Raw genomic sequence first — 144,179 nt, forward strand, 5'->3', positions numbered from 1 at the left:
TATCTGTGCCTCAGTTCCCCATGGAAGAATCTTTCCTTTCCCCCTCCCTCTGTTTAGATTGAAAGCTCTCCAGGGCAGGGGTTGTCTCTTGTTATGTTTGCACAGTGCCTGGCACTATGGGGCCTTGATCTTAGCTGAGGTCTCTAGATATCCTTTAGATATTATGAGAAACTTTCTAACTATCAGCATACTTAAGCTCTGGAACAGGCTGCCAAAGGAGGTTGTGGAATCCGCATCAGTGGAGGTTTTTAAGAACAAGTTGGACAAATACCTGTCAACAATGGTTTAGGTAGACTTGGTCCTGCCTCAGAGCAGGGGGCTGGACTTGATGACCTCTCATGGTCCCTTCCTGCCCTACATTTCTACAGTTCTATGAAACTATAAGAGAAATAACTTGCAAAAATCTCTTTTAACCATGAAAAGTCTGGCTTCTGTGTAGCTAGGCAGTGCAGCAGTATTTCAGTACATTATAAGCAAAAAAACTGACAACAGCGGTTTGCAAAGTAATCAAGGGTTCCTTTAATTAACAATGATAGACTTCAGAAGCATTCAAGCCAAAACTTTGCAAGAAATAAATTATAATAATTAGATGTCTACAGAATGGTACCTCGCCAGATCCATCCTGTGGTTGATTACTGATTAAGTGTATAAACACTAATCGTGACCTATAGATACACTTTTCAATTAATTGTCTTTATAAATGATTTTTAAAATGACCAAGTAATTGATTTGCAAGAAGTGCTGCAGTTACTGAGAGTAATTATTGAGAAGTGGCATTAGTCCAAAGCATGTCATCTCTGCCTGAATAAAGGGTTGTTATCCAGAGGAAATGTATATAGGTACAGCACCCCTCTCTGCTCAGGACAGTGTTAAACGTCAAGTGTGCACTGTTATTTCTCCACATTTTGCCTTAGGGTTACAAAGCTTCCAACGTGCTGCTGATTCCACAAGGGCTCGCCCAGTCTGACAGAGAGGGTTTAGTCCACAGGAAGGTAGGTCTCTATTGATTTAGTGAGATCCTGGGGCACACTAGCTTACACAATGCCCTCGCTCCGCTTGCTCCGCCACACCACCAGCGCCGTCATGAGCAGGGTGATGAGGATGGGGACCACAAGGAACGGGTATAGAATGTTGTTCGGTGGGTCGCGTAGAGACCTCCCAGAGAGGGAGCAATTTTTGAAATAGTGCTTGTGAATGGCTATGAAGAACTCGTCCACCAGCTGGTTCGGCCAATAGCAAGCCAGTTTCTCGGCTATCAGGACGGTGCAGTTGATGAGCTCGCCGTAGGAGCTGGAAAAGAAGAAGGCATGAGTTAGAAAGCTAGATGAGTTCAGAGCTGTCATTCACCAAACAGAGTGAGCTAAAACCCCTCCGGGCTTGCTCTTTAGAGATGCTCAGCACCCAAAACTCTGCCTGGCAGCAGTGGGAGCTGCTTTGAAAACTGGGCCTCTCAGCTCTAATTTCACTGGACACTATCAGCCAAGCCTGAGGGCTGGATCCTGTGAGGTGAAAGGACCCTCAGCTTCCCCTGGTCTTAAGAGCACGTAACAAGCCCAAGTTTTGAGACTGCCGAGCTTGTGGGATCGGATGCAGTCACAGCCTGAGGTGATGAGACCGCAAGTGCTTCATGCTTGACTCAGCAATAATGCAAAAATGTCAAGGAGAGAACGGTGAGGGGTATTCACTGTGCTAACTCGCTCCTCAAAGAAACACTCCAAAGGGCTTTAGAACCTGGATTTGTGAGGAAAATAAACCAAATTAATGCTTAGAAAAAGATCAGCAAACATCACAGTTGATGACATCCATAGCTCAGGGGAAAGCACCAACTGGGGTGACTGAAATGCCTTCACCGTACATTTACGGCATACTTGAGAACAATAGCAATCACCAGCTCTGATCCACCACTGGCTAATGAGCCCCCAAAACCACAATTCTTCATGTTGGAAGCAGACAGGATTTCACATTCGCAAGAGATCCAGACAATGAATGCAAAACTTGTGTTGCTTTTCAAGTTGTGCTGTTGTCAGGTTGGGAATGTGACGGGTTTGGGCCCTTTGGGGTGTCGCCTGATGTGCTGAGACATCACTGAGCCTGTCTATTCTGCCAGCCGGGTCCCCTTTACCTGGCCTTGCTGGGTTAGGCTCACAAGCCTCTTCCAGCCAGGCACACAGGCAGGGCCACGCCCAGCTGCACAGAGACAGGGATCCGCTCTGGAAAGATTCAGCCTTAGGGGCTTGCCCCAACACCCTGGTGCCCACTCCCTTTAAGGGGGACAAACCCAAAGATTTTATGAAATTCGCCCCCTCCCTCAATGTGGAGGGAGATATGCACCACTTCTTGCCCCCCCTCCCCATTAGACATTACATAAACTGGGTTATATTATAAACAAGAAATAAGTTTAACAACTACAAAAGGTGAATTTTAAGTGAATATAAGAGATAACCGACAGAACAAAGCAGATTACTGACCAAATAAAGCAAAATACACAAGCTAAGCTCAATGTACTTAAGAAACAGGTTACAAAATGTAAATTCTCACCCTAAGTGTTATTTTAGGCAGGTTGCAAAGTTTCTGTGGTTCAGAGTTCCAGTTACATTCCTTTTCAGACTGGACCCCTGTCTCAGTCTGGACTTTCCCCCCCCCCCTTCCCTTCAGGCGGCTTTAGCTGTCTTTCTTCTTGGGCAGACAGGCCAGGGAGAGGAGGAATCCCGTTTGCCTTCCTCCCCACCTTTAAATAGGATTTACATAAGGCGGGAATCCTTTGTTTCCCAAACTTGACCCCCCTTCCCTTCCAGGGGAAAGTTACAAGACATCCCAGGTAATGTTTCGTATCAGGTGACAAGACCACCTGGCTCTGTAGCATCACAGTGTCCATGAGTCAGTGGCAGTATGGAGCGTCCATCCACAGGAAGGCCAAGCGTTTCACTGTCCATTGTCCTCACTGATGGTTCATCAGCCCTGTCTGGCTTTCCCATTGTTGTATCTGAAGTGTTAGCAGTGGGCGTCACCCAAAGTAGCATAGTTAAAATACAGATACAGAGTCAATATTCCTAACTTCAGATACAGAAATGATACAGACAAACAAATTGATTATAACCTTTCCAATGATATCTTACAAGACCCATCTAGCATAAAGTACATCTCAGTTATGTCATTCATATCATAAGCATATTTTCATAAAGAATATGGAGTGAAATGTCACAGAGAATTCTATAGCATTTATAATATGATTTTTGGTGGATGTGTAGGGCAGTGGCCAACTAGTTTATTTGACTGTAATCCTTGCTACTAGTTCTCTTTTATTAAGGGGTGCAAAAAGGCCCTTTATGCTAGACCCCCCACTTATTTATATTGCATATTACAGTGTACTTTATTTAGTAATCCTTTGATACACTTGTAAATTAAATGTATCCCTACTATACTAAATAGCTACTGAGATTTCAAGGCAGCTTTTAAAAATAGTCTATTTAGCTCTAATTCTCCAGACAAGTTTTTTATTCCCTCAACTGCAGACCAATATAAATTCATGGCCAATGTTTCCAGTTTCTGCAAAGCCAAGAAAGAATACTATGTTCAACCTAGGTTGAAATATATTATTTTGACAAATTAAGCACTCTGCAAAAATTAGTGGTAACCAGTAGGGGGAGGGATAGCTCAGTGGTTTGAGCATTAGCCTGCTAAACCCAGGGTTGTGAGTTCAGCCCTCAAGGGGGCCACTTAGGGATCTGGGGCAAAATCAGTACTTGGTCCTGCTCGTGAAGGCAGCAGGCTGGACTTGATGACCTTTCAAGGTCCCTTCCAGTTCTACGAGATAGGATATCTCCATTAATTAATTAGGTAATACCTTTCCTAAACTTAATCAGCATAAAAAAGTATCTCAAGGTTTTCTCTGAGCATCAGTACAGTAGAACCTTGATTTTAATTAACACCCATCTTAGAAATGACCAGGTATACAAACCATTTTTCCTGGTTATTTTGGGGGAGAGGCTTTGTGTGTGGGGGGGTTGCGGGGGGGGGGGGTAGTGGAATCGCATAACATAAGTGATGTTGATGAAGAAAAAGTCCATGATAGTAGTGAAATATCCGAGACTTCTTGTCCTGGGAGATTTCAACACACACATCTACAAGGCTGTGGATGCGAAAGTCAGAAAATTCATCTCCTCACTTGTCTCCTCATCTCTGGTCCAACCCACATGGCGACTGACTTGATTTTTGGCCTAGATGTCAAGACAGAGGACATCACAACCCAGCCACTGTCTTGGACAGATCATCACCCCGTTAAGGCAGTGGTCAGAGACTTTCCAGGGCCCAGGCCACAAGATGGACCAAAGATCCTGATTCGATTACGACGACTCATGCACTCCAACAAATTACAAAGCTTGCTAAAGGACAACCTTACCCACAGGACGAGGAGTCAAGGACCTGGTAAATAGTTACCATTCTACACTGGTCTTGCCCTTTGACATACTGGCACCCAAGTGGCTCCTTCCTCCCCACCACCCACACAGATCTCCCTGGTTTTCTGACACCCTGCGGCAGATGAAGAGAGGGGCAGAAACTCAAGCACCAATGGTAGGAAAACAAAGGCTGATTCAGACAGGATGAAACATAATTTATTTCTCAAAGCCTATGCTGAGCCTGTATTACAGGCAGGGCCGGCTCCAGGCACCAGGCAACCAAGCACATGCTTGGGGCGGCGCCTGGTAAGGGGCGGCCAATCTTGGGGTGGCGGGTGGCGGCGCGGCGTGGCATTCCGCGGGGGGGGGCGCTCCGGCGGCGCGGCGCTCGGGGGGGGCGTTTCCGGCGGTGCTCGGCGGGGGGGGGGCGGGCTCCGGCGGCGCGGCGCTCGGCGGGGGGGCGGCGCGGGACGCGGCGCTCAGCGGGGGGGGCGGCGCGGGGCTCGGGGGGGGGGTCCGGCGGCGCGGCGCTCGGCGGGGGGGGGCGCTTTTTTTTGCTGCTTGGGGCAGCAAAAAAGTTAGAGCCGGCCCTGATTACAGGCCAAACAAACCTTCCAACCAGTCTCCACTGAGGCTGCCAAATCCCTCCCCAAAGAGTTATCCAAGTTGGTAAACAGCATCATTAATCCTGAGTCGCTGGAAACTGCATCAGAGCCCAGTACCAAGCACTGCGAGGAACTGTCATCCTACTTCACTGAAAAGATTGCACGCATTGGATCAAACACCATGGATCACCAATACCCACCAATCAACAGCCCACCGGCACACCCAGAGTTCAGTACATTCATTCACCAAGCAGTTTAGGACATCTTAAAGGAGTCTCAACCCAAGACTTGTGAATCCGACCCATGCCCATCCTGGCTTGTGAAATGAGCCATGAGGAACTGGTGCCACTCCTGATTGAAATAGCCAATGCCTGATTGACAGAAGGTATCTTCCCTTTCTCCTTCAAACACACAATCGTCTGACCAACGCTGAAGAAGCCCAACTTGGATATTTCAGTTTTAGCTAACTATGGCCCCATGTCAAACATTCATTCCTGCGGATACAAACAGGAGCAGATGAACTCCTAGTGGCAGATGCTAGGTTCACACAAAGGTCTTTAGTAAGAAACCCAAAGGTTAGATCATCCCTTGTCATCTTTGCCTGAGCAAGGCGGTGTGAGGAAGTGAGGCTTCTCCACCCCCGTATTTTGGGTCTGGTGTGAAGCACAGCCCCTGGAAGCCAGCGGGTGGGGCGGGGCTTCATCTCCACTTGGGGAGCACGGCAATTGGCTAGGTGCAAAGGGGAGCAAACCGCACATTTGCAAGGGGTTGCAACAAGTTACTCCCTCCTCCTCATCCCCTTAATCCTTCCTCCCCCACCTCGTCTCTCCCCTCCCCAAAAAACCCAGAGGGAGCCCAGGCGTGTGTGCAGCTGCTCGTGGCTGTGCAGAAAAGGCACAATCTAGCCCCTAGGAAAGAAAAAGAAATCCAGAAAACCTAAGGGCCTAATTCTGCCCCCCACCCCGTATTGTGAAGCAGAGTCCCATTGCAGAGAGGCAGCTGGTTTGGGCCCCACCATCTGAGCAGCAGAATTTCTAAAGAGAATGTATTTCAGAGTGTCCCCCAGGGGAAAGATGTAAAACAAAAGCAGCTAAATACTAAACATTGTACTGTGCAGCGCTTCAGGGAGGCTGCTGCAGGGCTCGGATTTTATGACTTTGACTTGTCAAATTGGGTTCTTCATTCTCCTGTTTCTTCTCCCTGACTCACGCGACAGGCCCCTACGTGAAGATCACTGTGTGCGCTGGTGCAGGATGCAGCGCAAAATGCAGTTGTGTGGCAGATTTTCCTTTGTGGCATGGCCAGATTGCATATGTCACCAATGCAAATGGGCCTTAAACCCAAAGTATCCAGTATCAGGATGGTGGGGTCACCTCAAGGCAAGGGTGACCTGTACCAGAGATTCCCAAACTTCTCTTATTGCGTACCCACTTCCCGATCTACCAGCTGCCCACATGCCCTTACCCTTCTCATCACTGATACTTTGTGTGTTCTTCTTAACACTACCTGTCTCTAACCATCTGCCCATATTTCAGGGTTATGCACAGATATAGTTATAGTGCGATGTAGGTAACCGAACCCCCCCACCCCTCCAAGTTCTGAGCTCAGACTGGACAGTTGCTGGGCAACTGAACTTGTGCTGTACGGTGATTGGTGGTGAGGGCTCTGTATGTCAGCGTCTCTGTGTTCTCATTGGTACATCTTGAAGTAAATTAACTACCGTATTTTCTATAACAAATTCCCAGAGAGTTTTAAAGCTTCATCTGAGTAGCCTGTTATGAAAATGCAATAAATAAAATAAAATCCACTATTACACGATTTCTCCTGCGTACCCCCCAGAGATGTCTTGGGTACCCCCGGGGTACATGTGCCACAGTTGGGGAATCCCTGTCCTACGCCATTCCCTATCTGTTGTGGCATATCAGGGTAAAGGGCAGGTGGCCAATATCTGTGGCTGTAATTTTGGCTGCTTAGGGTCATTAGCAGCCCTTGGGTTGCTCTAATTCAGGGCAAAGGAACTACCCCCCCGCACAGTGTGCAGTTCAGCTAGAGTCAGGGATATGGCCCAGTAAGAATGTAGGCCCATCACCAGGGTTTTTTCCTCCATGTAAATGGGCCAGTATGGGAAGAGGTTTTGGTTGCTAATTCCACCCCCTCTGCACAGGTGCTGGGTGTCACAGACATTGCAGCCCCATGCAGTATCTTTGGGGAACGTACTGTATTAAGTTGATGTATCACTGGGAGCCAGGGCTTGTGCGTATGATTGTGTTCTAGTGCACGGGGAGGGTTACCACGGCTCCCTCAGGAACTAAAACTGTGGGGGCTGATTAAGATGACTCACTCACATTGTAAACACAGCAAGAGATACCACCCTCTGGGGAGGCTCATGTATATTGGTTCAAACTGGGTTTCCAGAGACTAGGAAAACCAAGAACGGGTTTTGGCTTAAAAGGGCTGTGTTTGAACTCACCCAGGGCCTTTATTTTGGTCCAGCAAATAGGCAAGACCTTCTATCCAAAGGGGGGGTCCCAATCCTTGCAGAATAGTTGGAAGGACCTTGGCCTGCCTGATAGGGCCCCATAACACTAACGGGTGACCTCTGGTAAGTTTTCAGCATGGATATACAGTATATTGTTTTTATGTTTTCTCTGTAATGCTTTCATCTTAAGAATAAGTGTGCTTGCTTAGAAAGGGCTGTGTGCTAGCTTGTAACTGCTGGCATTACGCTGTTGATTGCCTGCAGAGAGAAAGCAAAGCACAGACACTGGTGTTTAGGCAGACTGGCTTGCTGGGGATATCCCAGTGTAAGGCAGGGGACTGTGAAGCCTTAAAACCCCAGTCAGAGAGAGAGAGAGAAGTGGGTCTCTGCCCAAGAGAGGTGACGGCTGGGAGCCGGTAACCCTAAGTGAGTGCCTTGAGGGACCACAGAGGGGATATACAAGTGCGGTTACCCTGAAACTGCGACACCAAGGACTGCCACATTTTTCATACCACACCCAGAAGGAAGAAATTCTGGGAGTAATGTTGAGCTGTGGCCAATTGGTGCTGCCCAGTAAGATGGTGACAGGTGGGGTGAATAATTAGAAGTGGGTGAAATTGTTCACACAAAATAAAAACTGATCTGAACCATTGCCCAAGCAGCACACCAAATCAAACCCATCTTTTTCTCTGAGTGTCAAGAGAGAACTTTTGTTTTCACTTCCCCTGCACTTTGTGGTCAGGACTGGAGGCAAAAGTACCCCTAGAGGACAAAGTCCCATGGTATCTCCGACCACAAAAGTGAAAGGAAGTACTGGAAATCTTCTAGAGTCACCTGTTCTCACAGCATCTCAATTCTACATCCCAGAGAGGTTCAGGTGAACATCCAAATCCTGCTTATTTTCACCTCACCCCTAGACCTTTTGAGATCTGTTCAGCACTGGGAATGGTGCCATCTCTCAGACAGTCGCATTTGGTGGCAATACTTCCAACAAAAATGTCATTCAATGTGGGAGCCCCCAGCCCACCCAAAGGCATCTCCAGAACACCCGGAGGCGGTCAGTGATCTCAAATTTGGAAACTATATACTGGCCTACGTCTGAGGGGACTTCAACCAGTTCTGACCGCAGCACTGCTAGTAAAGAACAGAATTTTCAAATCCCAGTCAGACCATGATTGTAACAGTGATACTGCACCCACTCATGTTCTGTTCTTTAAACCATGGAGGCCTATGGGTCTCTTCAGAGGCTGTATTTCCATGTGCCTATTGCTGTGAGATAATTATCAATGTGGCTTTTGTACTGAAATTACACTGTAGGTGTCCAGTTCTCTGATCACTGAGGGAGCATGCAGAGAACTGCCACACTGGAGAATGGATGAATAAAAGGCTATCTGAGTCAGAGGGCTACAATCAATTTGGAAAACTGTGGTGTAGTTCCTGTTGCTTGGAAACCACTTCCTTTTCTTTGTTGGCCCATGTCTTTAACAGATGACATATCTGGAGTCTAGCTGAGAGGCAGTTCAAAAAAAAAAAAAAAAAAAAAAGAAGAAGAAAAGCTGGGGGGGGAGGGGAGGGGAGAGAAAACCCTCCGCAAAGTGAAAAATGCAGAGGTTGCTTAGAAACTCAGACTGATTTGACTTCCACCTAACCTCTCATGTTTAATCGTTTGGGATCTCTTTGTACGTAGACTACTTTAGTTTGCCATTTCCAAAGGCTAAATGCAAGGCATCCACTTTGGTGTATTTACCCACACACACTAATAGACACCTTTCAGTTGACTTTGCTGTAGTTGAACTCATCAGTGGGAACATGTGCCTGTCAAGGCCTGGTTGGGGAAGGATCTCTATATATGGGCACGTTCATCAATCAAGCATTGTCTATTAGTTATTTACAGGGCCCTGTGTCTACTGCACTCAGACAAATGGCCTCATAATATATCTGTCAGGATGCTAAACACATCTCTGTGCCTCCGTGTCACTCCCTGTAAATGGCCATTTTCCTGCTATCTTCTGCTCCTCAGCTTGTCCATTCACCATTATTTCTTCCTTCTCTCTCTATGGCTGTGTTTGTTTCCCCACCTGGGGAAGCTCAGAGGGTTTACTGAGCCTGCTCCCAAGCTGCTTTCACCCATGAGGCCAGATTCACTTGATCTGTTCACAAACCTTCTGGCCCATCTGGGCTGAGTTTTGAGTTTGTAACGGACTCTAAACTTTTGCATGGCTTTGTGATGCTGACGTGCTTCTATACAAGAGAGAGAAATCCATGAAATATTGTTACAGATCAGTGGGGAATGATACTGTAGCCCTCTCATTGCTCATTGCGTGCTCTATGTCCCCCTCTGGGCCTGATCCACAGAGAATACAACTCTGCTCTAGTTCCCATTTAGTCCTTATAGCTTAAGCTGTAGCGGTTCGTGCTCTTAGTTCCATAGAACCTGGATTCAATTCCCAATGGCAACCAAGATTAGATGCATGTTCAATAGAGCTGATAGGTTATGAAAAGTTCTGAAAATTTAAGTGTTCATTTTGCGGTGGTCATTTCAAAATGGACAGATTTTTAATGTATTCCATTTTTTGCAAAACTTTTTTTAAAAGGTTTGGTGCTGAAAGCTTTCGTTTTGAGGATTCTTCCTCAAGAATGAGGGGGGGAGGGGAAAAGTGAAAATTTACTTTACAAAGAAAAAGACGAATGAAACAATAACCTATTTCAACCAGCTTTAATATTTAATTCCACAGGGGAAGGCCTTTAACTCTCAGAGAGGGAAATGCTCAGTGAGCTTTAGCTGGGAAAAATGTAACTCTCAACCATTTTCCCATTTCAGTTGTTGTTCCCCAGTTTCAGTAAATAATCTAGCCAGGCCTAGGTAACATGATATGCCACATTAAAAAGACCATGTCAACTTATCTTTTTCTGTACATTTGTATCCAGTTATTTGTTTTGGATTTTTTTTATTATTTAAAATTATTTTAACCATGTGTTGTTTTGTTTTTAATTTGGAATGAAGGTTCCCTGAAGTTGAAGGTTGGCTAGAAGCTGGCATCATATTAACAGAGCCTGATCAAGTTTTCCTCACACAGAACAGTCTGACCTACGTTGCCTCAAAACGTTCCAGTCCTGTGATTTTCTTCAGCAAAAATTGACCAGTGTGGGTAGGATACTCTGAGGTTCTTGAAGAGCTTACTGTCACGGATTTTGGTTTGCCTTATATTGGCACTGAAGTAGAGTCAGTCTGTAAGGGCCCTCAAAATAACCCCCGCACTGAACATTAAATAATTCCAGTGGGGGGAAAGGGGATTTATTGGTTGCTTTAGCGACATGTTCAAAATACTCAAACCTTGCTGTTGTGTTTATAATGTCTTAGAACCTAAAAATATAACCTTGTAGTCTACAGCTGCCAACATGTAGCAATCCTAAGGGAACATCAGGGTACTGCCAGGGTTTGGCGCACTTATGAAGGGAAAAATGGAAGGCAGTAGAGAAGCAAGCTGTGGCCAAAGAAAGGATGTTGTTGAGTCCTGGTGAGATGGAGCTGCTGTGGGGATTATCCAGGCTGCATTTTTTAAATTTAATAAAACCTCAGTTCTAAAACCATCCCTAAACTGGGAGTGTAGCAGAAACACATCTCATATCTATATTGTGGTGACAGCTGAAAAGTTGAGTATATTTGCCAGATTTGCCATGTGGGAAAATAACAGTTACTCACCTTCTCGTAACTGTTGTTCTTCAAGATGTGTTGTTCATGTCCATTCCAATCAGGTGTGTGCACGCGCGTGTGCATGGCAGCCGGAAAACTTTCCCTCTAGCAGCATCCGTCGGGTCGGCCTGGGCGCCCCTTGGAGTCGTGCCTTCCTGACGCTCAATATAGAGCCCTGCCAACCGGCCACCCCCTCAGTTCCTTCTTGGGAGCTACTCCGACAGAGGGGAAGGAGGGTGGGTATTGGAATGGAACAGTTTCGTTCTCTTGATGTAGCAGGCTAGCGCCCTGCGGACATCCAAAGAGTGAAGCCTTTGGTCCCTGCCACTCGAATGTGGCTTAGGATAGAATACTGGGAGGAAGATGTCCTGGTTGATGTGAAACTAGGAGACAACCTTCAGGAGGAAAGCAGGGTAAGGCCTGAGCTGAACCTTGTCCTTATAGAACACAGGGTAAGGAGATTCTGAGGTTAGGGCCTTGAGCTCAGACACCCTCCTGGCTGACGTTATCGCTACCAGAAACGCCACCTTGTATGAAAGGTAGAGCAGGGAGCATGTCGCCAAAGGTTCAAAGGGCAGACCTGTGAGTCTGGAAAGGACCAGATTGAGGTCTGCCCGTCCAACGCCCCATCTCCTCATGCAATTAGTTTCCCTTCCTCCACCAGTGCAGAGAATTCCACACGGGAGTTCTGCAGCAGCCGCTCCGCAAACTTGGCCATCGCGCCGCAGGTGTTATATGAGTATCTGCTCATGATGGCCTCCTGGTTCAATATGCAGAGCTGAAACTCCCCAGTGGAGTAGACCTTCCTCCTAAATAGATCTAGTTTTTTAGCATCCCTATTTTTAGGTGAGGGCCCCGGGTAGCCCTGGCGCTCGTGCTGATTAGCTGCATCAACCACCAGGGAATTGGGGAGCGGGGGTATAAGTGTTCATATCCTTTTGAGGGAACAAAGTACCACCTTTCATTTCTCTTGGCCGTAGGGAGCAAAGAGGCCGGAGTCTGCCACAAGGACTTTGTGGTCTCAGCAATGGTCTTAATTAACGGCAGGGCAATGCGGGCGGGCCTGGAGGGAGCGAGGATGTCTACCATAGAGGCGGCTTCCTCTACCACCTCCTCTGCCTGGATCCCCAGATTCTGGGCCACCCGTCGCAGCAGCTGTTGTAGGACCCTGTTGTCCTCCAAGGCCAAAGCCGTCGATGTTCCTTCCACGGTCTCATCTCAGGTCAGATTGTGGCCGGAGTGCCGCCTCCATGAGAAGGATCTTGGGCCTTTGCTCCTGGTCTTTTAAGGTCCTAGGGCAAAACCCTTTGCAAATTCTGCACCTCTCCTTCTGGTGACTCTCCCCGTGACACAGCAGACAGGAAGAGTGCGGGTTGCTCATAGGCATAAATTTTTCACAGTCCTCGCAGAGTTTGAACCCTGGAGACCAGGGCATATCCCGGTGCTGGGGGAGCATTGGTGGGGGGTGGGGCATGAAAGGAAACTTCTGACCTAACTACTAATACTAAACTAATACTAGTAACTACTGAGAACTAACTATAAACACTAAGAGTGGACACTGCAAGCAAAAGCAAGAGCAACAGGTTGTTCCAGCTAGCCATCACCGGCGGCAAGAAAGAACTGAGGGGGTGGCGGGTCGGCAGGGCTCTATATTGAGCGCCATGAAGGTGCAACTCCAGGGGGCGCCCAGGCCGACCCGACGGATGCTGCTAGGGGAAAAGTTTTCTGGTGGTCGTGCATGCGCACACACCTGGTTGGAATTGACATGAACAACCACTCGAGGAAGAACTCTATATTGTAATGAGGATTTCCCAGCTCTCAGAACCCCCTTTGCTTTGTTAAATTATCTCCACTGTATGCACTTACGTATGTATATACACACACACGTATGCTGTGTGTATACACAGTATATGAGCCTGTTCCCACGCCCATTGAACACAATGATAAAAAGCCCATTGACTGCAATGGGGGAAAATCGGGTCTTTCGACACTAATAGTCGGAAATACCTTTTCATATAAATGCTGTTCTCCATATCATTGGCAGAATTTCATTTACGGCCTGACCCAAAGCCCACTGAATTCAATGGAAAGACACCCATAGACACTGATGAGCTTTGGATTGGGCTCTGAAACTGCCCCTGCTCTTCAAATCCTTTAAAAAAAAAAAATCTCTTCTCACACCATTCACAACTATTTTCCTTTTGCAATCAACTCAAAGCAGCAGCGCTGTGGGGTCCCCATTTCCTAACAAAGCTAGCCAGAAGACTGCCAACCTACTGTCATTTTCACAGCAGCTCTCCTTTCATCTTACAAATCCAGCAATTTAAACCATCAAGCCTTTAGGCAGACTGTGTCCTATGTTCTGTAGCTCTGAGAGTGCCACTCACCCTCCGTTCATAGCTCTGATGGTCAGTCCGACACCACAGCCAATCTAATTCCACGCTTCAGCTATTTCGATAAACATCATCCAGCCCCAGAGACATAACAATGGAGCGAAGGAAGTAATAAATACTAATGAATACCTGCCCAGTAATTTACCTTTTTCAGAATGCTTTAAAACAGCGTTTCTCAAACTGGGGTCTGCGGACCCCTGGAGGTCTGCGAGGGTACTCCGGGAGTCCACTGGCCCAGCTGATCAACTCCTCCTCTTCCCTCCCAGTGCCTCCCGCATGCCGTTGAACAGCTGTGCAGTGGTGTGCAAGAGGTGCTGGGGGGGGAGGGAACAGAACGGGGTGGGGGCGCACTTGGGGGTGGAAAGAGGCGGGGAAAAGGAGGGGCTGGGGTGGAGCGAGGTGGGGTGGGGGTGTGGCCTTGGGGGAAGAGGTGGAGTAGGGGCAGGGGGACCTCGGGTGGCTAAAGTTTGAGAACTGCTGCTTTAAAACACATCAACCAGTTGTGTTACCCTTCTAACCCCCTCCTCTCTCCATTTCACTGGAGCACAGAGAGGTCAAGTAACTTGCACAAGGGCACAAAATGAGTCAGTGGCAGAGCTGAGTTTGGAATGCGGGAGTAGAGCTGGAAAAAAAGACATGTTCGTCTATGAAAATGTTCACATGATATTCTGCCTGTGTTTTGTCCAGCTCGACAGCAATAGCTGGCTCATGGCCACATTGCTTTTCTAACACACTTTTAACAAGTTCATTTTCCCCTCCTCTCATACCTGTAAGTTGTAAATAAGTGCTGCTTTACAATCATCTTGAAAAATTCTGTATTATAAACAATAAAAGTAGTATGTAACCAACACCAAATTTTATATAATATACAACCCCTCCCATATATTAGAATATGTATCTATCTGTACCTGCATATTTTAATCTAAAAATGCCTAACATGGATGGTGTAAATATTAACTATATGGGATGGGGTTTTTTAAGAGCGCTCGGCATGTTCCTAACTGTGCTCCCATTAAAGCCAGCAGGAGCTTTACCAGTGATTTGGTTTGAGCATTGGCCTGCTAAACCCAGGGTTGTGAGTTCAATCCTTGAGGGGGCCCCATTTGGGGATTTAGTGCGGGATTGGTCCTGCTTTGAGCAGGGGGTTGGACTAGATGACCTCTTGAGGTCCCTTCCAACCCTGATATTCTATGATTCTATGATTTCAGCAGGAGCAGAGTTAGGCCAACGTTATTTCAAAATCCCACTCACAGTTGTTAGGTGCACTGTATAGAGACAACGAGATAGGAGTCCGAATTACTGAGACAAAAAACAGCACCCTCCTTTGACAGGCGCTAGGAATCCGAGGGACAAAGGATTCTGTTTTGCAGGGCTGTGAAAAGTTACTGCTCTCCCAGCTGCCACGCTGGATCTGCTCTGCCCACGTGGCCCGCTCGGAAGCTTTAAAAAACTTTATTTTTGCACTAAAAAAAAACCACTATTGTGAGTTTAAGTGAAAATTGTAAAGGCTCCAAAGCATCCATAGATTTGCTCCTCAAAAAGTGTGAATTCAGTGTGCAGTCAGGTAGCCCTGACAACATGGGTACTATTAGAAAACATAAGCAATAGCCTGGTCTTCACTAGCAAAATATGATGCTTTTAAAATAGCTAGTCGAGGAGGCCCTCCTCGGTGACATGAATCCGTAACAGACGCTGCAAGTGGTTTGGTAGAGATTTAAGGCTAGATCCACAAAGGGGACTTGGACTCAGTGTTCCAACACCTACCTTTTAGACATTCTGCTACCTAGTGAAAGCCACAGCACCCAACTAGGAACCCAGACTCCTATGCAATCCGTAGGTGCCTAAGCCTGGGTTTCACAAAAAGCCAGCAAGCGGAGGGGGAGCTGCCTAAGCTAACCAATAAGAAATGCTAAGGAGAGGGGTGTGGCTTAGGTAGGCCTACAAGAGCTGGTCCTGTAGGCGTGACCGGTGGGGAATGCCAAGTTTAAGGATCCTCCTGAGACTTGGGCATGAACCAGGGTGCCAGGGGTCAGGACTGAGGAGGTTGTGTGCACATGCCCACTTGCAGAAATGTAGGGGACTTTACGACCCAAAATGTAGGCACCCGGGTAATTCAGATGCCTACAGGGGGTTAGGCAACAATTGAGTGGGGTTTTGAGGATCTAAATTTTGAATTCGGTGACTAAAGTGGCACTTAGTTGCCTAAATCCCTTTCTGGATCTAGCCCTTAGGCGCTCTTGCATTGCCAGGCGTTCCACACTGAATGCGACTGCACTGGCCTGCAGACACAATTGGACGATAACCGTGCAGGGATGTACAGTTAGACTGTGTGAAACTCTGCTGAGCACCAGAGCAACTGCATCCATATACCCAGACTCCCTATACTCAACGTCTTGTAGAAAATAATGAACCTTCCTGCCTTTCCCACAGACCCAGGGAAATAGTAAAGTGAAATAGTTGGTGTCTCTGATCACTTTAACTCTACGTATGATGCGAAGGCTCAAAAAAACCCATGCAGTGTCCATAATATTAAACCCCGATGTAATTATGTGACCCAGGAGAGCAAATGCTACAAATAGCCCACAGTGGTTGGCTGAGCTTACGTAAGTAAACAAGCCCCTGTCTACGTGTTATGTGATAACCCTTTGGGTAAATCTATACTGCAATAAAAAGCCCGTAGCACTGTGCCCCAGACCCCATGTCAGCTGGGTCAGGCTTGCCGAGCTAAAAATGAGTGTAGATGTTTGGGCTCGGGTTGGAACCCAGGATCTAAGACTCTCCCCCCCTCGCGGGGTCTCAGAACCTCAGGCTCCAGCCCAAGCCCAAACATCTACACTGCAATTGTATAGCCCCACAGCCTGAGCCCCGCGAGCCAGAGTCAGCTGACCCGGGCCAGCCATGGCCATGCCATGGTGTTTTATTGCAGCGTAGATGCACTTTTGAGTACAAGGCACTGACTTCTGGAAGGGCGGAGATGGTCTTTGGGGGATATTCTGAGTCCAACATGTTGGGTGTTTGCTGAGTTCATGAAGTGAGCACGCTGCTTAGCCCTTGGTGGAAGCCGATCTGGCTGATGGATAAAAAAGGTTGCAGTCACTGCATTCCCTTTAGCAGACTGGTTAGTCAGGCCAGGACACCCTCCCATTTGATGTGCAATTCTGATCTGTTTTGGTTTATTTACATAAGGTATTAGCTGGCCCTTGGAAAAGATGTAGCCATAGGTACTGGAACTAGGGGTGCTGGCGCTGTGGGGGCACCCCCTGACTTGAAGTGGTTTCCATCATATACAGGGTTTACAGTTTGGTTCAATGGCTCTCAGCACCTCCACTATACAAACTGTTCCAGCACCCCTGGATGTAGTGGGCCTTTGGCTCATCCTCACTCTTCCGCAGGTGGGCACCATAACTGTATATATGCGTACAGTGTATGTGTATAATAAAAACAACAACAATTGTAATTATTAATGCCAGGACCTACGAAATGCTGCAACCCTGATTGAAATCAACAAGAGTTTGAAGCCGCCTTTGGCCAATGCTAATATGTTTAAAGCAATAGACAAGTAGATGTACATTGGTTTCCCACATTTGCCACTGAATTTGCTCAGAAAGGAAGCCAAATAATCAAGCTGTAATCAAAAGCATTTTGTCTAAGAACTAGGGGGTCTGTGTCATACCCCATTGAAATCCAATGGGAGTCTTACCAGTCTAAATCCACACATTCTTACCTAGCCTGAATTCCCATTGGAGTTTTGCTTCCCATTGGAGTTTTGCCTGCAGCAGGACCAAGTAAAAGCTTCCTAAGGAGTTCAGGACTTGGCTCTAAATAAATAACCACGTGTATGTTACAGTCAACCCTATTTAGCGAACTATTTGCATTGCCACTGAATTAGGTTTGCAAATGTGAAATCCTAGAGTCCCACTGGACGTGGCTAACATCCGTATATTTTTCCAAACACATGGCCAAATTCTGTCCTTAGGTGTGTTAACAACCCGCCACTGAAAGTAGGGGGAGCTGTATGTGCACTTGAATGTTTAGAACTTATCCAACTATAGTTACATACTTGTAAATATAAACCTTTGCCAGTCACAGATCGGAATTTAGTTACCATATCATTTACAATGGAATTGCGGAAATTCCATCCTCTGGGATCTACAGACTATTTGTACTTTCTATTTCATAGTACATGTTTTAATGGCTAAAATGCTGGGCACGCGTCATACCCATCTAGCCATCAGTTGGTCAGCTCAAACAAACCCATTTTTGCCAACCTGTTCAGAACCAACCTGAGTATCCCAGTCCTCCATCACGACACTCCTGAATGGGGACAAGGGAGGCTATTGCACCAGTTTTCTTCCATTTGAGAATCTGGCCACAATACCCAATCCAGGAGAATGAAAATTTTCCAAACTGGTCTTTGGCAGGACACCAGCAAGCAGCAGTGACTGATTTCAAGTCCTTTTAAGCAACAGCCATAAATTTTCCAAGCACCATTTCACAAATGAGAGCTCTCCCTCAAAAGAACCACGCTGTGGGCTAATTCTTCTTTCAAAACAATAAATGCTGGCAGAGAGACAGGGCTTCCTCTTCAGCAGACTATAAGTTGCCAACTTAAAAACCAGTGGCTTTCAATTGTTTTAAAATTCTGAAGCAGTCCAAGTGCTGAAACCAGAGTGTCTTTCCTTGAGCTCCCACGGGCATTCTTGGCCATTCTTAGTAACCTGGACCGCATAGGATCCAGGGAGGAATTGCTAAATTTGAAAATTGAAACTTTAGCACTAGCGAGCGAAGTGTCTCCATAACAGTATTACATTGTTTTTCAAAGGCCATATCCTGCCACTCTCTTTGGGGATAACACGATGCAGACACATTTTAGAAAATGGGCAGCACAAATTAGCTCAATAAGTTTCTATCCCTTAGCATTATGGGATAGCCATACCCTTGGGACGTTACTTCGACTTCTGGTTTTTCTCAGCATTTTCAGAGTGTAATAACGCATGTCCCTAGGAGGCGTTGTTAGAGAAAAGCATAGTTCCAGTATTGACAGCCAAAAGTGTAAGTCAGGCACCAAAAAAAACATAACAACCCCACTTTCCTTAACAAGATCCAGCTACCTCAGTATCTGCAATAGTGCACTTTACTTCCCTATGCTTACTGACTGCATGTATTTAGTTCATTATCAAAGGCAATTACCAATTTTTATAGTACCACCAATATATAGGCACACAGAGTATATGAAACAGACATACTCTGTGCGGTGATACGAAGTTTTTACAAGCCTCGGGTTAGACGATCTCAAATGAGTACCAATAAACCTTTTATTTTATATATTCCACGCCACCAAGCATTTGGCACTTGCTGCATACGATACAGAAATACTATTTTAGGGATGGTTCATTAAAAAGTGATGGGGACTATATTTTGTGTCCCTCCACATTTAAACCAAGCTGCCTTCGTTTCCATGACTGCTTTTTATATACATAATCTTACAGCTTTAAAGCTGGGTTTCTCAGGACCCACCAGAGCTAAAAGCAGGGGCTGTGTATCCATGTCCCATTTCTAGCTTCCAAGTCCCTCCGTCCCAACCCTTCCCACTTGTAGCTTACAGGGCCATGAAGTATCTGACCTCAAACCCTGTCACTGGGCCAAGAGCAAACACTGCCCATTCTGGACAGGTGCCATTGTGAAGGTGAAATTCCATATTTGGGGGAGGGGGCAATTGTGAAATATTTCTCTGTTTAAGGCTTCTCAGAGATTTGAAATATTAGAAGCAGTCCTGACAGGGCAGAGTAAAATGAAGGAATGAAAGACATTTATGTTGCAGTCTGATATTTAAATATTCGGTAGGTACATCGGTTTAAGGTGGGAATTAAAAAAAAAAATTACTTCCTATCGCAACTAACCTGGGTTCACTTGCCTTGTATTTCTGATTTCAGAAGCCTATTAGTTCTTGGTTCATCCAAGAGAAACGGCGCAGACAAGACGTACATTTCTAAAACGAAACCCGAGGGGGAAAGGGAAACATTTTATGATTCACTTCATAAATATTTACTTAAGCCTCATATCACCTCCCTAAGGCAGTTAAATATCATTAGCCCCATTTTACAGGTGAGAAACATGAGTGTCAGGCCTGAGCTACACTGGGGGGGGGGCGGAAATCGATCTAAGTTACGCAACCTCAGCTATGTGAATAACGTAGCTGAAGTTGACATACTTAGATCTACTTACCAAGGTGTCTTCACAGCAGTAAGTCAATGGCTGACACTTCCCCGTCAACTCCGCCTGAGCCTCTCACCCTGGTGGAGTACTGGAGTCGACGGGAGACTAGACACAATAAATCGACCCCCACTGGATCGATCGCTCCTGGTCGATCCAGCGGGTAATGTAGACATGCCCTCAGAAAGGCTAATTGATTAGCCCGAGGGCACAAAACTGTTGTTGGAAGGTGCTATACCTAAGGCTGAGAGTCTGTCACGGAGGTCATGGAAGCAGGTCGGTTGACAGAGGGGGCAAAGGGGGCAATTGCCCAGGGGCCCAGGCGATTTAAAAGGGCCAGGGGGTTCTCAGTCGCTGCTGTCAGTGCAGCAGGGCTAGACTATCTGCCCGCCCTCGCTCCGTGCCACTCCCAGAAGCGGCCGACATCCCTGCAGTCCCTGGGGAGGGGGAGGGGTCTCTGCACGCTGCCCCCACTCTGAGCGCCAACTCCGCAGCTCCCATTGGCCGGGAACTGCAGCCAATGGGAGCTGCAGGGGCAGTGCCTGCGGGCAGCAGCGTGTGGAGACCCCCCTGGGCCCCCTGCCAGAGGGATGTGCCAGTCACTTTCAGGAGCTGCCCAAAATAACCGCCAACTCCCTCCTGCACCCCAACCCCCTGCCCCAGCTGGGAGCCTGCACCCAAACTCCCTCCCAGAGCCTGACCCCTCCCTCCCTCCCGCACCTCCCTCCCAGAGCCCGCACCCCGCACCCCCCCTGCACCCAAACTCCCTCCCAGAGCCCGCACCCCTCACCCCCTCCTGCACCCAAACTCCCTCCCAGAGCCTGACCCCTCACTCCCTCCCGCACCCACACTCCCTCCCAGCGCCCGCACCCCACTCACCCCCTGCACCCAAACTCCTTCCCAGAGCCCGCACCCCTCCCGCACCCAAACTCCCTCCCAGAGGGGATGGAGTGAGCAGGGGGCGGGGTCTCAGAGAACGGGGAGGGACATGGGCATGGTCTCAGGGAAGGGGCGGGACAGTGGGCGGGACAAGGGTCTTTGGGTTTGGGAGATTAGACAGTTGGCAACCCTGCTTGGCGGGCATGTGGAAGCCCTGGCCAGGCCGGAAGAGCGCAGCCGGCAGCGCAGCCGGCAGCTTGCTGGGCACCAGCCACCGCAGGCACAGCACCGCCCAAACGTCAGGTGGACCGCGGGCGTGGCTTGTGTGTGCATGGGAGCCCATTGACTGTTCTGCCCTGGGGCCTGGAATTGCTGTCGGCGGGCCTGCACGGAAGTCACGGATTCCGTGACTTTCCGTGATTTCTGCAGTGGCTGGCACTGGCTCAGGGGCCCTGGGCCAGCAGCAGCAGCACGGGTATGTGGGAGGGGGCTCAGGGCTAGGGGCAGGGGATTGCGGGGTGCGAGGGGGTGCGTACCTTGAGGTGGGGGCCCCCTGGCTCCCAACGGCATGGCCCAGCAGCTCCTAGGCAGCGGAGAGGCGGGGGGGGGGGGGCTCCGCGCTGCACGCTGCCTGTGCCCACAGGCCCCGCCTCCTCAGCTCCCATTGGCTGCAATTCCTGGCCAATGTGAGCTGCGGCAGCCAGCGCTTGTGTCGGGAGCAGCGTGCGGAACCCCCTTGGCTCCTCCGCCGCCTAGGAGCTACAGGGACACGGAGCCGGGTAGGGAGCCCCTGCCAGCCCCCCAACCTTCCCCCCCTCAGCACCACCGCAGGGGTCCTGGGTTCCACGCTGCTGGCCCCCCCCCCAGCACCAGCGGGGGTCCCAGGCCACCTCCCCCAGCACTCGCGGTGCCCCTGGACCCCCCGAGCACCCGCGATCCCCCCGCCCAAGTTTTAGTCACGGGTATTTTTAGTAAAAGTCATGGACAGTTCACGGGCCATGAATGTTTGTTTACTGCCCGTGTCCTGTCCATGACTTTTACTAAAAATACCCGTGACTAAAACGTAGCCTTAGGTATAGCATTTAGGAGGGATCAAACAAATAGGATTTGGCAGAAGACCTACAAGTTTCTACAGCAACTAAACTACAGAATGTCAAAGAAAAATGCCCTTTCCACAGAATTTTTAATTCAACGTCAGAACCAGGCATAAAATAGGACTCTCCTGATCACAAACCCATGCATCATCCACTAGATCTCTCTGCTCCCCCAGCCAGGTGATGTCTGTGTCTCAGTTTCTCTGGTTGTAAGATGAGGAGAATACCTATTTACAGGAGTGCTGTCTGTGAAGTATTACAGGACCCACTGTACCTCTTAAGCCATTGGAGGTCTGCTCTTGACTTCAATGGGAGCAGGATCAAGCCATTAAAATTTTGATAACCTGGCAGGTTGGATGAGCACTGCACAAGGGAGAAAAACTCTCCCTTTATCTATTTCTGTTGCCTTTCAGAGAGCCATTGTCTGGGACAATGAACCCAGAAGAGAGAAAGGAGTTGGTTGGCCACTTCTCTGTCCCCTCCCTCATCCTGTGCAACAGATCTGGAACATGAACGTGCTTAGCCTGGTATCCTGCTGGATATTCCTGCAGTCCTGGCCCTCCCTTTCTTTCTGTCCCAGAGCTAGCCCACTGGGAGCACTCACATATACATGTCCCGCTGAAGCCAATGGTCATTTTGCCAGTGACTTCAATAGCAACAGGATTTAGACCACAGTCCAGCGGTGCCCACTGAGCAGGTGAATGGTCTTGCCCATCCATTTGCCCAAGTCAACAAATTAGATTGCAGAAACAATTCTGCAGTGACATGGGTTTCTGATTTCATTATGTAGTAAGTAAAAAGATTTCCCACTGGTAATTTAAAAGGATCATCATATTCTCTTTCCAGGAATACCTTGTCAGGCAGATGTATTGATGCAATTAGCCTGACTAGCACCTGTGATATATGATGCTGATTCTCTCTCAAACTCCTGTGATCCAGCCCTTGGAAGTCCCCTCTGTGATGGTGCACCCCATAAGGCTTTATGGAAGTATGCTTATGAATGTATATATGACATAACTGGAATATGTTTTATGCTACATATGCCATGTAACATATCTCTGCAAAGGTTATGATCTACTGAATTTATTCATCCTATTTGTATGCATGTTTCATTGTTGTAGTCGAAGTTATGAATATTGGCTGTGTACTTGTTTGATTTTAAATAGCCTTAGTAAGGCATTTGGTCAGCATCTTTAGAAAGGAATTTGGAAAGTTAAGTGCCCAATCAAGAAGCACTTAACGGACAATGGATCTTGGAAGGCTCCAATCCATATAATAAGTCTACGTGAGGACGTTCAAGGAAGCATCAGAGAGTCCTGTGGCACCTTTAAGACTAACAGATGTATTGAAGCATAAGCTTTCGTGGGTGAATACCCACTTCGTCAGGAAGCATGCGAACAATGGCTGCTGCCTGTAAAAACTGAGTCATACATGGATATGTGACTTGCCCAGGTGACTCCAAAACGCCATCTTGGAGCTGGACTTGGAGAGAGGAGGGGTTCGCCACCCATAAGAGTAAGTCTATTTAAGCCCGTGGGAGACCCCTCCATTTTGTCTTCAGCTGGCTCAAGAGATAGCCTCTCCACCCCCAAGGATACCTGAAAGAAACTGGAACAAAGGACAGTAACTACAGGGGGTGTGAGTGATTGCTGGACCCAGACTAGAAGGAGACTAGTCTGTAAAAGGAAGCTTACTGGAACTCCTCTGAGGGTGAGGTTTTATCTGTATTCAGTCTTCTTACTGTATTAGACAGACTTGCGTGTTCTATTTTATTTCACTTGGTAATTCACTTTGTTCTGTCTGTTACTACTTGGAACCACTTAAATCCTACTTTCTGTATTTAATAAAATCACTTTTTACTTATTAATTAACCCAGAGTATGTATTAATACCTGGGGGGACAAACAGCTGGGCATCTCTATCAGTGTTATAGAGGGTGAACAAGTTATGAGTTTGCCCTGTATAAGCTTTATACAGGGTAAAATGGATTTATTTGGGCTTTGGACCCCATTGGGACTTGAGCATCTAAGTGTTAAAGACAGGAACATTCTTAAGCTGCTTTCAATTAAGCCTACAGCTTAACATGGTTCAGACCTGGGTCTGGGTTTGCAGCAGGCTACCGGGGCACTGAAGTCCCAAGCTGCCAGGGCAGGAAAGCAGGGGCAGAAGTAGTCTTGGCACATCAGTTGGGGCAGTTCCCAAGGGGGTTTCTGTGATCCAACCCGTCACACCCTCCCATCTTGTTTCCTATTTTCATTGTGTATATTCATTGCTTGCGGGGGGGGGGGGGGTAGATAGGAAGGCAGTTGGTAAAATGACTGTAATCTGTAAAATAATCCACCGGCCCTGATCATTCCCCAATGCACTGGGTTGCACTATTTGCTACTATAGCCATTAAAAAGACCACATCAGCAAAAGGAAATGCTTCCACTGGAAAATAAATGCTCCCAATAAGCCTTTAATTGCTTTGGTGGTGGACAGCAAACATGCAATTTAAAGATTCCCTTTGCTAGAATTACTCAAGGGCACATTACAGCTGAAAGGTAAAGTAATACAACTTGCTGACTATGTGGTTCTCCACACATCAGTTGAGTGAACATTCCTTCTGAATTATTCATCAAATTTTGGCTTTTTCGATTTGTGAAATCCTTAAACTAATTTATTATTCACAATTATCTGCAAATTCCTTCAGCAAAGAATTCTGGTCTGTCGATTGTTTGTGAACGTTTTGATGTATGCAACTGTATCCATACAACATTTGTGACTCAGCATGCAATACAATACAGCCTGCAAATGCTACTATCAAACAGACATTTCAAAATTTGCGTTTGCTGAATAGTAGAGCATTCAAACTTCACATTTTATTTTTGTGATCCCTTACCAGACCTGGAGTGATCAAATGTTTGCAGAAATTGAACATGAAAGGGTCAAGACATGACTGAATAAAATCAATGAATCTGAATCAATATTTATAGACAATTTTCCCCACTGCTTGCTTGGATCTTTCCCTATATAAACACTGCTCATGATTGCTAATAGGCACATTGATTATTACATATGATGATTTGCAGGTAGATTTAGAAAAGTGAGTGGAAGATAATATTTATTATTTGCATTTATGCAGCACTTTTAATCCAGGATCTCAACGCTGGTTAAAAGCGCTGAGTAATTAAGTCTCCCCCCCATCCCCCCAGTAAGGCATCACACGAGTAGAATAAGGCACTGGAAAGGTCAAGTAACTTACCCAGAAATCACATGGCAAATCACTTGCAAAGTCAGGAATAGAACCCAAGAGCCCTGCTGCCCTAAAGTTCTCTGTTGTCATTTAATAAAACACAGATTATTGATCGCAGCAGAGTCAGAGTTTTATCTAATATGGCAGCGGGACAGGCAGAATCTCAGTTGGAAGCCTGGGACATTCAGTGATTCAATTGCAATTTTTATGCCTGGCAGCATTACGTTTAGGTCTAACTTGCATCCGTTCCAGAATATTATTTATTAGACTATATGGGAGCAGCGGCAGCCTCTTGGAGCATTACAAGATTTAAAACAACCCCATTCAGTACACAACATTTGCTATGTTAAAGCAGTAAGATTAGTGGCTGCAGTTCTGGTTGGTTAAAAGGCTGTAATTACCTTAATAAAAGCTGGGTGAAAAAGATACCCACTAATACTCATTCACCTGTTGGTGAACTAGACAATCAGACCCTAAGGTGAGACCCGGAGATGCTACCTCTCAGAACTGGCAATTCTTGAAATGGTGCCACCAGGCTAATTAATGGAGATCTCAGACACTGCAATCTCTTTCCAGTACGCAGAGATTTCAAGAGTGGAATTGCAACGTGAGAGCCCTTAAAGTGCAGGGCCGCCCAGAGGGGGGGGGGCAAGTGGGGCAATTTGTCCCAGGCCCTGGACCCCACAGAGGCCCCCATGAGAATATAGTATTCTATGGTATTGCAACTTTTTTTTTATGGAAGGGGCCCCCAAAATTGCTTTGCCCCAGGCCCCCTGAATCCTCTGGGTGGCTCTGTTAAAGTGTGGCCTTTCAGAAGGCTGTGTGGCTAAACAAGCATACCCAGACTTACTCACCAAATAGCCCTGTGTTCAGAGGCTCATGCATCCTACCTGTCTGGCCCACTCTAGGAAGCGGGCCCTATAATTTGTCGGACAGAGACCTGGCACAATATGGGATGGAGCTGAATATTTCTGAGCAGATGTATTTTTTAGCTATTTCACAGCAGATGTAATCTGCCACCCACTCATATACCCTGCAACATCTGCCCCTGCCCAACAAGCTTTCAGAGACCTGCTTGTACAAACTACTTCAACTGGATCCATTTCTCACCCTGCACTGGAAGTATTGTTGTTTCAAGGTCTTCAGCTACTTACTTGATTGCCAATTCTTTTCCCAATGAGTTTGCAATATGAAGCCAACCAATCCTTGAACTCACCGCCTACAGCACATCAATGTCTTAACTTTAGCTGCCGCTAATAAACAAGGCACTTAACCCCCCTAGGCAGACTCCAGTAAATCATTCAGCAAGGTCGCCCATGCACAGAGCCTTTTCTGTGACATGAAGAGGTGCACGTCATCTAATTCTAAAGAGAAGACATGGATCCTTCTAGTTGCTCTTGGCTCCTTGGGCTTCATTCAGGGAGGGGAACTTGGAGAATGGAAGAGAGCCAGGAGATTAAGAGAGGTTTGTAGACTGGAGAAACACAGAGCAAACGATTTTAGACACAGAGCACAGTGGGCTGTCTTTCTATATCCTTGAAGGCAACAGTCTCCGTATGAAGGACCCTTGTCAATTTGAAGTCATTGGTAGCTTTGCAACCAAAGGAGACCTGGAACCAGCACAAAATAGAACATCCCAAGGGGATATAGTGTGGTTACTACCTGCTCCAAAAGTCTCTGCTTATTAGACTATTTGACTTCATAAAGCATTGTACTCCTGGGGGCATTTAAAGGAAGATCAGCCTTATAGGAGGAGCAAGAATTGTGATAGTTTGGGGGGAGATTTTTTTCAGGGAAATTTTGTAGTAGGAATGGTTTCTAAATATTCCTGGTACTTTTGCTTTACCTCTTGGATTGAGGTTATTGATCACAGTAGACCCTCAAATGGGGGGTTGGGGTGATATTAAGATGAAATTATTGGATGTTTCTGTTTGTCACATGAGTGTATGCATGTACACGCATGGGTTAATTAGTGCTCCTGTCCTCGTGTTCCTTCAACTGCCACCGTCATCTCTGTCCTCACCTCCCCAGCACCAGGCTGGCTTTTAATGCTCCAACTCGGGACAGTGTAACGGCCTCCATCTTGGCTGACACTGGAGATGGAATCAGGGACCTCATGAGCTAAAAGTCGAAGTCTCTACAGCTTGAGCCACTTATATAGACAGCACCCAGCACAACAGGACCCCCATCTCATTCGGGGCCTCTATTTGTTACTCCAATACAAATAATGAAATAACTAGAAATCACAGCAGCAGGCGAGAGGCTTATTTAGCACTCCCTCTCTACTGAACAGCAGCATCGTCTGAATGTACATTGGTGGGAAGGTATTTTGCCTTCCCACCAATGTACATGTGGGAAGGTATTTTGCTACAAGTCTCAGGATGCAGTGACAGCTGGGTAAGTTATAGTCTTCACTAGGAAATGCTAAACTTGATGTGGCTGTTCTGTGCTACAGAACATTTCACACGGGGCTCTCCTCGATGGACACGTGAAGAACAGTTCCCATAGCTTGAACGCCACTCTCTTCTCCCCGGGACTGACTTTTTTATCCCAGGCTGAAAAAGAGCTAATTCAAAAAGCATTTCGGACATTCCACTCACTGTACTCTTCCTGGATAGATATTTTTTAAAAAAAATATGTTTCACATTCTGGGTGCCTGAGAAATGCCAGTCTTAAGCTTAGTGTTTATACAGGAAATCCACCAGGAAGATGCACTGAGTTGGCCACAAGCGATTTCCAAGACTTCCTTTCCATTTCTTGGGGGGATGAAAAAGGTCAGACCTCACATACCAGAGGAAGTGAAACATGACTGAAATTTAAAACAGACTTTTACACCCCTTAGGGAGAAAGGAAGTATTACACTGGGTCCCAAGGTGGGAAAATGAAATATATAGTCCTTGTCTAGTCTTTGATAGGATTCATTATATTAAAAATGTATAACCTCCTCAAACTGCTTTATCTGTATCAGACAGAGAAGTCTGAATCAAAATCCCAACATTGTTCAGCTTTGGAATTGTTCAGATCTAGATCTGAAGTTTGCAGCCTGGACTTTCTCTCTGTAATGGACTCTTCCAAAACCCTGAATACCAACCAGCTGTGGGGAAGTTCCAAACCAAGTCTGAATGCGGTTACATGGTAAGCCCCTTGGGGCAGGAACCATCTCTTTGTTCTGTTCTGTGTTTGTACAGTAGCTGGTCCATGGCTAGGGCTACTAGGTGCAATGGTGATACAAATAGCAAATAACGTTGTGACATGGGCGCATCTCGGATGTCACAACATTATGGAACCCCTCGACTTGAAATAGGGGAGAAATGAAGTCATTCGCTCTTTCTAATATGCACCTAATTATAGGCAAAGAATAAGGCTGGCTGACGCTAACAGATACATGAAGTTATCTATCGTCTCAGCTGTTTACCCCAAGAGTTGTTCTGCTCTCCCGGAGATTCCAGTTTGATGGAAGATAGAGACCTCAATAGTAGCACCTTAAATTTCCCAACTCTGCCCCTGTTCCTCCCCCCCGCCCTGCCCCAATTAATCTCCTACAAGATCTCCTAATAGGATTACTCTTCATTGTTGGTATCAGGTCCTCAGGAAGAGTGGATGGCCACCTGTGATAGACAACCTGGACCACATCCCATCAATGGAGCAGGTACCTTTCAGGGTACGATGAGGAAAGGGAAGGGAAAGGAAACACTGACCTTCACTGATGTTTCTGGTCATGGGTGGCGGGTGAACCCCGGACCCAGGGAGGCTAGCCCCTGGCCCAGCCCGCCCCTTCTGCCTGAGGTCCCGCCCCTCCCACCGAAACCCAGAGGCCCCTCCCCCCACGCAGACACCAGACTCCCCACAACCCCGGGCCGCCCATCCCCCACCTCAACGTGCCAGGCGGGTGGCACGGCACCCCTCCCGGAGTGCCGGGTGGGTGGGTGAGCGGGAAGGCTGCATGGGCCCCCTGGAGCACCGGGTGGGGGGTGGGTTAGCGGGCAGGTACACTGAGTGGGAGGGCAGCGTGCCCCCCCCCCCAGGCCCAGAGCACAGGCCGGCCCCCAGGAAAGGGCCTGGGGGCAGAGCGTGGGCAGGGCCACAGAAGGCCATTTGGGGAGGCTTAGCCTTTTCCGGTCTTCGATACCCACCGCCCATGTTTCTGGTGAAATTAAAATCTATTGATGGCCTTCCTGGTTCAGCCTGGGGGGTGAGAGGATACATTAAATCCACAAGGTGGATCAACAGTCTTCTTGCCACTTTAGGAAATCTCTTCTCAAGGAGATTCAGACAAGATATCTTGAAAATGTACCAGAAAATGTACCTTTTGAACCCTAACACAGAGAGCCTAATTTTCAAATGCATGCACCTAAAATTACGTGCCTAAATAATCATTTATGCAGACAAACAGTGGTTGCCATTAATATCTATACGAAGACCCCTGAAAGTAATAAATGTATCTGCAGTATTCCCTATACTCATTATAGGGGAATGCTATAGAAGTGCTATCTATTTGCAAAGGCAAAATGGTTAAGGTTTCAATGGTGCCTGTTGTGTCTCTGTGTAGTCTACATTTGGAGACATACATGATAAATATGTTCTGTGTACGCTAGTTTTGGTTCTACTGGAGGAATATGAAGCAAATCCTAAACACAAGCAAAAATCCTGCTCTAATACAAATGTCACCATCAGAGTTACTTATACACTGGCTATAAAAGGCTGTCCTAACCTGACCATTATTTGAATAACTAACAATAATTTTAAAGTTAATATGTCAAATTCAGGTGTGATCTGCACCAGCCAATCCTTTTCAAGGGGAGGTTTGCCACTGACTTTACTGAATCCAGGATCAGGCATAAATTGGTGTAACTTACACCGCATAACTCTTAACTCTTCAGCAGCTGGATATTCTTCAAGGAGACCATGGTAGATACGAGTTATACCCCCCACCCCGACTTCCTTAAACAGCCTAATGACTCTGATGCAACGTCTATTCCCTCCTTACCCTCTCCCTTAGGGGGGCGGGACAGGGCTTCAGAAAAAACATCCTTCTGGGGTTTACCTCAGCCAGTAATTTCTTCTCCTCAAGTCTAACTGGAATTTAAAGGTATAACACAAAGGCTGTATGACAGAACTAGCAACAAAGATAAGTGCTGGTCTCAATTAAAATCAACCCATACGTTCTGAACCCCGCACTTAAACTAAACACCTAAGCTCAACCCCTGACTTAAGCAAATTCTTTACAGTATCTTCAAGGTTTCTAGTAAAACTTGGTTCATCTTCAGTTATGAATCATTTCTCTACTAAGCAAATCATTGTTGCTGTTCTCTTGGGTGGCTATTGAAGGCAGATTCCCCTGTGAATGGGAAATTTTTTAAATCCTGGGCATCCTTAATTCAGAAAACAAGTGTTTGCACACAGCGCATATCTGATCATTGTAGGGTCCATGACATTAACAACATGGGGTAGGTACACTATAGTTAAGTGAAGTCAAGCATTCATTCAGTTTACACAATAATACTTTTACTATGGATTGTCTTATGTTCTTTATGATGATTGAGCATGATCCTGCTGTCACTGAAGTCAATGGAACAGGCTTGGAGCCATTTTTTAAAAGGTCTAAACACCATGAGCTGGTTACTAAATACAATGGGCAAATCCCATCCACCTTACTCTGGAAAAACTCCCGTTGGCGCAGTGATTTCACCAGAGGCATTGCCAGAATAAGGCAGGCAGGATTTGGCCCAGTAAGCTAATACTCACTGTTACTCTATGCTGTTGCCTCATCACTTGATGGACAGGGCATTGCTCCTATGAAAATTAGTCTGTTGTATCCACTTGTTGTGCCACTGTCAGCTCTTTTTGGCAGTTACCGTCTTCTCATTGTGCGTGTACAGCTGCTAGCACCATGGGGGCCATTCAGTGCTACTGCAATACAATATGGATGACATTAATAATATAATAATCTCTGCCCCGATACAGCTTTTCATCAGATGATCTCGGAACACGTTACAGGAAGGTCAGTATTATATCCCCATGTTACAGATGGGAAAACTGAGGCACAGATAGGGGACGTGACTAGGAGTTATGGTTTGATACTGAAAACCATGGGTACTCCTCCCATGGAGTCAAGGGCACCGTTCTTAACCTGGGTTTACAACTAGAAATTCACTACTCTTAATGACAAGAGGATATCATGGTTTTCCATATTTATTCTCAACCAGTGATTTCTGTATCACATTTGTAAACTTTGCAAGACAAACTGAAACTTTCGTGCAACAGCCAGCATTAGGAGATTCAGCCTGGGATATATCTGAGTACGATCAATTTGTGCTCTTACTGCTCCATACATTACATCATCACCAGTAATAAAAGTGCTGGCTGTGTTGATGCCAGAAGCAGATGAGCACACCGCTTGCTCGTACTGACTGCAGTGAGCTCTCTGTCAATTATGACTCAAAAGACGCACATGGTACAAAAATGCCCACTAACTAGGTGCAACGTATGCAGAATTACTTAGGTCACATTAGCTCACTCCCTCAGCAAAAGGAGAATAAAGTTGCTATGTTAGCACAGCTCTAGTCTGTTTCCACAGCCAACCTGTTTACACTGGGACATCCTTGTTTCAGCAATGGCCACAGTAAAATGTCTTGCTTTTTTGTTTGGTCTTGATGATCATATTCCAAAGCAGCTAGATGAATGAATTTCTAGGGGTGGTTCGTGCTGCCCTATCAGAGAGAGTAATTAACCAGTGGAATAAATTACCAAAGGCTGTGCTAAATTCACCATCACTGGGAACCTTTGAATTAAGACTGGATTTCTTTCTAAAATGAAGCACTCTCGTTTAATCAGAACTGATTGGCCCAATGCAGGCATAATTGGTTTCTTATGGAAATCCTTTAATACGAGAATTTGTGTTACCACCCTTATAAATAAAGGTGAGACGTTAATCCCCATTTATGCCCTCAACGCACACACTAGCCTGAAGGTTCTCTTCAAACATCTCGTGGGTGTCACTCTCCTCTCTTTATTTTTAAGACAGATGTCTAATTTTACTGCTGGGTCATGCTCTGTTAGGCTGTAGTGGTGGGACTGATGGATGCAGATTGGTTTTTCCACACTTCCTGTTTTGTTCCGGTTCCGCTCTCTGTTTGGTGTTAGAATGAGAGAGCAGCAGCTCCGCTTTTCAACTAGAAATGCTACCTTTAGCCTCACTTGGCAGCACATATCAAAGTGCCCTCCACGTCCCCTTGAACCCTAGCCCCTGTGGGATGGCAGCGGCCATTGCTCGCAGACACTGGAGTCAGCGCTTCCCCCACAGGAATCCAAGGGGGCCCTTGAGAAAAGCAAAGGCAGCAGATTCATTCAGGTTGGCACCAAGACCGCAGGCGAGACTGCCCCAGCCCTGACAAAACCACACAGGAGGGTAAGGGGGAGTAAGGCCTGGCTCAGCTTGGCCCTGCTTAGATTGCTCCAGTGCCTCCAATGGCTGGTGAGAGTAGCTGAAGATGCGAAGAGGTGAAGTACTTACTCCTCCCCCAGAGCCAGGGGAGAGCAGGGAGCGACTGTGATTCTGGGATCCATTTATATGCAGTAACAAACGTGACCATTAGCTCCTGGTGCGACTGAGCCCCACCACTTCTTCAGGGAGGATTACGACAGCCTGGTCTAGCCCCGTGGTTCCTAACCTATTTGCCATTGTGGGCCATCTATGTGGCGCACGATGGGTTATGTGGGCCGCATCCAATACTACCTGTATGGCCCTGAGGATGTCACATGGGCCGCAGCTCTGTGCTGATTGGGCCGCAGGTTGAGAACCACTAGTCTGGCCCATTGTGAATGCGACTGAGTCAAGGCCTCCGTTTGCTATTGGCTTCGTGGGGTGCATTTATTATTTGTGTTATAGTGGTGCCTATGGGCTTCAACCAAGACCAGGGCCCCTTGTGGGCTAGGCTCTGTGCAAACCCATCGTGAGAAAGTCCCGACGAGCCTACGAGCTAAATAATCTCGAACTCCCGGCGTTGAAGAAGTTAGATTTGAGCCTCTGCGTATGGAGCGGCTGGAAGAAGAGAGGATGTTGAGTGCCACCTGAACGAGCCCTTTCTTTACGTCGCAGCTGTTTGTGCATCGATGCAGCGGAGGTACTTGCTAAGCAAGAGCGCAGCTTCCTACCGCAATGCAACGCTGCACGGCCCTGGGTGACTGAGGGTCTCCTGCATGGTGGAGCAGCATACGCCAAAGGCCCGAGGGGACTCCAGCCTGCGTTCACATCACTGATCCTTTATAAATATTACCACCAAGGACGGATGAAGCCTAAATGGGACCAAAACAAGCAAGGTCCAAGGCTGTTAGTATTTTCTCAGGGACTGCGCGGGCAGGAGGCGGGAGGGGGCAGTCGTTCCTACCTGCGAGTTCCTGCAGCCTCTCCTCTGTGGTACCTAGTGAGCTGCATTTCACATAGTTTTGCCTTAGGCTCCTAGGCAGTTGAAAGCTCTCAATAGACCTCTCCCCTGCCACCCAGCGAACCCTCCTGCATACAAATAACAAAAAGGCAGCCATTTGTCCCCCCCCCCAGAGAGGTTAGAAATTGGAGTCTCCTAACTGGAAGTGGCCAAGCTGATAAGAAATTGCCAAAATCTCCTTTGGCTTTAAACCCTTTTCCAGGGATCCCTTTGTACTCTCCCCTAATGATTTTCCCGTTGCTATGGGATTTTTAGTTTCTGAGTCTTGCCTAGGTCTTCTGAAAGCTTGGGGAAAGGTGCTACCGTGTTCCACTAAGCCACATCATCAGTTGTCCTTGGTGGGAGGGATAGTTCCTACCGGTCTCTAGCAAATTCGCTCTTACCATTCCACTCTGTCCTTCCAGGAAGCTCGCTTAGCCCGTAGGATGTCAATGAAGTTACGAGTTGGGTCACTATTTCCTCTTCCCAAGTGTCTCCGGGTATAACTTTCAAGTATGCTAAGCCTCAGTGTTTGTCTTTGGATTGCTTGATCCATTCAATCCCGCCTTAATACTGCAGTGGCTACCACTGCTCTCTGGCACCGCACCTCGGTGACTCATGTGATGTGCGTAAACAGTGAGAGATTGTACTAGTGAACTTGAGGGGGGGGGGAAGCAATTCAATATCTCATTTACAGCACAATGTCCTAAAACGGACCTTTGTTTTTATCAGCATCCTTGTTCATCAGAGTCCTAGTTCAAGGGACAATCTTTCAGATATGAATAAGCAGCAACTTTTTCAGCTCATGTAGAGAATCAGACACAGGAATTTATGGAAGTGCCAAAGCTTAGTAAATTTCTATTTTTATCCTCAGTGTGATATTCATTCTCTCTTTTCCTTTATGAGTTTTTGTTCTCCCAGTGACTGAACCCGCCTATTTAGATATCATTCATTGTGTGCACGCTGTCAAAAGGTTTTAAATTTGAGTTAATAATTACAGCCGGAATAGGTGCTAAAGCCTGGGCAGTTGGGAAGGTGGCTGAAGACAGGGAGAGAGATTTGTCATGGGAGCTTTTTAAGTATTTTTTGCTGTATTTACAAATTCTGCATTAAGTGTCCAGAAATGCTGGGGCATCTGCAGTACAAAAATGTGCTTCTATAGATGTTCTATAAATAAGTCAACCAAAGAAGTGTAAGCCCCAATAGCTTAAACAAATCCATTATCTATTAAGCCTTCTGACAAGCAGAATATCTGATTTTCAGACATTTCATTATCCTCTAATACCATCCTAAGCCTGTGAGTCAGAGGGAAACGTGGTACCTACAGAATTGCAATGTATTTTCTAGCATCAGCTACGAAAGACCCATGTACCAATCAGGCCCAATGTTTAAAGAACTCCCATCTGAAAGTCACCCCAGAAGCCTAATTACAATTCTCATCCAGTCTCCATTTCTTTCTCCTCAGGCTTTCATAGTCTGTGACCAGCGGAAACAGCACATTTGGCCTTGGGTGGGGAAGGAATGGTTCATGCGGCTCAGTGACCCTATGCCAGTTAAGGAATTACATTGATGAGAATTACACTGAAGAGAAATCCTATCTAGTCCTCCTTGTCATAGTAAGATGGTGGTTGTGAATCAGGGCCTGAAAGAGAGAATTAGGTGATGGGACATTGAGAGGGATCTCCAAAGCTCTCAGAGATACGGAAGACCCTTGGAAAAAATCTGAGAGAGACTGTCTTTTCATGTGGGAAAAGAAACAAACTCTTTGTCTATGGGACACAGTATCATGGTTATCAGAAGGGTGCAACATGCCGGAGTGTCGGTGAGGAACTGATCTTGATTTCCTGGCCCCACATGAGATTGGTCAGGGTTACAAATGGTTAATACCCCCTATCACGTGGCTGACACATCAGTGTCTCCCGATTCCAATGGCTACTGTCTGTACTGGGCTATCTTGATTATCACTTCAAAAGTTTTTTCTCTTACTTAATTGGCCTCTCAGAGTTGGTAAGACAACTCCCACCTTTTCATGCTCTCTGTATGTGTGTGTGTATATATATATATATATATATATATATATATATATATATATATATATATATATATCCTCAATATATGTTCCATTCTATGCATCCGAAGAAGTGGGCTGTAGCCCATGAAAGCTTATGCTCAAATAAATTTGTTAGTCTCTAAGGTGCCACAAGTACTCCTGTTCTTTTTACTGTCGTATGGCGAACCCTAGTAAAGTAACTGGAGTTACACAAGTCTGAGTTCGCTATGGGATAAGCCCCGGATTCAAGGCATAGCCAAAATTGTTTCTAAACCCGCCTTGCATAAGTACACCATTCGTACATAATCAGAGTGGTTACTCTTGCGGATTTTACCATTGACAAAGGGACGGGGCAAAGACAAAACATTTTGTGCCACTACTGCTTTGGTTCTAAACAAGACCCGCAGGACCCAGGTACATGAAAACAGCACAGGGTTTCCCAGGGGAAAACATATAACATTGTATGCTTGGGGCAGTTTCTTGTGGAAGCTTCAAGACAGCTTTGTGCTCTTGCTGCCACTCAAACAGATTCCCAAAACAACAGCTCTGAGACTTAACCGTCCTTTGTACCTTCCCAGTTAGGCAGAGCCCAGATCTTTTACTGAAACAGCCAGTTTCGTCATGTGTTCCCTGACCTCCTCAGAGACCCAAAATACATGACAGCAGATGTTGCTAAACAATTCTCGGTTATAGAATTTACTCTACAGAATCACTGTCCTCAGATAGAACATTGGATTGCTCATCGTTGTCGGAGATTAAACAGTTGTGGGCTTTCACCATCCCAAAATCCGTGAGACTATATTTTACAGGGCTATTTTATGAGCCACTTCTTCTCTCCGTCAGCACTAACTGAGTGAAATGCCACTTGACAACCTTCTCTTTCTACTTCGCTTCACAGAGTTGCTATTTATGAGCATAAGTTAAAGATTTCCCCAGGCCATCTTTTCTCCCCTGTGTGGCTTGTCAGGCAAGAGCGGTGAGTCTCTTGGGGATGGCTGACTGAGAGCACGGCTTCACTCTAAAAAATGACTAAAAAAGGGATTGTGGTTCACATATTCATTCTTTCTCCATGATTCCATATCAAATTTGTACACAGCCTACAGGAAAACAGTGCTTTTCTCCTAACTACCAGCCCTAAAATATCATCTTGGAATCTGAAAGTCCACTGGATTCTTTCCTTCTTGCATCTCACTACCAGTGGTAAAAGTTGCGCTGGCCAAATTCTGCATCGATGACATCTGTACAACCCCATTGCTTTTAGTCGGTTGCACTTGATTGACCCTGTAACTGGAGCTCAGTAAACAAATCTGTTGATGATATACAAGAAGGAACAGATCCCAACTCCCTCACCCAGAGCTGTGAAATGCCTTAAAAACTTATTTTAGTGCCCGCTAGGCGTACTCTCTTGTGCACACTGGGAGCAGAGCTGCTGAGCAGAAGGTGACACACAGTAGATGCACAATTATAACAAAAGGAAGATATTTGAGGTTACATTTTCAAAGGATGCTGCCAAAAGTCATTATATTCTTTCCCCCGGTACAAGGGTATGTGCTATGGCACACTCAGCACTCCACAGGCAGACTGACCCCACCCCTCCTCAGCAGCCCTCTGCCTCCACCCTTCTGACCATGTAAGATCCCCATCCACCATCACTATGATCCTCTCCCTTGGCCCATTAGTATGTCAGGCAGCGCCACTTCGGGCCCCAGACAATGCAGGAGCAATCAGGGCGAATGAAGCTGTTCATTTTCTTTTGTCATTAAAATGACCCCAGCTTGCCTTGAATTTTCCAGATCTGGGGGACAAAACCACTAGCGAACGCCATCCTGCCATTTCCCTTCTTTGAGTCTCTCTCTCCTTTCATCCCGTTAACCACACACTAGTGCTTAACTCTAGCTCCCTGCCTACGCTTTCTCTTTAGAGCTGGATGAAACTTGGGATTTCTGGGTCACAGGAAATTTTGAAATTTGGTTTCCGCAGGACAGGGTTGCCACAGCACTGGGGATCCTGGAGTCCATGGTTCCCAGCAAGCCGCCACGCAAGCTGGCAGGGAACAAAGCAAACCTGCCTGAGGCTCAATGAAACAGCACCAAATCCAAGCCAGTTTTGCAAAACGATTCAGATGTGACACATTGGCATTTTCTGACCAGTTCTGTTTCTCACTAACTTTGGCAATTAATTCGTCTTTGACTACTAGCGGTAAATATGCCCAATGGCCTGTGATGGGATGTTAGATGGGGTGGGATCTGAGTTACTACAGAGAATTCTTTCCTGGGTGTCTGGCTGGTGAGTCTTGCCCACATGCTCAGGGTTTAGCTGATCGCCATATCTGGGATCGGGAAGGAATTTTCCTCCAGGGCAGATTGGCAGAAGCCCTGGGGGGTTTTCACCTTCCTCTGCAGCATGGGGCACGGGTCACTTGCTGGAAGATTCTCTGCACCTTGAAGTCTTTAAACCATGATTTGAGGACTTCAATGGCTCAGACACAGGTTTGATACAGGAGTGGGTGGGTGAGATTCTGTGGCCTGCGTTGTGCAGGAGGTCAGACTAGATGATCATAATGGTCCCTTCTGACCTTAAAGTCTATGATTCACTAGTTGCCACTGGGACTTCAGCATCCTCCCACCTCCCAGCCTTTATTGAGACTATTTCAGTAGGGAGGCTAAGCCCCGCTGCATCCCTCAAATTATTCCCACGCCACTAGGCTCCAGAACAAGAAAAGCCTCCCAAAGTAAATTCAATAGAATAGTCCTTTGTGAATGGAAAGGAGCCGTTTCCAGTCTTGGTGCCTTGTCTACAGGGGCGATTTCCCCAGTGTTAGTCTAGTACCAGTGCAGGTGCTAGCATAGTCCGGATGCAGGTGCTTTTACCATTGGGCCCTCTAGGAACGTCAGGGGAACATCTGCTTTAAGAACCAAATGCTCCATCTGACAGTGACACCCTGTAGTAGTCCATACAGAAGGGCAGCAAGCTGGCAAAGTGGAACATGAATCTATTAATACAAAGAGACAAGGGTACAAATAGATCACTATTTCACACTATGAGGACTATGCTGCTTGGGCTGTGAATCAGAGTATTCTGGTCACTTCTGTCCAATCCTACTGTCAGCCCTGGCCGTTTGGGGAAACATGGTGCAGAAAAGCGACAGGGGGGCGTATTGGTGCAGGTCCCTAGGACTACAAGAGGGTCGTGAAAGCAATGTGGGTATTTAACGTAAGGACTGACGCCAAAGTCATCAGCATCCCAGGAACGTTCCGGCCACTTCTCTGCGGCGCAGGCTGAAGCGTTCGCTGCGATTAAAGTGGAAATACTAACACCTCGACGAGAAATAACAGCTGCAGCTTTCGCCCAATGGCTCAGTAAGCCCAGGATATTTTTTTTTTTTAAAGAGTAGTTCTCACCCCATCCCCCACCATTTCACAAAACATAGAAGTACAGCAAACCTCTCCTGTTTAGCTTTCAGTTTCAGGCCCAGCTACTGGGCTCTGACCTGATTGGCCTTGCGGGAAGCAACATGGGGAGGACTAATGTAGACAAGGCTCCGGTGGCAATGAGCCTTTTAAGCACCAAGTTGCGAAGGGTCAGACGGTGCCAGGGTTAAAATGCGAGGGCCTTGACTACCGTGTCGAGAGACAGGAGAATTTTGTAGTGCAAACCAGGGCCTAGAAGGCAAAATTCAGCCCCCACTCACACTGTAGCTCAGAACCTAAAACAATGGGTGTGCTAGGGAATCGCTGCACAGTGCACAGCTCACATCCTCTCCTCATGCATCCCAGAGACCAAGAACTCCTGCTCGTCTGTAAATATGGCGGAAGTGGCAGACTTATCCCAGCTGCTGAACCCTGGGAGGGACTTATTGCATGACACAAACTATGGGCTGAGCCCCAGTAAAAGCTACCAAAGCCCGTTTCAGAAGTGATTTGGGGTAAATGAAATGGCAACCGGAACCCTCATGCAAGCCTGAAATCGCACCCAGACCAAAACCATTTCGGAGGATGAAATGCTTGGTTACATTTTTCCATTCCTTTTTGCACCCCAGCCAGAACTGGGAGTGACAATGCTGAAGTATCCTAGAGAGAGTCCACAGTCTGGATATTTCCGCGGAATCAGAAGCAGGAAGTAACTTGAACAGGGGGCGTTTTAGCAGCATATCATATATCATGGGCTGTGAATAACAGGCACAGCAGAGCGAAGCTGAGAACAGTTTCATTATTAAGCCAGTCATTTTGTGTGATTTCAAAATGATCTTATATTTGTCCTTTAATTAAAAGTTCATTTACTAAAACCCGGGTTGGAAAGTAAAGTATATTGGCTGGATCTGCTTGTAAAAGACAACAACAAAAAAGGCCTTTCACAAAGCATTTCTTTCCTGACCAGAAAGTCTTGGAAATCTCACAAAAGCACTTGTTCCTGCAAGACTCTGCCACTCAGCTTTGCAGCTCAAGGACGTTGGGAAAAGTCTGAATAAGGAGCCAATATGAAAACTGCTAAGCATATACTCACCTCAAACCTCCAACCAGATGCTACATCAAACCGAGGATGCTCAGAACTGCCTAGGAGAAGGAACACCAAACCATTCCATTATTTCTTTCAAAGCTGCCGAACAATCAAGGACATCAATGTCACACCCTTTATGGGGAGTCCCAGTTGGGAGCAGTCCTGGCTTCATCGGAATCCATGGGATGTTTGCCATCATCAAGGAAGACCCTTCCAAATTCAAGGGGTTTTTGTATTTCCTTTTCACTCTCCTTCTCTGATCCCATTCACATGGGTGCGTCAGCCTTCCAGGTATGTGATGAAAGCTGCTCTCTGCTGCATCCATGAAGTACCCACAGCAGCAGATGTGGGGTTCACAGGCTTTTCCATTGACTTTAGTAGGAGCAAGAACAGGCCCTATACAGTAATTTCAACTAGGATTTCCAAAGGAGTTTAAGCAATTTAAGTGCTCACTGAATTTCACTGAGGATTGAGTGCCTAAATCCCCTAGACACCTTTGAATATGGTATAAGAATACTTGAGTTCAGACTAGATGATCATAATGGTCCCTTCTGGCTTGGGAATCCATGAGTCTATGAAATACCAGCCTTCACTGACTCACGTATACTTTGAATATTGCTGCTTTCAGGGATTTATGCATTGAACCAGATGGACTGAGGGAGCTGAAACAAGCCGAAGTTTGTTGCCTAGATGATGAGTCTCCACTGAGCTGGTGCAGCTACTCAAATGTTGGAGCAGAAAAGCAGCTTTTGTCACATGCCCTGAAGGCTAAAGTGTCTATGATTAGAAAAGCGACAGAAAAGCAAAGGAGAAATAAACTCTAGAGGCAACCTTCAGATTTGAAGATTCGTCCTCAACACTGTGAAATGAACTTTATGCTCCAAGAGGAGTGGGAAGGGGCCCCAGGCAACCATCACACGTCAAGTAGCAAACAAACACTCATATAGAATTGATGATCTGAGGAAATCAGAGTAACGCTGCAAACTCTCCAGTGCTCCAGCAACATGCCTCTGTCCCAGCAACATGCTTTCAATTCAATCACCACCAAAAAAACCCATGTCACATTGCAAGGAAGGGGTTGTTCACTGCAGACACCCAGCGTGTCATTTCATATGTGGCTTGTCTCATTTTAGATGGCATCTCTCTCATCTTTCCCTCCCCAGATTTTTTTCCTGGTCTTTATATTAAATATTAGTGCATGAATTTAGGCTGTAGACCAGCAAAGCATAACTTTAATCATACAGAGTAGTCCCAATGAAATCAATTGGGCCAGTCACTTGCTTTGCTGGAACAGGACCACATTGCTTGTGAGAGGTGCTGGATTCACAGAGCAGGAGATGAAGCCCTCTGTTTGCCAATTCTCATGACTTTATCATGAGTTTTGTGATTTTGGGTGTGTTTCTTAGAGCCCCAGCTCCTGGAGTCATAGGATTGTGTGAAAAATCTCAGCTTTCATTAAAACAACATTTCTAGCCCTCATGGTTGCAGAATCGAGCTTGACAAACATGATCCATAAAGGCTCAAAAAACAGGAGGCGAATAAAAAGACCCAACCTGTATTATTAGTGAAAACCTCATGCTAGTCTCATGATTTTGGGGCCTTGGAGTTGTCAGTATGGGTGGATCCACAGGACAGGTACAGGACAGGTAGTGGCAGTGCAAGCTGCCCAGTCTGCATCGCCAGGCTGCCTCAGCCCTGATCTAGTTTCTATGCCCATTCAGTAGGTGGCTCACCAGCTGAGACTACCATCTGTACTGGTCCTGCTGACTGTGACGTACACACTTCTCCGGGGACTACACCAAAACCACCACATCTACGTGAAATAGTGGGCTAAATTCACCTCTGGTGTAATGCTGTGGAACTCAATGGAGTTATCCCAGTAGTGAACTGGTCCACTTCTATCTTGCAAGGTGATAAGTCCCACCTTGGAGGTGCTGTGCATCTCACAGGAAGGAGTCCTACGTGGGGACACTACACACACAGCTCCCTCACACACAGGAGATTACGATAAAGCTATTCAGGCTGGTCCTCAATGGACACAGGCAACTAATCCAGGGCCAAAATGCAGCTTTGAATTTTAGAAATGTTTTTACATAACCTTATATGAATAGAAATACTGTGGAAACCACTTTGTTGTTGATTTAAACAGTCATAAAATCATAGAATATCAGGGTTGGAAGAGACCTCAGGAGGTCATCTAGTCCAACCCCCTGCTCAAAGCAGGAAACAACCCCCAACTACATCATCCCAGCCAGGGCTTTGTCAAGCCGGACCTTAAAAACCTCTAAGGAAGGAGATTCCACCACCTCACTAGGGAACCCATTCCAGTGCTTCAAAAGTCCATAGCAGCGCTGGGAATCCAACACACTACTGCACTGTGCTGGTGCAGGAGAACCAGAAAACAAGCCCAACTCCGGCACCAGTCTTGCAAACACTCAGCACCGAGTAACTTTACAGAGGTGAGCAGCTCCACAGAACTGGAGCCACTCACCTGCATAAAGTCACTCCTGGGCACAAGGGTCGGCAGGATCAGGGTTCTGTAGGAGCAGCAAATGAAAGCAACCAGTCCAGTTTCACTGTCTGAGCGGAGTGAAGTGCAAAAAGTTGTCACACAGCACAAGAATTTTACAAAAATCCCTTCCGGTTTTATACTGGAAGCTGTTATTGGTAACACGAGTAACAACATTTTTCCCCCAACAATAAGGGGCCAAATTCTCATTTACTCGGCTGCAAATCCAGAGGAATGCCTCTGATTTCACCAGTGAAACTCAGACCCAAATTTGATTCTCATGATTTTTATGCCACCCACGTTGCCAACTATCTTGATGTTATCACAAGTCGCACAATGTTTAGTGTGTTCTTTTTTTAAAGCCAGCAGCTCCCAGAGTCATGATTAGGTGAAAAATCACAGCTTTCATTTTTTTAAGACGTAGGTTTCTATCCCTTCTGTTGGCAGAGAAAAGCTTGAAAATGTGACCTGAGCACCCCCTGAGGGCTCAAAAACCAGTGGCCAATACAAAGGAACCACAAAGTATCCTTGTAAAAATAGAGCATGGTTTTGATGCTGATCTCATGATTTGGGGGTGGGAGGGTTGACTCATAATTTTTGAGTGCTTGGGGCTGGCAGTTCCGGGTCGTTTCAGAATCTTAGGCACCTACTGAAGCACCCCCCGCAGGGTATTTCTCTCACGAACCACTCTATGCCAACATTCATTACAGATATAAAAACATGATCCCCTGCGTTTCCCAAAGCAGCTCACCCCCTCAGTCTCCTGTACAATTCATAATCTGTCGCCCTTTGCTGCAGATGGAGCCCGTGTACCACCGGACACAAAGTCATTTTTTTCAAGTTTCTTTAAGCTCTGGTAACAGCTGCAGAGCTAAAGTCCCTTTTATGACAAAGGAAGGATGAGGCACTAATGGTTCTGTTGATCGCTAGAGACCAGAGACAGGTGTTTGTGTGTGGGGGGGAGGGACAAGCAACAGCTAATAATAAATACTAAATCGTCCCAATAAAATACTGATATAGACTAAGTGACAGAAGGAAGGAGGTGCACTGCTGACTTGATGCTTTTTGAATGCCAGCATTTATCCTTTACATCTGCTAGTCCTGAATTTAAATCCCAGCACCACTCTTAACCAGATATCATTTCAGCCCTCAGGATCTTAGATTTATAGGGCTCCATGGCTGAGAGAGACTGGGGGAAGGGGAGGGGGAAGAGTTGTAAATTATACCCTTCTGTAGTAGGTATTCAAATAACTGACTGTCCATGGACCTGGTGCCTTAACTACATCCTGGGAAGAGTGGACAAAACAATAAACTGTTTTTCCAAGTATCTCATCACTGTGAAAGCTGTTTATTGCTTGCATAATCCAATGTCACTATCTCTGTTCTATGACAAGGCCAGAGGAAATACTATACATCAAGGCAGCACAAGAGTGGTTTTCTCATCCTGTAAGTTTGGCAGCTGCAGCCTTCTTTGGCTTCCCATTGCTCTGGGCATAGGGCTTATGTGACAAACTCTTCAATACCGGGTTCACAAACTGAAGCTTTGACTTTGGGTTTGAAATGGGAAGAACTGTCTGATGGAGCAACCTACACAGACTGGTTGTCAAAGAAGTACATGGACCCTGCACAACCAACCAAACACCTTAACCGTTGCACATCTAACTTGTGCATGTAAGTGCCACAGTTACATGTATATCAGGAGTCTGTACACACAAGGGGTCTGTATTCACTTCGATGCATGCCTGGCTATTTGTGCAATCATATAACCCATCTGCAAATTGCAATCATCAGTACTGCAGAGCCCAGATGTTCAAAGATCAGGAGTCAGGCTCCAAAATATCACGAGACTAGCCAAAATACCCATGAGATTTAATAAAAATAAAATAAATAAATTGGGGGCTATTTTTTTATTTGCCTTCTGGTTTTGGCCCTTTTGGGTATATTCACTTCACACTTTCAAACTTTTCTCCACGACCAAGAGAGCTGAAAACTTTTTTTTTTTTTTAATGGAACTGAGGTCCTCATGCAGTCTCTTGATTCCAGCAGCTGGAGCTTTATGTAAAAACACCAATGTGACACTCTATACCTCGGGGGAGCGCCTGTAAGCCCCATATTCATCATTTATATATAACTGGGATATTTCATATAAATCATTCCATGTAAGATATCATGAAAAAGGTTATGATCTGCTGAAACCGCTGTTCTATCTAAACAGGTATATCATTGGTTCATATGAAGCTATGAGATTGTGTTTTATGGTTGTCACTAAAATATGCTTAGAGTTGGGGAAATCACCCTGATATTAGATCCCCAGAGATAAGAACAAGGGAGCTAACCAACGCCCGGGGGGGCCTCCATGTTTTATTATAATTATTATTTTTTAACATCTACCTTCCAGAGATATCTTGGGCCAGCCAGTATTCTGGAGGTATTTATGTGATAGCTCAGGATCCTAGGAACACAAGATCAGATCTGCACACAGCTCAATTCCAGGGTGATGGGACAAGGTACATTTTCTTAATGCATCCCCAGCACGGAGTCACCAGTGTTAAATAATTTCAGGCTGATCCCTTGACCTAGTGTTCAGGTCAGCTGCCATCAAAATATCTCACTTCTTACCCAGGCCGTAGCAGCCTGCAGCTGCAATATAGGACAGAAAAATGCTACAAGTTCAATATACCAGAAGGGACCTTTCCTAGAGTACTTGCAAGAGCAGCTGTACTTATTTATTGATCTGTGGCTAAGGTTTTTGTGCTATTGCTTCTGCCTTTCTATACAGAACCTTAGGAACAGCAGAGAAATAGCTGCTCTGTTGGGAAGGACCTGGAGCTAGACCATCTAGGATCATAGGCGTTCAGTTTCTAATCTGCCGGGGAGTGCTCTCCCCCCCCCGGCTCCACCCAGGCCACGCCCCCACTCCACCCCTTCCCCTGAGGCCCCACCTCCACCCTGCTTTTTCCCACCCCTGCTCCGCCCCCACCCGGCCTCTTCTCACCCTTGTCCCACCCCTTCCCCGCTCAGTTCCTCCCACACCCCCTCGCTCCTCCCCAGCACCTCCAGACACCGCAAAAGAGCTGATCCACAGCGGGCGGTAGGCACTGGGAGTGTGGGGGAGGCGCTGAGCTGTGAGGCCCGCCGGCAGCCAGGAAGCGCTGGGGGGAGGGGGAAGTTCTGATAGGGGGGCGGCTGGTGGGTGCTCAGCACCCACCATTTTTTCCTGTGGGTGCTCCAGCCCCAGAGCACCCACGGAGTCGGTGCTTATGTCTAGGACTGTTAGCTCATCAGATCTCTCAGGCTCGTCTGAGTCAGCACGTGGGTGGGAGACTGTCAGGAAAAACACAGTTATTGAAGAAGGAGGGATTGGTGATTCAATAGGTGACACTCTTCCAGGGTGGACTGATTTAAATCAAAGTGATTTTAATCAATTTAAATCAACAAGAAATAAACCTTGATTAAAATCAAAGATTTAAAGTATGTTTCGCATTTGTACTTTTTAAGCTATTTTCCTAAAGAAAGGTTGATTCTCATTAATTGGTAACCACTAAAACGTGTTGATTTGCAACTAAAATATAGCGTTTACACTAAGTTTGGTGCTTCTTTTTGCTAGTCAGGAGCATACACTATATCTATACCTTTTTAAGCAATTATACAGCTTAAGAATCTATCAATTAAGTTAATGTTTACATATGTTAAAAAGTTGTGAATGATGAGTTTACTAAATTAATTTTTTATTTGTGATTTGTATCCCGCTCTATTTGGATGGAAATACCAATTCAATTAAAATGCACAGACAGCTTTTTAATTTTTGTATTAGATAAAACTACCTTAAACGTACTGGATACATAAGGGGGGGAAAAGCTTATCAAAAAGTTTATCAAAATGTTTTGCATTTAGAACGGATTATTAAACAAGTGAAGTCTTATCTGTAGTAAGTGAATTTAACTAATTGTTTCTGGTCACCATGTCCTTCAAGATTTTAGAACTTGTAGATCTCATCCTCTCACAACTAGTTTTTATTCATAGATTGGAAGAGGGAAAACAAGCTTTCCTGCTTTTCAGCTCCCAATTGGTTTTGTAAACTTTGAATGAACCAGTCATTGAACTGAACTAGCTGAAGAAAATTCTCTGTGCACCCGCAAAAGAGGCTATGCTGTCAGAAGTAGGTTTAGCACTCCAATAACTTCCACTAGTTTAGTGGTTTGACTTTCTGTAAAATTTGATAGCAAACAATGTGTAGGGCAAGCAGTTGTGAGGTCATTTGGGGATATGACAGCTTGTGCTGCGTCTCCTGAGCATAGACGTGTACCTGGAGCGGTTCACCCCCATGCCCAACACCTGCCCTTTTTGTGGCTTGAGGGAGACCCTGGTGCACGTCTATCTGGAGTACGTCAGGTTACAGCCCATTTTCCGGCTTCTCCAGAACCTTCTTCTAAGGTTCTGGCTACGCTTCTCCCAATACCTCCTGATCTACGCTCACCCCGTCCATGGCCCCTTGAAGTTGCGAGACCTTCTGGTCAACTTCCTCCTGGTGCTGGCCAAAGTGGCTATCTATTACTTAAAGAAAAGGGTTGTAGGGGGTATAAATCATAAGTGAATTTGAGCCTAAGAGTCTGCTCCAAAATCCACTGCGATCAATGGAAAGATTCCCATTTAGCTTCAAAGGCTTGAAATGTTAGAGGCTGGGGGATTAATCCTGGTGTGACAGCCAAATTGCAAGTTGATTGATTGCATTTGCCTACCTAAAATTCTTGTGGCTTCAATTGCAAGACATCATCTTCATCTCTTCTCCTTTGCAGCGCAGCTGCGTGCTGTTAAACATAAGGCGATGTTTCACTACAGCAATAGCTGCACTACAGTAGTGGGCAAAGTGAATCATTGCCTATAGTACAATGCATCTGAAGAAGTGAGGTTTTTACCCACGAAAGCTTATGCCCAAATAAATCTGTTAGTCTTTAAGGTGCCACCAGACTCCTTGTTGTTTTTGTAGATACAGACTAACATGGCTACCCCCTGATACTTGCCTATAGTACATAACATCAGTTTATAAAACAGCTTTGGATTCTTTCTGGAAGAAAGGCCTTATCCATCATTATCCTTCTTAGTCTGTTCCACTGGATCAATGGATGTTCTGAGTCTGAAGAAAGCGTGAGACCTGTACTGAGAGCATTCTCTTGAGATGTTTAGGCCTGACAGTGGGAGGGTCATTTATAGGTTCAGAGAGGTTCAGTTGTGCCTGCTCTACACCTAAAAATTAGATTCACCTAGCTATATCGCTAAATTTTGCACCGTGTGACTTAATTAGGTCGACCTAACCTGTAGATGCAGGCACGTTGACGGAAGAATTCTTCCATCGACCTACCCACAGCTGCAGCAATGCAGGTGTGCCGCTGTAGTGTAGATATGGCCTAGAAAACGACAGTGCCGGCATTGCTGTCTAGTGGCAGTTTTAAGTCTCAGTTGACAAGTGACACACACAGAACAGCTAGTAGAGTTTAATGAAAAGCAGAGTCAGGTATGAAGTATCTGGCTGGAGTCTCTTTTGGAAAGGCTGTCTGTCTTGCTATAGCTGTGTGCATAACTGCATTAAACCGCTGGAAAACCAGAGCAGTATGTGTTACAAACCAGTCATGAAAATGTACCACTCCAGATTAGAGCTGGGAGGTATTTTGAAAAAATGGATTTTCCAGAGCTCTGAGTTTGAATAGTTTCAGTCCACTCGCTCCCCTGAAAACTACCACCCCGATTTTTTTTTTTTTAAATCAAAACATTTTGTTTTGACTTGTTTATTTCAGATCAGCGTTCTGTTTTCAAAAAATGGCCAGTTACAAAATACATCACAAAAAGGGGTAAAAACACACCCCAAATGGCCAAGTTGATTAAAAAACGTTGTTTCCCATTGACAAATTCTACAAAATGTTTTTGGGGGAAAAAATGGTTTGGGTTGGAATAAACCAGGATTTTTTTTTTCCCCCAGAGCTTTCGATTTTGCTCCCTACCTGAAAAATCCATTATTCAGTCAGCCCTAATCCAGACACAACCTTTACCATAACAAATGATATGGGGAGGAAAAAACAAAAAAAAATTCTGCACTGCTGACTTTGCACACACTCCAACCTCAAGCATTCATTCTGTGGTCTTTGCAGCAGGCCAATGTTCTAAGGGTTAATCGCCCCCTCTGCTTCTCCCCCCAAAAAATAAACACACCCCTTTCTAATGGCCCTGTCAGCTTCCTCAAAATAACCCACTAGAGAAGAGACCACAGCTAACCCTTCCTGATTAATCATCGTGCTGATCAATTTTTAAATGGAAGAGAAATAGCCATGCTGGTATTTGGGATAATTAGTCATCCACAGCTGAGTTCCTGTTTCAAAGGTCTGTCACATTACCATGAAACCAAGCAGCATAATGAAGCAGTAGCTTTGAATTAACTGAAGTGCTTTTAAAACAAACGAACACACACACACAGAAAGGCAACCCACAACTGTGAAAGGTCCTTAGTCAATAAATGAATGCATCTGTAGCCTTGAAATTACAGATACAGCTGTTTAAAGTTTAACTGCGTTGGACTCTTAGTTATTCCTCCAAGTGTGTGTCTAAGCGAAGGGAATCGTCCTATTGATAATTGAGTCTGCAGACCTCCACTGGTGCAACCAGCAATGGCGCAGCACATCAGCACTGCCGTCTTGTTTCACAGGTGCTGCCAGCTTGTGGCGACGTGCTGCACTCTGCCAGGGGGGCAGTCCCATGCCGTGTGTGGAGAGCTCCGGGAAAAACGGATTTTTCAGTTCTGGGGCCAAACAGAAATATAAAAAAAAAAAAATTGGTTCTGTTCAGACCAAAATTAATTTTTTTTTTTTTTTTTTGCAAGAAAAACATTTTGTTAGACCCGAAATAAATTTTTTTGGCTTGTTGGTCTCATTTTCAGGGTGTTTTTTTTAACCCTTTAAAATTGGCTAATGTTCAAAACAAAATTCCATTTTGAAATGAAAAGTTTCTAAAGGTGTAGTTTTGAAATGGCCAAAATGAACCATTTTGACTTTTTAAAAAACAATTCCAATGTTTTGGGGGGTTTGGCTGAAGCTGTTCACGGAGTTATACCCGAATTTGTGAATAGCTGGTGCTCCCAAAAATGCATTTTTCAGCAAATTTACTATTTGCTGGAAAAAAAAAAAATAAGTTCCCGCTCAATTTGTGGGTAACCTTTCCTCATAGTCTCCAGCTCGTGCAACAGATGGCATAGCTAGCAGCAGTAGAATTAATATCTTCACGCAGCATAATCAATCATGTGATGTCAAATTCTACTTTGAAGATGATATTTAAAAACACAATCAATCTAGTATAACTTGTCATCTTTATGGTTCTCATCATGGTTTGTAACAATTACTATAGTGATTTTTTCTTCTCATGTTCTGCATTGCAATTTCAAAGCTCTCAGCACTGACCGAACGCCACTCGCATTGAAATCAGTGGGAGTTTTACCACTGCGCCCTTGGTGCTTAGCTGCTAAGTCCCAGTGGTTTAGTCCCATGATTGTTCTAATTGGTTCTGCACTTGGCAATCTGTGCATGGGTTCCCTAGGATAAGGCAGTACTGCCAACCCCAAGCATTCAAAAATCACAAGTCAAGCCTCAGAGAGTCATGAGATTTCCCCCCCCCCCCCCAAATTAATCCATTCAGGAGTCTGTTTCTTGCCTTCTGGTTTTGGAGCCTTCAGGTCACACTTGGGTCACATCAAACTTTCCTTCACAACCAGGAGGGATAGAAACACACTTTTTAAAATAAAAAGGAAGATTCTCACTTAAAATCACTTGACTCCAGGACCTGGTGCTTTCAAAGAAACACCAAATATCATGAGATTCGTGATAAAACCCCGAGAGGTGGCCACGCTTCTTGTGCCCTCAGACTTTTCCCCACAGCAAGCTGGGGGCTGCCCATGCCATACCCTTGCACCCCAACACCAGTCATCTGTGGGCTTGGGCCCCAGACCTATGTGCTAACAAGCACTGCCACACGGGGGTGATGCTGCCTGGAAAGGCGAGTGTATTGTCCTTTGCTTTCCTGGGGTAACTGTGAGGAATGCATTCTGTTGTGAAGTTTTGCTGCTTCTCGAGCTTGTTTCGAAGCTGCAGCGATGACTTCCATCTGCCTCGCATTTGTTCCCGAGGATCCGGAGATGGGCACATCCTGTGGGCCAAGGTGCGGGCAAAGCAGACGCTTCCTGTAGAGTCTTGTGCCCAATGCCAGCTGTGACAGCAGCGCCCTTGGGGGGCTCTGCATGGCAGCTGGGAAGAGGAGTTTGGTGGCAGGATGGTGGTTAGCACTCTGGATTTCTCTGGAGTAAGCCAGGCTCGTGAGACCACAGAATTACAAACACCAGAGATGTAGTGAAAGGAAAGCAGAGCCTGGATAGCAGTTTTTGAAGGGCCTTATGGGCAGGCCCGAGGTCACCACCACCTAATATGCACAGGCTTAACCTTTGCCCTGATTGTACACACGTGCCTGCCTGCTGCCTCTTCAGTGTCAGCGTCGCTGCTACTGGTAGACATCCCCTGGCACAGCTGGTGGAAGGTGTGCAGGTGAACTCCCCCCAGAACAGCGCATGAGAGTGCTGCACCTAACTGTCCCCAAAACACAGGAGCCAGCCATGCACAAAGTGCCTCCCAATGTGCCAAGTAAAGGAACCAAGAGGAAGAAATCCTGTTCCTCCAGCCCATCACCAAATCTCTGGATGGTGTCCATTTAAGCAGACAGCAGTGGACCATCCTGGCCTCAGTTTGGGAAGTGCCACCACCTCATCTGTACCAGTTTAGGAGTTATTGCTTCAATGTGGGGGAGAGATTTCTTCCCACATCCCTTTCACAGCAGAACAGTGAGGGTCAGGTTTTCCGTACACAGAGTATACACACAATTCTAGTCTGGACTATATTTAATTCAGATCAGTGGGAGAGGGGGAGAAGAGAAGAACGAAATCGAGTATCTCCACAAGCGAGAGCACAGCATGTGTCACTCACTTTAAAGCAGCACCTGCTGTGAACAAACTCATAGGGAGTGCCCTGAAGATAGGCCCAGGGAACCACTATACTCTTAAAGGTGCAGAACACAGAAAACAGCCTCACGCTCACACATCCATGTAAGGCAGCAGACAAATGGTTTCTGCTCAGCTGAGCGAGTTCCATTCCGTACCTACGCCATTTCAGATCTAGGGGCTGATAGGCCATCGCCCTTCCCCAGTTTTAGGCCAGTGACTTCCATGCAGTTGCTTCAGACTGGCCTAAGGCAATGATGAATCAGGCCCTGAATTTTTTAATGAGTGAATAAATAAAACCCAGAGACAAGAGGAGGAAGTGAGGGGCAAAAGTAGAGAGACGTGTTTCCATTGCTAACGTTTGTGCTTTTCCGTGGAGTCCACACTCGCATCTGATTTCCACAATAGATTTATTATGAAAACAAAATGTTCCCCTGTTCTCCCAGGGTGGGGGTACACACACACATTGCCACGTCAAACTCCCGATAGTTTGTACAGCGTATCATGCTTCCGCTGTAATTCTGGAAAACACCACCATCGCCACTGCTCTGCACTGAATTACCATGATAAAAACCTCAGTGGGACTGTCCGACTCTGGGCAAACTCGCGTGGCAGTCTGAAGAACATGTGGCTTTTCTCCAGACAGTACAGGACTGATTAATTCTGAATGCACATGACTTTGCTTAGTAGAGACTGGCTTCCCGTGGGATCCCTACTGCCACCTGGAAAGGTGCCAGACATAAATACTCCAAAAAGCTATGGATTTGGTGCATTTAAAAAGAGGGGCGGGAGGAAGCTTCCACAGATGGTGACAGTCATTCTTGTAAGCTGCATCGTGTGCCAGAGTGTATGGAGAGAGAAAACCCTGGGGCCCCATTAGCCCAAAGGTTTTTCCTCTATCCATGCTCAGCCTGGAAATTCTCTGCCAAAAAGGACTTCATTTTAGCTTCCCAAATTTTCTAAACTACCACCTTATGCTTGGATTGTAAGCGATGTGGGGCCTTTTTGTTCTGTGTTTGTAGCGCACCAGGGCCAAAACTGGGCTGCTCGGTACTACCACAAAACAAAAATAATTAGCGACAGCATCGCGTGCAGTTCACTAACCGAGTCCCCAACCTTCCTGCAGATCTGCAGAAACGTGGTCCACAGAAGAACAATGAATGATGTATAAAGCCATACACTGCAATATGAAGATCCAAATGTCAGGGCAGATTTTTGGGTCCAACGTAGGTGTAAAACCTTGCATCCTAAAAATAAAGCATCCGATGAAAAACGCTGAATCAATTTATCCGTCACGTCACGCCAGCTGTTATCAGTCAGGTGACAAAATAATTAAGCCAACAGGTTCACACTTGAATGCTCTACACAAGAAATCACAGACCCGAAACCAAAAACCCGAGACACTGCTACAGCCCCAGAAATAATGGCAAAATGTTCCTCTTTTTAATTTGCATTTTAAACAGGATTCAGACAGTAAAATTCTCCAATTCAAAACCCTGGCTGCAGGAAGAAAAGCTCTGGACAGACATTTCTCTTTTGTTTACCTGATCTCAACCTAGCTGGAAACTGATGGAGTTAATTTAAATGCCTCTCTCCAAATGCTTATGCTATGTACGTAGGACCCCAGATCTCATTCCTACCTTAATGCAAAGATCTGGATGTTAAGCACTGGAATAAATTGTCTAGGGAGGTTGTGGAATCTCCATCATTGGGGATTTTTAAGAACAGGTTAGACAAACACCTGTCAGGGATGGTCTATAGATGATACTTCGTCCTGCCATGAGTGTAGGGGACTGGACTAGATGACTTCTCGAGGTCCCTTCCAGTCCTATGATTCTATGTCCCAGTTAGAACATGGGATGCGATGCTGGGCTTAGTACAGTAAGGACCGAGCCCCCGATCCTCCAAGCACTTACGAACGTGACTGGTCCCGCTGTGCCACAGCCTCAGCCAATGAGAGTCGGTGTCGCTCCACTGTCGTCACTGAACCTGCACCAGCTGAGGATCTGGCCCACTGATGTCAGAGTCAAAGGGGCTGCAGCACAATAAACCTGGGGGGTGGGGTGTTTTGCAACTCTTGACCGAGGGCTGGCTAGACCCAGCCATGAGAGAAGGCACGTTTAAGTGAATTGAACCATGACCAAGCTCGCAGTTTATTTCACTTATTTGGCCTGGCTGGCAAGCTTTGTCCAAGGCTGACAGGCCGGAATCTATGTGCTGTCTGAGGCGCTCGCGTCACTCCCTTAATGTGAACGGAAGATGTGTGCAACACACCCACCTGCCAAGGAAATGGTCCTTTTTCAGTCTGCAGGCACTTTCCCTTACACTTGCCTTTTGACTGCTTATACATGTGCCTCCTTGATTACAGGCCTTATCAACGAACGGCTCAGAGGCTGGGAGTTTAGATCCGAGCGTTCCTTGCAGAACATTTAGCGTCACCAGGAGATGAAAGTAACCTACAGATGAACGAACGAGGTAGCTACAAGCCATCGAGGAGCAATTACACACAAGCCAGCTCATCCTTGACACGCATACTTTACACTCTAGTTTTCATTACTGGGGATTCGGGGTTCACATCTAGGAAAGAACAGACGCTTCAATAGTATCTGTTTTCCTGACGTGAGGTGTTGTGCGGGGTTGCTGGGCCCTGTTAGGCTGCGCCCATGGCTTACCCTAGACGTGACTGCATTTCAGCAGTGCATTTAGTCAACCCTGTGCAGTGTTTGTATTTCAGTTGGAGGGGGTGGGTGCCCTCGCCAGGCAGGAGCGTGGGACGCAGAGAGAAGTGGTGCACTGCCCCAGCGGCAGCGTTGGAGGCATTCGATCTGCAGCAAACATCATGGCAGGCAGCATACCTCCAAACTTAGGTGTGGAATCTCTTCTGGCATGACCCTGGTGCAGAGCGTGTGCTCCCCCAGCGCCAGCCCAGCCCCACCATCTGGGTGGGGCAACGGTCCCACTTTGTCCCCTTTTTGGTGTCTAGGGTCACTCTTGGTGCTGTCATTCTATCCCACCTTTGCCCGGGGGCAGCCCACCAGGATTCTAGCTGCCCCCACCCCCTGTGGGTTCACTAAGATGGAGAAATGGGCCCCTTCAGCTTTCCTCCCCTTGTGCAGAACCTGCTCCAGTGTTTGTAAAACACATAGGGATCGTTCCCAAAGGGAGGCATGCGAGAAACAGAAGGCGGCTGTTATCAGCCAAATCTCCCGTCTGTGCTCCTGCAGCCAGTAATGAAGATATAATTGACAGATTGAAAAGAAACTTAAATTCAATCTCTTTTGAGCTCAGCCGGGTTTGACACACACAGTGGTGCCCTCCGGCTGCTATGATAAGCCTCTCTCAGCTATAGATAAGCGAATTCCAGGACTGCTCTATTTACTTTGTTTGCTGGAAGCATTGGCAACCTTATTCTCTGTGCATATTTTAAAATAAAATTTTTTTAAAAAAAACACACCACATGCTGACCAAAGTGAGCTCTGAACAGATGCCCCCAGGATAAAGGAGACCCCCCCACACCACCACACACACAAAAATGCACTTGGGCAGAAGCCTGAGATAATAAACAAGCCTTATAGGTGCTCTGAACGCCTACAGACTCGGGCCATGTCAGACCAACAGGGGGTGCTGAAATTCCTCCAGCTAGAATGCCCCGTTGCCACCCCCAGGCGTTCCAACCTTGGAGGTGTTAGCAAACACTGCTGAGGTGGTGCAAAAGGAAAGAGGGGGATTGCTAGGAAGCTGGAATCAAAGCATGCAGGGTTTATAGGCCAGAACGGAGTATACAGGAATGTATCCGCTCATTTAATCCTAGCTGCTCACCTGCTCTTTGGGTTCTAGGCACATCTGCTCTCCCCACTGAGACAGGTCCTTAAATATCAGTGGCTGCTGTGAAAACGTGTTTGGGAATTTCCAAGGAATCCGTGTGCCAGATGATCCACCACCTTTTCCCACAATGCCCCACCCAACCCCAATGCCCTGTTCTGACAGTTCCCTCAACCCAGAATGCGTTTCCAAATCTGCGCCTCAGTGAAGGAGCTCTGTGAAGGAAACACGTAGGGCCGGATTGCTCCTTCCTAAGGAGCAAGGTTGAGTAGAGTCCAGGGGATGCAGTTTGTCAGACTGTGCCCAGCCGGCACATGGACACCCGCTACGCGTATTGCTGTCATTTGAACCATACAAAAGCTGGTGTATGTGGACATTTTCTGAACCAGTCCCGAGCTATCTTTGCGGTGTCCCGCACTGTTCTAGCAGCCCCCGCTCCTTCTCCGAGACCTTAAGCCACCTTGCTGTTCTCCAGGCACCTTCCTTCCTTTCCTTGGCCTGGACAGTGCTCCTCCCATGACTTCTTTGGCTTGCCCTCCTCACTAATTCCCCACTTCCTCCATGCTTCCCTTCCTTCTCCACTGGTTCCCTGACGTCCAGCAGCCCCCTACCTTCCTCTCCCAATGCACGTAATCCTCTCCCCTCTCTGATGCTTCCTCCCCAGTGTACACCTTTAACAAACATTAAGGAAAATGGACAAGTCAGGCTCTGGCAAATAAATCCACCTTAACTGTCATGCATTATATACCTCCTCTCCCCAGCCCCACAGTCTGAGGGATACTGAGCAAGCCAAGCATCCAAAATCAGTGTCAGCGGGCAGCATCAATTTGTACAGATCAATAGCTAAGCTTTTTCCTCTTGTTTTGCTCAGAGCTCCCAAGTACATCTGAGGAGGTAAGGATTCTCTTCTCCTTAGGAATTAAAGAGCACTGCCAACCAATCAGGTAATTCTAGGTTTATACTGAACAAATGGGCTCAAGAAATCAAATGAAACACTGAAAGTTCCCAACATTTGCCAATGACTCAGACATAACAAGCTAAGTAGAAACCACCTGGAAGAAAAAAAGTGAAGCCACAGATAAAGAGCAATCCCATAGAACAAGCCATGCGGTCACTACAGGGCAAAGACCACCTCTAGGACGTCGTGGAAAAGTAAACCAGTTAGAGCTGGTTGAAAATTTTTATTCTAAAAACTTAAAAAAATAAATGAAAAATGGCCTTTTATGAAGAAAGACCAAGAGTAAGAGCAGATTAGATGTACAGGCCCATTAAGCAGGTGTAGACTAGCTGCTTCTATCTATGGTGCTATCAAGCCAGCCAACTCAAAGCAGTAGTGGGTTGGGGGTGCTCTAACCCAGCCAAACACTGGGTCTTTAGTGAACAAGAAAATTGTGAAAGTATGAACATCGCTCGGCTACCATGGATTAATAAAAAAAATCCCACCCTCCAGAAATTTACACATCCTTTAGCAAAGGCTACTCTGTGGGTTTAGGATTGAACTAGAGATGAGATACGCTCTTTTCCCTTAGCAATGACACCCATTGCAAGTAATCCAGATCTTAACCCAAATTGCAAACCAGCTCTTCAAAGACTGGGAAAGCCATGGGATACACAAAGCAGGCCAGTAAAGAAACTTTTCTAACTTATTTAGAGATTAAAGCTAACTTTAACTGGTCCACTCTCCTTTGGTACCACTGCTTTCAAATCAGGCATTATGTTTCTCAACTTTCTTGTAATCTTACCGAAGCTAACTTTGATAGAAGCAATGGCATCTGGTCAATTAGAAGACAAAAAAATTATAATTGATATAAATCTTTGCAGATAGCTTTCTAACAAAAAAGTGTCCATATATGACACGTTGGGAAAAAACCTGGATAGACCAGTTACCCTAGAGGAATGGGCTTTGCTTGGAAAAAAGAGGACCAGCAATCTCAGCCTGGAACACAAGACAAGACAATTTCTTTAAGGTACTGTTTCAATGGTATCTCAGACCATTCAGGTTAAATATATAGCTAGATAGATTGAATGGGGATAAATGTTGGAGAAATTCTGGTGAAAGAGGAAATTGTAAGTATATTTGGTGGACATGTCCAGTCATTAGAGAATACTGCAGTTGAATCCATAACTACATACCACAGATTGTTGGGTTTTATTACCAGATGATGCTTTGGTAATCCTCTTGGGGCTTCCTAGTGGAAATGGTCCCACAAAAGGAAATGAACTTTCTTCCGCTAGTAGCTGCTCAGCTATGGGTAGCCTCGCATTGGAGCAAGAAAAAATAGCCCAACCCGAGAGGAATGGTTTAAAAAAAAAAAAAAAAAAAAAAGGGGGGGGGGGGAGGGGGCAGGTTGTGGAAAAATTAACACACCAATTACACAACCAGCAAAATGGACAGATAGATGCTGAGATATTTGGTTACCTTTTTTCAATACTCAAAGTACATTTGTCTGCAAAAAATAATTTAAAAAACACCCCACCACCAACAAAACAAAACAGCACATCTGTCTAATTTTTTTTTAATATTAACATTTGCTAAACATGCCTAGCCAGTTACATATGTGTATGCAGAGATTTTACTCAATTTATTAAAATCATTAGAAATGACATGGGTGTTGTAATGATGTTCACGCTGAAATATGGTAACACACAATGAAATAGAAAGATCTGATGACTATATTCCTATATAATGGCTCTTTAAACAAAAGCTACCTATTGTAATAATTATTTTGATTCTGATATTTACATGGCAAGGATTTGTCAACTTGTTAAAAACTTCCTAAATAAATAAATTAAAAAAGAAAAAGAAAAGAAAAATGGCTTTTTAATACAAAAATAGCTTTTGCAAAGCAATTTCCTTTTTCTCAAATTTTCTGATTTGACAACTTTTTTAAAAAAAATCTTTAAATTCCCTCCGCTTTTGTGTCCCCTTTTTCCATTTTGCCACCAAAAAAGGTGTGAGGGGGGTAAAAAGAGGAGGAAAAAACAAACTGGTTTTGAAAGCCAAAACATTTTCATTATTGAGGATGGTAGGACGGGTATTATTTTTTTAAAAATGAAGTTTTTGTATAAGATTATTTATATAAAAAAAAAAAGTATCAACATATACCTACCATTTTTCAACCCGCTCTGTCCTATTGAGGATAGCAAAATCTTATTTTTATACTTTGCTTTGTTTTCCAAAACATACTCTACATTTATACAACATGAAGTTCTTGTGATGGGGATAGTGCGTGTAGACCCCTGCAGGAAAGACGACCTAAAAGCTGATTCTGTTTTTCCTTGTTGATTTCCTATATTAACTTTACTGAGGAAAAACTTCCTTTTTCCTCCAGTATAGTCATTGGTTACAATAGGATTTTTCCCTCCCTCTGCTTCATCAATACAGATCAATAAAAGCCATGCTAGCGTGGGCTTAGGCCTGGTCTACACTAGGCGTTTATGTCGAATTTAGTGCCATTACATCGAATTAACCCTGCACCCGTCCACACCACGAGGCTATTTAGTTCGACATAGAGGTCTCTTAAATTCGACTTCTGTACTCCTCCCCAACGAGGGGAGTAGCGCTAAATTCGACATGGCCATATCGAATTAGGCTTGGTGTGGATGGAAATCGACGCTAATAGCTCCGGGAGCTATCCCACAGTGCACCACTCTGTTGACGCTCTGGACAGCAGTCCGAGCTCGGATGCTCTGACCAGCCACACAGGAAAAGCCCCGGGAAAATTTGAATTCCTTTTCCTGTCTGGGCAGTTTGAATCTCATTTCCTGTTTGGACATCGTGGCGAGCTCAGCAGCACTGGCAACGATGCAGAGCTCTCCAGCAGAGATGGCCGTGCAATCCCAGACTAGAAAGAGGGCCCCAGCATGGACTGATCGGGAAGTCTTGGATCTGATCGCTGTGTGGGGCGATGAGTCCGTGCTTTCCGAGCTGCGCTCCAAAAGACGGAATGCAAAGATCTATGAGAAGATCTCTAAAGCCATGGCAGAGAGAGGATACAGCCAGGATGCAACGCAGTGCCGCGTGAAAATCAAGGAGCTGAGACAAGGCTACCAGAAGACCAAAGAGGCAAACGGACGATCCGGATCCCAGGCCCACACATCCCGTTTCTACGACGCACTGCATTCCATCCTAGGTGCGGCCGCCACCACTACCCCACCACTGACCGTGGACTCTGAGGATGGGATATTGTCCACGGCCGGTTCCTCGGACATGTTAGCGGACGGGGAAGATGAGGAAGGAGATGAGGAGGACGAGGCAGTCGACAGCGCTTACCAAGCTGATTTCCCCGACAGCCAGGATCTCTTCATCACCCTTACAGAGATCCCCTACCAACCGTCCCCAGCATTTAACCCGGACACAGATTCAGGGGAAGGATCAAGCAGTAAGTGTTTTAAACATCTAAACATTTATTTTTAACAGAACTGGAATATTAACAATAAGAACAATGTGGTTTTCATGATTTGTTTGCCCTAGGCGCTTAACTATTCAGTCCCAACTATTTAAAAAAAATCTAACAGTGTCCGGTTGTGCATGATTCTGCTGCCCAAGCCGCTCCACTCTTTAGTCCCTGCCAGTGCAGCTATATTAAAATGCGGTCTATATGTCCGGGGATAGAGCTGAAATCCTCCAGGGACATCTCGAGGAAGCTCTCCTGGAGGTAATTGGAAAGCCTGTTCATCAGGTTCCTGGGGAGAGCGGCCTTATTGGGTCCTCCGAAGTAGGAGACGTTTCCGCACCAGGAGATCCTCAAGTACTCCGGGATCATAGCCTTGCACAGCATGGCGGCATACGGCCCTGGTCTTTGCAGGCTTTCCCGAAGCATCCTTTCTTTATCGCTGTCCGAGATCCTCATGATTGTTATGTCGCTCATGATGACCTGCTTTGAATTAGGTAGGGGACTGTTAGTATTGGGACTGCTTGCCCGTTCCTTTACAGAACTGTAACCGCCGGTTTACAGCCACGCGGTGGAGGCGGGAGAGGGGCAGCATACAGGGATCTTTCCCTGGGACAGCCGCGAGGGGGTGGGACAGGGGCAGAGTTCATGCTTGGCCGATTGCTGGCAGCAGAGACTTGCATTGCTTTCAATGTGAAAGGAGGCCAGTGCTACTATTAAAGTTTTAAGCAGCCACAAGTCTACGGCTTACCATGTCTGCCTGCTACAGAAATTCCGGTGTCCTGCCCCGCTTCCCAGATCGGCAGTGCAAGACCCCAGGCACTGAAGGCGAGGTCCGAAAATTCGACCTTGTCCTGAGTGCGCATGTGATAGGTGCAGTGCATGGTCTTGTTCACAGAGAAAGACTATGTTCTTTGTTCACAACTACATTTATCTTTCGGAGGAATTCACTACCTTTTTCTCATTCCCACAGCCACATCTGCGACTGTCTCCCAACCCAGCCTGGCATCACACTCCCAGAGGCTAGCGCAGATTAGGCGGAGGAAGAAGAAGACGCGAGATGACATGTTCTCAGAACTAATGGGCTGCTCCCGAGCCCAGGCAGCACAGCAGAACCAGTGGAGGGAGAATTTGTCCCAAATGCACCGGACACACATGGAACGTGAGGAGAGGTGGCGGCAGGAAGACCAGCAGGCGACTCAAACGCTGCTTGGACTTATGAGGGAGCAAACGGACACGCTCCGGCGCCTTGTTGATGTTCTGCAGGAACGGAGGCAGGAGGACAGAGCCCCGCTGCAGTCTATCAGTAACCGCACTCCCCCGCCACCAAGTCCCATACCCCCCTCGCCCAAAGTCCAAAGAAGGAGGGGCGGCAGAGTCCGTGAAAACTCTCACTCCACCCCTGCAGACTGCTCAAGCACCAGAAGGCTGTCATTCCCCAAAATTTGAAAAGTCCTTTCCTTCCCGCCTCACCCAAGCCCCCGTCCAAGTTTCACCCCCCAGTTTCATGTGTGGTTGTTAATAAAAAATACGTTTCTGTTCATTACTGTTTCCATCATGTTCTTTTGGAGGAGAGTCTGTCTGAAGGGGGGGAAGGGGCTTGGTAATAGGACAGAACAGTCACCTTTAGCAGGGTACAGAGGCGGGGGCAGGTCCAGCAGCAGGGCACATACACAGTGCAGTGACTAGTTACCCTGGTCAGTCTGGGAGGTGGTTTTCATGTTCTGTGGGGGGGGGTTGCTCTGTGACTTTGTGGCGTGGGAGGGCAGTTACAGATCTTATGCAGCGCTCCTTTTCCTGGATCACAGAGCCACGCAGCAGGGGATCTGTAACCCTCCTCCCCCTGCCATAAAGTCACATAGCCCCCACATACACGCAGTCCCGCTCAGGAGGGCTGGCAGGCTCCGTTGAAACAGCCAGTCCACCACTGCGAATCCTGTCATTCCTGGAGTTTAGAAGCATCATTTGCATCAGTACACTACACCCGCTCCCCACCACAGTCTGCGTCCCAGGTTTAAAACATTCCTGCGAAAACAGTAATAAAGACAACGGTGTTCATTAAGAAAATAAAACTGATTTTATTTTTTTGGAAGGGGGTGAAGGGGGTATGTAACTGGAGAGGATAGTCAACATTAACTGGGTAAAGAAACGGGGGTAGGTTCAGCTTCTCTGTACACAAACTGAAAAGTCACTGGTAACCGTGCTCACTCTGGAACCTAGCTTTCAAAGCCTCCCGGATGCACAGCGCGTCCCGCTGGGCTCTTCTAATCGCCCGGCTGTCTGGCTGGGCGTAATCAGAAGCCAGGCTATTTGCCTCAACCTCCCACCCCGCCATAAAGGTCTCCCCCTTGCTCTCACAGAGATTGTGGAGCACACAGCAAGCTGCTATAACAATGGGGATATTGGTTTCGCTGAGATCACAGCGAGTCAGTAAGCTTCTCCATCTCCCCTTGAGACGTCCAAAAGCACACTCCACCACCATTCTGCACTTGCTCAGCCGGTAGTTGAACAGTTCTTTTTCAGTGTCCAGGGCGCCAGTATAGGGCTTCATGAGCCTGGGCATTAGCGGGTAGGCTGGGTCCCCAAGGATCACTGTAGGCATCTCCACATCCCCAAGAGTTATTTTGTGGTCCGGGAAGTAAATACCTTCCTGCAGCCGTCTAAACAGACCAGAGTTCCTGAAGACGCGAGCGTCATGAACCTTGCCCGGCCATCCGACGATGATGTTGGTAAAACGTCCCCTGTGGTCCACCAGTGCTTGCAGCACCATTGAAAAGTAGCCCTTTCGGTTGATGTACTGGCTGGCCTGGTGGTCCGGTCCCAGGATAGGGATGTGAGTTCCATCTATAGCCCCACTGCAGTTTGGGAATCCCATCGCGGCGAAGCCATCTATGATGACCTCCACGTTTCCCAGGGTCACTACCTTTGAGAGCAGTACCTTAACGATTGCGTTGGCTACTTGCATCACAACAACCCCCACGGTAGATTTGCCCATGCCAAAGTGGTTCGCGACTGACCGGTAGCTGTCTGGCGTTGCAAGCTTCCAGAGGGCTATGGCCACTCGCTTCTGGACAGTCAGGGCTGCTCGCATCCGGGTGTCATTGCGCTTCAGGGCAGGGGACAGCAACTCACAAAGTTCAAGGAAAGTCCCCTTCCGCATGCGAAAGTTTCGCAGCCACTGGGATTCATCCCAGACCTGCAGCACTATGCGGTCCCACCAGTCCGTGCTTGTTTCCCGTGCCCAGAATCGCCGTTCCACAACATCCACATGACCCATTGTCACCATGATGTCCTCGGCACTGGGTCCCGTGCTTTCTGACAGGCCTGTGCTACTCTCAGACTTCAGGCCCTCACCGCGGTGCCGTAGCCTCCTCGCCTGGTTTATCTGCATCTGCCTCTGGGAAAGGTGGATGATAAGCTGCGAGGCGTTGACAATGGCCACAACTGCAGCGATGGTCGCAGCGGGATCCATGCTCGCAGTGCTGTGGCGTCCGTGCTGTCACTAACCAGAAAAGTGCGCGAACTGATTTCCTGCCGGCGCTTTCAGGGAGGGAGGGAGGGCGGTAGTGACGGACGGATGACGACAATTACCCAAAAGCACCCTCGACACATTTTTTTTTACCCAGAAGGCATTGGCGGCTCGACCCAGAATTCCAATGGGCAGCAGGGACTGCGGGAACTGTGGGATAGCTGCCCACAGTGCACCGCTTCCAATGTCGACGCTTTCCCCGTTAGTGTGGACTCACAAAGTCGAATTACTGTCCTTAGTGTGGACACACACGTTCGACTTTGCAATATCGATTCCGCATATTCGATTTAAGTGAAATCAAACTACCCTCGTAGTGTAGACATACCCTTAGACTGGGAGCAACAGGTCTGGAAAGCACACTGAAAAAGGAATACCTAGATGCCAAGCTTGAAGTACTACAGCCAGAGTAATTAATGCAATATGTCCAGGGGGCTAATAAGACAGATCTTCTCCACCCCACCTACCGCTATTGGCAACATTACAACCACTGAAGTCAGCATGCTTTGGAGGACAATCCTGAAAACCCCTCCTCTGGAAATGGTACATCCTGAAATAACAGGATATAAGAAAAAAAAGCCTCCATTTTCCTTTCTGGATCAGCTTTATCCACCAATGATCTCAGGTGGTTCTGCCTCGCCTCACATCTGTGGTGCATTTGATTCTCTGCCTTGTGTGAGGAGGCACAAGTCAGCTGCCATTCCTGCCTCTGGACCTTCTCAAATGCCAGAAGTATCCTATAAATTAGTGGGCCAGTTCCCACAGTGCCTGTTATCAAGCAATCCCAGAAGTAGACAAAGAGGTTCTGGGATTCAGTTGAAAGGCACTGGATAGGGCACTAAGCAAAGGGCTCAGAAATCCTGGATTATGTTCCGGGCTCTGCCACAGGCCTGCTGGGTGACCCTGGGCAAGTCACTTCATCACTCTGTGCCTCAGTTTCCCTTCCCCAGCCTTTGTCTGTCTTGCTTATTTAGACAGCAAGCTCTTCAAGGCAGGGACTGTCTCTTACCACCATTTGCACAACGCCTAACAAAACCTGGTCTCAGGTGTCATTGCAATACAAATAATAAATAAAAATACATTCCAAGTGGTACTATGGGAGCACTATATAGTTATATGTCAGGGTGTTGGGGAGAAAGGTGGAAAATGTGTCCATTAGAGATTTAACATGGGTATAAAGAAAGTATTAGGAACTAGGTTCCCCCAACACTTGCTAGTCTTTGGATATTTACCAAAACCACCTTGTCTGCATCATTGTGGTACTATGGAATTTTACTGATCACAAAGGGAAAGAAATAAAACAAATCACGTCTTAGGTTATTTATTGTAAAGTCAGGACAGTGCGTTCTACAGACTCAAGTTCTTCCTCTTATCACTGATTTATTTCAACCTGAATTAAAGATGCTTACTTTATTATTATCCAAAGAACATGGCAGGATGTTCCAGGAGAGAAACAGACTGCATCTCTGTTTCTAATATTTTATAAATTGGAATTGAATTACTGACATTGATTAAAAACAGAGGGCTTAGCAGAAAACTGCAATGTAATATACAAGATGTTCTAATCATTTCTTCTAATTACCAAGAAACATGAATCAGTAGAAAAAAATGCATCTTAAATATAATTTAAAAAATAAACAGTAAAAAGCCACCAATTCTAGTGACCTGGTCTGAGAGATAGTTTAGCATTTCTAAACATTAAAAATGAATGAGACAAGTTGTTGTCAGGAATTATTTTGTTGCTAAATTCTCAGGCTCAAACGACACGATTTCATTCTTAGAAACATCAGTAAAATGGCAGCCCTCGTTAAAAGACAGCATCACCAACCACGGTGGTATTGGAGCAGAAATAGGTATTTCTAAAAACCTTTTTGAAACTTCATTTAGAATGGGAAAAATCCACAGTGGGGCCAAGATTTCACCTATATTCAGAAAATATTTATGCTGATATGACAACTAATGAGTGCAGATCTCCTTTAAACAAGCAATTGTGATAATTAAGATGAAAGAACACGGTGTTTCAGTTGCCTTCAAAGTGGTCACAAGGTGATAGTGTGCTTGAAGTCTTAGGCAATGATAAGAATACATGTTTCTTCATAAACATATCATCACCCTATCAACAATGACTGAGATGCCCATAAAACTGTAATTCGAAAGGTCACCGGGTATTTTGTTTCTAAAAACGGTCGCTGACAAACCAGATAAGCCTCCTTGAGAGAATGTACTGATTTCCCTCCAATGCAGGGTCTTAAAAATTTGCCAGTAAACGTAAGGCAAAATACATCCTATTCAATCCAGTTAGGCATCAAAAAGCCAGACTTGTTACTTGACAATAATACTTCAAGGAGGGGGAAAAAAGAGGGTTTTTTTATTCTCCAATATAGCAAAGTATTCTATGGGTGTGAAGAGAATTTATGGGCCTACTCCAACTGTCACTGAGTCAATGGGAGACTCCACAGTGATTTCAGTGGGAGTTGGATTAGCTTCTCCATGCATAGCAAGGAAATAGGCCCATTCTCCTCCTGTATGACATCTCTGCAGCACTGCATAGTCTCAGTCATCATCTGCTCCTCTCTTGCATTGGTATTCCACGGGACACAGGAGTCCACTTCAAGGCTGTTGTCTTGATTTTCAAAGCTCTGCATAGGATAGGCCCTAGCCACTTGGAAGTCAGTCATGTAGGGAGAGATGGTCCTTTCAACAACAGACACGCTCCAAAGAGGTGTGGTCAATAATGACGGGGAGACAGGTGAGTGCAGGAGAAGGGTGAAGAGCCAAGAACAAGAACTCAGTGGGGCCACTGGATGATCAAGGTACTGAAGGAACACTCAAGGAAGATAAGGCCATTGAGGAGAAGCTAAATGAATTCTTTGCATCGGTTTTCACTGCAGAGCATGTGAGGGAGATTCCCACATCTGAACCCTTCTTTTTAGGTGACAAATCATAGAAGTGTAGGACTGGAAGAGACCTCGATAGGTAAACAAGTCCAGTTCCCTGCACTCACGGCAGGATTACATTATAGCTAGACCATTCCTGACAAGTGTTTGTCTAACCTGTTCTTAAAAACTTCCAATGATGGAGATTCCACAACCTCCCTACACAATTTGTTCCAATGCTTAACTACCCTGACAGTTAGGAAATTTTTCCTAAAATCTAACTTAATCTATCTTGCTGAGATTTAAGCCCATTGCTGCTTGACCTATTCTCAGGGGTTAAACGAGAACATTTTTCTCCCTCCTTCTTGTAACAACCTTTTATGTACTTGAAAACTATTATGTACCCCCCTCTTCTCTTCTCCAGACTAAACAAACCCAGTTTTTTCAATCTTTCCTCATGGGTCATGTTTTCTAGACCTTTAATCATTTTTGTTCCTCTTCTCTGGACTTTCTCCAATTTGTGCACATCTTTCCTGAAATGTGGCCCCCAGATCGGGACACAATACGCCAGTTGAGGTCTAATCAGTGCAGAGTAGAGTGGAAAAATGACTTATGTCTTGCTTACAACACTTCAGCGAATACATCCCAGAATGATGTTCACTTTTTTAGCAACAGCGTTACACTGTTGACTCATATTTAGCTTGTGATCCACTATCAGCCCCAGATCCCTATCCACAGTTCTCATTCCTAGGTGTCATTTCCCATTTTGTATGTGTGCAATTGATTGTTCCTTCCTAAGTGGAGTACTTTGCATTTGTCCTTATTAATTTCATCCTATTTTCTAGTTCGTCAAAATCATTTTGAATTCTAATCCAACTCTCCAAAGCACTTGCAACCCCTCCCACCTTGGTATCGTCTGCAAATTTTATAAGTGTACTCTCTATGCCATTATCTAAATCATTGATGAAGATATTGAACAGAACTGGACCCAGTATCAATCCCTGTGGGACCCCACTCGATATGCCCTTTCAGCTTGATTGTGAACCACTGATACCTATTCTTTGGGAATGGTTTTCCAACCAGTTATGCACCCACCTTATAGTAGCTCCATTTAGGCTATATTTCCCTAGTTTGTTTATGAGGAGGTCATGTGAGACGGTATCAAAAGCCTTAAAGTCAAGATATACCACATCTACTGCTTCCCCCTTATCCACAAGGCTTGTTACCCTGTCAAAGAAAGCTATTAAGCAGGTTTGTCATGATTTGTTCTTGACAAATCCATGTTGACTGTTACTTATCACCTTACTGTCTTCTAGGTGTTTGCAAACTGATTGCTTGATTAGTTGCTCCATTATCTTTCTTGGTACTAAATTTAAGATCATCGGTCTGTAATTCCCCGGGTCCTTATTTCCCTTTTTATAGATGGGCACTATATTTGCCCCCTTCCAGTCCTCTGGAATCTCTCCTGTCTTACATGAGTTTTTGAAGATAAATTGCTAATGGCTCAGATATCACCTCAGTCAGCTCCTTGAGTATTCCAGGGTGGATTTCATCAGGCCTTGCCGACTTGAAGACATCTAACTTGTCTAAGTAATTTTTAACTTGTTCTTTCCTATTTTAGCCTCAGATCCTACCTCATTTTCACTGGCATTCACTATGTTAGACATTTGATTGCTACTAACCTTTTTGGTGAAAATGGAAACAAAAAAGTCATTTAGCACTTCCATTTCCACATTCAGCACTTCTTCCATTTTCACATCTGTTATAGTCTTTTCCTCCTCAATGAGTAATGGGCCTACCCTGTCATTGGTCTTCCTCTTGCTTTTCATGTATTTATTTGTTACCCTTTATATCTCTACCTAGTTTGATCTCATTTCGTGCCTTGGCCTTTCTAAGTTTCCCCCTACATGCTTGTGTTATTGTTTTTTATATTCATCCTTCATAATATGACCTGGTTTCCAGGACTATTTTTGAGGTTCAGATCATTGAAGATCTCCTGGTGAAGCCAGGGTGGTCTCTTGCCATACTAGCTGTCTTTTCTATGCTATTTCTATGATAGTTTGCTTTTGTGCCCTGAATAATGTCTCTTTGAAAAACTGCCAACTCTCTTTAACTGCTTTTCTCTTTAGACTTGCTTCCCATGGGATCTTACCTACCAAATCCTGAATTTGCTAAAGTCTGCCTTCCTGAAATCCATTATCTTTCTTCTGCTGTTTTCCCTCCTACCATTCCATGATCACTTTCACCCAAGCTGCCTTTCACTTTCAAATTCAACCAGTTTCTCCCTATTTAGAATAACAGAATATCAGGGTAGGAAGGGACCTCAGGAGGTCATCTAGTCCAACCCCCTGTTCAAAGCAGGACCAATCCCCAGACAGATTTTTGCCCCAACTGGCCCCCTCAAGGATTGAACTCACAACCCTGGGTTTAGCAGGCCAATGCTCAAACCACTGAGCTATCCCTCCCCCTTGTCAAAATCAAATCTAGAACAGTTGCTTTCTCCACCTTCTGAAATAAAAAATGGTCTCCAACATAGGCACCAACTTCCCCTCTTTCATGTGGGTGCTCGACCCCCCCCCCCCGCCCCTGGCCCCATCCCCACTTCACCCCTTCCATGAGGCCCCGCCCCTGCCCCACCTCTTCCCACCCCTTCCCCGCCCCGCCTCTTCCCACCCCTTCCCCGCCCCCATTCCAACCCCTTCCCCAAAGTCCCCACCCCAACTCTGCCCCCTTCCTGCCAATATTCCAACTCCTTCCCCAAATCCCCGCCCCGCCTCTTCCCTGCCTCCTCCCCTGAGCTTGCCACGTTCCTGCTCCTCCCCCTGTCCCGGAGCGTACTAACGTTAGCCAAACAGCTGTTTGGCAGCGGCCGGGCAGGAAACACTGGGAGGTAGGCGGAGGAGCGGGGACGCGGCGCGCTCAGGGGAGGAGGAGGAGGAGGAGGAGGTGGGGCGGGGGGGAGGGGAGCTTGGCTGCCGGTGGGAGCACCCCCTAATTTTTCCCCGTGGGTGCTCCAGCCCCGGAGCACCCACGGAGTCAGGGCTTATGGTCTTCAATATAGTCCAAGAACTTGTTGGATAATCTGCGCCCTGCTCTGTTATTTTCACAACAGATGTCTGCATAGTTGAAGTCTCCCATCATCACCAAGTCCTGTGCTTTGGATAATTTTTAGTTGCTAAGAAAAAAAATCTCATCCACCTCTTCTTCCGGGCTAGGTGGTCTCTAGTAGGCCCTTACCATGACATCACCCTTGTTTTTTTACCCCTTTTATCTTTACCCAAAGACTTTCAACAAGTCTGTCTCCTATTTCCATCTCAACGTCAGTGCAAGTGTGTATATCTTTGATACACAAGGCAACACCTCCTCCTTTTCTAACCTGACTGAGGTGTCAACAGAGGAAGTTTTGTAACAAATTGATAAATTAAACAGCCTTATGTCACCAGGACCAGATGGTATTCACTTAAGAGTTCTGAAGGAACTTAATTATGAAAATACAGAACGACTAAGTGTTCTATGTAACCTATCACTTAAGTCAGCTTCTGTACCAGATGACTGGAGAATAGCTCTTGTGACACCAATTTTTTAAAAAGGTTCCAGAGTTGATCCTGGCAATTACAGGCCAGTAAGCCTAACTTCAGTACCAAGCAAACTGGTTGAAACTATAGTAAAAAACAGAATTATCAGACACATCAATGAACACGATTTGTTGGGGAAGTGTCAACACAGTTTTTGTAAAGGAAAATCATGCCTCACTAATATATTAGAATTTTTAAGGGGGCCAACAAACTTGTGGACAAGGGTGATCCAGTGGGTATAGTGTACTTGGACTTTCAGAAAGCCTTTGACAAGGTCCCTCACCAAAGGCTTTTAAGCAAAGTAAGCAGTCATGGGATAAAAGGGAAGTTCCTCTTACAAATCAGTCACTGGTTAAAAGACAGGAAACAAAGGGCAGGAATAAAATGGTCAGTTTTCAGAATGGAGAGAGGTAATTAGTGGTGTCCCTCAGGGATTTGTACTGGGATCGGTATTTTCAACATATTCACAAGGGATCTGGAAAAAGGGGTAAACAGTGAAGTGGCAAAATTCACAGACAAAACAAAATTATGCAAGATAGTGAAATCCAAAGCAGATTGCAAAGAGTTACCAATGATTCTCAGAAAAACTGGGTGACTGCACAAGAAAATGACAGATGAAATTCAAAATTGATAAATGCAAAGTAATGCATATTAGAAAACATAGTCCCATAATTCCAATTCCAAAATGATGGGATTTAAATTAGCTGGTACTATGAGAGAGAGAGAGAGAGAGAGAGAGAGAGAGAGAGATCTTAGAGTCATTGTGGATAGTTCTCTGAAAACATCCACTCAATGTGCAGCGGCAGTCAAAAAAGCTAACCCAACATGAAGAACCATTAGGAAAGGGATATATAATAAGACAGAAAATATCATAATGCCACTATATAAATCTGTGATATGCCCATACCTTGAATATCGCATATAATTGTGATTGCCCCATCTCAAAAAAGACATATTGGATTTGGAAAAGGTACAGAGAAGGGCAACAAAAGTGATTAAGAGGATGGGACAGCTTCCTTCTGAGGAGAGATTAAAAAGACTGGGATTTTTCAGTTTAGAAAAGAGACAACTAAAGGAGGAGATGATAGAGTTCTACAAAATCATGACAGATGTGGAGAAAGTAAATAAGCAAGTGTGATTTACTCCTTCTCATAACACAAGACCTCAGGGTCACCCAATTAAATTAACAGGCAGCAGGTTTAAAACAAACAAAAGGAAGTATTTCTTCACACAATGCACAGTCACATCTGGAACTTGTTGGCAGGGGATGTTGTGAAGACAAGACTATAACAGGGCTCAAAAAAGAAGTAGGTAAGTTGATGGAGGATAGGTCCATCAATGGCTATTAGCCAGGATGGGCACGGATGCAACCCCATGCTCTGGGTGTCCTAGCCTCTGACTGCCATAAACTGGGAGTGGATGATAGGGGATGAATCAATAATTGCCTGTTTTGTTCATTCCCTCTGAAGCAGCTGGCATTGGCCACTGTCAGAGGACAGGATACTGGCCAGATGGACCATTGGTTTGACCCAGCATGGCCGTTCTTACGTTCTCATTTCCTGACAAAACAAGATAAACTCATCACTGCGTGAAATAAGAATGACCATTAACCTCACTCCATTCCAAACTAAGGGTATGTCTACACTGGCAAGTTTCTGCTCCACAAGTTATACCACTTTTATTAAAATGCTGGAATTAAACCGCTGTTGCGTATCTACACGGCGCTGCTTGTGATGCTAGAGCACATCCACATTAGCAGCTCTTGCAATGGCAAAGACAGCAGTGCATTGTGGGTAGCTATCCCACTGTGCAACTGGCCGCAGGGTGCTTTGGGAAGGGTTTGCAATGCCTCATGGGGCAGGCACAGCGTCACATGATGGAGGTTTCCCAATCGCATTGTTCCATGGGCATCCTACTACCTTGCCAGCTGCTTTTCAACTGAAGTGGGGGGGGGGGGGAGAGTGTGTGTGGAGGGGGGGATACAGTGTGTTTCGGGGGACAGAGAGTATGTCAGCATGCTGACTTGTAAGTTCAGACAGCGGCAGGAAGCAACCAGTCCTGGGGCAGGGGGAAACCCTGATGTCAGCCCCCGCCTCCCTCCCTGGGCTCTCTGCACAGCAATCACACACCCACACACCTGCCTGCCTGCCTGCTCAGAAAGGGAGCTTTGAAAGAGGAGGGGCGCATGTCTCCAGGGCAGCCGAGTTCAAAACAATGAGCAGAGCGGTCACTTGAGGCATTATGGGACAGCTCCGGAGGCCAATTACAGCGCAGAAAGCAATCAAGTGTCTACACTGGCAATAGAGCGCTGGAGGCTCTGCACTTTAAAGCTTATGACTCTCGTCAAGGTGGGTTTTTTGCAGCACTGTAACTGAGTTTCTGTGCACAAAGTGGCTTGGCCGTGTGTATGCGTCTGCAGTTTGAGTGCAAAAGGCTGCTTTACTGTGCAGAAACTTGCCGGTGTAGACAAGCCCTAAGTGTAAAGCCCACCTCTTTGGCCAAGCCTCCCAGCAATAGCTCAAACACACTCCAGACACCATCCATTTTAGTCTATTTAAAAATAAATCAACATCTTCAGGCCTATTCCCTACTGGCAGAAAGGAGAGCGAGACAGACAGAACTGTTGATACACGTACTCCTGGAAGTTGCTCAGTGATAGGCGGCAGAGTAAGAACAGAACTACACACAGAAAAGTATGCAAGATATTTCTCTCAAGCAGTGATGGGAAAATAGGCTCCAATATTTAATGCACTGAAGTGAAACTGAAACCAGTTGCAAAGCAGTGCGTAATACAAGTTGTGAGCATAACACAGCGCACTGCTGCCTCTTGTTCAGAAGCACTGTTTGGAATGACAACGTGTAATATGATTATGCTATATCAGTTCGCTCAAAGCTGCACTGTAATGACCACGTGATCTTCCCTAGTGCAGTTGATAAACACTGCACTGGTCACACTGGACAATGGTGTGATCAGCTTCCCATGGATGCGTGGTGCTCAGACACTATGGTGACAGGCACTGGTACTAAACCCTAAGCTAGATAGCTTGAAAACAAGACCCTGTGGGTAGCTGAGGCAGACTGGCAGTTCTTTCGCTGGTCACCAGGTCTCTGGTCAGGACACCCTGCTTTGTTAAATCAGAAAGGGCTGGAGACAATAGCAACAAGACACTCACCCTACAGTCTCATCCCAGTCACACCACAGCTTCTGCCCTATCACTTCCATGTCAAATTTAAACTGGCTTAGGCAGTAATCCTCGATCAACTGGCCATAGTCGGCTTCATGGCACGCGGTGACCACGATAAAGTGATGGGCTGAAAGAGAGAAAATGAACAAGGTTGGGTTGGCTTTAATGGTCTGATTTATTGGCACTGAAAATATTGTCATCAAAATCTTTCCTTCCCCACCCCTATTAGAGCACCCGGCCCAGATCCTCAAAGGTGTTTAGGTACCTAACTCCCAAGGGTTAGGGGAGTTAGGCACCTAAATACCTTTGAGGATCTGGCCTTTTCTCCCTTCTCTGGGGTACAAACCACCCCCTGCTTGGCAGTAAGGCTGGGTAAGTCCTGCACTTCCTCACAGAGTTTGCCTGCCAACTCCCTTCATTCTTCCGCCAATAGCAATTGTAATTCCACTGACATGAGCCAGCTGACTAATATGTCAGGAAGCCTCCCCTCAGCTCTGCGTCCATGTAACTGGAGTATCATTAGCATCCATGTTCTCAGTAGAATCCTTCCATACCAGATCCCCTGCACAAAGCTGCAGCCTCAGAAATGGCCCCTCCAACCTCCCACGCAATCCTCATTAGAAAAGAATGGCAAATGCTGCTCTGCCGCGGACTGTACTCGACTCTCCTCTCCAAGCACGACAGTTCCAGAGGAGGAGCCAGAATCTGGACGACAGGATTCCACGTATATGTGCATGCTCGAGCTGGACACAGAAGCGGCCATGTGGTCCCACATGGGAGCCCAGATATAGAAACAGCTCCCAAGGCCTCGGAAGAATATGGGAAGAACATAGAAGTTGACATAGAAAGAGACCAGTACATTTTATCTAGTCCAAAAGTCTTTTTCTAGCACTGGGCTATTCAAAGAAAGGTCTAAATATCTCCCACGAAGCATCCAATAGTGCAATCTTATACTACAGTGGTTAAGTTTCTTCCTGAGTCCATCCAGGGATGAATTTATGCACTCACACATGAGGATTGATAGCCCTTGCAATTCTTATCCTATCTACTTCATAATAACGGCAGCAGATGGCAGAATAATTCACACCAGTATGTCTCATCTTGTTTAGAACCTTACCAAGCTGTTTGCCTACAGAATAGCACGCAGTAGGGAGTTCCATACATCACTCGGATGCTGCATAAAGAGTAGTCCCTTGAATCAACGTGAACGTGTTGCTTTTCCATGACATTTATGGCGGGGGAGCCTGGCTCAGTATTTGGATGGAGACACCAGGCTCATGGTTTGTGGCAGGAGCCAGAGAGGCTTGGTTCTAGCTTCCAAAACAGGTCACCCTTTGTTAGTCGGCACATGATGGGAGGGTGAGTTGAACGTGGTGTGCTGATACACCCGGGGGCCTGGCCTATGCTACAGGCTAGCTGTAGGAGATAGCTCAGTGGTTTAAGCACTGGCCTGCTAAACCCAGGGTTGTGAGCTCAATCCTTGAGGGGGCCACTGAGGGATCTAGGGCAAAATCAGTACTTGGTCCTGCTAGTGAAGGCCGGGGGCTGCACTTGATGACCTTTCGGGGTCCCTTCCAGCTCTATGAGATAAGTATATCTCCATATATTTATTTATAAAATTGAACACGATTGTGAACGGAGTGAAATGACATGATGCAAATCATGACTTCCAGTCAGTGCAGATCGGGCAAGTTACGTCCAGGTCAGCTAACTGAGAGTAAACTTACCAGGGTTAAGGTTTGCAGATATCAGATCTGATCATGTCCTCCTATACATAATTGCAAAGTCCAGAACAAAGGCTTTATTTCCAGGACAAACGAGCACTGACCACCTGGAACCCAGCACTACAATGACTCAGCCCAAACCAGCAACCCTACAGCAACACACCACAGTCTCTAGGGTTTTATTTATGAACATCAGTAACAAGACCCAATCTTTTTTATATTATTCAAAAGATCTGGACCAAATTCTTAAGTCCGTACAGTTTTAGGAACAGTTTCAGCAAAAGCTTAAGCTTAAGGGGAGAGTGTTGTCCTAGCAATGGGATGCTTATGTCCAATTCTTCAGTACGTGGTGGAGAACACATGTGCGAACGATGAAACCAGGCTCGGTTAAGTTGCCAGCTTGGTGTTCCAGAGAATCACAATGGGAACCTTAACCGCAACGGGAGGATACAACTCCTGCCATGGAGTAGATGGAAACTGTATTCACCTGATTTGACTGGGACACTAGAATTTCCAAATGAGTCTGCTTTATTATATCTTAGGCCTTCTCTAGATTTGCCCCAGTTACAGTCATTGGTGACCAAAGTCTGGTCCTTCCCTTGTTTTGCTGAAGACCTCAGAGAAGTTTGTGATTCAGGTTTAAAACCATTGATTTAGTTTCAGAGTAGCAGCCGTGTTAGTCTGTATCTGCAAAAAGAACAGGAGTACTTGTGGCACCTTAGAGACTAACCAATTTATTTGAGCATAAGCTTTCGTGGGCTACAGCGGATGCATCCGATGAAGTGGGCTGTAGCCCACGAAAGCTTATGCTCAAATAAATTTGTTAGTCTCTAAGGTGCCACAAGTACTCCTGTTCTTTTTACTGATTTAGTTGTTTATTAAAAATAATGTCTTATGTATAAATCATAAATAACCAAGGACAAAAAGGAAGACGAACTATTCTTTCCTCCTCTGCAGGTCACCTTTAACAAACGTATGACGCTTTTAAATGTCCTGTTTTCTGTTTAAAAAGGGGGAGGGGGGGGGAGAAGAGATAGGATCTAATCCTGTAGCTCTCACTCAGGCACTAGGTCAGGACCCTTAACCAGCATCAATAAAGTTTCATACTTCAGTGAGATGAATGGGGTGAAGGAGAGGGCAAAGGTCATAGCTTCCGAGGTGGGTGGATAAGCACATTGGGAGTTCCTGCCTTTGCTTCTGCTGCTGTCTGGCCTGGAAGAGGGGCCGTAGTATGTCTCCGAACACTGGTGCTGGTATTTTTCCAATAGAAAAAAGGATAGAGACTAAGCATGTGGTTAAAAATGCAAATTTAGCAAGGGCAGAGTAAGTGGCAAAAATTGCAGAGTGAGACCTGAAAATTGCAAGATCTATGTACAGTTGTCTCCTGTCCCTGACATTAAAAAAGCCTTTTTTGGGGGGTGGAGAGGTGAGAGGGGATGCTGCTTGGTGCAAGCTAAACTGATAGAAGCCAGGCTTAAATAGATTCAAGAGATTGTCCACACACACAGCTGTACTGGTGTAACTAAATCGGTATAAAAATCATCCCTTTAATTAAATCAGTATAACAGTGCACAGACCAGGCCTGGGAGGTTGGGACGAGAAAATGTGTAGTAATATTACACAGGGGAGAGGGCTCAGACTCTGTGAAAAAACTTAATACAGGCCATCTGAGCGCGATGCTGGCAGATCAGATGCCAGCTCATGCCAAGGCCCTAGGCCACATTGATCACTGACAGATGCATAGCTGGAAACCAGTCTGGCTCACCCGTGTGTTAGTATAGTTAAAATAGGTATTTATTAGGTTTATAAAAATGTGTCTAGTGTTTAGACTTTATGAAATGCTTTTGAGTTGCTGCCTGCATTAATCTCACTTATAATTAGGGCCCTACTAAATTCAGGGTCCATTTTGGTCAATTTCACCGTCATAGGATTTTAAAAATTGTAAATGTAAATGATTTCAGCTATTTAAACATGAAATGTCACGGTGTTGTAATTGTAGAGGTCCCAACCCAAAAGGGAGTCGGGGGGTTGCAAGGCTATTATGGGGGGGGGGGTTGCAATTTGAGAACGCTGGTCTCCCCCGTGACATCTGTATAGTATAGGGTAAAAGCACACAAAAGACCAGATTTCATGGGGGGAGACCAGATTGTGCAGTCTGTGACACATTTTTCATGGCCGTGAATTTGGTAGGTCCCTACTTACAATATCTGGATCCGATGTCATAAGGTCATATTTAAGTGTTTGCTCTGAAACTGCAAGCCCCCCCCAGTCATAAGAGAAGCATTGCCAAGGGTGAAATACTAGTTTTCCACAAGACAGGTCATGTCCTGCACTTCCTCCACACTCATGAAGAGGGGACAAGCAGGTGGACTTATCCCATCCTCTTGAACTTTGGGGGAGGGAATAAAATCCCTGATAAGAAAGAATTGTATCTCTATGATGCTTGAACTCTGCGGGGCAAAGATTTCTAAGCATAAGCAAGAGTCTCCAAGTGCTCGGCCTAGCTTAGCTCTAAAGGACATATAGCGCGTAACTCATTTGTGTGTGTGTGCGCGTGTATATATATGTTTACTCGCATTAATCTTGAAAATAACTCATTTCTGTTCTTAGTTAATAAATTTTTAGATCTTATTATAAGATTGGCTACAAGCATTATCTTTAGTGCGAGATCTTGAGTGCAGCTGACCTGGGGTAAGTGACTGGTCCTTTGAGACTGGGAGTAACCTCAATATTGCTGTGATCTTTGGTGTAAGGGACCATCTACCACAAAGACAAGCTTGTCTGGGTGGCTAGATAGACCAGAGTGACCAAGGGGGGACTGTCTGCGCTCCATGGTAAGGCTCTTCTAGTGCTTGAGGAGTTCACACTTAATGGTTGGTTGGTGAGTGAAATCTAAGTATAGAACACACAACCAGTTTGGGGTTTGTGCCCTCCTTCTTCACGGTCTGCCCTGAGCTTGGTACTCCCAGTTGTGAGCAACTCCAGACACCTTGACACTGAGCATGCTCAGAAATGATTTACTAATTGATAACAAATTTCTTTCCCTCAAAACCACCCAGCTTGATCTGAGCTGTGGAAGAACTTGTCAACTGCTGCGTCTAACCGTTCCAACAGTGTTCCAGCCCAGACGGCACAGGCACATGAAATCAGCCCACAGATATCGGTTATTCAGTGGCAGATAGCTAGCATAAATTGACGCAGGTCTGTGGAATGTAGCATCAGACAGAAGGAAAGATGCAGAGAACTGTAATACAGTGCACACCGGGACTGAGGATGTAGCCAGAGGTGCTGGGTGACCAAACAAAGAGGAAGAAGGATGTAGAGAGATACAATTCAGTGGAGGGAAAGGCCGGGAGTTTAGGCATGAGAAAAGCAGGATTAACCCCACTGAAGAAGAAGAAAATGCACAGTCACAGGTAAGCCAGGTCAGCATAGCTTTAGACACCTGTTGCTGACCTTTTTAAATCTTCACTGGGGTGCTGTGGCTTCTCTGTGAGAGACATTCTGCTGAGATCTCCATTCCTCAGCCTGAATGGGGAGAGGCACATCATGGGAAGTGCAGCGCCATTTTCAGGGGGGCTGCGCAGAATAGAATTCTGTCACAGTTTGGAACTGCACGTCTAAGTACACTAACTCCTCCAGCCCCGCCAGGCAAGGCACTGCACTGCTCCGTGTTCACTCCCAGCAGCTGCGGGTGAACCATCCATTTTCAAATCAAAACAGCCCCTGGGGCTGTCAATTTGGTGCAAACAGGGCAGCCATTCACACCGCTGCTGGGCTGGGAGCATTCAAACAACTTCTTGTTCACTTTCACGAAGCAGAAGAATATATTTACTATGTGCAACCACGAAGCGGCTGCTTAACTGTGAAATCATCTTACCATAGCAATGTGTAAGGAAACTCCACTCCAGCTTTGCCAACCAAGAGCAAGGATTTGGTAGCAAACATGGATTTGGCCTTTCCATCAAGAAAGGCAGCATCACAATTGTCAACTTAGTATCTTACCCTCAACCCCTGCAGCATTTCCAATGTAGCCAACCAGCAGTACAAAAAGAACAAACAAACAAACACAAACACAAACACAGCTCTAGGCTAGATGGAAGAGAAGGGAAAGAGAAAAGAAACAAGATGGGAAGAAAAGTAGTGAGATAGAGAAGAGCAGAGCACAGTACTGTGAGAAGAGGAGCAGAACAAGGAAGTTAAAAAAAATAGTGAGACAAGCAACCAAACTGAAGGAGGAATCGGAAAGAAGCAAAAATACAAGTGAGAGACATGCAAGACATTAAGGAAGAGAAATCAACTTAAAAATGAAGGAAGGGTATCATGAGAGCAATAGAACAAGATTAGAAAGGAAGTAGACGTAAACTAAACATAGACCATGAGGCCAAGGAAAAGAGATCAGCAGTAACCAAAGAAAACCATAAATGTCTGTCATAGGAAAAGCCAGAGAGAAAGGTAAACTGCGCCAAAGCGGACAGACAAATCATTAGGGACAACGAAATATTTCATGACGGATTTGCATGGATTACTGCAGACTGATGGGAGTGGCCACCTGGTGGTTTTCCCAAGGGTGTACACTCTAAAGCCAACTGTGCTTTGGGGAAAAGGAAGAATGATAGAAACTTTAAAAAAAAAGGAGGAGGGAAAGTCAGCAAGCAGCGGAGTGGTGAAAGAGTGAGAGCCAGAAACGAAATCAGCAGGGGGCAGCTGCACCTTGTATGCAGGTGTCTACAAGAATACACATATTGTATTCAACAGGGGAGAGAGCCCACATTTTTGGCTAAGAGGTTTTTTAAAAATATAATTAGAAGCAAATCAATTCACAGTGCAAAGAATTCAGCTGTTGGAAGCAGAAGAAATAATAATGCACTTCTGAGAAAAAAAATCCTCCCCCATTTCACTCTCAAGCTTGTGACTAATAACAACTTTGTACTCCTGCAGTGCCCTGCATCTCAGGATCTCTGAGGGCTTTGCAGACACATTGACCAGGCTAGCAGATTTTATTATATGGTCTTTAGAATATGGTCTATTCTAGACCATCTTCCTCCCTCTCGCCAAGGATCTGACTTTAGCTGCAGCTAGGTTGTAATTCTCAACTATTGCTAAATCCCACATGCTTATTGCTGGAGCTTGTTTTGGTAACCCTAACATACTGATGCATTTATTACTAAATATAATGATTATTTTAAAGATGGATTTGTCCTGCTGCTTCTGCAGATTAGCAAGTAATGCAAGCACCAGGCATTTTCAAAAATCTCTTGCTTGAGTGGTAACAGCTAATTTAGACCCCATCATTGTATATGAATAGTTGGAATTATGTTTTCCAATGGGCATTGCTTTGCATTTATCAACATTGAATGTCATCTGCCATTTTGTTGCCCAGTCACCCGGTTTTGGGAGCTCCTTTTGTAGCTCTTTGCAGTCTGCTTGGGACTTAACTACCTTAAGTAGTTTTGTATCATCTGCAAATTTTGCCACCTCACTGTTTACACCTTTTTCCAGATCATTTATTAATCTGTTGAATACGACTGGTCCCAGTACAGACCCCTGGGTACACCACTATTTACCTCTCTCCATTCTGAAAACTGACTGTTTATTCCTACCCTTTGTTTCTGATCTTTTAACCCGTGGGCCCCATGTGTCAAACCACCAGATTTTGTTCAGTTTCCCCACATCATCAAGTGCAGATCCTCTGCATCACTTTCTTTGTCAGAGAGACATCTGAGACGAAATAGTGTTATCCATCCTATTTCACTACTGATTAATACGGGGAACTTAGCTTTATAATCCTTTTGTTTTATCTGATCCAATGGCCCTGATCTTCAGGTAGGGCTCCTACACGATTGAGGATAGGGGGGAGAACAAGAATAAAGATAAGTAGGACGAGCAGAAAACAAAGGAATTACGGGAAGCGGTAGTCATTCGTCCAGGAAAACCAAATGAGGATTTAACCAAGCTCAGAATTATTGTAAGTGTTCATAGATTTTAAAGCCAGAAGGACCTGGTAGGATCTTGCCTGACCTCCTGCATAACATGGGCTGTAAAACCTCGCTGAGTGATTCCTGAATCAAGCCTGTACCCTCTGAGTGAGTTAGAGCATCTCTTTTGGCAAGACATCCAGTCTTGATTTAAAAACGTTTACATGAAATTCATCCCCAGCCCCCTTTTCAAATTACACCAGTTGAACACTGCGCTGCACTGTCGACATTACGAAACAGCAGTCAGGAACAAAGGGCAACTTTCCAGCCACGTGCCGCTTCATAGCCCCTATTCAGCACAATGCCTAAGCAGGTGCTTAAGCCCCACTGAAGTAAAAAATGAAGTCTGATGTGACAAAGTGGGACTGTTCTTAAATGTTTCCTCTGAATACTGTGTGGGTGCCTCAGTTTCCCCTATGCATTTCTTAAGTCTCTAGGGGGTGAGATTGTTGCAGAGCAAAGGGCCAGTGCACATAAATGGCTGACACACTATCCCCTGGCAACTAATGGCCGGGGCCCTTCCCCCCTGTAAGGAGACAGCTAAAGGTGTTGGAGAACAAAGAGATCAGGTGACCTCCTGGCCTGGGAAAGGAACAAAGCCCAGAGGAGGAGGGGTTGGAGGGTGAGTGAGTTAGTTTGGAGCTAGCTGGGGATGAGGACTGAAGTGCAGATGTTGGTGTCTGGCTCACTGCCCCCTAAAATGGACCCGGCTGAGGGGTCCTGTTCTCTGTACCCACAAGCTCTGTTTTAGACTGTGTTCCTGTCATCTAATAAACCTCTGTTTTACTGGCTGGCTAAGAGTCACGTCTGACTGCGAAGTTGGGGAAGCCAGAGGGCCCTGCACCCCAGGACCCCGTCTGGGCGGACTCGCTGTGAGAAGCGCACGGAGGGGCATATGCTGAATGCTCCAAGGTCAGACCCAGGAAGGTGGAAGCCATGTGAGCCTCTTGCCCTGAAGACAGTCTGCTCACAGAGAGGAGGCTTCACCAGAGTCCTGACTGGCTTTGTAAGGAGCAGTTCCAGAGCATCGCCCAGGGACTCCATGACAGCTGTGTTTAAGTGCTTTGCTGAGTTGAGGCCAATACGAGGTGCTTTGCCAGGGCGATGGCTCCCCATAGCTTGCGGTCATGACGAAACGTGCGACAAGCAAAGGTGAAATGGTTGCAGGAGCCCTTTGGCAGCAGGTCACTGCCGGGCTGAATGACACTGGCTGTGTTTGCTAGGAACCAAAGCAAGATCAAAGCTGCACAGCTTTGGCTTAAGCTTTGTGGGAGGAGTCCACAAATCAGGTTTCCTTGCTCGGAGCACATCAAGGTGACTGCCCCAAACCTGCAGCTCTTCCAGAAAGATAAAGTCTGAATTTCAAAGGTGCTCAACAGCTGTAACTCCCACGGTGTCCAATGAGATTAGTGGGTGGGTGCTCCATGTATGAAATTCAGGCCCTTAGCGTGCTACCCGGGGGGACGGTCAGATATCTCAGGGCAGAACAACAGGCACAGCTGATTTTTTGCCATGAAAAGCAGAGATGAGCTTATGCCACAAAATACAAAGCCAGATTTTTAAACCGCTCAATAATTTGGGGGTGTCTAGAGCCAGCTTCGGTTTGGCCCATTAGAAAGATGGAAGCACCTTTGCAAAATTCATGTCTACATTCAGATTTGGGACCTGCACCCCAAATTTCCAGGTGGTTCAAGAGTGAGGCTTCGGTCCAGGACCGGCTCTCAGAAACGGCAGCTCTTTTTTCTCGGTCCCTGACTGAGTTGCAGAGCATAGCGCATGTAGACCATTACTTTTTTCCAGCAGAGAAATGTGTGTCCTTCAGCCTGGGCCCATGAACAATGCTATCCGGCACGTAACCGACAAGCAGCAGGTCCGTATAGCAGCTAGCCAGGTATGGGTGGCATTAAATCAACATCCTGCTTCTCACTATGGACCTGATCCAATAGGAATCTGTTCACCAACTTCTCTGGGCACTGGATCAGGTGCTCTCTCCCTTTAATTTCCACCTTGATAAACAGCCATTCGTTGGCTTGAAGTCATCACATCCCTTTGCACTTTGTTTCTCATCGGAGGACTGAAAGGACTGGTCCCTTTCAAAACAAGGCGAGGAAGACAGCTTGAATCTCACAGAGCCTCCCATGCCATGTTGGCTTGGAATGGAGACCCTACTCTGCTCTGTCTCTCCTTGGCTGACTCTGGGAGATCTGAAACATCTCTGCCATTGTTGAAGGTGAATTTACATGGTGAGTCAACTGCGTATAGGACTCAGATTCTCTTGGCTACCAGAAACGCAGTCTGCAGAAAGAACCAAAGCAGAAGTTAGAGCCAAGCATATGCGCTATACCATTGGCTCAAGCAGCACTCAAACCTTGTCTACACAAGAAAGTTTCAGTGGTTTAATTTAAAACTGGTTTTAAATTGATTTAGTTAAACTGCTGCAAGTCCCTGTGTAGACACACTTATTTCAGTACCCAAGAGGCTGACTGTGGTTTAGCTTAAGCGTGTACCTAAGTCAACTAGAACAAACCAAAAAAGCCATTCTTAAACCGCAATAAGAGCGCTGCCCAGGGGCTGTCACCAGTTTAACTAAATGGATGTAAATTTAGACCTTTGGTTAAACCTGTGCAACCTTCCCATATAGAAAAGGCCCGATCAGCAGCACTGGGGATTTTCGTGTCTTGCCCTCCTTTAACTGGGTGATGAGCTGTGAATCTACTTCCTGGTGCACCTCTCAGCCACACAGGAAACAGTCCCCAGCCGTCCATCTCAGTTAAGGGCCTGAGACACAGCCCACTGAGCCTTTTCATTGACTTCAACTTGCACTGGATCAAGCTCTAAGCAAACATCCCTGTCGACGTGGTGCTGGTTGCCCTAGCAAGTCGTTCTCTATCAAGCCAGAGTATAATCAACGTCGGGGATCTCTCTACAAATCAAGAATAAATACCTGTTGTTCTCTGTCGCCCCAAAGAAACCCCGCTGGCTTCCTTTCCCGTGTTAAGCTTTCCAAATGACTGTACTACAGTGACCAGATGTCCCGATTTTATAGGGACAGTCCTGATATTTGGGGCTTTTTCTTATATAGTCGCCAATTATCCCCACCCCCGTCCCGATTTTTCACACTTGCTATCTGGTCACCCTAGACTGTACGCACTCGGAAACCACTCTCAGCCACAGAGATGCAGCCTCGAGCCAGGCGAGCATTCCCAGTTTGGTTCCCCCAAACCAGAGGAAAGTTTAGCTACCTGGATTCTGAACTTCTCTTTGCCCTTGGCCACTGTGTGCATTATGAACCAGCTAAACCTTATCTCCACAGGCTAGGCTCCTCAGGGTGGAACTGCAAACTCAGGTGCTTACAACAGCATCTCCTTTTCCCATCTGGTACGGAGTCACTTATCTAGTTCAATCCGAGATCCTCCTGTGTCTGTGCTGCTCACACTGGCCACCAGGAAACGGCATGTGCTTGTTTTAAGACCTTTTTTTTTTGCCATCCTACTGCCCTTGTTGGGAGAACGGGATCTTGCACATCACTTCACTCACTTAGGCTAGTATTATTTAGGTTCCTTAACCATCGTGTGATACGCGGGGCTTACACAGTAAGCTAGTCCAGGTAGAATCCTTGTATTTTCCCCTGCAACTGCATTTTCAAAGCTTTGTTCATCTCCCAACCTCATACCATACAACGGGTGGCAGTCAGAACAGATTCAGGACAGAAAGTCTGGTATGCGATGTTGGTTGAGATTAGACTCCTGGAAGCAGGCAAACATATCACCTGCACGATGCATTTGCCCCAGCAGCTTAAAGAGGACATGTCTAGAGATATGTACAACTTTATATATTTGGGCTGCCCTTCTCAAAATCAGGATGTATGTGATTTTTTATTGGATACCTCTCCCGCTGCAGCGAGAAATACTGATCGCAGATTAAGAGAGGTACTGTAAGAGCCCTCGTTTTCTGTTCAGTGCTGTACATCCTGACAGTTTATGTTTAGAGTCTGATTGCTGACAAAGCTTTCCAGTCGTTTCAGGCTGCCTTGATTGTCCTGGATTGATGTAATCACGTAGAACATACTAAAGGGCTTAGAGTATTGACGATTACAAGAAGAGGGCAAGCAAGTCACACACACATACCCGTGAGAAGCCAGCCTTGACAGCAAACCATTATAATAATTTGGAAAAATAAATACTACTTTTGCTATTGAGACCCTCACTGATTCGCTTTAGGGCAGGGGGTCGCAGCTGTCTGGTGGACACTTCCCCTTCCATTCATTGATTGTAAAACATCAGTGGCAGTGGCAACTGCTCAGCTGGGGAAGTGATGTCGGGAAAGAATGCAAGGTCTCTTTAGCTGGCTAATGTGATAAGTGTTTTGCTCTTCATTTCATCTGTTCCATTCGGCCTTCCCATTTCCCTCCACATGCTTCCCAGCCCTCTGGTCCCCTTGTCCTCCTCTCCCCCATACATGCTCCATTGCCACAGTGCGTCCGTCTTTCTGGGACAGGCTGCCTTATTCCTCTCCCCCCTGTTTTTGTGAACAGTCATTCTCTCATTGGTGGCTGACATCCCAAATGCCAGTGGTTGTTCCAGTCCCTCTTTCCCCTTGCATAGCATCACCCACTAGCAGAAGCAACCTGGCTGACTTCTGCTTTTCCAGCTGTTTTTACAGGCTTCTAGGGATTTCTTTGCAAGGAGGAGGCTGAAGAGATGTAGAAGCAACTGGAAAGAAAGTGGAGGGCCAGGTTCAAGTCATCTGACCAATTGACCCTCTGTGGCCAACCAGAAAGGGCTCTGCCAACCCCCAGAGGTTCATAGGCCACAGTTGGGGAGCCACTGCTTTAGAGGGAACAAAAGGCACACGCTACTCCATAAGGCACGTCCCAGTCAAATACTTTAAAAAGCATCTCTCTCTTTCCAGTACTACTCCAATGAGCATAAAAAGGCCTCGCCAGTGTTTATTTTTTTATTGTAATGGTTAAGCACCAATAATGTGCTCAGATGCTTCCAACCTTTTTATAGTGTGTTCTGTGGTGTATTAAAAACTGTCATCACTTTAAATTCTCAGGGGTTTTCCTGGTCCTGCTTACAGGCTAGGGGGCTCCATAGGGAAGCATGAGATTAGTCTGTCAACAGCTAGCCTAGAGTAAGGTAGGGAGAGTTGCCCCTTTCTGTTTTAGAAAGCAGCCTGCTTTGTCTCTCTCTATTTCGGGGTTCTTGTGTGTCCATTTTGAATTCTAAGAAATAAAGTAGTGTTATGGAGCAACCTTCCAGTGAGAATATGTAGGTTTTTATCTAATTTCTCTGTGTATAGGGCAAAACCATAACATGTTCCCTTAGATTTATCAGGCTCACAGCCAGCCAGTCCCTGAGGGGGGCCTAGGAAGCTGAACAGAATGTGTATTTTACTGACAGGGGACTAGAATTTTATACTTCACTAACTGAACAGGAATGGAGACTGAGCTGAAGCGGATGCCATTGTTGAGAGAACAGGGTCTCGAGCATCACGCTGAGCTCTCTCAGGCTGGTATTTAACAGTTTCAGTGGCTTGTTTTAAGCTCATACCGTTCTTGTCCCCTGTCATTAGACCTCTGGACACTGCCCGTGCCATACTGGTTCTGCAAATACTTGGGCAGCAGATCCTCTCTGTCTGGGGTGGCTGCAGGTTTGGGGCAGTGAGCTCGGGGGTTCTCCGAGACAGGAAGTCTCATTTGTGGACACACGCCACAGAGCTTAACCCAAAGCTGTGCAACTTTGAACTTGCTTGGTTCCCAGAAACCAGAGCCAGTGTAATTCAGCCCATCTGTGCTGTGTTGCCAATATTTTAATGGTGGCTCCCACAAACATTTCCCCTTCACTTGGCACATATCCCAAATCCCAGGGGTGCAGGCATGCACAGGGATGAGGGGGAAAAGAGTTAGGGACGGGGAATCCATTTGCTTTCCCAATGAACAACATTTCTTTGTCATCATCGCAAACATGTGGGAAGGCACATCTGCTGGCACAACCCACTTCTAGGAAGCTGCGCTTTGCTAGATGTGTTACACGTAGTATGTCGTTTTCAGGAGCAAGCTACATGGCTACAGCAACGCAGTGTTCAATTTTGAGCGGGATTTGAACATCTTCACTCTTGGTGCAACCCAGTGCTTTCCAAAGCCAAAGAGTTTCCTCCTAGAACTAGGTCTATGAGCTGCCGAGGAAGGTGAGAACCTCACCCATCCCCTTTTGTAGTAGGCCCGTAACCTCTGGCTGAGTTACTGAAATCTTGATTGAAAGATTTCAAGTTCCAGGGAATCCGCCATTTATTCTAGTTCAAACCAGCAAGTGACCCATGCAGAGGAAGGCAAAAAACTCCCATAGTCCAGCCAATCTGACTGGGGGTGGGAGGGGAGGGAGAGATTTCTTTCCTGACCCCAAATCTTAGACCGTGAGCAAGATACACCAGCCAGGCACGTAAGACAGAGAATTTTCTGACCCACCTCAGAACACGGGCCCGCCCCAATTGCTATCTCATCTCTGGTTCATAGAATATCAGGGTTGGAAGGGACCTCAGGAGGTCATCTAGTCCAACCCCCTGCTCAAAGCAGGACCAATTCCCAACTAAATCATCCCAGCCAGGGCTTTGTCAAGCCTGACCTTAAAAACCTCTAAGGAAGGAGATTCCACCACCTCCCTAGGTAACCCATTCCAGTGCTTCACCACCCTCCTAAAAGGTCATCGAGTCCAGCCCCCTGCCTTCACTAGCAGGACCAATTTTTGCCCCAGATCCCTAAGTAGCCCCCTCAAGGATTGAACTCACAACCCTGGGTTTAGCAGGCCAAGGCTCAAACCACTGAGCTATCCCTCCCCCTTATGGTTGTAGCCAGCCTCTGATGTTTCAGAGGAAGGCAGAAAAAAAACCCTGTTTACAAATATGCATCAGGGAAAACTTTCCTTCTTGACTCCTGCAGGCAACTGGCTGAAACCTTGAAGCATGGGATTAGATTAGTCATTATCACAGTACAGAGCAACAAGTGTTATGCGCATGTTAAGGCCAATGCAAGCAATCCCATCCTCCCCAAGGCCCAAAAAGAAAGGTGATGAACCGCGGGACTCGATGACTCCAAGGTCAGATGGGAGACCCCAAAAAGACAGATACAAAGAGTACAGCAGTAGAGAGCCCCTTAGTGGTGTACAATTCCAGCTAAGACAAAACAAGACCCAGGATAATCGTCCCGGACCGGGGGGGAGGAGGGTTAGTGGTGTCATGCTAGGACAGAAGGGTTTCTGGAGGAAATAGGTTCTAAAGGATCTGAAGGAACAGTGAGGGGCCCTTTGCTTTTGGAACACTCTGTAAACACCTCATTAGCAGAGCTAGCCCACCTGTGAGATATTAAGTGCATTTCCACTTGCGCCGTGCCCTTGTGCCGTGCCCTCAGCCAGCTTTAACCTCCAGCACAGCCCATTCAAAAGAATTAGGCCAAAAAGATGTTTGTAATAAACAGAATTCATTTAATACATGTTGTTCAGACAGTCGATGGCTGATTGTATTCTCAGAAGCAAACACTTAAGCCTGAAGCTACAAGGCTGGCCCATGTGGACGAGAGCACGGGTTTCTAACCTTCCCTTCTTCCTGGAAGGGCTTTGCTGAATCCGATGGCAGGATCAGCGTACTTCACCTGTCCTCGCTATCTGCGGCTCTGATATTGCTTCCATTGCCCTCATATCTGAGCACGTCACAACTAGGGTTACCATACGTCCGGTTTTTCCCGGACATGTCCGGCTTTTCGGCAATCAAACCCCCGTCCGGGGGGAATTGCCAAAAAGCCGAACATGTCCGGGAAAAATACCGGCCGGGCACTTCCTCTCCCGCGGCTGCTCTGCTCCTCCCCGACTCAGACTTCGGCTCTGTTTAAGAGCCAAGCTGCCCGAGCCAGCGCTACCGGCTTCGGGCAGCCCCCTTGCCTCCGGACCCTGCGCCGCCGGAGCAGAGCAGCTGGAGCCGGGGAGGAGAAGTGCCCGGCCGGGGGTGCAGGGTCCGGAGGCACGGGGGCTGCCCGAAGCCCGAGCGCTACCGGCTTCATGGTTTGCCGGGCAGCCTCCAGACCCTGCGCCCCCGGCTGGGCGCTTCCCCTCCCGGCTCCAGCTGCGCTGGGGAAGCGCCGGCCGGGGGCGCAGAGTCTGGAGGCTGCCCGGCAAACCGTAAAGCCGGTAGCGCTCGGGCAGCCCTTTGCGCGTGGCTGGGAGGGAGGAGGGGGAGTTAGGGCGGGGACTTTGGGGAAGGGGCGGGGAAAGGGCGGAGTTGGGGTGGGGCCGGGGGTGGGAAAGGGGCAGGGCCAGGGCCCGTGGAGTGTCCTCTTTTTTTATTTTTTAAATATGGTAACCCTAGTCACAACCTTCAATGTGTTTGTCCTCACGATCCCCCTGTAAGGCAGGGCAGTGCATTGTACAGATGGGGAACTGAAGCACAAAGAGATTAAGTGACTTGCCCAAAGTCCCACAGGAAGCTTGTGGCAGAGCAGGAAATTAAATCAGGGTCTCAAGTCCCAGGCTAGTCGGACTATCCACCTTTGCAGCAGAGAGGAGTGGGCTAACAAATGTTATGAGATACAGCATACTAGGGACGTGTGGAGTCCTTGCTGGTCAGATGATACCAGGTCCTTTCCATGGCTCTAGCTGCTAAACTGCATTAAAAAGCTAAAGATCTGAACTGGTCAAAAACAGTCACCCAAAATGCTTTTTGGCCAAAAAGTGGCTTTTCTACAAAATGGGCGGGGGGGGGGGGGGGGGGAGAGTTTGCATGAACAATTGCTTTTATGTCAAATATGTTCAGGGTTTTGGTTGCCTTATACTTCGATGGTCAGGTCCTTGGGGCAGAGATCATCTCTTTGTCATGTGTTTGTACCTAGCACTATGGGTCCATGACCAGTGTTCTGAGGCAGAGTAACAAACAACCACCCCAACACCAAAAAGATTCTCCATTTTTTGGCAAAAACCTAAAAAATTTCAAAGTAAAACAGATTTTTTTTTTTTTGGTCAAAATGTTTCGCCGGGGGAAAAAGATAATATTTCCTAACCAGCTCTATTAAAAGGTAGATAACGTTAGAACAGTATTTTTTTCTGTGTAAGCAGTTGCCAAAGGGGTAAGCTGTGGTCATGAATGGGGGATGTAGCCTGAGCGATCAGGTCACAAATGGGGAGGCGTCCAAATTTCTCATAGTTGCAGTCTCTATTAGGAGTGGGGGACTCTCTCCTGGGAAGCAGTGACTCTGAAAAAGATTTGGGGGGGGGGTGGATAATCAGCTGAACATGAGCTCCCCGTGATGCTGTGACCAAAAGAGCTAATGCAATCCTGGGATGCCTAAACAGGGGAATCTCAAGTAGGAGCAGAGAGGTTATTTTATCTTTGTACTTGGCACTAGTGCGACCACTGCTGGAATCCTGTGTCCCATTCTGGTGCCCACAATTCAAGAAGGGTGTTGATAAATTGGAGGGAGTTCAAAGTAGAATCACAAGAATGATTAAAGTATTAGAAAACATGCACTAGAGTGACTGAGCTCTTTGAATCTATCTATTTAGCTTAATAAAGAGAAGGTTAAGGGGTGACTTGATTACAGTCTATAAGTACATACATGGGGAACAAAGATTCAGTAATGGGCTCAATCAATCTAGCAGAGAAAGGTCTAACGTGATCCAATCGCTGGAAGTAGAAGCTAGACAAATTCAGACTGGAAACAGGGCGTACATTTTTAATAGTGAGAGTAATTAGCTATTGGATTAATATAATGAGTAGTGGTGGATTCTCCATCACTGACAATTTTTAGATCAAAATTGGATGTTTTTCTAAAAGATCTGCTCTAGGTATTATTTTGGGGAGTTACGGACAGGAGGTCAGACTACATGATCACACTGGTTCCTTCTGATCTTAGAATCTAAGATTATGAATTATCAATGCAACCATGCCCCACTACTCAAAACCACTTTTTGGAGGTTAGTAGAGCGCTTAGGTAGTAACTTTTCCTATTTACATTCTGCATTTTCTGGGGCTAGGCACAAGTCTGGAAGCAGAAGTACACCAGAAGATCGGGACAGAAGTCTGGTCATACTGGAAGCAGGATAAAGTGGTTCACCAAAGCCTGCTATGAAAATCTAACAAGCAGAGCAGGAGTTTGCTGGCTAAGCTCAGAATAATTACAAGGAAGACCAGCTTAGCTCAGCCAAGTAAAGCAGCATCCAATTCCATCATACCTATTCATAGACTCAGACTTTAGAAGATCATAGTGGTCCCTTAGTCTGACCTATTGCACTACAAGTGATCTATTGCCAAGTGAAAATAGATCTAGAAAACAGGTAGGGAAAATGGAGACTTGGAGAAGGTCTTGCTAAAAGTCTTATATTACTTATATGTCCCCATAATTATCTGAGCACCTCAATATCATTAATGTATTTATCCTCTGAACATCTTTGTGAGGCAGGCAGTGCTGTTATCCCCATCGGACAGGTGGGAAACTGAGGCGCAGACAGACTAAGTGACTTGCTCAAGGTCACACAGGAAGTCTGTGGCAGAGCAGGGAACTGAATCGAAGTTGCCCAATTCCCAGGCTAGTGCTGTAACCACTGGATCACGCTTCCCCTCTGAAGTCTTCAACCACGCTCCAGAAAATAAACTACAAACACCAGTAAATACATTTTTACAAATCCAGATGGTTCTCGTGTGACCCCAGGCTCATAATTTGCCCTGTGATGCTCTGTGGGGATGCAGTAGGGAGCAGATGTATCAGCCTCAACTTTCAGTCGCACACGAAAGAGACTGGGGTAGTGAATGAATTCTGGGGACCATGTTTGTGCCTAACAAACAGCTACATGATAAAGGACCGACAACCTAAGACTAGACAGAGCTTGAGGCTGAAGTCTCTTGCACTGAGCTGACACACCGTTTTTGGAGAGATTTAATTTTGTTTTGATGTGGTTAAGCCAGAAGAGCTGGGAATCCAATCTGTGCTGTGTTTGCAAATAAAGAACGAGAAGGAAGCTGTCACTTCTGATCTCTGGGATATGAAGAAATGGCTCAGCAGCTTTGTACTTATTCAAAATGTTTTAAGACAAAAAATTTATGCAATCAAAATATCCCCAGAAGTACACAGTAATTCACCACCCATTACGCCACTGGAAAGAGCTCCCAACAAATTGCTTGCTAAATGAAGTTTCTATCACCCCTCTTCCAAATTTCCACTCTCTCATACAAAGATTTTCAGATATTGTGTTCAACTCTTTGCCTGAAGCTCTCTTTAAAATAACTTATTTCAGTATTTAGAGGGCTGGGGCGGGTGTGCTAGAGAAGCAAAAGGGCTTATCAAACAAGAGTGGAGAGAGCATGTGTGTAATAGGGGAGGGGGGGGGGGGAAGTATCTTGTGCATGGAATTAATCCATTTTAAAGAAATGAAACAACCATTCCAGGTCTCGCCAATTCCCACTGCAGCCTCTACAGTATCACCTTCTGCTGGGAAAAATATTTGAAGCAGAAAGCTTGGAGGGGAGGGGACGGATGGCTTTTTGTGCTCTCCTTCATACACCTCAAACTATTATCTTGCTAATAAAAACAGTGCAAAAATCTCTGATTATTAGGTCTAATTTGTAATGAATTTTGTTGAGTCTGTTTTTGCTTCCTGTGGCTATTCTAATGAATAGGTAGGAATGCTCACCGAAATAGTGCATTTTACATGAAAATTAGAAAACATTTAGACAAAGCAAGTTCTGAACTTACAACCTGAGTATCTGCACTGGAAACCCGAGTCTGTTAGAAGTCATCCAATCAGGGAACAGAAACAAAACCAATGTGAAATAAGGCCTGTTCCTGGACATCAATGGCAAAAAACTTCCAAGGTAAAACCATGCCCTAATTATGTTCAATCCACATTAACAAATACAGCTCAAGGTTTGGATCTGCGATATCAATTTCTCACTACTAGAGCTGACCGGGAATTTTCTGACAAATTTTTTTTTTGCTGAGAAAATGCTGATTTTTTTAAACAAGCTGTTCACGATCTAGAGCTGGTTTTGACACATTTCAGACTCAATTTGGGGGGAAAGTTTCACAACAGAATGTTTTTGACCATTTTGACATTTTTGAAACCAGAAAGTTTATTTTTCAAGTCAAAATTACTTATCGTGAAGGATGAGGGGAAATATGGCTGCTGTTTATAACTACATCAGAGGGATAAACACTAGGGAGAGAGAGGAGATATTTAAGTTCAGGTCCAATGTTGAAATGCTGGAACAGGCTTCCAAATTAGTAATGCGGGCAAAAAACCAAACTTGTTTTAAGACTGAACTTGATAAGTTTATTGAGGGGTCGGTATGATATGATTGCCTACACTGGCATATGGTCCATCTATGACTGCTATTAGCAAATATCTCCAGCGGCTGGTGATGGGACACTGGACGGGGATGGCTCTGAATGACTACAGAGAATTCTTTCCCAAGTGTCTGGCTGGTGGGTCTTGCCCACATGCTTATGGTCTAACTGATCTCCATGTGTGTGGTCAGGAAGGAATTTTCCTCCCGGTCAAATTGGCAGGGACCCTGGGGGGTTTTCATCTTCCTCTGCAGCACTGGGTATGGGTCACTTGCTGGTTTAAACTAGAGTAAATGGTGGATTCTCTGTAACTTGAAGTCTTTAAAGCAAGATTTCAGTAACTCAGACAGAGGTTACGGGCCTACTACAAAAGGGGGTGGATGGGATTCTGTGGCCTGCAACGTGCAGGAGATCAGACTAGATGATCACGATGGTCCCTTCTGACCTTAAAGTCTACGAGTCTAAGAGAAGTTCTCCACTGAGGACTAGTGTCCTTGGAAGGAATTCCAACCCCATCCCCTCAGTATAACCAGAGCTTTGGACTGACTGAAGGAGACATCTCCTCAAAAGAATCCACTCCAGGATTTACAACAGGCTCCCAGAGGAGTTTCAGCCAGGGGGAGGGGAGAACCAAGTGGTAGTGGGGGATGGCACCTCCACAATGGAAACATCACCAAGGCTCTGCCCCCATGTCAACTTGCAGAGATGAAAGCAGGACGCGGAAGGGCTGGAGCAGCTGCTGTGGCACCCAGGATCAGGCTGGGGAGCAGGTAGGAAGTGCCAGCACCACTTCCCAGCCTGGAGCTGGCTGCTCTCCCCCCCCCCCCCCCCCCGCCCCATCTCAGCAGATCTCCTTGCTCCCCCTCCTATCCATCTACCCCCCCCCCCAATTCACAGCAAGCTTCCACACACACACCCTGGTTTCAGACCCCAATCCTGCACCCACATGGTGTTGACTTCTGCAGGGCTCTGCATGCGGAGATCAGATTGCAGGATTAGCTAGTTCGTTTCTGTGAGGCTAAAATGATGGGGTGACTCAGTGTGAAGATAAAGTAGCTTAAGATCAGCCTCGTCTCTCTTAATACAGGACCTTAGTGTTTTCATTCAAGAAGGTCCTCGAATGACCTCGGGACACGGCAAGGACCATAAATAAAAGACCTCCCCCTAGGCTACACATTCCTTTCTGCAGATGCCTGTGCTTCTATGGCCTTGGCTGCACTCGCGGATTCACAGCGTTGCCACGGCAGCGCTGTGAAGCGCGAGTGTAGTCGCGCCGCCAGCGCTGCGAGAGCTCCACCTCTCCGAGGGGAATAGCTTGCAGCGCTGCGAGGGAGCGTGCAGCGCTGCAGGCGCTGATTACACTGGCGCTTTACAGCGCTGCACTCGCTGCGCTCAGGGGGGGTGTTTTTTCACACCCCTGAGCGCAGCGAGTGCAGCGCTGTGAATTGCCAGTGTAGCCAAGGCCTTATAAGTCCTAAACGGATGAAGAGGCAGACACAGGCTGAAATCAGGAGTCTCTCCCCCATGCTGGCTCAAAGGCCCAGGTTCAGGTGATTTTATAAGAAAAATAAACTGTTCTTTGCAAATAAGAAAGCAATTTTTGTTTGCTTTGTTACCCCAGCCATCCTTTCTGCCTTTAAAACAAACCAACCAACCAATCAAAAAACAAAAAAAGCCACACAGTTAACAGCATTCCCCTCTAAAAAAATGACCAAGGGGTTCTGCGATTGGTAGGCGAGCGGGAATTTTGAATGCTGCCAGGTTTTACTTTCCTCTCCAGTCTGATCTTAACTGCATATTAAGGCATAAAAATGCATTTTAATTAATTAGACCATCCACTATTTCACATGGGCTAATTCCTGAAACGTCCTCCAAAAACCTCAGCACAGTGAGAGGTTGAAGTATGAATCAATGAAGGCAGCAAATGAGATGCAGGAAGGTATTGGGATTTTAAATAAGGAAGCCAAAGGAAATAAGGGCACTCACTTATTTCAATTAGGAAAAGGCAGGAAGATGTGTGCTATGCAGATTGAACATAATCAGTGCAAACAATCCTCCTGTCCAATATACCCAACAGCCTAGTCTCTTTATACTGAGCTGTTCTGGTGCCCGCTGGTAGAAAACATACATTACTAGGACATTGGTTTTCGCTCTGTAATGAGTAAGTCCCCCCGAGAGGTCAGCACCCATTGGAAATGTCATCTTCAGGCCAGAATAGTAGCTGCCGCACTGGGTCAGACCAGTATCCTGTCCCTCAGAGTGGTCAATAGCAGATGGTGCAGAATTCCCTGTAATGGACACTATGGAATAATCCTGCAATAGGTGAAGTTTCTTCCTAACCTCGTCAGTTCGTAGTTAATGTATATTCTGGAGCATGATGGATTAGAGCCCTTCTTTTAAATATATGGGGACAGACAGACAGACACACACACACCCTAATCATGGATGCTCTCATTATCGAGATAAATAGCTAGCTATATCTGCATAAACATCACCGAGTCCAGGGTCTTGTCCTCTAGGTCTGCAGGGGCTGGGAGTGCTGCAAAGGTAGACAGCTCAACTCTTGGACAGATAAGAAATGCCTCAGGTCAGTCAGCCAGGACCCTCCAGATTCAGAGCAATGTTTCCTGGCTCCCCAGGGAGTTCTACTCACTTAAAAGGATGGAGGACCTAGGGGGAAAGTTGGTGATGGGGATCCCAAAGCCCCCACTGGGGAGGTGAAGGACATCTCTCTCTAGACTACCCATCACAGTGGTACCTGGGCACCTTGTACCAACTCCTCCATTTGTGGGCAGGGGAGGAGTGCGTGATTTTCATTTCTGTAACCGAGACATTTAAATTAAACTGTCACATGCAACAGGGGTTGCTATTTTCCCTCTTACACTGAAGAGTGTTTTGCAGGGAGGACTCACTGTAAGCTCCTGAAACCTCTTTGAGAAACAGGATCTTCTGTTCCACCCTCCAACCGTACCATATGCACTCGTCCTGCCACAGCAAGCAGACACATACACTTATCCTGAATTATGCATGTGCACTAAAGAGCTGTAACATTTATGCTGCATCCTCAGAACACATTGCTCCATTAAGCATTCCCTTGCTCTCTGAGAGCAAGTCACCTCTTCCATCAGAAGGGCCTCCAGTCAGAAACCTGGGCTCAAGGGACCAACCGCAAGAACAAAGGTCATTATTTCAGGAAGCAAGTGGAGGTCAAGAGCCGGTTTCTCCTTCACAGACCATATCCTGGGAGATACTGCTCCTTCAGACTTGAGATGGGGGTTATGCTACAAATGAAGCAGATAATTCACAAACTTCCCACCGATCAGCAGATAACAAATCATGCAAGGCCAGATCTCGTCCCTTTTACCTGCCTAGTGAGTGGAGCACAGCATTGTAGCATGCAGTGATACCATTAAATGCTGTTTCTGTAAGATGGGCCGTTGAAAACATTTAATTAAGAGATCTGTATACAATACAGATCTTACAAGGCTGGGAGAGGGTGCAAAAGCTCTCTGCCCTTGATTGCACGCACAGGGGGCGAGACGCAGACTTGGTCCTTGCACTCTGTAAGCGGGGGCAGGGGGTAGTATTTGTGCCACCATCGACACTAGACACATCACAGGGGCCAAGAGGAGGCTGGGGTGAGTCATGCCTCCCCTTTCCACTAGACTGAAGCTGGTGTAGGGAGAAGTGCATGCCACCCCTCTGAAAGGTAGAGGAGTCACATTAGAGCACACTTCCCACCATGCTTCCTCAGGCACGGTGCCTGGCTCAGCCCTCCACAGGCTCTATATCTCCTGAGATTGGTACTAGTGCATACACTCCCTTGTTGCTCTCACTAACGGCTGTGCTATGGCTCTTATAATGCAAGCTCCTTAAAGGCCAGACTGTTGGTCCTGCATGGAACTCAGAGGGAAGAGCACTGGTTCCAGGAGGGAAGAATTTGGAGAAGGCACCAGGAAGTCAGTCTGTGTGCACATGGCTGGAATTCCAGCTGCAATTGCAACATCTGAAAACTGTTCTCTTAAAGAACCCATTTAGGTTTACAAACATGGAGTCTTTTCATGTTATTGCCCAACACCTGGCACTGAACAAGACTGGGCACATATGGCAATATACTTTCATCATGACCGAGAGGACTTTGCTGTTCTCACCATTGCTCCCACATGGGTACTTCTGTGAAAACCTCTCTTTCTGAGACACGAACGGTAGCTACTACTGAAAACCCAGCTGCCTCCCTATAGTGCATGCACCAGGCATGCTGCTCTACTCCTGAAATAATGGAGCCAAATTACAACATGTTGCAAAACACAGTTCCATGGTAACTATTGTTACCCTGCGTTGATACTGAACCAACATAAAACTCAGCATGAGAGAAGCTGATGAGATGACTCGCATGAGTTAGGTGAGCTGGATTTGGTCCTGTGGGTGAATCAGGACTTACCAAAACCCACCTCTCCTATGTTTGGGAACAGGGTTCAGAGAGTTTTGAGAGAAGCAGGAGACAAACTCCCATGGGTCTAAACATTTGTGATTATAGTAGACTAGGAAGACAGTACTATATGTCTGTGCCAGTCATTCTCCTACCATCGAAGGAATAACCCCTGGCTAGGGCCCTTTCTTTCCTAAATGCTTCGAACCATGGAAGTACAACACTCAGTGTACCTACCCATGAGGATCAGAGTGATTAAAATGTTCTTCATTGAGTGAGCTGCATCTGATACCCCTATTGAAAGAGGAGGAGAGTACAAGAGAGGCAGATACCACGGAGAACAGATTGCCATCTGGGAGCACAGATGCTCCCCCCAATCCTTCCCTACTGGTGGACATTTTGGACTCCTGGACACTTCCTAGCTAGATAGCAATGGATGGCCCCGATACAAAGGTGCTGGACCAGCCCTGTAATGCACATCCTCCATTCATTATGTAAAGGTTAACAGATGCAATCAATATGAAGCCAGGTCTCCTTCCATGAACAATAACTGGGTGCCTTTGTCCTCATCGATGTATGAGCAAGATGCTTACTCTAGATCTCAGGGGTGTTGGGAGAATTACCTTATGTGCTTTGAAATACTTGGACAGAAGGATAATTTGTGATTAGTGCTGCTATATCACCTTTTCCATGCATCTCCTCCTCCCCAATTTTTCCTTACACTTAGTTCCATGACAGGACTCACTGGCCAGAAAACCAGAATTCTGTTTCATGAAAAACACTGAGGTTTCAATATTTGTTTTTGTTTTGGACTGGAATGAAAACTAGATCTTTCAAAATTCATCGAGAGACAGAGCGTCTCGTCCCCAAGAATAGCTAATAGCCGGATTCAGAGCAGAGACTCGAACCGGGGTCTCCTACATCCCAGATGAATGCCCTGACCAGCGGTCTCTTGGCTATTCCGTGGTGTTGCTCTTGCTCTGCTTTTAACCAGAAATTCCATCCTAGATCTGGACTTTCCCGACGAAACCAACCCTGTCCTGTTAAAAGGTTCGGTTTCAACCAATCAGCATTTTCTAACAAAGAACGGGTTTGTCAAAAAATCCCTGACCAATGCTACCAATTGGGATTCTGGACATCTTAGGGCACGTACGTTTGCAACATGCCGTTAGCTAAGAGAACCTTGTTAGTACAGTAGGAGGGAACATTTCAGCCTTGATAGCTTCTCTCTCAGCAAAAAATCCTCTGGGAAGCATTGCTGAGGTCATTTTTAAAGGCTGAATTAGCATCTCATTTTAAAAACATTTCACCAACCCTGGTTAGAGGGGACAAATAGGGAATGCAATGGTAGATGAACAAAAGAGACTCCAGGAAACATTAAAAGAATAATTTTCAAAACAGATTATTTAAATACTCTCTGTGCTTATCTTTTGAAGAGAGCATTTCAGTTCCTACTATTGTCCAATTCATAACAAATGACTTCTAAGTTGCTTTCATTTTTGCCCCCTAAAACCCTAGGCACACAACTCAGAAAGGTTTCACATTAGATCTCAGTAGAACACGTGGATTATTTTGAATCCATCCCAGATGATTAACAAATGGTGGGAGGAGAGAATTTAATAAAGCAGCTCTTCATGTTGAGCGAAAGGGCCTATGCCATTCGCACTATAGGGCTTAGTACAGGGACACTGAAGTCAATGGGAGTGCTTCCATTTACTTCAATCGTCTTTGGATCAGGCCTCCAATCTGTTCCAAAATCTGGGATAACAGCAGTTTCAGGTACTATACTTGCCCTTGCCTCACCCATCCAACGTTATGGTTTTGCAATTACATTTTCCTATTTTAAAAAAATATCTTGCCCCCTTTGCCATGTGCAAAACCCATACTAAAAAGCACAGGAAACTGACCAAATCTTCACTCTTGGTTCACCTGCGTGGTTCCCAGGTTACCGGAGTGCTATAGAAGAGCAATCTGTTTTTATATAATGGTTAACTAACAGATAAGTATCGGGGGTAGCCGTGTTAGTCTGTATCTACAAAAACAACAAGGAGTCTGGTGGCACCTTAAAGACTAACAGATTTATTTGGGCATAAGCTTTTGTGGGTAAAAACCTCACTTCTTCAGATGTATATGGTATACATCTGAAGAAGTGAGGTTTTTACCCACGAAATCTGTTAGTCTTTAAGGTGCCACCAGACTCCTTGTTGTTTTAACAGATAAGGTGCCAGTAGATGGCACAGAAGAATATGCAGCACTGGTACTGTCAAGCTCTTTCATTGGTCTGGGGCAGGGATCGGCAACCTATGGCCCGCCGGTTTGTTTACCTGCTGCGTCCGCAGGTTCGGCCGATCGTGGCTCCACTGGCCGCGGTTCGCTGCTCCAGGCCAACGGGGGCTGCGGGAAGGGCGGTGAGCACATCCCTCGGCCCGCACCGCTTCCCGCAGCCCCCCATTGGCCTGGAGCAGCGAACCGCGGCCAGTGGAGCCACGATCGGCCAAACCTGCGGACGCAGCAGGTAAACAATCCGGCCCGACCCACCAGGGTGCATACCCTGGTGAGCCGTGTGCCAAAGGTTGCCAATCCCTGGTCTAGGGAAAGGGATTTCTCAGACAGGAGGTTAGCTTGTTTCTTCGAAGCATCCCCTCTCTTTGCTCCTCCCCAGTCCAGCACTCTGGGAATAGGTTTCCCATTAGCTCTTTTACTGCTTGGGAATTTCTTTCCCACGACCAAACCACATAAAGAACTCTATATTTTTGTCCCTAGGGTTAATTAAGTGGATTTTTGGACCAATCAAAATGTCTTGATGTTGCAAATGTGTGAAGCTCTTATCATGCAGGTGTTAACACCCTGCACCAGCGCAGACACAGTTACAGGATCAGGGCCTAGCTCACTGGCTGTCCAAGAAAAACAGCACAAGTGCTGTTGAGTGGTGCACTGGAGCAGTGATTCTCAATCAGAGGTACGGGTACCCCTGGGGGTACTTAGAGGTCTTCCAGGGGGTACATCAACTCATCTAGCTATTTGCCTGGTTTTACAACAGGCTACAGAAAAAGCACTAGTGAAATCAGTACAAACCAAAATTTTATTCGGACAATGACTGGTTTATACTGCTCTATATTTCTATTCCAATTGATTTATTTTATAATTACATGGCAAAAATGAGAAAGTCAGCAATTTTTCAGTAACAGTGTGCTGGGGCACTCCTGTATTTTTAGGTCTGATTTTGTAAGCAAGTAGTTTTCAAGTGAGGTGAAACTTGCGGGTACGCGAGACAGATCAGACTCCTAAAAGGGGTACAGTAGTCAGGAAAGGTTGAGAGCCACTGTACTAGGTGAGCAAACTGAACAAAGCAGGGTTCTGTTCTTTTCCTCTAACCTGTTTCTGGGTTAGTCAATGGAGGTGTTACTCCGGATGGTAGGAACAGGAGCAGCCAAAAAAGGGGACAGGGTCACTGGTGTGGAGGGGGCTAAAATGGGGCTCCACCCTTGAGGGCACAGAACTGTGCAGGAAAGTCCCACCCACCCACCCAAAATAAATCAGGGACCTAACGGGCCTTTTGCTGCCTGCCTATTGGTTACTCTGTTGGTGTGTTGTGCTCCTTCCCCCACCCTGTGTCTGTCTTGTCTATTTGGACAACATTGTCTCATTGTTTCCTTGTACTCCCCCCCCCCCCCCCAATCGCTTCTACTGTAAGCTCTTTGGGGCAGGGATGGTGTTTTGGTTGTGTGTTTGTACAGTGCCTAGCACAACAGGGTCCAGGTCCATGACAAGGGCTGCTAGGCATTATGGTAATACAAACAAACAATACTCAGAACACTGCGAGATAAACATATTCAGACAGTGGGATTTTTAAGTGGCTAGCGACCACTTGAATATTCAGTAACAACAAATAAGACTGCAATCCTGCAACAGAGGAGAATGTTGTCAGCAGATAATGCTCTCCTGCTGCTAAATGTGTGCTGAGGCAAAGATAAGGCATTTACCAGGATAAGCCATTAAGGTGCAGTCAGGACACATTCACCCTGAGACAACATTCGCTTCCAGCTGATGTATTCTATTATGTCAAGTGCTTCAAATAAATAAAAGGAAAAGAGGGATAATAGCAGCTGCCTATCCCATAGCAGTGTCATAAGGTCTAATCCGGTAATGTCTGTAAAGCAATTTGAGTTCCTCAGTGGGAAGGTTGCTATTGAAGAGCAAAGCAGTATTATTAATAGGATGATGGACGTTGGGGCAGCAGAGTGACATCCTGCCTCCTCACTGGTTTGGAGAACAGACGTATTTTGTGCTTTAACTAATCAGACAGCAGTTCAGTCATAAAAGGGCATTTAGTGACGAGAGCACTGGTCTGGGACGCAGGATTCTAGGTTCTATTCCCAGCGCTGGCAGGAGACCTGGGACAAGTCACTTCACTGCCCTGTACCTCAGTGTCTTCATCTGTAATATGGGGATAAAGCTACTGCCCTCCGTTGTAAAGCGCGTTGAGCTATACGGGGCTTTCCATCAGTCGACGAGCTAGGGAATTATTATTTAATGAAGGGAGAGGGAATAAAAGAGCCCACCATAAACGCTCTGAGCTGCCCTGTTTATTCTACCACTCTGGTCAAGCCAGTATTACTGGCGCTAATAAATAATATATTGTAATAATGCATAGCACTAGTAAAGCATTTTCAAAGCACTGAAAGTCGCTGGCTAATTAATACATATTGTAATAGATGAGCTTGGTTTTCTACCCCGCATAGCACTCAGCTCCATAGCATTTATTTCTCACAAGTAGTAAAAGCATGGGTGGGGGGGGGGGGGGAGATTGGGAGGAGGGGACAGAACAAGCCACTCTCTCTGAAGCTTGTGGGTGATAACTACTGATTGCTTTAGGGCACGAATGTCCAGTAAGCCGGTGGGTATGTGTACTGCAGAGTCCCCCACTAGAACAACGTGTCCATTTGGTTATGGTTTATTACTAATCCTGGGCCTGAGCTTTTTCTCACTGAAGTGAACAGAAAAACTCGAACCCCAAGGGCAGCAGGATCAGGTCCCTGTGTTGTCAGAGTTGACAAAATTGTTCAATGAAGGAGACGCCTCAGCCGGTTGTCTTCTTACTGCTGGGCAGATACCTGAGCAGGTTTAATGATGTTGGGGGGAATCCTCCCATCCAGTGGCTGGACTAACCCAGCACCTACACTACACATTCCCATGGAGGGCAGCCTAGCAGCCCCTCTCACAGTCCTTAGGCAGGAGGAGAGCCACGGGGGAGCTGCTGTCAGTCAGTGGGGAGCAGGCTAGAGGAGACACTTCACATAGCTGACAGTGGCCAGTACTTAGTTATTTTAGAGACGGTCTAAACCAGAACCTCCCCTTCCCCCACTAATACAGTGTAAGATAACAAGAGGTACCTCTCTAGTGCTTTTCGTCGGCACATTCCATGGCACGTCAAAGGTGGATACGTGTAATTCTCTCTCTTTTACACATAGGGAAACTGAAGCACCGATAGGCAGGGTGACTTATCTAGGAGCACACAAAAATCAGTCATGGGGTCCAGCACAGAACCCAGGTCTCCTGACTCCCAGTCTAGCGAGCTGTCTGCTAGGCCACACTGCCTCCCATTCGAACACTGATCCATACCCATCTCTGCAGCTTGGACCCAATCTCTGTAATGGGCTGATCCAAACCACCAAATCTTAACATACTATGGAAAAGGTACATTTGGTGCAGTTTGGGATTTAAGCTTGGCCATTCAGGGCAACCTCTAGTTAATTTATCGGAGATCTAAAAATCACGTGCCCCGCAAGCACCACTACACTGCAGGAAACACATACTGCAGAAAGAAGAGCAGCTCAGATAACTTGGAAAACAAGGATTTGAGCTGTCTTTTAAATCGGAAGGAAAAATATAGGAGTAATAGGGTTACCATATTTAAAAAAAAAAAAAAAAAGGGGACACTCCACGGGGCCCTGGCCCCGCCCCTTTCCCATCCCCGGCACCGCCCCAACTCCGCCCATTCGCCACCCCTTCCCCAAAGTCCCCGCCCTAACTCCCCCTCCTCCCTCCCAGCCACGCGAAAAGGGCTGCCCAAGCGCTACCGGCTTCACGGTTTGCCGGGCAGCCCCCAGACCCTGCGCCCCTGGCCAGCGCTTCCCCAGTGCAGCTGGAGCCCAGGAGGGGAAGCGCCCAGCCGGGGGCGCAGGGTCTGGGGGCTGCCCGGCAAACCGTGAAGCCGGTAGCGCTCGGGCTTCGGGCAGCCCCCATGCCTCCGGACCCTGCGCCGCTGGAGCAGAGCAGCTGGAGCCCAGGAGAGGAAGTGCCTGGCCGGCAGCTGGGGTCCAGAGGCAAGGGGGCTGCCCGAAGCCGGAGCGCTCGGGCAGCTCGGCTCTTAAACAGAGCCGAAGAGTCAGGGGAGGAGCAGAGCAGCCGCGGGAGGGGAAGTGCCCAGCCGGTATTTTCCCGGACATGTTCGGCTTTTTGGCAATTCCCCCCGGACGGGGGTTTGATTACCAAAAACCCGGACATGTCCGGGAAAAACCGGATGTATGGTAACCCTAGGAGTAAGCCATAGATTTTACCAGGGAGAGAGTACTGCTATGCCGAGACAGTGTGGGTGAAGACTCAGGCTATGTCTACACTACCACGGCAAGTCAACCTATGCTACGCAACTCCAACTACATGAATAACGTAGCTGGAATCGATGTACCTTAGGGCTGGTCTACACTGGGGGAGGAGGGGGAAATCGATCCAAGATATGCAACTTCAGCTACGCAAATAGCGTAGCTGAAGTCGAAGTATCTTGGATCGAATTACCTGGGGTCCAGACGGCGCGGGATCGATGGCCGCAGGTCCCCCGTCGACTGCACTACCGCCGCTCGCTCTGGTGGAGTTTCGGAGTCGACGGTGAGCGCGTTCGGGGATCAATATAGACTCATAGACTCATAGACTTTAAGGTCAGAAGGGACCAATATGGTCATCTAGTCTGACCTCCCGCATGATGCAGGCCACAAAAGCTGACCCACCCACAAAGTGGCTGGGTCTCTTAACGAGACGCGATATATCGGTCCTGGATAAATCGATTGCTACCCACCGATACGGCGGGTAGTGAAGACGTACCCTCAGGTCGAGGTACCGCGGGGTCTGCACCGTGGGGGGGGGGTGTGTGTGTGTCGATGGGAGAAACTCTTCCGTCGACTTACCTTACTCTTCTCGTCGGGGGTAGAGTACAGGGGTTGACTGGAGAGCGATCTGCTGTCGGTTTGGTGGGTCTTTAATAAACCCGCTAAACTGACCGCCGGTGGATCGATCTCAGAGCCTTGATCCCAGCTCTAGTGTAGACCTGCCTTGTGTAGGGGTAATTAATGAATGAAAACTAAAATCAAATCAGGAGTAGAATGCAAGTCACAATAAGTATGTGATAAGTAGACATGCAGGTTGGGAGGGGAGTCTAAAGCCCAGATCTTGCAAATACCCATGAGATCACGGGGGATGATTTGTGTGAGTAAACATTTGCAGGACTGGGGCCTAAGAAGGTGTTTTCTCCACAACCCCTTTTATTTCTTTGTAGCATTTCTGCTCTGCCCCTAGGGTTACTGCCTTTGAAATGCAAAAATACCCAGGCCCCGCTCTCCACAAGGCAAGCCCACCACAACCTCAACCCCCAACCACAAGGCAAATCCACAACCCTCCTCCATCAACTGCCACTTATAGTCTCTAGAGAGAGGACACATATAGATAAGATTGATAACATCGCATGTCTCCTCATTCTCGTGTGACTCAAACCCTCTCTCACACACGCGTGGTGCGCTTGTGTGTTGGTGGGCAGACAGCTGCTGTATTTTCAACAGTTGTGCCCAGTTATTGCTTAAACTGTGGAAGTGGGAACACTGCAGCATCTTTAGCGGGACACAGAAACTTTTAGCATTAGATATCCCAGTGTATTGTGAGAATAATGCAAATCTTTAGACCCACGTAAAAAAAAAAAAAATCCAGCAGCTTTTTTCTGGCAACTGGCAAATCCACACAAAAAACTGGCCAGACCAGTCAAATGCCAGCCAGGTGGTAACCCTATGTGCCCCTCTCCTCTTAGGACTTTGGGAATGGGTTTCCCTTTACAGATTCCTTTGGGAATTCTTTTATCAGAACCAGATAAAGAACGGTCTATTTTTACCTCTAGCTAAGAGGTGGTTTACTGCAGCACTTGAAGTGGGAAGGAAGGATTAGTGTCACTAACAACAAGGAGGACTTAAGCAGGGAATTTGCTTGGGCGTTCCCCCCTTACTTGAAGTACTAGCTGCCCCTGCTACAGCAAGCTCCAGAGCGGTGATGAATCTGCTAGCTATTTCCTGGCTACTAGTAGCTGGTGCAACCTGGCCAGCCCGGCTGCGGCTAACTGAGTCACAGGTGTAGCCACTTGCCATCAGTAGAACCTGAAGTAACATGGAGCGTCCAGGTAACGCAGAGCTTTGCAACAGAAACCAAATGCCAATACAGGCAAGAGCTCCAGAAGCAGAACTGGTGGCAGGAAGACTTGTATTATCTCGGGCTAATACAGAGGGACCTGAGCCCAAGTTTCTTTAGCTTGACTTTTTCCTTCTCCCTTCGTATCAGGGGTTAATACACTCTCTTATGGTAATAACGTATTCCCCTTTGAACTGAAGCTTTACAAACACACACACACACACAACCTCTTGGCCTGTGACAAACGTTATAGGAGCTGGGATCTGGCTTTTGTGCTATTTTAGGGGAACGGAAGAGGGGACACCTTAAATGAACAGCCAAGGGGCCTCAATAGAAATCTAATCTTGTGAATGAAGCAGTCTTTGGTAAAGAGGGGAGCAGGGGTCTAGAATTCAAGAGTGAAAGAGACAAATTCAGCCACAGTGTAAGTGGATACAGTAACTCCTCACTTAAAGTCGTCCTGGTTAACGTTGTTTCGTTGCTGATCAATTAGGGAACATGCTCATTTAAAGTTATGCAATGCTCCCTTCTAATGTTGTTTGGCAGCCACCTGCTTTGTCTACTGCTTGCAGGAAGAGCAGCCTGTTGGAGCTGGCTAGGGTTACCATATGTTTGGATTTTCCCGGACATGTCCGGCTTTTTGGTCCTCAAATCCCTGTCCGGGAGGAAGTTCCAAAAAGCCGGACATGTCTGGGAAAATAGGGAGGGGTCGTGGGGCTTGGGTCCGGGCTGGAGCCGGAGCCGCTGGGGCTGGCGGTGCTTGGCCGCCGGCCGGCACCGCTCAGCCAGGGCCGGGGCTGGGGCCGCTTGGCCGGAACCAGGGCCCGAGCCGAGCTGAGCCGGGCCGGAGCCACTGGGACCGGGGCTGGGGGTGCTCGGCCGCCGGCCGGTGCCGCTCGGCCGGAACCGGGGCCCGAGCCGAGCCGGGCCGGAGCCGCTGGGACCGGGGCCGGGGGTGCTCGGCCATCGGCCGGCACTGCTCGGCCGGGGCCGGTGCCCCTCGGCCAGGGCCGGTGCCCTGGGGCCCGAGCCGAGCTGGAGTTGCTAGGGCCGGAGCCGCTCGGCCGGAACCGGGGCCGGCGCCCCAGGGCCCAAGCCAAGCCGGGCCGGAGACACCGGGGCCAGAGCCTCTTGGCCGGGGCCGGCCACCAGAGGGAGCCGCTCGGCCGGGGGGACCGGACTGGGCCACGGCTCCTCGCACCCCGCCCCCTCCACCACCCCAGCTTACCTGCTGCCTGCCTGTCTGTTTCAGGCTTCCCGCGAACATTTGATTCGCGGGAAGCAGGGGAGGGGGAGGAGTAGGGGGTGGAGCGTTCAGGGGAGGGGGTGGAGTTGGGGCGGGGACTTTGGGGAAGGGGCGGAGTTGGGGGGGGCCGGGGCCCCGTGGAGTGTCCTCTTTTTGTTGTATTAAAATATGGTAACCCTAGAGCTGGCTGGTGGGGGCTTGGAACCAGGGTGGAGCGGCAGCCCCCCTAAGTTCCCTGTGCAGCAGCTTCCTGCAGTTCAGCTGTGTCCCTCCCCCACTGCCATGTGCTGCTCCTGCCCTCTGCCTTGGAGCTGCTCCCCGAGACTCCTGCTTGCTGTGCTGGGGGGCTGGGGGGGAGGGGAAAGCAGGAAGAGGGGGGCTAATGTCAGGGTGTCCCCCCCACTCCTGCACCCCACTTACCCCATCTTCCATAGAGCAGGGTGGGGGACACACGACAAGGCTTTGCTGGCAGCAGCTGCAGTCTCAGCAAGCTAATCTAATTAACAAGGCAGTGTACTTAAAGCAGAATGCGCATCTCTCCCTCCATTCCTGCTGCCTTGTAAAGTGAGAGAGTTAACCCTTGAGGGCTCAGCCAATTGCTAGTTCATCATTTAGCAGTAAGGGAAATATCCCACCCTCTGACTCCTCCACCTCAACTAAGTTTCACAATCATCATCACTGTGTACCAGTATTAAATTGTTTGTTTAAAACTTTTATGTACACACACACACACACACACACACACGTGTTTGTTCGTGTTCTTTTGTCTGGTGAAAAATATTTCCCTGGAACCTAACCCCCTCATTTACATTAATTCGTATGGGGAAATTGGATTCACTTAACATCGTTTCGCTTAAAGTCACATTTTTCAGGAACATAACTACAACATTAAGTGAGGAGTTACTGTACCATTCTCCTTTAGGTTCTGCTCAGAGCACAGTCTATTCCCTTCTGTCTTGCCACATTCAGATTACATCACCATCTGGGGCACCATCGTGGTTCTTGGCCAATGGGAGCACCTCCGCCTAGGAGCAGCAGGTACATGTCGCCGCTTCCGGGGAGCCGCCCAAAGTGAGCGCTGCCCAGATCCTGCACCCCAAAACCCCTCCAACACCCTGCCCCAAACCCCCTCCTGCACCCAAACTCCCTCCCAGAGCCCGTGCCACACCCCCCTCCTGCGCCCCAACCCCCTGCCCAGAGTCCCCTCCCACACCCAAACTCCCTCCCAGAGCCCGTGCCCTGCACCCCCTCCCGCACTCCAAACCCCTTGTGGCCGTTCCTAGGTGCAGCAGGGACATATCGCCACTTCCGGGGAGCCACGCGGAGCCAGGGAGGGAGCCTGCCGGTCCCATGCCAACCGGACTATAAACCGGACTTTCTATGAAGATCAGAAATGCCGGTTTATAGAGCTTTCCGGTTGGTAAAGTGCCGGATAACACAGCTTTTACTGTACAAAGAAAAAGAACCACAAAGTCACAATTCACGTTCCCCAGCATTTAGGTCCAGCTGCCTGACGCTTCCAATATTTTTTTAAAAACCTGCCCCCGCACTCAACCTCACGCTGATTTTTTTCTCTGGACTTGGGCTGCTCTGACTGGCCCCAGACCCTGCTTCCTTTAATCAGCCTTACCTGACCTGCCAGGTCTGTCCCCTTTTTCTTCTGCTTAATTTGTCATTAAGGTAACCCCAACAGCATGAGCCCACCCAGTCACCTTATCAGCCATCAGGAGGAGATTTCTCCTGCAGTAGCGGAGACAAAACTGAGTGCCAAATGCAGGGTAGCCTAGGATTACTGATGGAATAGTGCCATGTGATATTTTGTTGAGAACATTTTTTGCCTTGGGTGCCCTGAGGTTAATAATTCTTAACGGTCTTATTCCCTAACCTACCTCCTGCCTCCTTGCAAACCCTGCTATAATAAGTGGTCTACTCCTTTTCCAGATGTTGTAACTCAAAGATTGGGAGCTGTAAATCATTCAGTTTCCTGATCGTTATCATCACACTGTCCTAAAGCAGTAATATTTGGTAACATGACATCCTGAAAGCCTCTCTTCTACATATCCGTTAATAATGCAAATTAAGAAACATTTCTCCTGCTTCATATAGTCAGTGGCTTTGTGTGCACTAAAAATAGAGTGAGTGGCATATTTCAATATACTGTGTTTCCTTGATGAGTCACTGTTCAGCCAGAGATTGAAAAGATGTGTATCTGGTGGATAGGCACAACATGTTTTAGCACAATAAGTCCCATTTCCTCCTAGCACCATTTAGAGGAGGTGATGGAAATGTATCGTCGTTGCTATCTCAACATCTTATCAAATGCAGTTTGTTTTTGAGCAATCAGAATAGAAACTTTCCAAATACCTGCTATGCCCGACATGTCTGTTTTATTCACTTGCACGCTTCCCCCAAAGGCAGATGGCACGGAACCTATGCAACTACTACACGAATTAATGGATCAAGTGCGCATTAACAAGTTTAATGCGTCCTGATAATCATACAAAACAAGAATGATTGGTTTCCTTGAGGAACAAAAAGCAATCCCTGATTGTCTTTCCTAGATCATCCCTTCTCGCTAGTGTCCAGTACAAAGCTGTTTCTCCTTTAGGTTTTTGTTCTACAGTATTTCATCTTGCTCCCCGTTTCTGGGTAAAACCTCATCTACCCCGATCAGTACTTCTCACCCTTTCGATACTAGGGGCCATGTTACAACAGAAGGAAAAGCGTTGGGGCCCACTTCCCATCTAGCTATACAGAATGGGGTGGTTGTGACACACACCCAAAAACATTTTTGCAACCCCATGGGTTATTTCCCTTTTACCCTCCCCAGTCCTTTAGAGAACTGCAGCTCGGAATTTTTCTCCTTTGGTCCTGGTGACTGCTGGGCCCCAAAGCAGCCATAACGAGAGTGGAGTAATTTGACCTCAAACAATGTGTGCGTGGTTGGTGGGGAGGTATATTTTCCTGGCTCCACCCCCAATGATGTTCCAACCACCCAAACTCTTTTCTCCTTACCCCCTTAAAAAAAAAAAAAAAAAAAAGTACCCTCCACCCACACGTACTCTGCCCTTGGACCTGTCCCTCCCTTAGGCAGGTGGGCAAGGAGTGGACAGAGTAGCTCTGCTCTGATCTAGGCCCCCTCTGTTCTGCAGAATCTCAACATCTGCAAGGGGAGGGACGCTGACCAGGGAAGGGTCTGAGCAGATGGCACACAGGAGCCTTGGCCTCCAGCCTGCCCAGAGCAGGCCCTAGCCACAGGAGGATCCAACCCCAGCTCCCTGCAAAGCTGATCAGCGCAACATTGGGCCGGCAGAGAGAGAGAGAAATAGGCTGAGTGTTCCTGTCCAAGCAGCCTTAGGCCACCTTTTCCTCCCTTCCCAAATAAATCTGTGGGCTGGGGACACATGCATTTGTTCCTGACCCCCAGGCAGAGAGTTAGGGGTGGAGAGAGAGAGAGGATCTCCAATCCCCCCATACTTACCCCCCCCACAAGCATAGCCCTCTACGTATCAGCCTAGGAGCTACATTCAATCAGTGTTGCATTTTCTTATGCCTGGGCCCTGATCCCATTTAGGAACCTTGCCCAAAGTTTTCATACCTGGATATCTCAAGTTAGTCACCAAAATCTGTATTTGGGCAAACTGGGTGGGATTTTCAAAAGCACCTAAGGCCTTGGCTACACTTGCGAGTTACAGCGCTGTAAAGCCACCCCCAGCGCTGTAACTCACTCCCCGTCCACACTGGCAGGGCACTTGCAGCGCTGTATCTCCCTGGGTACACCGCTGCAGTTACTCCACCTCCCCGAGAAGCATAAGAGATACAGCGGAGTGGCTACGACTCTCCCCTGTGAGTGTGTAGCAGGAATCGACCTGCAGCGCTGTACTGATCACCTTGTCAAGTGGCCAATCCTCTCCATTGTTGTGACCGGCTGCAGGAATGCAGAAGTGCTGGTTTCAAAGCTTGTACCATAGAGAAAAAGCAAACAGTTTGCTGTTTGCTTTGAGTGAGTGAAACGAATGAGCAGGGGGCCGGGAGTTCGGAACTTGCAAAATAGAGTGCTGACACGCTCCAAAAAGCACTCTCTCTCCCCCCACACTCCCTGTCACACTCCACTCCCCCCTCCCCCGTTTTGAAAAGCATGTTGCAGCCACATGAATACTGGGATAGCTGCCCATAATGCACCGCTCCCAACACAGCTGCAAATGTTGCAAGTGTGGCCATGCCACTGCGCTGTCAGTGTGGACAGACTGCAGCGCTTTCCCTACTCAGCTGTACGAAGACAGGTTTACCTCACAGCGCTGTACAGCTGCAAGTGTAGCCAAGGCCTGAGTGACTCAGGAGCACACGACCTACTGAAAGTCAGCAGGACGTGTGCTCCTAAGTCACTTTTGAAAAGCCCATTCGTAGAAGCCTGATTTTTCAAAGGTGCTGAGCGCTGGCAAGATGCTCAGCAACCTTGGAAATCAGACCAAACTCTGAGTTAGCTGCCCAAATGCAGATTTAAGAACTTAAATTTAGATCCCCCAGATTTGAAAATATTCGCCTTTAACCTCGTAGATTGCTTTCCTCAGGGCTGGAGGGAAGCCAGCCAGCAAAAGAAATGAGAGCATTCAAATTATTTTTGCATAATGCTGTTAGCTTGATTTGGCTTCGTCGTTTCATTTGAGAAAATGGTGTTTTATGAAGTGTCTTTGACGACAGTTGGAAGGTCAGTTTGTTTTCCTGGAGGGGCATGTGGTGTATGGCACTGCAGGCAACGCACTTACCCTTGACGTGTCACTATGTGTTACTGTTCCAGACAGTACCCACCACGACCTGGCATGATCTCAAATCCTGGTCTCCTGCCACTTCATGAACTGTCAGAATAAAACTTTTCTGGTCAGCATTGTGCTTTCAGGTAGTCACTCCCCACTTCACATGACTTGTGTTAAGGCTTTAGCATACAGATTTCTAATTTCCGCTAACCACAGACTGATGTTATACAATACACTACACAGTTCCAGCCAAATGCCTCTAACAATGGAAGCCAAAGCCATGCACAACAACTTTTACTGACCCTACAAAACCCACTACATATTCTTGAGCACCATCTACTGGCACCTGATCAATTAACTATTGACATATATACCAACACTTCCTTAACACGGACTACCGTGGTACATGCATTGTGCCTGACTCAATACCCACTGCAACCAACAGAGAATCCATTGAAAAATAAATGCCTCCAAAGGATGTTACCTTTCCCACATAGCCGCTCTACACCATATCTTCCACTGCTTTTTAAGGGGTATTCCAAGGGAGAGTGGCGACTGGGGGAAGGTCCTATCAGCACAGCTCTGGTAGCGCCATGCTAAAGGGAATAAGGAAGAAGCACAAAGGAACAATGCATCCATGCAATGATCTCTGACTTTCAAGGATGTGCATATTCTGGGGTATGAACCTCCTGTCTATTCTGCAGGGGGACAAAACCAGTCTCCAGCAGGTTTTTCTAGGGGTGGCAATCTGGTCCAGTGACTGGTCTTAACTCACAACTATTCTTATTGCAGAAAGGGACTGTTCAAGGCTGTCCTTCTGTCCACTTTAATTCACACTATCAAACGGAAGCTTCAGCATGTTGTATTAGAATACTGATGCCACAGGGAGACAAACAATTATTCTCTATATGCAGCTTCTGCATGTATCCAAGCCACAGAAATCTGGATGGTTTTCTATGATACAACATTTGAGCAGAATCTCAGGGTACACGATTAATACTAGAGGATGAGATTTTCAAGAGGAGACCAGGGCTAGACTGCCAAGCACTCAGCGGGAGCTGAGCTCTTTAGAAAACTGTGCCATGGAGTCCAAAGCAGTGAAGCCAAGGAAAGAGCAACCTGAAAACACTGAGCAATGAAGAACTGGCCTAGCTGAAAAGTTGTCTACCAAACTGAAAAGACAGTTGGCGTCCATTTCCCTCTGACCCACCTCAGGAGAATGCCCATCAGCCTGCAGCTCATAAAAATACTTTTGAAGAGCAAATATTTTGCTTTTGGAATGGATCCGATTGCACCAAATAGCAGACTCCGTCCAGAAATGTTCCAAAAGGCCAGACCACCCCACAAAGCCTGCAGCCCTCCTCCCCCTCATCCCCTTTCATATTCCACAAGTTGCACACTGTGCTACGCTACTAATAGCCTCCATCTATTTTTCAGGAGCAAAGGATAAACATTCCCCATAAAGTGCACTTAAGATACATTTGTTGGCCCACTGGAGCTGCCTCCCTCCTTAGCGATAGTTTTTGGTTTAAATTAGATTCCCTCAGATGCCCCATTCTTGTGTGTCAGTTCACAGAAACCCTGTCGCCAGCGTGCTTCAAGCCAGGAAAAGGAGGAACAATTTAGTGGGAGCCCCTCAGTAAAATATTGGCAGCACGTCTGAAATCTAGATATCGAGAAATTCAGCCTAAAAGGCTTGTTATACTTTGTATGCAAATAACAAGAGGGATTGAAGCTGTTCATACACGTGGCTAATAGTGATGATTTCATTAGTGAACAAAAATGAACACGTTTCCCAGAGTATTGTTCTTGTTCCGATATTTACCCTTAACTCCACAAAGTCAACCAGATTCTATTAATAAACACATCAAGGTTTTTATGGCATGGAACTAAACTCAGAATGAATTAAAAACATTACATCTTGCCAAGGAATTCTGATTTATAAAGAAAGGATTTACATATTTTTGGCCCCAAGAAAGAACCAGGCCTTGCATACCTTCCTCTCTTGTCCCACTCATAAATATGTCCATTAATTAGATTCTTCATCTAAATTGCTACTGGAAAGAGTAGCCTGTGGATCAGAGATGCCCATGAGAACTTCCTGTGGATGGACTCAGACCTCTTTTCTTCTGACCTATGTGACTTCTCAACTACGGAAGCAGCCATTTCATTTTGTCACTGTCTACAAGCCTCGAAAGTTCTCACTTGCAGTGTGGGACGGTGTAGTGAGGCGGTGTGGTTCCCCACCACCCCAGAGAGGGACGAGCCCCTCCCGACACCGGAGTGGGCGGAGCCAGCGAGTCCTGCACCCACCCCCCAGAGGTCAAGGCGTAGGACAGGAAGTTTAAAAGCCCGACCCCAGAGCTCACTCGAGGAGCAGCTGCCGCAGAGGCCAGACGCCTCCGGCCTAGCTCCCGGTTGGGAGACCCCGGCGACCTACTGCAGACGGGAGGACTGGCCTGACCTGCCAATGCCCAATGCCGACCAGAGCCCAGAGGAGCTGCCCAGCCCGCCCCTCACCAGTTACCAAGAGGACCCCATGGTGCTTGACTCCCCGGAGGACACCGTCCGTACCCAGGTACCTCCAGAGGGGGAGTTTGGAAGTAGCCCGGGGGCAGCCGACCAGAGCCAGCATCAGTGTGTTGCGGCCAGGATCCCCACTGACTCAGCAGCCGGCCTTCTGCTGTTGCTAGGGCCCCGGGCTGGGACACAGTGGAGTGGGTGGGCCTGCGTCCCCCCTGCCACCCAGCTTGTGGGTGGCTGTCTCCCCCTCTCCCAGGCCACTCAGAGCCAAGAGTCTGGGCTGGTTGTTAACCTGCCTTTGCTCAGCCCCTGCCTGAGGGCCTGAGCCCTTGACTTGCTATTGCCCACCGACCACGGGCCAGGTGCAAATAACTGTGTTTGCCTCTATTGCTGCCGTGGTGAGAAACTCCCGTGGCCAGGCTAATTCCCCGTCAGCAACTGGATGGAAGTATTGAGGCAGTGTGGTTCCCCGCCGCCACGGAGAGGGATGAGCCCCGGCCAAACCCCTCTACAGATGGGAAACAAACATAAAATACAGAACCAAAGACAGCAAGACTCCGAACAGCAACAACTGAAATCTTGTAGAATGGGCCAGGAAGAAAGGCCATTTCTAAAATTGTATTAATGAAATGTTGTTTCCCTCTCGCCCGCCAAGGGCCTTTTGGTTTTGGCACTGTCACTGCTGCTGGGGGGGGGGGGGGAAGTCAGTACAACAGGACAGTACTAGAGAGACTCAACATTAGTGGAGTGATGCCCCTTTGGCCCTGCTAAAAGATCGGGTGGAAATTAATCAAGAACGAACGAAATTGCAGCTGGTGGTCTCAGCTGTGCCACCCAGCTGATTTAAAGCCAAGTTGTCTTCCAAGATAGTAGAATTCTGCATTTTCAGGCTTTTGGGGCTTGTGGAAATCTTTCCCTCACCTGGAATTTGCCTAGGTTTACACCCTTAACAATCAAGTTAAAACTCTGGGATGAGACTGAGATCGACAACTTCACTCCTCTCGCACAATGGAACTCTCTACAGCGGGGGGACGCTCATCTGTGCAGGAGACAGATCTTAGGGGCAGGTCTGAGACTGTGGAATGAACCCCCCCAGGAACTAAGGACCATCATAAACCTTCTGCTCCAAGTGCAAGGAACATGTCTTTGACCTGCCTTCTCGAACATAAATACGTAGCAACAGTATAATAAAAACAGTCCCAAAACAAGTCACTCTGTATCGCATGTTTCTCTCCCGGGGGAGAAGATGAGAGAACAGACAAGTGACACGTTAGTCATGTTGCTTAATGCACTATGGGACAGTGCTCAGATACTACAATGAGGAGTGTGATATAAGAACCTATATAGAATATGTTCAAGCAAACCCACAATACTCAAAGCAAAAAGGAAAATCTTTCTAAACTGCCACGTTTGCCCTGGTTTCAATACAGAAACATGCACACCGTGAGCACTGCCTGGTTTCAACACCAAGCCACGCAGGCTCATAACTGAATCCAAGCTGCTCTTCAAGAAACTTGGTTGAGTTTCCAGTTTGCAAACAAAATGGCAAATGAAATAAGTTTCACACTCAGCTCTGCTTGCCAGTCAGAGGTGAAGGCTGAATCATAGAAGATTAGGGTTGGAAGAGACCTCAGGAGGTCATCTAGTCCAATCCCCTGCTCAAAGCAGGACCAACCCCAACTAAATTATCCCAGCCAGGGCTTTGTCAAGGCGGTCCTTAAAAACCTCTGAGGAAGGAGATTCCACCACCTCCCTAGGTAACCCATTCCAGTGCTTCACCACCCTCCTAGTGAAAAAGTTTTTCCCCAATATCCAACCTAGACCTCCTCCACTGCAACTTGATACCATTGCTTCTTGTTCTGTCATCTGCCACCACTGAGAACAGCCGAGCTCCATCCTCTTTGGAACCCCCCTTCAGGTAGTTGAAGACTGCTATCAAATCCCCCCTCACTCTTCTCTTCTGCAGACTAAATAACCCAGTCCTCTCAGCTTCTCCTTGTAAGTCATGTGCCCCAGCCCCCTACTCATTTTCGTTGCCCTCCGCTGGACTCTCTCCAATTTGTCCACATCCCTTCTGTAGTGGGGGGGACCAAAGCTGGACACAATACTCCAGGTGTGGCCTCACCAGTGCTGAATAGAGGGGAATAATCACTTCCCTCGATCTGCTGGCAATGCTCCTAGTTATACAGCCCAATATGGCATTGGCCTTCTTGGCAACCAGGGCACACTGCTGACTCATATCCAACTTCTCATCCACTGTAATCCCAGGTCCTTTTCTGCAGAACTGCTGCTTAGCTAGTCGGTCCCCAGCCTGTAGCGGTGCATGGGATTCTTCCTTCCTAAGTGCAGGACTCTGCACGTGTCCTTGTTGAACTTCATCAGATTTCTTTTGGCCCAATCCTCCAATTTGTCTAGGTCACTCTGGACCCTATCCCTACCCTGCAGTGTATGTACCTCTCCCCCCAGCTTAGTGTCATCTGCAAACTTGCTGAGGGTGCAATTCATCCCATCATCCAGATCATTAATAAAGATGTTGAACAAAACTGGCCCCTGGGGCACTCCGCTTGATACCGGCTGCCAACTAGACATCGAGCCGTTGATCACTACGTGTTGAGCCCAACAATCTTGCCAGCTTTCTATCCACCTTATAGTCCATTCATCTAATCCATACTTTTTCCAATCATCCGGGACCTCCACCGATTGCCACAAATTTTCAAAGATAATGGCCAATGGCTCTGCAATCACATCAGCCAACTCCCTCAGCACCCTTGTATGCATTAGATCTGGACCCATGGACTTGTGCATGTCCAGCTTTTCTAAATAGTCCTTAACCTGTTCTTTCACCACTGAGGGCTGCTCACCTCCTCCCCATACTGTACTGCCCAGTGCAGCAGTCTGGGAGCTGACCTTGTCTGTGAAGACCGAGGCAAAAGAAAGCATTGAGTACTTCAGCTTTTTCCACATCATCTGTCACTAGGTTGCCTCCCCCATTCAGTAAGGGTTCCACACTTTCCCTGACCTTCTTGTTGCTAACATACCTGTAGAAACCCTTCTTGTTACCCTTCACATCCCTTGCTAGTTGCAATTCCAATTGTGCCTTGGCCTTCCTGATTACACCCCTGCGTGCTCTAGCAATATATTTATACTCCTCCCTAGTCATCTGTCCAAATTTCCATTTCTTGTAAGCTTCCTTTTTGAGTTGAAGCTCACCGAAGATTTCACTGTTAAGCCAAGCTGGTCGCCTGCCATATTTGCTATTCTTTCTGCACATCGGGATGGTTTGTTCCTGCGCCCTCAATAAGGCTTCTTTAAAATACAGCCAGCTCTCCTGGATTCCTTTCCCCCTCATATTAGCCTCCCAGGGGATCCTGCCCATCAGTTCCCTGAGGGAGTCAAAGTCTGCTTTTCTGAATCCAGGGTCCGTATTCTGCTGCTCTCCTTTCTTCCTTTTGTCAGGATCCTGAACTCGACCAACTGCTGCCCAGGTTGCGACCCACTTCTACTTCCCCTACCAAGTCTTCCCTGTTTATAAGCATCTTTTAGGCCCTGGCTACACTCGAGAATTTTCAAATAAATCTCTGACTGCCACTACCCACCAGTTTAGCTGCACCCCTGTTAGCACCACGGAAAGCCTTAATATACAGAACTATCTAGCAGCTGCTGCTGCTTGTACCATCCCATCAATTAAACTTCCTCTTCTGCAGGTTAAACTAATACGATGGCAATAATACCAGAGGCCACCAGCCTGTGGTCTATACTAGAGCGAATACTTGTAGGAATGTACTTTGTGGCTTAAAATTAGAGTGGCATAAATACCAAACCCAATCCTGCCCCCAGTGAAGTCAATGGCAAAACGCTCATTGATTTTAATTACATCTCATGTATTGTTTGCATTAGATAGAATCTACAGGTGCAAGACAAGGAGTAACAGAGGGACATAAATTCTCTTTGGCTAATTCCATGAAATGTCTGCTTGAATCAAACATGGGTATTGTGCTGGTTCATCTTTAGGTGCACATCTCACACCAGCTGCTTAGGTGATGGAGGACCCACTGGGGAGCAAGAAGGGCATTGGCGCTAATAGGCATTTATTTCCTTTGGGTCCTCTCTCTGTGTTCCCCACTCTGTCAGTCTACAACAGTACACCTACTGTAGGGACCAGACACAACCTGCAGCCCCTGGTACTCCTGGGAAAATCTGCATCACTGCGGTGCAAGAGAAAAGTGATGCCCCCTCCCCCCCCGCAGATTCCCTTTGCTTCCTTGCAGAAAATGGTTTCTGTGGGGAAGCAAAGAGAAGCTGCACCAGTGCTCACTCACCCCTCCTAGCAGCTCAGACTCAGACGCTCTGTTCTGGCAGCTGGGGGAGAGGGTCTGGGGATGCCCCAAGGATGTTAGTCCCAACTGGCGGGGGAGGAGGAGGATGGAGATGGAGTTCCCCCTTCCCTACAGAGCAGCCGGGGCTGGGTTAGATCAAGCCCCAGAAACTTCCCCTGGCTGCAGGAAACTCTGCACCATGGGGGGAGGGGTGACTTGGCAGGAGAAGGTGTGGGTGTGGGGGAGTATGAGGCTCAGTGGGGTGGGGGCGTCAGAGTGCGGGGGGGGTGAGGCTCAGTGGGGGGGTTGGGTGAGGGAGGGGGTTTGGGGAGCTGCTTCCCCTGTCCACCCTACACTGACCCCTCCCCCCCACCCATGCACCTGGAACCACCCCCTGCATCAGGATCCTCCGGCACCCAGAACCCCCCCGCCAAGCCTTTCCCCCACATCAGAAGTCCGCCACACCAGGACCCCCACCCCACTGAGCCCCAACCAGCTGCACCCTGATCCCCCCTACCCCACCAAGCCCCACTTCCCTAGCCCCCGCACTGAGCCCTAACCACTTGGACTCCCCTGCAGAGTCCCATTGCCCCTGCAGCCAGAACCCCGCACCGAGCCCCTGTACATCCAGATTCCACCCCCCAACCTCCCACCGAGCGGCCCGCACACAGATTGCACCACACAGAACCCTGTAAAAAGCAACAAAGAGTCCTGTGGCACCTTAAAGACTAACAGATGTATTGGAGCATAAGCTTTTGTGGGTGAATACCCACTTCGTCAGACGCATGCATGGGTATTCACCCACGAAAGCTTATGCTCCAATACATCTGTTAGTCTATACGGTGCCACAGGACTCTTTGTTGCTTTTTACAGATCCAGACTAACATGGCTACCCCTCTGATACTTGACACACAGAACCCTGGTACTCTTGAGGGAATTCTGCGCCAAAAAAATAATAATTTTAAAATTCTGCAAAGTTCTGCATATTTTATTTGTCAAAATAACACAAACAACAACAACAACAACATGGTCACACCATTTTCAAATATTTTGATAATTTATTTCTAAATACGCATCAGCAAATAATTTAAAATGGTGTGGTTATATTTTATTATTTTGAATAAAATATGCAGAATTTTGCAGTATTATGCACAGAATTTTTAATTTTTTGGTGCAGAATTCTCTCAGGAGTACCCCAGGCAGTGATTTGCAGGTAATACATTCAAATTAGAAAACCACCTAAACTCTCCCTTTTCAAGGCAGATTGAGTCACTCAGTTAGTTACCCCGGCTATCTTGATGTTTGCACTGTCTGCTATTTTGGTGCCCTTTCATTTCTACCATGTTTTTCTTTTAATTTCTTGTCAACAGAAAGCTTTGGAGGCAGCTTTCAGCGGCTCTAGTACAGGATAAAAAGAGCCGACTGATGACAGTATAATCAAGAATGTCAATCTGGCATCACTAAGGGTATGTCTACACTACCTGCCGGATCGGCAGGCAGCAATCGATCCAATGGGGATCGATTTATCGCGTCTAGTCTAGACGCGATAAATTGACCCCCCGAGCCCTCTCCCATCAACTCCTGTACTCTAGCGCCGCAGGAGGAGCAGGCAGAGTCGACGGGGGAGCGGCAGCAGTCAACTCATCGCGGTGAAGACACCACGGTAAGTCGATCTACGTACGTCAGATCATGTTAGTTGGACGGGTTCAGTAGGGAGGGACATTGGGAATGTGTCTGGGCATGTCCAGAGAAGAGCAACAAAAATGATTAAAGGTCTAGAAAACATGGCCTATGAGGGAAGATTGAAAAAAAATATGTTTGTTTACTCTGGAGAAGAGAAGACTGAGAAGGGGACATAACAGTTTTCAAGTACATAAAAGGTTGTTACAAGGAGGAGGAAGAAAAATTGTTCTTCTTAACATCTGAGGATAGGACAAGAAGCAATGGGCTTAAATTGCAGCAAGGAAGGTTTAGGTTGGACATTAGAAAAATCTTCCTAAACTGTCAGGGTGGTTAAGCACTGGAATAAATTGCCTAGGGAGGTTGTGGAATCTCCATCATTGGAGATTTTTAAGAGCAGGTTAGACAGACACGTGTCAGGGATGGTTTAGATAATGCTTAGTCCTGCCATGAGTGCAGGGGACTGGACTAGATGACCTCTCGAGGTCCCTTCCAATCCTATGATTCTGTGTTTTTGCAGAGGTAACAGAATAGCAGATGGAGGTTTCAGGTTACGCAAGAGCCAGGAGAAACTTGCAATGTGCCCCAGATGCAGCAGGGATAACCCCAGTGCATGAGGACACGGATAAAAATGGCTGAAGCCTTAACACAGAGGACTCCGGTTATTTCCAGACTTCCCAGTCAGCACAAAGCAGTTCGCACTCCACACCACACGACATGGGAGACTGAGCAGAAAGAATCACACACACAGCACACACACAGCACAGCCTGTCCCTGCCATGGAGGGGCCTCTTCCGGCTCTAGGTTTGGCTGCATGTTCTGAACCCACCCTGAATTCTCCTTTTAATGGGAGAATCTCCTTAGGGCAAGGGAAATGTGCCGGGATAAGGCTCGTGCGCATGGAAGGGAAAATGTACTCCTTTAAAACAGGCTAACACATGGATTCTAACATAGAAGGTGACCAGAAAGCATTACATTCACACTAGGTAGGCATGATACTGATATTCCAGATAGGGAAGCTGAGGCAGAGAGAGAATAAGTGAAGTCACTCACCAACTTAGGTCTTCCACCTACATTAACTCAACAACTAACTTTAACAAGGGTGTTAGACCAATTAAGACTGATCCAGCAAAGCACTGAAAGGACAGGGTTCATTTCAATGGAACCTAATTATGTGCTTAGCTCAATCAGGGCCGGACTGTGCAGCCTACCCAGTGTGGAATGGGACAAACTCTGTTCAAACTGGTTTTAAACGCATGCTCTAGCCCAGTAATTAGTAGCAAGTTTCCTTCCCTTGCTTTGAGATTTTTGTTCGGGGCCACATAGAAACAGTCTGGAAGGATCAATCTACACTGCAGCTGGCAGCCAGCTTCCCACCCAGGGAGACAGCCTCATGCTAGCTCAGCTCAAGCTACTGCACTAAAAATAGCAACGGGGCTGCTGTGGCACCGGCTGAGGCATGGGGTAACCACCCGAGCTCGGAGCCATGTGACACACCCACACTGCTCCCCCGCGGCTGAGCTCCGGCAGCTAGTCCGAACCTCTGCTTGGGCTGCTGCAACATCCACGCTGCATTTATAGTGCGCTAGTTCAAACTGAGCTAGTGCCCATGAGCTAGTCTGCCCAGGCAGGGAGGTTCACTCTCAGCTGTAATGGAGACATAGTCTTAATTCTGGGTCTGCATTTTTATTGTGTGCACCTGCCAGGAATAGCAGGGACATATAAGAACATTTTGGCCAGGTCAACACTCGAAATGTCTTCCACCATAATAATGCTGGTTAGGGGTGTGATTATTTACCACATTTTTATACCAGCAAAGCCCCCTGACATAGACCCAGTTATACCAGCAAAAAAGTCCTTTTGCCGGTGTAGCTTATTTCAGTCCGTGAACTGGTAAAAGCTATGCTGGCAGAAGAGTTCCGAATTCTTTTGCTGGTCCAAGCTGTGTCCCCACTAGGGTAGTTGACAGTTTAGCTATACTGACAACCCCTTTCTAGTGTAAACTAGGCCTTCGATATGTCATTTCCTAATTATGCCTGCAGCTCAGGTGGCTAAACATCGAACTGCTGTCATTTGTTCTCAATGTTCATTCCACACACAATTTATTTCATGTTCAGGATCAGATTGCAGGTTGAAATTATTTTAGCAATTTGCCCCTCTTTGATCTGTGGTGAATTGTAACATGGGGAACTCACATTCAATGTTGCTCGTGGTGCAGTGCATTGCTACTCTCAGCAAGTTTCTTTGACTCAGAAATAAGGCTATTTTAACAATGGCCATGATGAAAGCAAAGCATGTCCAGCCATTACCTAACTTCACACTACCAGAATCCTTTGCAATATTTTCTAAATACCTGATCCAAAAGGTTGTGTGTTCAAAAAGCCAAGTTAAAACAAGTTCAACCATAACAATATTCACATTCAATAGCCAAGTTCTGTTGTATGATGATTAGAAACTTTATATTAGAAAAGAGTTCACCATTTAAACAAAACATACTTTGTTATCTGCCTCAAATGGGAATTTTGATTCAGAGACAGAAACAGAGGACCAGTTTCTTAGTTGATGTAAACTGCACAGCTCTACTGAAGCTAAAACTTTATCCACCAGCCTGCATACAGAAATACACGTGCACACACAAGAACATAAAATCTTCTGGACACCAGATATAGAACCTATTTTCCTCCATGCATGCAACAGACATGGACAAGAAATTCCAGTGGCTGCCATTAAAAAGTCAGCATTTGCCAAACATTACCACATTCTGCAGCTTGTTTCCTATTCAAGTAAAAGGAAGCGCTGTGCTCCCTCAGACCATTCCAGAAGAGCTATTGGCTAATGCTGACTTTTTAATGGTGACCACTGTGTTGGGGGAAATGAACATACGGGCTACTAAATTTTAAAAGTATACATTACTTATTGTTATGCTTTATTACTTTATCCCAGTAGCAACCACTGTGCATTTGGTAGAACTGAGTGAAAAATGAGAATTTCCATCCTGTGGGAAATTCTGAGGCATAGCTATTTCGAAGTGGGACAAAGTCAAAATATAAAAAAATTTCACAAAACAAAAGGTTTTAACCATTTTGATTTGGAAGTGTTTTGTTTTGACATTTTCAATCAAAATGAAGTGTTTTGATGTTCCCGGTTGAAACATTTTGTTTCAGTTCAACGTTAAACTGCATTCACCTGTGATGGAGTGGTGCCTCATGCCTTCATTCTTCCTTGTAATCCGGCCAGGGAGCCTGGCCTATATCTCCCAAGCTTTACTACAGTCATATGACTCCCATGCTGCACCACACTGCTCAGTGCATCATGGGAGATATAGTCCATCCAAGTAGCCCTATAATGGAGAGTAGGAGCATGAAGCACCTGAACTACAACTCCCATGAGGCTGCATCCTAGGTTAATAGAGTTTAATATCAAGCTGACAGAAAACAAAATATTGGGCTCAGTTCAACAAACCCACAAAAAAAAAATCATTTTGATTTTGTTTGAGAAAAATCAAAAGATTCCAGAAAAAAAAAAAAAAAAAAAAGCGCAAAAACATTTTCTGTTGAAAAAATCATGTTGATGGGAAAAGGGCCTTACCCTGAGAAGTGCTGAATGCCCAACACTCCCACAGCGGTTAATTATTATTATTTGTATTACCATAGTGCCCAGGAGCCCTAGGCACTGTACAGACAGACAGTCCCGGTCACAAAGCGTTTACAATCTAAATCCATAATAGTCAAGACCAGGTCCTGTGTATTTCTTCACACCCCCCCCAATGAAAAAAGGGAGAAAGACTTTTCCTATAGGCAGGCTATACGTAGCCGCACAGATGACACCTGTTACAGTGCGGTTTAGATACACTTTTGGAGGGACTGAGTCCGTACAAAGAATGGTTTCAGAATTTGGTATTGTCACGTTAAGTAGACTCCTCATCAAAATTAGTCTTAGACAATGTGTGTTTTTTGGCCATCTCAGCTTTGAATCACTGTGCTAATCCTAAGGAAGACACTGCTCTCATTTCTCTTAGCTTAAACCATTGCTGAGTTGGCTGAGACACGTGCTCGGATACTTAGGAATCTAGACCAGGTCAATTTACTGTGGAAGATGTGTTCTGATAAAGGTCATTCCTGTTATAAGTGATAATACAGTGAGTTTTCAGAGCCCACAGGAGACTGTTCTTCTTCCCTTCCTTTAACTGTTCTTTTACTGGTTTCAGAGTAGCAGCCGTGTTAGTCTGTATCTGCAAAAAGAACAGGAGTACTTGTGGCTACTTAGAGACTAACAAATTTATTAGAGCATAAGCTTTCGTGGGCTACAGCCCACTTCTTCGGATGCATATAGAGTGGAACATATATTGAGGAGATATATATACACACACATACAGAGAGCATGAACAGGTGGGAGTTGTCTTACCAACTCTGAGAGGCCAATTAAGTAAGAGAAAAAAACTTTTGAAGAAGTGATAATCAAGATAGCCCAGTACAGACAGTTTGATAAGAAGTGTGAGAATACTTACAAGGGGAGATAGATTCAATGTTTGTAATGGCTCAGCCATTCCCAGTCCTTATTCAATCCTGAGTTGATTGTATCTAGTTTGCATATCAATTCCAGCTCAGCAGTCTCTCGTTGGAGTCTGTTTTTGAAGTTTTTCTGTTGTAAGATAGCCACCCGCAGGTCTGTCATTGAATGGCCAGACAGGTTAAAGTGTTCTCCCACTGGTTTTTGAGTGTTATGATTCCTGATGACTTTGTCCTCACCCAGAACTATTTCACATTTGGGGACAATATATACCTTCAAGTCAGCGGCACTGCTATGGGTACCCACATGGCCCCACAGTATGCCAACATTTTTATGGCTGACTTAGAACAACGCTTCCTTAGCTCTCGTCCCCTAACGCCCCTACTCTACTTGCGCTACATTGATGACAGCTTCATCATCTGGACCCATGGAAAAGAAGCCCTTGAGGAATTCCACCATGATTTCAATAATTTCCATCCCACCATCAACCTCAGACTAGATCAATCCACACAAGCGGTCCATTTCCTGGACACTACTGTGCTAATAAGCGATGGTCACATAAATACCACCCTATACCGGAAACCTACTGACCGCTACACTTACCTACATGCCTCCAGCTTCCATCCAGGACACACCACACGATCCATTGTCTACAGCCAAGCTCTAAGATATAACCGCATTTGCTCCAATCCCTCAGATAGAGGCAAGCACCTACAAGATCTCTATCAAGCATTCTTAAAACTACAATACCCACCTACTGAAGTGAAAAAACAGATTGACAGAGCCAGATGAGTACCCAGAAGTCACCTCCTACAAGACAGGCCCAACAAAGAAAATAACAGAACACCACTAGCTGTCACCTTCAGCCCCCAACTAAAACCTCTCCAGCGCATCATCAGAGATCTACAACCTATCCTGAAAGATGATCCTTTACTCTCACAGATCTTGGGAGACAGACCTGTCCTCGCTTACAGACAACCCCCCAACCTAAAGCAAATACTCACCAGCAACCACACATCACTGAACAAAAACACTGACCCAGGAACCTATCCTCTGTCCACATATCTATTCAAGTGACATCATCATAGGACCTAATCACATCAGCCATACCATCAGGGGCTCGTTCACCTGCACATCTACCAATGTGATATATGCCATCATATGCCAGCAATGCCCCTCTGCCATGTACATTGGCCAAACCGGACAGTCTCTACACAAAAGAATTAATGGACACAAATCTGACATCAGGAATCATAATACTCAAAAACTAGTGGGAGAACACTTTAACCTGTCTGGCCATTCAATGACAGACCTGCGGGTGGCTATCTTACAACAGAAAAACTTCAAAAACAGACTCCAACGAGAGACTGCTGAGCTGGAATTGATATGCAAACTAGATACAATCAACTCAGGATTGAATAAGGACTGGGAATGGCTGAGCCATTACAAACATTGAATCTATCTCCCCTTGTAAGATTCTCACACTTCTTATCAAACTGTCTGTACTGGGCTATCTTGATTATCACTTCAAAAGTTTTTTTCTCTTACTTAATTGGCCTCTCAGAGTTGGTAAGACAACTCCCACCTGTTCATGCTCTCTGTATGTGTGTATATATATATATATATATATATATATATATATATCTCCTCAATATATGTTCCACCCTATATGCATCCGAAGAAGTGGGCTGTAGCCCACGAAAGCTTATGCTCTAATAAATTTGTTAGTCTCTAAGGTGCCACAAGTACTCCTGTTCTTTTTGTTCTTTTACTGTTATCCATAAAGTGTGTTTGGTATTGAACCAGTTGCGAGAGGCTCTGGCTAGAGGTGAGAATTTAACCAGCTACACTACAGTGTTGATCTGGCTAGCAGCTGTTGACTGTTATATTGCCAATTAGAGTCCACGAATAATTCGGACAGAATATGTTTTTCAGCTAAGTTATCTTTTTCCTGCACACAGATTACATGAGAGAAGGCCAATCATAGTTTTCTCAAATGTATTTGTTAGTTATTCAAGTGCATTGGACAAATATTTAATTTTTTTTTACTCTTGATTATTCACAAACATTCAAAATCTTAGCTATGTTGCTCACTAGCGACTAACCAAATAAATCCTCCAGCATTATTTCTGTTCCTCAGACAGAGAAGTGCACAAGCCCTCTCCCATGTAAATGCTTGAAGGTGATCATTTTAATTTTATTTCCCAGAAACACTTATGCATCCAACTTTGAAATTCACTTTCCACGAATATGTTTGCCAGCAAAACTGAAACACTTGACTGTTTTGCTGACAATGAACAAAAACATTGGAACACAAGCCTGAGTGAAATGAATTCCTTTACAAATTTGAATCAACTTTTTTTTTGGACTATTCATCCATCTCTACAGCCAATAAAACCTTCCCATTTTTTCTGTTTCTGGCTGTGGGCTGACTCAAATACAAGAATCTCTGGAGAGGAGATTTAATGCAATTCTATCTGTAACTAAATTGATATAAATTCTTGTAGGACTATCTACATCAGCTTGGTGTATAATTTGTATGTTCCTTTGCAGGGGCCAACGTATTTCAACACTGAAACCAAATGGATATTTGAATTTGATCGTTATTATATCCAAACCTGGAAAGAAATTTGTTATTCCTGGATGGATTTAGCTATTTAAATTTTTTTCTCTATGTAATAAAGATAGAGTGATTGTGTGCAATGGCTTCATTTAACAGGTCTTTTAAAATCATATATCAGAATTAAGGGAATAGATCTGTCAAATGTACTAGCTTCAAGATAGCAGGCTGGAAAACACAGGTACTTGGCATCTCCAGTCCTTAATATCAAAAATAAGGTAATTTGAAACTCTCATATTTAGCTGAAGGATCTAAAATGCAAGACAATATTGTGGTAGTGGGTCCTGGATAGTTTTTTAACCACCAGCTACTGCAATACAAATAAGAAATGATGGCAACTGATTCACAAATAGTACCGAAGCATCCATCAAATAAAGCTACAGCAAGCTCCACTTCCCCTGACAGCCTGGATGAATTCTCCTGTGGTGTTTTCAGTATCACTGTTTTTGCTAAAGAGGATACAGTAAATGGCAGATATTGGTGTTGTAAAATATTATTAATTGGCCTTTTCAAGAACTGAATTGTGTGGAGCGTCTCAGCTATCAGGTCTCAGTATGTGTTTCTTGGGAGATCACTGATTGGTTTCACAGAACCGTCTTCAGCCAATGAAATGGAAGCTTTCAGACAAACCATTTTATTGTATGCATCCATTCCAGCTACCTGACTGGCTGAAAGTCCCAAACCAATTTATAAAATTGTACTGGTTCCTGACTTAGTCTTCCAAATGACAGAGCTGATCCTGTGAGGTACTGAGGGCCCTCAACCCCTTTAAAATGCATATAAAAGTTGATGGGGGGAGGGGTAAGGACACACAGCACATTGCAGTATCAGGATTCATCTTTGCTCAGAGGACAGGTCATTATGTGGTTATTTTTTTCATACTTTTTGTTTTATACACTCAGCTTTGTAAGACTAGCAAAAAGAGGAAGGATGGTGCAATGATTAGCATGCCAGCCTAGGACTGGGTTCAATTCCCTGCTCCACCACATGCTTCTTGTGTGACCTGGGGCAAGTCTCCATCTGTGCCTCAGTTTCCCATTTGTATAATGGGGATAACATTATACAAATAACACTCCACTACACTGGAGTGTTACGAGGATAAATACATTAAAGATTGTGATGTGCTCAGATACTGTACTAATGGGGCCCATATAACAAAATATTAGATATTTTTTGTTATCTATGCCTACTCTGAATTTGATACAACAGCAAGAAAACTTGATGGCTCAAAGGACTGATGACAAAGGATGGACAAACTTATTTTGAACCCACTTGAACATTAGAGGTTCGACAATTTGACTTGACTGTTACTAGGCTCACATTCTGTTAAGGACAGACAGTGGGGAAAAAAAGAATAGACAAAAAATAGGTATAAAATGGATCAGAAACCAGTCAGAGTGAAAAACAACTAGAAATAGATTGCAGAAAGGAACAGAGAGAGGGAGGGGAAGTTTGGCATAAAAAAATCAATATTGGGATTGTTCTCTCCTTAATACATAGCAGGCTTTTTTTTTTTTTTTTTTTTTTAAATTAACTCACCTTTGATTAAACTACTGGAAAAATTTGATTCTTAAACTTGCATTAGGTTTTGTGCAGTTTGAGAGTTTGGCAAAAGTTTAACTCCATTTACTTCACCAACCCCTAGATCAAATCAGACCTGACAGTATCACCACCAAATGTCTGTTTGTTGCTCTATATGAAATGAGCTAGTGATCTCGATCTACTTCCTTATGTCCACATTTTGTTAACAACCATCACAGTTGGCAGAAGAAAGCCAAGGCTTGAATTTATACAATTGTCATTGCACACCTAAAAGGGATCTGGTCAGAACAGGATGCTTCTGTTTTACAGATAAAGTGAGGACTTTAGTTTCTATCGCATTCACTCTGGCACCTTTTGCCAGAGCTAAATTCATGCTTTGGAGTTGTTTTTAAAATGTAAACAAAGAATATGATGCCAAAAATCTAGAATGATTAATGCTAGTCACTGAGGTGTAGAACTGATAGATGTTGACTTATTTTTCAAAACTAGATTACAAAAAGTATCACAAAGGAATTTCAGGAAAAACCAAATATATGGAAGTCACAACCGTGTAAAGATACATAAAAACCACTACATTGCATAAGGACATTGGGAAAAAGTGTTTTAAACATGTGCAATATACCCCAATATGTAGAGATCTTTGGGTGAAAATGTGGTCTGATAAGTTAGCAAACACACAAAAAGACTACACTGAACCAAGGGCTAGTCAAATATCGGGAATTCATATTCGCAAATATATCACTAGAAAATTTCACTGGTAATCAGAGAATAATCAACTTGCTGAATTCTATTCAGATGTAAAGCTGGTCATATATCTCAAAGCATTAACGGAACAAACAGTTTGATGAATATCCATGAAATATATTGAATATAGTAATTGATACTATTTTACCAGAGTACTGTATCTCCTTTTTTTAAAATTAAGAATTAGAGCTGGTAAAAAATTCTTTCATCCCTCCTCCCCTTCACCCCTTCTCCCCCCGAAAAATGGCTTTTTAACAAAGTGCATTTTTGCCAAAAATTTCCATGTTAATAAAAAAAAAAAAAAAAAAAAAATCAGGTTTGTATCAAAAATGAAAATTTCAAAGCAAAAAAAGGAAAGATTCAGTTTCCAGCTTTTTCTTTTTTTGATGAAACCCCCAAAATGTTCTATAATTTTTTTTCATTTTTGTCAAAAAAATTTAGCAGGAAAAAATCATTTCTCAACCAGCTCTATTAAGACTATTTATCTGTCGTAAGTGAATATAAACCATTTTCATTTAAATACATAATATCCCAAGATCTGGTTTCAGATCTATAGCCAGTTGCTATGGTAAAAAGAACTTGCTACAGTGTAATAATAAATCAAAATCTGCATTTTCATAATTCCAAGATCTTCTCAAAATCTATAATTAGAAAAATCTATAATTGATTTTACTCCAGCTGAAAGTCTGAAAAGTGTCAGTCCCATTCTTAATGACAATTTACAAGGCTTCTAATTTCATTCCAGGTCATGGCATTTGTTAGTCATCAGCAATCTTCAGGGCACTTACACAGAAGAGATTAACGTCTCAGTATTTAACGGATATTTAGTTTAATGACATCAATTAACTCTGCAAAATTGCTCAAAGCCCAGCAGATTCCTGCTAGTTGATGTTAAGCAGGCTACTGCCCCATCAGTGCACAATCAAATGCAATCACCACTTTAACTATACAGAACTGGGAGCTATTGATGTAATATGTAAACTGGAACCGTTACATTCCAGAGATGTTTTTATTTTTAAGAACTGAACCCGTTTTATTTTTGTTTTTCATTTCATCTGTAGGAAGCCTATAGGAAACAAGGCAGCCCAATTTTAACTGTAAGGGTAATTAACCAGTGGAACAGCTTACCTAAAGATCTGGTGGATTCTCCATCACTTTAAGTCTTTAAATCAAGACTAGATCTCTTTCTAAAAGATGTGCTACAGCTCAGAGGTTATCATCTTCATGCAGAAATTACTGGTTGAGATTCTATGGCTGGGTTTTGCAGGAGGTCAGACTAGATGATCATAATGATCTCTTCTGGCTTTAGAATCTATTAATCTATGGTATTAAAAAGTTATGGGGAAAAGTGGGAATACGATCACAATCAGGTGTGGGTGTGTGTGTGAGATAGAAGTACCTGTTTCACATTGCCTCTTTCTATGTGTCTGTAGATATAATACCCATGTAATAAACTGCATTTAGCACATACCTTGAACCATTTCACCTGTGCTCTGCTCACTAATCCATCTCTATCAGGCCTGTCTAAAATTCCACATACTTGAGCAGCTTTAAGCAGCTGTCCTATATTTTTAAGTCAACATGTCACAAAAATGTTTCCTTCTTTCCCTCAGATGTAAAATTTCTCTCCCTCCTCATCCCCATTACAGTGGTCTGAGGACTCAGTGAAAGATTAAAGTTAAATACCTCAACAACCCTGAATTGCTAGAAATGTCAGTTTTATACCAATGGGAAGGGTTACATTCCTAACCCTTAGTGGTACACATAGAACTTGGCTCTACCTGTGGAAGGTCCAGAGGTAAATGGACTTCAAAGTCATGATATTTATATGTTCAGATGAGCCATTTTAGGTCACTTTTAAAGGTTTCTAATCTTTTAATGGTGACCTTTTTACAGAATACATGATGGAGCGCTATGGTACCAAGCCCTTGTTTGGGATGCTCTGCCTAACTCATTTGTGAGGAATGCAGCCACCCCAAACTCAAGCCAGTAAAACCTTTATACCATCAAGTATTCCTCTCTCACATATTTATACTTTTACGTTTGTATACCATCCTTCCCTTTAAAAGATCTCAAGCAACTGGCTAGTAGATACGGGCAGTACCTCTGGAATGTAGCAGCCAACTGGTACAGCGTACAAATAGTGAGGGAGAGGAGAAATTTTGGCCGTTAATACAAACAAGAACTTTTTTCTTAGTAAAACAAAACAAAACAAAGAAAAATCTTGCCTTTTTAGTATCAATGCAAAATAGGGATGATCCTGTTTTTAAAGTGCGGTTCCATACTTAAAAGTGACATTGTAGAAACAGCATCAGGTGGTAGTCATGTTATTGTGTCTCAATGATTTGCAAAGCACATTTGCTCAGTTTACAAGTACAACAATTCCCCCCCCCCCCCCCAACTGCCAGCCCTTTAATCTCAACCTGGGATCTGAGTCAAGTTGAATTATTTCTGGCTCATCCATCATCGCTAGTAATAAAGATTCTGCAGGTTGAATTTTACCCATGGTTACACTTGTGCAGCCCCATAAATGCTTACATGGAGTTGTGCAGGCGTAACTGAGGGATGAATTGGGCCTATATAACCTCTATTACTGGCAATGGTACACAGTCCAGAGAGAAGACAATTCACTTTCTCATAGCTATGTTATTTCTGCGGGATTGATAATAAAAGCTTATTTTTATCACGACTGTAAACAGTTGCCTCGGGATACAAACAGGTATCAGATCTGCTGAATGAGATTATTTTTAGAGAGTCAGTGTTCTGGTCACTACTGTTTTGTAAGGGCTCATATCTGAAAGACACCTGAACAATCATCTGCATCGTGCTCAAATGTATCTGCCACAGAAAGAAGGGCTGAGTTGATCCTGCCAGGTGCTGTGTGTAACCTATGTTTACACAGTCAGGAGAGCTTCCCCTCTCTGGGGCAGTGTTGCTGGATCACATCGTTTTACAAGTCAGCTACTGGTTTTCAGCTAACAGAGCTGGATCTTTTAGCTCAGGCAATAGGGGCTCATATGCTTTTGAATCCAGAGGTCCCAGGTTCCGTCCCTGCAGCCAAGATGTCACGTTACATATATAGTAAAGGTATTTCAGAACCAACGTTTAAATTGCCGTACACTACCACATCTAACAGAGCAGAGACGAATAGCATATAAATATGTGCAACAAAGGAATCCAATATATTTGTACTATGAGCATAACCAAGAGATAATACCTGGGAACTGAACAAATTATTACTGAAGCTTTTTGTTTATTGCACAATATAGGCAGGTTTTACACAGTGGATTTGAGGCTTTTCAATCGGTTGTCTAGACTGGTGACTTTATGGCCAGGATGATTTTACCAAAGGGCAATGCTAACTCTAGAATAATAAATGACATGTGTACGTCCACTTCCGTAAGATGGAGTGAAGTTACTTAGAGGCTCAGCACTTTGTAGGATTGGGCCCAACACATGCATAGTACTGTCACTGATTTGACCGATTTATGTTGTCATAATATTCAATTTAAGATTTTCTAGAATATAAAACAAAGCTGCAGCCAACACATTATTGACAGTTTTCTTAACATCGGCTTTGATAAAGACTGACAAGCAGATTTCTAGTCTAAAATAAAGCTTCAGAACAACTGTCCTGGGTAAATGAGAATGACTATGTATGGGCAGTAATGTTAGGGTTCACTGTGTATTGCTTATACCATAGTTTCTGAATAGGACAACTTACTATTTAGTCATGTACAACGAGGATGTCTCTAAAACTAAACATGGAGAATAAGTTTTGCCTAACTTGTGCTGTCTACTATTTCCTTGTGAATAGTCACAAGCTAAAAAGTGGTAAATAGTTAATTACACTGTACAGATAAGACAGCTCAATACATTATTTACTACGGTTCTGAGGAGGAAAATAATAAGGAAGAACTGAAGGCAGGAAAAACGGAAATCTACATTTCCTCAAGATTTTTGTATTTCAAGTCAGTATCACAATGATTCTAATATGGCTTTTCTTTGAATATTTAAGTAATCTAAAATAAATATATTCATTATTATAAAGAATACCAGCCAGATTATTCTTCAAAGCTTTTTGCTACAGACTTTCAAGTACTTTCCGCAAAATAGCAGACAAGTTTCTACCTGTTGCATCTGTAATTCTGTTAACAAGAACATGGAGAGACACATGATGCCACATGAAAATAATTAAGCAAGAAACAGAAAGAATTGCCAGACAAACTAATTTTAAAGAGACAGACTTAAAATGAACTATGCGCTATGGAATCCCAGTCTTAATGGTATAAACATTTCTCAAAATAGGTCATTCCAGTTGGGCCCTCTAAATACATGTGTGTCACAAATAGAGACATAGGGAAGACAACTGTAGAACAATCCATTTATAAATCTTTGAGAAATTTTTACAACGGAAAGAACTGTAACCATAGCCTGCTTTAGAAAGCAGACCTTCCTTCAAGTAGAAAATGACATCTAAAGCAGATTGATCCAGGTGGCATTACCAGCTGACATGTTGGGAGCCAAGTTAAACATTTAGGTTCAATTCCACGTTATTTAATTTTAGTCTCTATTTAAATAGATACGCTGCTTTCATTATATGCTTTCAAAAATGCAACACAGACCTTTTTGCACTGCAGTTAAAGTAGATGATTGTCACTTAGTAAAGTTACAATGCATAATGTAAAATGAGAATGGTACCAAATATTAGTGTTTAGGACAAAAGAAAAATTATTTCAGCATGTGCATAAAAATTCCAAGTGTGTCTGAACGGCAGTGAGTTCAGTGGGTTCACTAAAGTATTTTTATAGCACATTTGCTAAGAGAGAGATTTTCCTGTGGCCAAGTTTCAATACCATGACTCCCTACTAAGTCAGGATAGAGATGGCAGGACAGTCTAGCCAAGGGTTCCTTTAGTGAGTAGAGAAACAGGGGATAACTACACATTTTTCTGAGCGTTATCCCTTCAGACATTAAAGTGAGAATTTTTTGCAATTACCTATTGTACATAAACATACTGTGGGGACAAATGGTTTCACTGAGTATTTAACAGGTAGCTCTCAGTGTTTCCACTAGACAATACTTTGTGGTTGTGACACTGAGTAGGCATTGGGAATAGGAATACACATGCTGAATAACTGACTACTGTTGTATCCTCACATTTTGGTTTAGTAGTAAATTCTGACTCAGCCGGCCCAACCTCATCACACAAACCGGCCAGAGAACCGCAACGGGGTTTGTTTGCTTTTGCCTTGAGTAAGCCTGTTGAACTAGTTTTACTGCTTGCTCAAGCTAGCGAATTAAACAGTTTAGCATTAAGATCCATCCTGCGAACAGCAAAACACAGTAAAGTCAACAGAGGACAAAAATCCTGCAAAACAACCAGCAACCTGCAGCGAATGGGGCTGCAAACGCACCGAAGTTGTTCATTCATCTCACACGCGGAGTTGCAAGGAACCGAAAGCTGGCAACATACCCAACAAAAGCTAGCGGGCAGTTAGGACGTTCGGTGCAAATTCTTTCCGCCCCATGAATTAGTTTGTATGTTTCCTTATGAGAATGGATCATATCCCCGAGTGAGGGGCTATCGGTGGTTCTTAGCCTCCATTCATTGCAGCTACAGAACCAGCGTCAAGCCAAGATAAACTCCTTGACAAAGAGATGCACGCTGCCGCCGCGTCCCAAAGAGCAAATAAAGGCAGGTACTCACCTAGGATAAACCAGAGGAAACGTCTCGGGATGAGAGTCAGCTCCAGGGCCATGATTCAAATGATGCCACAAATCCGACTTCGGATCAGTTTATCCCGAGCCGCGGAACCGGTGTGAACACCCCATCAGCAGGAAAGAGACGCCGGTGGGGAGAGCCTGCCCTGCCGAGCAAAATAACATCCCGCAGGTGGGGAGCGAAGTGACTTGGCCCCGGGGGAGCAAGCGGCCAATGGCCACAAGCTGCAGCGCCCGGGTCAGTTTCAGGGGGTGGGAAAGCACGTTGCGAAGCTCTGGTTTGGCTGCCCTTTGCCCTTCTGGTCTCTCTAGTCCCCGCGCAGGTTTCCTTGCCGCTGGCGAGCCGATGCCCGGCCCTGGGGGGCGATCGCGGTGTAGGGGAGCGGGATGGGACGGACAGGGCAGCCCCCTGGGCCGAGGGAAGGTGCCCAGAGCAAGCAGCGGGCAGGGTCCGTCTGAGGCGCTGTTGGGGAAGCGCTGAGTGTTAATAGCAATGGGCGGATCTAAGTTTAGAACAACCTGAGCTGTTAAAAATAGACTGACAGACGCTGTCAACTGCGCCAGCGATTTACAACCTAGGCATAAAATCACCAGCGTCAGTCTTGTCACAGCCACACAACCCTAGTGGCTCCGCGAGCAGGAGCGCCCAGGGGCAGGCGAAAAGCAACGGGGTCAGGCATCACAAGGAGAGGGACTGATAGGCAGGTACACAACGCTACGGGGAAGGGAAATCCAGCAAAGGACAGGGCTGGATGGCTGCCATGGAGCCACATTTAAGAAACTGGTTCTTTTTAATACGTGGGAACGTGATCCTGCTTGTACAAACTTCCCTCAGTGCTGTATTGATAGCCGACCTCGTTCGCCACGGGGACACTGCAAATGCACCCAGGTGAAAGGGCCAGTTTGAAGCTGTGATTTTACCGCCTCCCCACGTGTTTGAGGGTTTCCGGATATATAATCATTACCGTCAATAACTTTCCCTAATAATAATTTCACGCATGTTAGCTTTAAAGGGACCGGCCAAAGGGCACTCCACTTTTCCCGTCTATTATTATAAAGTTCCAGACCATCGCTACACTTTTTAAATAGCGGTGTAAAACTTGCGGCACACATTCAATATTGTCCCTTAGCAAGTAAATAACTGACCATGATTCGGCCACCACAACTGAATTCTTGCACCTAAAATCATTGGGCCATACGGTCTCATCCCGCTTTTAAGTAGAACCCAGCCCTGTGACTCAACAGAGTCCTCCTGCATAAATCCTGATGGCTACATCATGTCCATAAATAATTAAAAATTACATACCCTTTGCATTTGTGTAAAAGAAAAGCGGGTACCTTAATATGTTATGTCTATGTAGTACTGTTTGGTCGTGTAGCTTTGAGGAGCTAAAAAACCGCCTAATTCCATTTCAGACCCTCTGAAGCATGTGATTGTCTACTTCTGGTTCCAAATGAGGTGTGTGCTTGACTGATCAGTTCATAACTCTGGTGTTCATGTACATGCTGTAAATCATTTACCTTTTTGTCCTTTCCATTTTTGTGAAAAATCAATTTTTTTAAAAAAAATCACAAAATGTAGCATAGCTCCTCCAGGTGGTAAAGGCTGATGGTGCATTGGAGTTTTCCTCCACTGTTAGAACATTTAAAATAGTAATTTAACATTTATAGTCTGCTTAAGGAAGAGCCCTTGTGGTAAATGTTTAAATCAAAGACCACCGCATATTTAACAAAAAGATAGGCAAAACATTGTCCTAAATTATATTCATGTATAGTGGCTTTAATATCTGATACTCTCCTTGATTCAATTGAAATATGTCTTATCTGGCCTCAAGTGAAAACTGTAACTGTTCTTGAGGGTAGGTGACATAAGAAGATGAGAACAGCCATACTGGGTCAGACCAAAGGTGCATCTAGCCTAGTACCCTGTCTTCCAACAGTGGCCAATTCCAGCTGCCCCAGAGGGAATGAACAGATCAGGTAATCAAGTGATCCATCATCTGTCATCCATTCCCAGCTTCTGGTAAAACAGAGGCTAGGGCCACCGCCCCTGCCTATTCTGGCTAATAGCTATTGATGGTCCTATCCTCCATGAATTTGCCTAGTTCTTTTTTGAACCCTGTTATGGTCTTGGCCTTCACAACCTCCTCTGGCAAGGAGTTCCACAGGTTGACTGTAAATTATGTGAAGAAATACTTCCTTTTGTTTGTTTTAAACCTGCTGTCTATTAATTTCATCTGGCAACCCCTAGTTCTTGTCTTATGAGTAAATAACACTTCCTTATTTACTTTCTCCATAGCAGTCATGATTTTACAGACCTCTATCATATCCACCCTTACTTGTCTCTTTTCCAAGCTGAAAAGTCCCAGTTTTACTAATATTTCCTCACATGGATGCTGTTCCATACCTCTAATAATTTTTGTTGCCCTTTTCTCAACATTTTCCAATTCCAATACATCTCTTTTGAGATGGGGCGACCAGATCTGCACGCAGTATTCAAGATGTGGGCGTACCATGGATTTATACAGATACAATATATTATGTCTTATCTACCTCTTTCCTAATGATTCCCAACATTTTGTTTGTTTTTTTGACTGCCACTGCACATTGAGCGGATGTTTTCAGAGAACTGTCCACAATGACGCCAACATCTCTTTCTTGAGTGGTAACAGCTAATTTAGACCCCCATCATTTTATACATATAGTTGGGATTGTTTTCAAATGTGCATTACTTTGCATTTATCAACATGGAATTTCATCTGCCATTTTGTTGCCCAGTCACCCAATTTTGTGAGATCCCTTTCTAACTCTTCACAGTCTGCTTTGGACTTAACTATGTTGAGTAGTTTTGTATCATCTGCAAATTTTGCCACCCCATTGTTTACCCCCTTTTCCAGATCACTGAACAGCGCTGCTCCCAGTACAGAGCCCTAGGGTACACCATAATTTACCTCTCTCTATTCTGAAAACAGACCATTTATTCCTACCCATTGTTTCCTATCTTTTAACCAGTTACTGATCCATGAGAGGGCCTTTCCTCTTTTCCCATGCCAGCTTACTTTGCTTAAGAGCCTTTGGTGACACTGAATATATGCCCACAAAAATAACATATTCATAGTTTCACTCATTTAGGAAAAAGAAAAGTTAGATGCTTGGAAAGATCTCCAATTTATTTTGGGCAGCAAAATCCTTTGCTCTGCTGCCATCTGTTGTAATATGAGGAGATCTGCTAGCTTGGAACCAGTAAATAAAGTCACACAACACTCAACCTTACAGCTGTCATTTTTGAGGTTTCCGAGAGTAGTCAGTGCTCCACCTTACAGGGAATTCCCACCACAACCACAAATTGTTGGGTCTCTCTTATTGAGATCAATTGATGTCAAGAGAATTTTTCCATTGACTGCAGCAATCTTTGGATCAGACTTACACCTGGAAGGGATCCCAGAACCTATACCCCATTACAGGCCAAAGTGCTCTATCTCAATAGGACAGAACTGCTTCATCTTCCCTGGGCTGGAGTGCCCAACCTATGGCCCCTGCCGCACACGGCCCACTAGAGCATTTCATAAGGCCCGCAGCCTGCTTTAACACAATATACTAACGGCTGACTCAGTGTTTTGTCATCATGTTTGGTCCACACAAGGTTGTGCTTAGGTTTATGTGGACCTCCTGCTTAATGTTGGGCCCCACTGCCTTAGGCTTAAGGAAGGATGGCAGCCATTAGGGACAGACTTCAAAAAAGAGTGGAGGAAAGAAGAAAAAAAATATTGGTGGCCAGTTGAAATGCTAAGGAAGGCAGGCTTCACTCATGTAGATAAAAAGCCTCTGATAATCCTCTTACCTTTTCATTAGGGCAACTGCATTTCCTTAAGTCTTTAGGTATGACTTTGATACATTAATCCTTCAGTACTAAAACTTTGGATAAAGGACTATAAAAGATGTTACAACTGATTAATTTATTACCTTGACTCTATTACCTCCTGCAAAAGTTAAGTGGCTTCACCTGCATAATATACTTAAGCCCATCCTTATCTGGAAATACCATTTTTTAAAATAAGGTGATTAGTGGTGGACTACTAATGAGCTAACAAGGCTCAATCCACAGCAGGCTCACTAGTAATTAAAGGTAGGCAAGAGCCTGATGAGTGTGGGGGTTAATCTTGAGCTCAGTGCTTTCTTCAAGTACACCACAAATTACTCCTATTGACATTTGGTGGAGCTCTACCCTGAGAAGTGACTGTGTAAAAATGGCACACATCCAATATATCCTGTACTCTTAGTCATACCTGCGTTTAGTATTTAACCATGCATTTTTACTCCTAGGAGCCCTGCAGATTCAACACAGCTACATAACAGAGCTGGATTAGATCCCAGAATGATCAACTAAAATCCAATCAAATCCTGCCCTCAGTGGGGTTGCATGGACAAGTGTAACAGTAAGATCAGCATTTGAACTCAATGGTGTAACAGGATTTGCCTAACTCTGGGACTACTTGCATGCTTAATGTTAGGCATGTGCTGAAGTACCTTGCTGAATCAGGGTCTAAGTTCACCTATTTTTGTTTACAAATGCTTAACTGTTCTATTGTTAAATAATGAAGTAGAGCTGGTCATAAACTTTTAGTTACACTTTTTTTTTTTTTTGGCAGACAAATGCCATTTTCATTGAAATCATAATATTTTGAAAAATGTTGATTTTTACAAACATTGTCATCAATTTGTTTTATTAAAACACACACAGGAGGCACTCTGATCTGGAGAAGATGACATTTCAATTAGTACTAAGTAACAGGTGCCTTTGATTTTAAAAATAAAATGAAAATAGTTTTTTTCAACTATTACATTACCTCTGACATTATGACATATATGTAGTATGTACTAATACTTCTGACATGTTATGAAATAATATAAAATATATAAATGAAAAGACCCATACAATAAAATTTGAAGCAAATTTCACAATACTGAAACAGAAATTTTTTGGAAATTCTGTTTTGTGGGAAATTCTAAAATGTTGAAATTTCCCCTGAAGTGGAAATTCTGAGTTTTAACAGCTTTATAATGAACTGCCACAATCTTTATGCAGCACTTCAAAAACTAGAAGTTGGCCTGATGCATTTACACTGTGCTACATGTTGGCAATACAAAAACCTCTGTCATTTTTCTATTGCACTACATTTTTCATCTATGAAAAATTTAAAATATAACCTCAAAATTAAGAAATAAAGACCATATGCAACATTTACAAACATTTATTTTTTAGAAGTCTAAATATGAGTTTGTGAAACCAAAATCTACAACTAATATTTATATCGCGCTCTCCTGCAAAACAAACACTGGTAACTTGCTGTATGGAAGACCTGTGACATAACATTTGTTTCACACTACAGTGTTAAACATAATATGCTGCAAAATACATTTAGATGTTACACCAGCTTCCAGGACTGACCAAGTTACTCAAAAGGTATTTACTCAAAGGATGTTCATCCACAATTTGAAATTTGAAAGCACATACTGGAATATCTATAAACAAACTTTAACAAGAGCAAACTTTTCTTAAAGTTATTTTTAACCTTTTTCTCATTAACATGCTCTAATAAGATTACAGTTTTTACACAGATGTTATTTTTTTCCCATTGGCAACTAATGACCTGGTTGCTTCAGAGCCTCAGTGGCAGAAGGCTGCTTTCATTTTATCCAGCTCCCTCACAATGAAAGTCAAAATCTCGCTACAGATTGTTGTGACTACCTTTTCACAAGTGGAACAAAAAATTTACAAAGGAAAGTTTATAAAATAGTATTTTGAGAATGCTCATCCACTTGAACACAACACATTTCAGGGCTTTCAAGTATTACAAATGTTTTGTAAATAAAACTAAAAATTATTAAAAAAACAAGCACTTTTCCACACTGGTTCTCTTGGTCTTTTCTGCATCCATGCTAGCAACACTGTGAAAATAATAATTTTTTGTTAAGTATTAGACATTCTGTAAAGACGTTAGCACATTTATCATCTTTAATTTTATTTAGATTTAAAGTAATAAAGGCACCTATCCAAGACTCTAGGCACCCTAACCACACAATAAATAAAATCCCAGAAGTTTTAAAGTAATTATTTTAAGAGGAATTCAGCCAGCCAAACACCTATTGAGTTCTTTCCAGCCCTTTATTGTAACGGGAAGCATACTATTAGCCCTCTCCAAAAACCCCATCAAACAGACGTCTGAATATATTAAGCATTGCTTTCTTTATCTATATGCAATCAGCTTAAAGCACAGTTCTCATAATTCAAGTAACTTCCTAAAAACAAAGATCAGGATGAGCAAATTGCCAATACTGGCCTTTAAAATGTGTATTTAAAAATTATATCTATAATTTTAAATACACATTTGGGGCTACTGACTAACCCTCTCCCCTTTTCTTCCATATTTTCAGGTAAATGCATCCCCATGCGAAATTCATCACCACCACAGAAGGGCAGGGCCAGCTGGTGCCATTTAGTAGTTATACTGCATCGTGCCCAGATACTCTCTTCAGGTCTATGGCTCTGTTATTTTATGTGCTGTACAAACACAAACACAAAGGTAGTTGGTATATGTGTTGAAGAGCTTGCCTAATATGATGAATGACATAGGAAAGGTGGGGAAGATGATAAAATATATACAATTTTATAGATATATATTGTTAATATCTTAGAAAAGAGACGACTAAGGGCGGATATGACACAGGTCTATAAAAACATGAATGGTGTGGAGATAGTGAATAAGGAATGTTATTTAACCCTTCACATTACACAAGAACTAGGGGTGACCCAATGAAATTAATAGACAGCAGGTTCACAATATACATAAGGAAGTGCTTCTTCACACAATGCACAGTCCACCTACGTAACTTGTCGCCATGAGATGTTATGACGGCAACAGTATAACAGGGTTCAAAAAAGAATAAGGTAAGTTGATGGAGGATAGGTCCATCAATGGCTATTAGTCAAGAGAGTCAGGTATGCAACCCCATGCTCTGGGCATCCTTAAGCCTGACTGCCAGAAGCTGGGACTGGAAGATGGGGGTGGGACACTCGATAATTGTCCTGTTCTGTTGATTCCCTCTGAAGCATCTGGCACGGGCCACTGTTGGGACACAGGATATTAGACTAGATGGACCACTGGTCTGACCCCGGATGGCCATTCTTATGGTCTTATTTTGTAATTACATAAACACCAACCTTTCCAACTGCCCTTCATCAGAGACATTAAAAATTTACTGAGGAGCAGAATGCCCCCCTCCAAATAAACGATCTTGTGCAGCTTAGGGGAGGAAACACCACAAGAGAATAGACGTGATGGGGCTGGACAGATCCCCCTGTCCCTGTACCAGTTCTGGGCGTGTGGGAGAAAGTGCAAGAAACAATCCCACCCACTGTAATAGGAAAGAGCTGGGGGACTGAGAAAGAGAACTCGTAACACCCTAGAGTGGAGGGTACGGTGACTCTAGGCATAGGTGGACAAACAGCAAATGATGGAGGAGATGGTGTGCATGCACACTGTTCTCAAAGGAAGCCCACTATACTTATGTCATAGCAAATGGAAATGTACACTGTGAGGTCCCTCCACACCCAAAGCCTCTCCTCGGCTGGGCTGTATGAACCCTCTGAGAGATGGGTCCTGCATACGTGGGGGGGAAAACTCACCCCACATATCTCCTTCCATCCATAAGGCAGCTCAAAATGCTGGGGCATGGGGGAAGTTCAGTGGGGCCACTGGCAGCTCTGCAGCATCAGCAGTAGGGAGGTCAGTGCCACTGTTTCCAGGGCTAGCCCCGTTTCCAATGAAAGATGTCACAAGAGCTTATTCCCAACCCCCCGTTTTCTTCCCAGGCTTCTTGCTGTCTTCCCTCCTGCAGAGTGTTCCTTCTCTAAGCTGCAGCCTATCTTTTAGAGGGTGGGGGAAGGGGGCACAGAGTGCACCTTTCTCTGCTTGTCACCCTCTAGTCGTCTTATGGTTGCTGCAGCTTTCTAGAGCAGCCACTGCTGTCCCAGCAGGCTTGCTCCCTATGATCATGCAGGAGACGACCTGGGTGGAGCACATACCCGGAATCAGGGAGAATTTCTTACCAATAATTTCCTTTCCGCTAGCAGCATCTCCCACAATTTTTGACATCTGGGCTGCTCTACTCACTTTGCAGTTCACAGAGGCAGATCAACTTTTTGGAGCTGCGCTCTGGCTACGCTCCCTTTGCTCCTGCTTATGGACAGATGAGTTATTCCAAAACTGCAAAAACATGTATAACAGTATTAGTATGAAATACTTAACTGCCTGTTATATACAGTGGACCAAAACAGAAAACACCATCTCATGGTAAAGATCCCTCTCAGCACCTGACCTTCTGGCCTTGAGTCATTTAGTGTGGGTATAAGTGTGGGAAATGCTGTTAGCAGAAAGGAAATTATAAGAAATTTTCCGTTCTGCCGCCCTGCGTCTCCCACCATTCTTGGTGTCTGGGAAGTAGCGAGCAGTGAAGAGATGTAGGGAGAGTAAAGGATAAGGTCAGAGGACTAGAAAAACAGTATCCATTCCTATTTACAACATTTGCTCGAAGTGCAAAATCATTTCCAGGATACTGCTTGCAGTACCTTCCTGCCACAGGATGCCAAGGCCAAGGACAGGAAGTCCACCTTGTAGTGTTTGATAAAGATAGTAGCAGTTGATCAGGTAGCCACCTTACAAATTTCCAGTACGGATGCACTAGCTCTTTCT

At 45.8% G+C, this 144,179-nt stretch overlaps 1 protein-coding gene across 1 annotated transcript; it reads right to left on the minus strand.

Annotated features, from left to right (window-relative positions):
* Positions 1 to 1,034: 1,034 nt before the first annotated feature.
* RAMP1 (receptor activity modifying protein 1) lies at positions 1,035 to 73,606 on the minus strand. Its single transcript, XM_065413008.1, has 3 exons — positions 73,529 to 73,606; positions 72,859 to 73,040; positions 1,035 to 1,290 (listed from the first exon to the last, which is right to left on the minus strand). The coding sequence occupies exons 1-3, from the start codon at positions 73,604 to 73,606 to the stop codon at positions 1,035 to 1,037; spliced, it is 516 nt and encodes a 171-aa protein (XP_065269080.1).
* Between the last annotated feature and the right edge of the window lie 70,573 nt (positions 73,607 to 144,179).

Source organism: Emys orbicularis, chromosome 11 (genome assembly GCF_028017835.1).
Source record: "Emys orbicularis isolate rEmyOrb1 chromosome 11, rEmyOrb1.hap1, whole genome shotgun sequence".
Lineage (NCBI taxonomy): Eukaryota > Metazoa > Chordata > Testudines > Emydidae > Emys > Emys orbicularis.

Excerpts from the sequence above, each read along its gene's own strand:
- RAMP1 (XM_065413008.1), bottom strand. The coding sequence starts at position 73,606 with ATGCACATATACGTGGAATCCTGTCGTCCAGATTCTGGCTCCTCCTCT. Across the intron at positions 73,041-73,528 it reads TGCTTGGAGAGGAGAGTCGA|ACCATTAAAGCCAACCCAAC; the intron begins GTACAGTCCGCG and ends CCAATAAATCAG. Across the intron at positions 1,291-72,858 it reads GACTGGGATGAGACTGTAGG|CTCCTACGGCGAGCTCATCA; the intron begins GTGAGTGTCTTG and ends CTTCTTTTCCAG.